This window comes from Thermobia domestica, chromosome 3 (assembly GCF_964235325.1).
Source record: "Thermobia domestica chromosome 3, izTheDome1.hap1.1, whole genome shotgun sequence".
Lineage (NCBI taxonomy): Eukaryota > Metazoa > Arthropoda > Insecta > Zygentoma > Lepismatidae > Thermobia > Thermobia domestica.
In genome coordinates this window covers 241526181-241665403 of record NC_137456.1, presented here as the reverse complement: position 1 = coordinate 241665403, position 139223 = coordinate 241526181, and the positions used below count along the sequence as shown (strand labels likewise).

The 139223-nt window shown below is 34.8% G+C and overlaps 1 protein-coding gene across 3 annotated transcripts; it reads right to left on the bottom strand.

Moving 5' to 3' along the window:
- Window positions 1-23802: 23802 nt before the first annotated feature.
- Window positions 23803-106411, bottom strand: LOC145680992 (uncharacterized). Of its 3 annotated transcripts, none has more exons than XM_081752254.1 (2): window positions 105649-106411; window positions 23803-24711 (listed from the first exon to the last, which is right to left on the bottom strand). In XM_081752254.1, the coding sequence occupies exons 1-2, from the start codon at window positions 106011-106013 to the stop codon at window positions 24375-24377; spliced, it is 702 nt and encodes a 233-aa protein (XP_081608380.1). In that variant the 5' UTR covers window positions 106014-106411; the 3' UTR covers window positions 23803-24374. The 3 variants fall into 3 exon arrangements, with proteins under 3 accessions (XP_081608380.1, XP_081608378.1, XP_081608379.1); XM_081752252.1 differs by lacking the exon at window positions 23803-24711 and adding an exon at window positions 91268-94517 and having other exon boundaries at window positions 105649-106404; XM_081752253.1 differs by lacking the exon at window positions 23803-24711 and adding an exon at window positions 91268-94490 and having other exon boundaries at window positions 105649-106404.
- Window positions 106412-139223: the final 32812 nt, after the last annotated feature.

The window sequence follows — 139223 nt, the reverse complement described above, 5'->3', positions numbered from 1 at the left end:
GAGAAAACGATGAAAGATTTCTTTGTCCAATTGTGTGAGAAAGAAGCAATTCCCACCAAAGAAAGAACTTATATGCGTTGCAGAATAAAGCACAAATCGAAAATAATAATCACTGTCTTTACGAAATATACATGGTATCCAAAAATATCCTTCTATAACGTGGTAGCGGTTATAATGCTATACTAATGGAAACAACGACTAAAGTCGTTTCATTCATTTCTTGCTTCTATTTTTTTTTACATTTTCCTTAACATTTTTTTTTACAAAAATGCAAGTATATGAAGGCAACAATGGGGCCAAATTACGCTAATGTACCGTAAGACATGGTTACTTTGCACATAAGGGATTACTTTGCACAAAATATGAAAAGAGTTGCACAGTCCTCTGTCGGCAAAACCATGAACAGAAATGTGGAAGTATCAACTGGGAACGTGAGATAGAACATCTAACTGTATTTTGGCTATAATGTCGGCGATTAACATCAGTTCTAGTTACCGAAAGTGTTCATTGTTGTAGAGGTATGGGAAACAGTCACTGTAAATGCCGCCAAAATTTGAAAGACGTCACGTACAAGATTTTTCGTCAAAGTAAAGTCAATTTCGTAGAACACTTACGTGTATAATCAGGCTTTGATGCAATAGTTGAAATTGAAAAGTGAAACGTTTAAACAAGGTTATTTTGCATTGACCAAAATACTGCCTAGATAAGAAATTATTAGTACTGGAACCTCCTGCATTCTAAATTTAGGTAAATTTCCTATTTAGGAATATGCCGCAACGAATTTCTTGTTGGAAAATTAAATATGAACAGTGGCGAATCCAGAAAAAGTAGTCTGACAGAGGCTTCAGACACAAAGACTTTGATTTTTTTTGTTTAAAAATCACTAAACTTCTTTTTTTGGGGGGGGGGGGCGCTTGCAGACAATACGCATAGGAATGAGTAACATTAGATTGTTTTTAAAAAAATCATGCGCTTTGGGTGAGTTTCAGCCTGAAAGTTTCAAATCCCATAACTCTCCCACAAACTACAGTCGGGACGATATTCTTGGACTTCAAGAATAACCAAGGCAAATCAGTTTACCGGGATTATTTTTCTGTTGCTGAGTTGACATTTTTGTGGGACATATGCTAAACTATCAGAATACGGTACCTGTGCCGGTACCAGAAAAAACATAACTTTCTTTACAAATATCGAAAATTCGAACTAAGTACTGAAACCAGTACCATCATTCCAATACCAGTATTTGTAGACTGCATGCAGTTTTGTGTAGAAAATAAAATGTATAAATACTGAAGGGAAAACATTGGACAGAAACGTTATGTTTGTATGTTGAACATACTTTTTTTGTACTTTGTGCAAAGTAACCTCACCCATGGGCTTACTTTGTAACTAAGTTTATCTTTCAATAATTAAGGTAAAACCGAACGTATACTAATGAACTTGCACTAATGTTTTCCTTATATATATCTAGCTATTACATATTTAAAATACAGTGTTGTAATTTCGAGCGATTTCCTTTAAAATGTCTTAAATCTTGTGCAAAGTAACACCGTCTTTCGGTATTGTATTGTTTTATATTTATTTTCGTCCTTTTTTCATATATTTAGCGCAGTATTACAATTCACCCAAAGTGAATATCTTATTTATATATAAATACAAAAGTAAAACAAACACTATTGTAAATTACAAACACTAAGTTCATAATCATAATAATGAAAAACGATATTTTGCATGTTATCAGTAAAAAAATAAAATCATGATAAATTTTACTTGCATTGTATGTAGAAATCATTGCACATATATAATTTTAGAAACAAGGAATGGCATTGATTCACTTAGTTCTTAGAAAATGCTTATGCAGTTAACAGCTCGTGTATTCCTCAACCGAGTAAAAGCAGTGACCAGGTTAAAACTTTTGTTAGAAAATAAATGTTGAACCAGCAAAAACTGTAATTTTTCCAAAAAAAAAAAAAAAAAAAGTTCCAACAAATCCAGCAATTACTTGTCGTTATACCACCAAAATCATTCCAGCTTTTCACTGGTAAATCGGACAACTTCCACCATGTGTCGTTGGACTAGTAGGGTCCGTGTCACCGCTGTGTGTGTTCCAACAATGATTTCCAGTTTGTCTTGCTATACTTCCATCCAGGTTCCAAAATGAAATTCTAGCATGTTGTACTGTGCCTTTACCTGGCTACAAAATGTACCATTTTTGCTGTATTTTATGCTTGTTCTACCAAAAAGTTCCAGCATGCTTTGGTAGATTTATATGTAGCTCCAGCGAGGAGTTCATTTTTCATTTTATGGACTTCTTAGTTGGTTCAAGCGAGGTATTTCACCATGGTTTGGTGGATTTCTTTGCTGGTTATGAAACTCCTGTACCGAGACCATAAACAATGTTTAGAATTTATTATTTCTAGTTAGTTAAGGCCAATTTTGCACATAATTCATCACTGAGAATAGTATGCTCACCTACTATACAAATACATACAAATAATCATTGTGAAATAAGAAAGATAAAAAAACATGTTTGAAATGCACCTTGCCATGGAATGTACAAAGAATATTCAACTTATGAATGCTTTTAATAAAAATTGATAATTAACTCGTATTTATTTATCTGCAATCAGTTATTCGAATGCGAAAAGAATGCTGACAAAAATTGAACCTTTCAATAATTACTCCCTATTTATTTTTAAATATAGTGAAAAAAGAAAAAACAGTTTTTGCAAGCTTATAAATCAACTAAATATAATTTTTATTGTACATTTCAACGTGCGCCAAACTGGTTTGAGTTTGATGGTCCTCCAATACGGACCCTGTAATAACTACAATGTTAAAACTTCCCACATGTACACGTATTATCTGTATAAATTCGGTATAGGTTACATATATTATATGTATATCAGTAGCTTAGATTTCCGGCTTCGTGGTGTATATTATACGTATAAAGTAGGTATCTATCGTGTATGCTTTCAAAGTAATTTATATTTTCAAAATCTGGCGCTATCACTGCATTTTGGAGGTAGCAGGTTCAGATTTATCATCCGTTTTCCAGGGGCTGTTCCATTTATTTTTTATAGTACAAGTTCACTATCAGTAAAGTGTCATTTTCACATCTCTTTTTCATTTTACGTACCCAGGTCCAATGTGGGAAGGAACCGTGCTCTAAGCGGCTTCCCTGGATTTACAAAGTCCAAAGAAGTTAATGGTGGTAGGGTACCTTCTCTAAGGTCAGGGCCACTTGCTTCCCACTTCCTACACTTACCTAAAGGGCCAATGAGACTCCAATTGGAGGCCTCAATCCATTCTGTATCCTTTCCTGTAACAAATAATTGTGTTTTCCTCAGTAGTTATCCTTCATCACTGCTTGAAGTGAAGTGAGTGTACCCACATTGGAGCATTAACGGGAGCTTGGAACCGAATTAACACTTCACTGACAAAATGATGTGTAACATGAAGGAATATACTTCTCTCCTCGCCTGGATTCGAAGGAATATACTTCTGAAATAGAGAACAAATATGCTCCTTCTCCAAAAGGAAAATCAATAATATAAAAACATTCAAGAAATGATGGCAACTAATGAAGTAAAATCAGAAAGAAAACTTTTATAAACAAGGTTCCTACTGATCTGCAGAATTCTATTACTCTGACTTTCTGTGACGTTTGGCAAGGAATTCCCTGACTTTCATGACAGATGTCGGATGGCGTTGACATAAAAATAGGGAATAAATAACGGATAATATTTATATATGAGAACATTATATTCTATGGAGTCAAATAGTAATCAATTGCTTATACTTATATTCCACTCACCTTCTATAAAAATATGAACAACGTTCATTAAAATGGTTGGCTAAGCTAAAATTGTAATACAATTAATGTTAGAAAAAATAATTTATAAAATTTCCCTTATTTCCCGTATTTTTTCCTGAACTTCCCTGACTTGCACAATTTTTCCTGAGTTTTCCATGACTTCCCTGACTTCCCTGACCAATAGAAACCTTGATGAAATACAACACAAATAAAACTAAAGCATTTATTTTTTTAAAAAAAGGAATCAAATATAATTTTTGAGTTCCCCTTGCAGAGTAAAAAGACTGACACAAAAAAACTTATATGAAAATATGGAGATCATCCTGCTCTAAAATCGTTGTACAACAGAAGAAAGCAAACTCTGTAGTTGTACCCAATGATAGTTTAGTCTGACATTCTTCGTATCCTATAAAATAAACAACGGAAAATTTCAACTCATGACCCCGACACTGGCTAGAAGGAATACTACTGAACACGAATTAGTCCTGTCAATTTGAACATATCTGTACGCAGAAGAATGCATGTGAGTTGATGAATACATTCAAATATGAAAACTAAACACACATTTCATTTTATTTTATTTTCATCCATAGTCCTACATAAAGCTCGAAGGAAGATGAGCGTATGAATCAGACACGTTAATAAATAAGATACAAAGAAACAGTTATTACATTTAAAAAACAATAACGAAACAGAATATGAGACATGTTATTTGAGACAAAATTACACTATACAATCTACAAGCTACATTTAGCAGTCAGGTATTCATACACTGAATAAAAACAAACTGTCCAATAGCTACTTCTTTGTAACTGATTTAAATACATTCATTCATTCAATGTTACGAATATCTTAAGGAAGGTTATTATATAATCCCACACAGCAAGGAATATTTTCTCAACCAAAAGAAAATATTTTCCATGGTTTCCAAAAGGTTTTCCTTCTGTGGAGATTTCCATGATGGTTTCCCCAATGTATTCCGAATATTTCCCGAAAATGTTTACCAAAAAAAGTTTGGAAAACATTTTAGAAATTACCGAAAGTACATTTTGAGAATGCTCTCTGAAAAGTAAATCCAGGAAAATATTCACAAACTTACTAGAAATATTGTACTGAATGTAATGTAATATATTTTCACTGTTGAGAAGGAAAATATTTTCGAAACGATACTAAAAATGTTCTTCATATATGATACGGAAAACAATGGAAGGAAATATATTCCAGATATCCAAAAAATGTTTTCCAATATGATATTTGCAATATTTTTTTATTTTAACGAGAAAACATGTTGAATATATATTTTTAAAGAACGCTTAGAATATTTTAAAAATAAATTATTTCGTAATATAAGAAATATTTTTTAGAAATGTTTTAAAAAGTTTACTTAATTTTTACGAAAGTATTTTAGTAATATTCTCTTATAAGTTAAATGAAATATTTTCGTAATATTTTAGTATTGTTTCCAGAATATTTTATCGAATTTTCAATATAAAACTTTAAAACAGGATAAAGAAAATATGTTAAAAATGAATAGAAGTTGTTTTTTGTTGAGTTTTGGAAAAATTTTGTTTTTAGTGAACATTTTCTGATATGTTACAGAAACATTTTTACATTGTTTTTAGAATATACTCTTCCGTTACTGGAGAAAACATATTCCTTGTTATATCTAAGAAATATTCCAAATATTTACCGGAAATGTTTTATTAAAAAATTTTTGGAAATCATCATTTTATGAAATACAGGAAGTACATTTTTAGAACGTTAGCAGGAAAATTTTCACAAATTATACTAGAAATATTGGGTGTTATACTGAGACGTTCTGACGCGTGATTAGAGCCATACTAAAGAGTTGGACTAACATATGATTCCCGCGGTAATCAGGCCTTTAGTATGACGCAAATCATACATAAAACGCCTATTCTCTTAAATATAATGTAATATATTTTCAATGTTGAGAGAGAAAATGTTTTTGAAGTGACACTAAGAATGTCTTACTACATGATAAAAAAGACACAATAGGAAATATATTCCATTTATATTACAAACGTTTTCCAACATGTTATTTGAATTTTTTCTATTGTTACTAGAAAACATATGAAACATAACTTTTAAAATGTTTCGAATATTTTAAAAATAAATTTGTTCGTAATTTAAGAAATATTTTTAAAACACCTATTCATTTTGTATGGAAATGTTTTTGTTACCTTCTATTGTAATATAAATGTGAAATATTTTCATACAATATATTAGAATTATTTCCAGAATATTTTATTGAGTGTTGAATAAAAAATTTTGAACAGATATGAAAAATGAATAGAAACTGTTTACCATCGTGTTTATGAAATATAGTTTGTACTTTTAGCTAATAATATTTTCTGATATATTAAAGAAATATTTTTACAATATTCTTGTAATGTATTCTTGTTACAGTAAAAGTACCTACATAATACCTAAAATGAATTTTACCGGAAATGTTTCTGAAACATTTTACTAATTTAAATTATTGCATATCCTTAGACAGTGGTCGAAGTGAGACGGTATGCGGTGGTATGCCATAACGCCTCTGGTTTTTCAGTGATGAAAGCATACCTCCTCTGGTATTTCAGTGAGAAACACATACCGTCACTGGAGAGTAGATGCTAAATATCTTTAATAAATCAATTTTTATACATACTAATTGATGAACAGCTTTGCACGTAAAGAGATTTTATTTATGTAGAAGTAATTCCTAAGTTGACAACACCAACATTTTTGTTATATTTTTCCTACCTTTTGTTTTTGAAAGGAGATGTCTTCAAAGAAGTTCATATTTTGACTAGTTATATGTTTTTACTAGCCTTTGGCTAGCTGGGGCTCCACCCCAGACCCCGTTCTGCTCGGCCTGCGGCATCACACCTGTTGTGTATCAGCCTTTGCATCAACAGTCAATTTCGTGCATTTCATTTTCATAGTCCCTGAATGTGCCCAGCTGGGGGCTTCGCCGCAATACTCCCGCTCGGCATATGGCCTCGCACCTCTTAAGTCCACAATTCTACCGAACTTCAAGTTCCTTTTCCTATTTCATTTATCTAAAAGATAAGATGTTGTATCCAAAGAAAACGACCATTTAAATAACATGGAAATTTCTTCATCTTCTTTTAAATCACTTTTTAAAAAAATAAAAATATTAACTTTTGGCAATTTTCCTGTCGGTTAGTTCCGGAAGGTTACAATCATGCCAAATTCTATCATTCTAATCCTGCCGGAAGCGTCTAAATTTTTGGGGTGTAGGAAACGTCTCGTATAAATAACATGGGAAATATTTTTCAGTTCCCCATAAAACCATTCTAAAATTGGACATTTTTATTTTTAGTGATTTACTTAGGTAACGCTAACGAAAGCACGCAAGCACACAGCATTTCAAGTTTGTATTCCAATTCCAAGTACCTAAAATATAAGATTATGTGTCCAAAATGGCGTATTTAAATAACATGGGACAATTTTTCATATCCCGTTTAGACCCCTAAAAATTAAAAATATTCACTTTTGGCAATTTTTCAGTCTGAAAAGCTACAATCATGTCAACTTTAAACATTGTAGTCCTACAGGAAGTGCCCAATAATTTTGGGATGTAAAAGGTGTTCCATATAAATAAAATGGGAAAGATTTTTCAGTTCCCCATTAAACCACTCCAATGTCGCAAAATTTTATTTTTGGTGATCTAGTTCGATAATGCTAACGAAAACGAACAAACGTACTGAACTTCATGTTCATATTCTAATTCCAAGTGTCTGAAACATGCGATTATAATTTTTTTTTGTTTTGTTTTGATTGCTCAGACGCGCCTCTTCGGGTTTGACACCTGAAGATTTAAACCGAAACGGGCTATCATCATTGCAATTTCCTCTTCCTTCTTCTTTATTTTATCATTCATTTGTTTTTAGAGCGGGGACAAGGACCAGGACGAGGGTTGGGTTACGAAGCCACAACACATTAAACAGACAAAACAATCATAACAAAACACAATAAAATTAAAAAAAAAACAGCAAATCCTAACTACTAACTACTGTTCTCTGATGATTATTTGTCTTCTTTATCTAATCAAAACTAATCTACTCTACATTCTGACTCAAGTCGAGCTTAACATTGATCCTATCATAAATATCATCATTCATTGCTTTTAGTTTATACTTAGCCCATCCATGTAATATTCACTCTTCTTCTTTGTTTCATTTCGTTCAGGTTTTCCCTGTATGATTTGGGTTTTCACCTTTGTATATAATTTGATTCTCTCCTGTATGTTTTTTTATTAATTTACCACATTCTCCTACAATTACTAAACACACACTTCACTTAACACTATTAAGCACTGTCCACACTGGTATTTATAATGTTACACTAATACACTAACCTACTCCTGTGTGTGAAACACAGCTTGATGTCTAATTCCACTACACACACTACACTTGTTCCGTTCCTTTCGTGCATTCTTCGCTAAATCTTGTCTATCTCATGTGAGAAGATTTTGTTTTTGATATATGTTCCTCGGTTGTTTTACGTATGTCCACGGCACCCAATACAACGGCCTGGGGTCCAGGACCCACTCGGAGCACTTTGTGCGGGCCCTGGTCAATTGTGTCCCACCGCCGTGTGCACCGGAACGGAAAGCGGCGCGTACGCGACAAGATCGCGGACGGTCACTATTTTCTTTTACCCGAGTTCATTTGTTTCATTTCTTAGTTCTATGAGATATTAATGTGCTGTACGTTAGAATGCACGATGGACCACCACCGAAACACGAAATTCACTCCGGCCTGACACATCCGGAGTTCCAATCCGGTCCGTCTAGGGATGTGTCGAGCCCACTTTTACTCCCTCTCTTCCTTCCGGGGCACGCGGAATACCAGCGATACTGGAGGAGACCTCCGCTCCGAAAGGAACGCCCCATACACATGTTCACACATTCAATCTAATTCATTCATATATCTGTTAATTTCTTATTGGTTTCTGTTTGCTAGATTCCTTTCTTCATATTGTTTTTTGCTCCGTTCGGAAAATTCAGCCGTAATTCTATTCAGTACTTTAAAGTCTTTCTCTTCGCTAATAATATCCTCTAATCTTCCTGTTCTTATATTGTTCCTCTCGTTCATTCGGTCTTCTAGTAAGAGACACCACATTACATAGTGTTCCGGAGTTCCAAACTCACCACAACCACAGTTCCCTTCTTCTTTTAAGCCAAACCTTTGAAAATATTGGCCGTATGGCCCATGTCCTGTGAGGAAGTGGACAAGGCCTGCAGATGGTTCAAAATGATTCCATTTTAGTCTTTCACTTATGTTTGGGATTAATTTATGTGTTCTTCTTGCCTTGTCTGAGTTATTCCACTCTTGTTGCCACTTTTCTAATATTACTTGTTCTATGTCTTGTATGTTATCTATTTCTTTCCCTATTAGGTCCTGTACCCTACTTTTGTTTCCTTTTTTAAACCAATACATTGCCGCCCGTTGGATTATTAATAAATGCATATGTTTTAACCCCAACAATACAGCTAGTGCATTGTGGGGAGTAGTACCAAATGCCCCGCTTAGTCTGATCATTATGTTTCTTTGGGATCTTTCTATTTTCAGTTTTAGTGCATTGTTTTCTAACAACCTGTGAGCCCAAACGCTGGCAGCATAATTCATAGTTGCCCCTAAAATTGAGTCGAGGTATATTTTTATTATTTTTCGTGGAAGCTTATATTTATTACTTGCTATATTTATTAGTTTATTGGTAACTTTCTGTCCTTTATCACTAATGTAATTTATGTGATGTCCAAAATTTAGTTTATCATCTACCTGAATGCCAAGATATTTGAATTCCCTTACTCTTTTTATTTTTTCTTTTCCAATTTTAATGGTTGGATCCCTTGCCAGTTTTGTTCCGAAAATCATATATTTGGTTTTTTTTCTTGGATAATTTTAGTTTACTTTCTGAACTCCAATCTTGCAATATTCTTATTATTTCTTTTGAGTTTTCTTCCATTTCCCTTCTTGTGTTTGCTGATGTTATTACTTCTAGGTCATCTGCAAAGGCTATTACTCTATCTACGCATTTATTTTTGTTTAATGCTTCCAAGCATGGCTGGAATTCAATGTCCCACATCAATGGGCCTAGAATAGATCCCTGTGGGCATCCATTTTGTATATTAATGCTTATATCTCCATTCTCTTCTTTTATTATTACTTTTCTGTCTTGAAAATAATCTTTTATTGTGTTCACTAGGTATTCTGGTACTTTTAGCTCTTTTAGTCGTCGTACCAGCGAGGGGATCCAAAGATTGTCGAAAGCCCTTTCTATATCTACAAACAAGGTTAATACGTACTTTTTGCGCTCCTGCGATCCAAAATGTTGTCCACAAAAGCATTTAGAGCGTCCTCGGTTGATTTTCCCCTCCTAAAACCGTATTGCAAATTATCTCCTTCAATATTCCTATATTTCTGTAATCTGGAAGCTATTGTTTTTTCATAAATTTTGGAAATATTCCGGAGGAGGCATATTGGTCTGTAGGAGCTTACATCTGTTGGGTCTCTATCTTCACTTTTCATTAATATTATTAATTTTGATTCCTTCCAAGAAAGCGGAAATGTCATCTTCCTTAGTAGAGTATTGCATAATTTAGTTAGATAAGGTATCCATATTTCTTTGTTCTTTTTATAAATTTCATTTTTTATTCCGTCTAATCCAGGCGCTTTTCCTGATTTCAATTTCTTTATTATTTGTTCGATTTCCTCATTTGTTACTAGGTCTATTTCGTCTTCATGTTCTTTTCTGATAATTTGGTTATAGTCTTCTCTTAGTTTTCGTTGTTGATCTGTTTCTTCTTCTCTTGGAAATAATTTATTTGACAGTTTAAGCATAGTTTCTTCTCTTGTTTTCGTATATGAATTATCATTATTCTTTAGTGTAGTTAGCGTTATGTTGTTAATTTTCTGCATGATTAGTTGTAGGGGAGCTCCCATTGATCCAGTTCTATATTATTTTTTTTAGAAATAGTTCCCAACTCTTCTTTTTAGCAGCTAATAATTCCTCTGTATATTTTTGTTTCGCTATCTTATAATTTTCTAGTCTTCTTTCTTTTAGTATAGGAGTTATTGTAGATTGGTAGTTTTTTTTCTTTTTGCTTTTGCTATCTTCTTTACTCTTTCTAGTTTTGGGGACCAAAAGTAATTATATTTTTTCTTTGTCTTGACTTCTGGAATTGATTTCTCTAATGATTTCTTTGTTTTATTTTCTATATCTGTTACCAATTTATCTAGATTGTCGTAGTCATCAATTTGTGGTAAGCACAGGTTTTTCTCGAAAAGCTCCCAATCTATTTTACGTATGTTATAATTCTCACCTTTTGTTCCAAGGGTAGTATCTTCAATGTTAAATGTTATTACTTCATGATCGCTTGTTGTTACATTGTCTTGAACTGTCCAGTTCACTATTTGTTCCTCTAATTGAATAGTACTTATAGTAACATCAATGAAAGACTTTCCTCTCGGGCCTGTGGATGTTGGTCTCTTACCTTTATTTATAACCCTTAAAACATTTTGTAGAACAAAATCTTCCAGGATTTCGCCTTTGTCATCTGTTATCGGTGAGCCCCACATACTTGATTTTGCGTTTGTATCTATTGTAATAATAAAATTATTTCTTTGATTTTGCCAAATTATTGTTTGTATTTTCTATGTGAAATCATGTATATTTAAACTGTATTGAAAGTAAGAATTTATCAGCCAAAAGGATTTGTTACCGAAGGTTACCTCCGTGCATACTGTCCATTCGTCACAATATTGCGCAATTTTTAGTACTTCAATGTTTTTATTCATGATTACCGTTATTGCTTTCGGATCTTTTCCTTCCTTTATTATTCTTGCTGTCGGCGGAAATGCTGTTAATTTGCTCTTGACAGTGTACGGTTCCTGTATGTTTACTATGTCTATTTCATTGACTTCAACAAATCTTCTTAATTCCATCGTGGCAATTTTTGACCTTTGGGCGTTGTTTTGCACTATTTTTAATTTTGTAAATTTATTATGCATATTTAATATGGACCAATGCCTCCTTACCGGACTTGCTGAAGTCGAAATATATTCGTCCATGAGCATTAATGAGTTGTTTGTGCACATTTTCCAAATTCCAATAAATTCCCCGTCGTTCAAATGCTTCGTCGATTAAATCGACTAATTCCCATCCGGTCGCTGGTAAGTCATAAGTTCGTAATTCCATCCTATCTACTTCCTCCAGAACGGGATATGCGATTATAAGTAAAAGAGGAAGGCCCATTTATATGGCACGGGGAAATTCCACATCCACCTTTAGACACCGAAAAATTAAAAATATTAACGTTTGGCAATTTTCCTGTCGATTTGTTCCAGAGACCTACAATCATTCCAAATTTCAACTTTCCACGTTAACCGGAAGTACCTCTCTAATTTATGTCAGTTCATGTAGTTTTATTTATAGTTAGGATGTGTCACATTGAATTATTTCTTTCGTATGAATGTGTGTGTCTTCTTGTCTTAATTTATACAAATGCTATGGTTTGAGCATGAGCGTATGTAGGATTTGTCTGCTGTGGGGGTAATTCTCCCGGGAGTTTGGAATACACTTTAGTCGAGTGTGGGGTCCGGGATCTTTCCCGCAGGAAATTGTTAATATAAAATTTCGGCTTTTGAGCATTTTCGTGTATAAGTCTCCAGAATACAACATAAGAAGATATTTTTTTTCAGAATATAATTGGCGAAAGATCAAAGTCTCTCAACCCCCCCCCCCGTAAATAAGAAGCTCTTCAGTGGCTTTCGGCTATTATGTATACACGACTCCGAAAGTGCATTGTCACCTGCAATTATCCTTTTCCTGCAAAAGCAGGCAACCCAGAAAGCTCTTTTTTGGGTTGGTTTCGAATTCGAAAGGAGTTGGACCAAACCTCAATTTTGTAACAAATATATCAGTGTGGGAAACTGCAAATAAGAATAAAACAAAATTGTTAAGAATGAAATCTTTATTATTGTCACGGAGTTGCATGACATCAAAAGTTACAAAATGTTCTTACTTCAGCAGATCAAACAAGAAGAATGGCAAGAAACAGATTTTAGAGGAAACCATTTCTCTCCTTCACATCCAAAAAAGACTCTATTAAAAAAGAAAAAAAGACAGTTATAAAATGTAAAGGTTTAAAATAAAAGCCCCACCGAAAATTTTGAAAGTTGACACTCGAAAGGCAAGAATAACTGAACCGAGGTGAGTGAAATTCTTCACAGATATTACAGTTGTAAAATAAGGGAATACGGGTTTCGTATTTTTACTATCGCTTTTGGTGAAGGAGGTCACACAAGCTTATTTACGTCTTTTGTTCACATGAATTCTGAATTAAATGTTTTCCCAATCACCCCCCTCACCTGAAAGTATATACATGCTTTGCCAACCTCTGCTTGAGCTTGGGAACGACTCAAGTAGAAGGATTGATAACAACGTGTTTGTTCGCGTCCGAACTATCCAAAAAAATAAAGATTAGCAGAAAAATGTTGATTTTACTTTTCTCGCCTGAAAGAAAATTTGTCGCGAGGGATAGTTCACTACACAAGGACAATTGAGACTGGGTACGTGCCGCGACCTATTCTCGCGTCAATGTTTAAACTAAAGACAACAATAACAAAAAAAAAAAAAAATATATAAGGAAAGCAACAAGATTGAAATGCCGGGACTTAGTTATTAACTGCTCATATTCAACAAAAAGCAAAATTGATAATCTTACATGCACTGGTCACTACATGGGAAATTTTGGTATCAATGTACACATGAACTGAAATGAACAACAAACATTAAACATGAGCATCGTAAGACAACATTCTCATCATTCGTATTAAACACACACAATATTAAAATTCGTATTTTAAATGACAACTTTACTTTATGAAATTTCCTAGCTAGCTAAACACTGTTTAAGAATATCAAATTATATACAGAAAGTAATTGTACGCATGCGATTTTGCTTTGTGGTGGCCTACATTTATTATTATCCTTTTTTTCTCAAGTCGACGTTCGCTATTAGTGGAAGGCGATGTAGTTAGCGTATAAATCAATTCGAAAGACGCGATCACTTTTACATTAAACTGTTGATATATTCCTGGGTCAGGCGGATTTTGGATAACGCTCGCACGAATCACTCGATGATTGCTCCTACCACATCAGTTTGCATTACTTACAATTTGGTTTTCCAAGAGACGGCATGCTGACTTCGTCGTCTTCTCTGGCGTGCTAAGTCCCAATTCGGCAAAATTTCTTATTCTTGAATTTTCCTTGATAATACTGCAGCTATTGCGTTCAGGCGTCACTCACACATGTTAAAGATACTTAGCCACATCAACTAAGCATCGATGCTCTACTAAAATTACATTTTTAACAACAAACTATCTTGCGGCTCGGGATACCTGCTGTACTCTTCAAATCTCAGATCCCGATTGCTTGGCGCACTTCTTGATTGCACAAAGCATGTGAGTAGAGTATACTTGGGACGTAACGCAGTTTCTGATTGGTCAGTAATTGAAAAGTTGTCCAATCATCACTAACTTTAGAAAGTCACCGGAAGTACGAAATGAATTAATAGTTTCTGGAATGTTCTCGAAGCTACACAACCGGAAGTTCCAATGTCTTTGAGACAAACAACTGTTGCTCTGCACACACACACATGCACAAGGAAAGTCAGTTTGTGGCGTCGAAGAGATGTCATGTACTGGAAGAATGCGATCATAGTTGCCAACTGCTTACCCAAAGTCGATTATGAATTTAATAAAATGTGCGCATTAATTTTTCTTGCTTCGATGGTCGATAGCATTTTAATGAAAAAAGCGGTTGGGTGAGGCACGGGCCTCTCCAAACATTAGATCACTAAAAATGAAAAGTGCTGGTAACAGTATGTCATATGTGTGTAAAGGACATGAAGAATTGCAGCGAAACTTTACATATGGACAATACACAAAAAAACAAACGAATTAGTTTTTTTTTTAATTTCTGTGAAAAAACAGCTTTAGGGGGGAAAAGACCGCACCAAAAATTTTGAAAGATGTCTTCCAAAAGGCAAAAAGAAGTGAACCAAAGTGAATGAAATTATGGACAGATATTGTAGACATAAAATGATGGAATGCGGGTTTCGTATGTCCCTGGAAAAAAGGGTTCGATGGGGCACCGACTCCTTCAAACCTTTGATCATAAAATATTGAAAGTGCTAGTAGCAGTATGTCAAATGTGTGTAAAGGACATGAAAAATTGCAACATAACTGTGTGTATGGACAATACGCCAAAAATAAACGAATACATTTTTTTTAATTTTCGGGAGAAAACGGTTTTTGTGGGTCTCCGTCCAAAATTTTGGAATTCTACCCTAAAGGCAAGAAGAAGTGGGCCGAATTGAATGAAATGTGCACAAATATTTTAGAGGTAAGATGAGGAAATACGTGTTTCGTATTTTCCTGAAAGAAAAAAAAACTGTTGAGTGGACCGAGGCGTTGAAGGGCTGTAAGTGTGGATCGAAGCGTATGAAATTGTATGTAGATATAGGTTATGTAAAATATGGCCTTTTGAGTTTCACAAGTGTCTTGTCTCCATCCGATTTTTTTTTCAAATTTGGCAGATTGAATACAAGCACAGACAGTATAGCGTTTTTTATAGTATTTCAGAAGACACCTTCAATCCTTATAAAGTTTTCGGGCTTAAACAAGTACACGTGTCGATTTATGTCCAGTTTTGCTGTTGATCTGCCAAATTTGAAGCAAAACAGATAGGAACACTTGAGAAACACGAAATACCTTATTTTACATAGGGACTATATTATTATCTACACTCAATTTCATTTACTTAGGTCCAATCCTTCCTGTGCTATTACTGTAATATTTACTTTTTCTGATGGAGCCTAGGCCCCAACATTGTTTTTCCGCAAATATTAAAACACGTTTAATTTATTGTTTTGCAAATTGACTCTATACGAAGTTTCGTGGCAATTCTCCATATTCTTTACGAACTTTTGATGTTTCGTAATCAACGGTCTAAAAGATCCGCGATTCACTCAATAGTTTTTTTTTTTTTTAGGAAAATACGAAACCTAATTATCTCATTTTATGTATAAAATATTTTGCCCCTAAAGCCGTTTTTCCGCAGAAAATAAAAGAAAACGCTTCGTTTTATTTTTGCGTATTGTTCCTACACAATGTGTCGTCCCAATTTTTCATAACCTTCAAGCACTTCCGAGATACTATTGTTAGCACTTTTTATATTTCACGATCAAAGTTTTGAAGGGGTTTATGTCCCACGTAAACGGTTTTCCCTTTTTCAGGAAAATTAAAAAACCGTTTTCCCCATGATGGCAACGAAGAAAAATTCGCCTCTACAGGGATTAATGGTTGAGGTCTTTTTAATTTGGCCAATCAGAGCTCCGTTAATCTTGTATATTCGACGACAACAGCTTTGGATTAGACAAAATGCACTCGCAATGTAATTTTATTACAAAATGACGCGTGTCTGTTTACTTTATTTCAAAGTTCTCCCATATTAACTTTCTAATGATCGGCGACAGTTTTCACTTAAGAGGACTGAACACCGCTGCCATTTTTTAAAATGTTCTCCATTGATTTCTATTAGAAACTATTCCACTTTTTGAGCCGAAATGAGACGGAATTTCAAGATTATGATTGTACTGATTTTTTCTCTGTAATTATTAGTTTGTCTGTATCTTAGTGAAAATTAATTTATTTGGTACGCAAATTTAATATTACTTAAAATAGAAAGAAAAATGCGCTAGTGAAAATCAAAAGCATTTGGTCTATTTCTGCTTAGAAATGGAGAAAAACGAAAAAGCTAAGGATAAATTACATTATCTCAGGAAAACATATGATGCAGTACTAACGCAATAGGTTAACATTTGTAAGTGAAATTCAAATCGTTAATTGCTCGTTTTTCGTAAGTGCATCTTATATTGCCATCTAGTGGCGAGCAACAGAACTCAGTGATGAGTGGAGGTTGATCTCGCGGAGGAATATCAAACTTGTATATTTCTCTCAAGCGCTTAATTCAAAGTTTAGCACGAATAAGTAAAAAAGGTCTTTTGTTTTTATCAACGAAGAGAAAGAAAAGATGAGAATTGAACTTAAAATTTTGGAGAGAATAACAAGATATTGTAAGCGAAGTTCAACAAAAATATACAATTTAATGTTTGTCATTATAAAGAAACCTTGAATGCAGGTTGGAAAAATTACTCAGAAGCTTGAGCTCGTATTTGTTTCAGGCGGGCTCTCGTGTGGCATTGCCAATTCTTCTGTACGTGTTCTAAGTGCAGCACAGTCACTATTAGATCAGCTCAGGGGGGAAAAATAAAAGCTGCTCGCACAATCAGCGAATTGTTATTATTCTTACTATAGTTACGTTTTAGTTTCTTGCTGTATTATTGTTTATAACTAAGTCATGACCTTCTGTCCAGATCACAGTCATCTCCAATATCCCATATCAGATCTGGGGGCAAGGGACAAAGCACCGGAAAGCAGTTTAGGGGACGGCAAGCTGCGAAAATTAAAAAGTGGAAGCTCCTAAAAAGGAAATTGAATCCAATTTGGCCTAAACGATTTTCAAATTTCAATACCAGTATGCTCATACTTTGTAATGTTAATGCATATAACCTACCTTCCTCTGCAATTCAAAATACGTACGCAGGTCTCCATTGATTTTTTAAAAAATGGACTACGTTACGCGAAACTATGGTGGCCGTCACGTCGGCTAGTGTTGTGTAGCTAAACAAAGATGACTCTTCTATTCACTGCACCGATCAGGCCCTTCAAACTTTTTTTCCTTCTATCGAAGCCAGTACCGCTGATTTGGGAAAAGGTTCAATGTAGGGTATTGCTAATCTTAAAAGCGATGCATTCGCCGCTCTGTTGGAAAGAGGGGGCCGGTGGAAAGTGCCCCCATAGGAAAATATCTAGATTCGACACTACTAATCTATATATATTTGTGAATCTAAATCTCCCGAACCGCCCCACCGATTTTGATCAAATTCGTAACATGCATGAGTTTCACGACTGGGCTGGTTCTAGGGTATTCACTTTGATGGTAGAACTGTGGATTGGGAGGGGATGTAAAAATAATTAAAACTTAATAACACCTGAACCACTCGACCGATCTTGCTCAAATTTTTAACATAGATGAGACTCAGGCCTAGGATCATTTTTCTAGTTTAAGTTTGACGAACAACGTGGGGGAGGAGAAGGAGGGGAGATATATAAAACTCAATTTATATAACACTAAAAGTTACTATTCTTGTAACTTAATGACTTGAACTTTTTGACTGATCTCAATTAATTTTTCAAGATCTGCAAACAGTTTTGTAATTTCATTTTAACGGTAGATCCTAGGGGAGGGGGACGTATAAATAAAAAGTAATAAAACCTAATAACTTTTGAACCTCCCAAACAAGCTCGATCGAATTTTCAACATATAGGATGGTCGGGCTTTGAATTTTTTCTTCATTTCACTTTGATGAGCCAGCATAGGGGAGGGGGATATATGTATTAAAATTGAAATAAAAATCGCTGATGTTGTGACTTCATCACTCTTGAACCACCCGACCGATCATAATCAAATTTTCAACATACGTGAGTTTAGAGACAGGGTTACTTTAGGCTATTCTCTTTGACGAAGGAACGTAGGGGAGAGAGAGACGAGGGAGAAATTAAAAATGATAAAAAATGACCAATATTAGTGTTGAATCCATAGTTTTTGGTCCCGATGAGACAAACAGTGACATTTCTGATGCTGTTTGATTCCAAGTTTAGCCCGAATAGTTGGGAAGGGGGAGGGTACAATGGAGAAGAGGGGATAAACATTTAAAAATGATCGAAACTGACTAATGTTAGTGTCGAATCAATAGTTTTAGGAGTGGCTGAGATTAACAGTGACAATTCTAATGCCGTGTGCCGCAGCACGGGGGAGCTATATAATAATAATAATAATAATAATAATAAAAACGACCAATACTAGTGTTTAATACAAAGTTTTCGGGATCATTCTGATGAACTGTGACATTTTCGATCCGGATTAAATGCAAAATCAGATCCGCCACTTGCGTGAAGAGGAGAAAGTTATATAAAATGATCGATAATGGCAACTATCAGTGTCTAATTTGTAGTTTTCTCGGTCGCTTAGATTAACAGTGGTACTTTCGATCCCGTTTAAATTAAAATTTAAGCTCACAACTTGGATTGTAAGAGATATTTAAAAATGATCGAAAATGACCGATAATTATTGCTGAATCCACATTTTTGGGGGATCGCTGTTGTAAGCGGTGACAATGTCGATGCCATGGCCAGCAACATAGGGGAGGGGGATATATACATATAGATTACCGAAAATGACCAATCTTGGTGTCGAATCCATGATTTTTGGGGTCGCCGAAATTATCAATGATCTTTCTGATGCTGTTTAAATCGATTCCATTAAAAACAAAAACAGCATATTTCACGGGTTTTGAACACATGAAATACGGAATCGTGCATTTGAATTTTCATTTCAACCCAGCGAAGCGCGTAATATGTGCTAGTAATACTAATAAAGCTCGGACACTGTCCTTTTTCTATTTCAAAACCACTTTTTTTTTAAAATCTCTTTCCTATAATATCTGTTACTTAAGCTATCAGTATATGTTCGTTTTTCGTCCTTACAAAACACTAAGGTTATAAAGGAAGTTCTACTTAATGTGGGTTCGGAGTTTGAATCTGATAGGCCGTTCCCAACGATACTATCTCGCCTCCAGAAAAACTGGATTACAGGGCAGAGTCTAAAGCAAGAAATTTATATCTCTTTCGTTAAAGAACTTTAGATCGCATACTAGTCATAGCGCATGTGTAGAATTTTTTCAGCGAATCTGTGTGAGACGAGACAAGCAAATGACACAGGACTGAAAGTTGAGCTTACTCCAGGAGTCGAAGGTGGTACCATTCTAACAAAAAATTCTAATGGCTAACTTCTTTAATGCTAATGTGTCATTTTCCTTGTAAAAATTTAGGGTGATCCCGGCTCGCTAGTCTCCCCGTGCATATGGGCCTGTATGACCCCCACCCTCGAACACAATTTTCAGGGAGAAATCTTTATTCTGCCGTTTGTCTGTCTAGTTTACTGAAATCATGAAAAGCAAAGTAGGTCACAGATCATTGATGTTGGAAATGATTTACATGTGCATTGGAGACACATGATTTTGAGAGGTTTTCCAGGAACAAAATCCCCCTCGGAGTTATATCTCTTCTGGTGCTCAATATGAATTGAGTTGATTTCATCGTCCCTTTCAGCAGCGAGGCTATATGAGACGGGACCTACTGATTAATCGTGAAATGTGAACCACATAAAATCTTGCCGGAATCGAACCCGGGTCTCTCACGCCAAAGGTGCGTATGCTAACCACATAGCCACGAAGAAGCTCGGAGCTCATATTATTAAAGAAGAAAGCATATTATGGGAATTTCAGTGCAGACAACTAAGTACGACGATTGTTAAATGAATATTTTTCATCTTGAATATATTGTGATAATGGTCAATCTATTTGATATCATTTTTTAAACAAAACTAGCATTCTCTTTTCTGTAACTCACTACAGTATACAAGTTAAAGTTCACACAATGCGCAAAACAGGGGAATTGATTACAACGTACGATGGATGGACTTTGCTTCCTACCCGAGGAACAAATCCCTTCTTGTAAAATTCGGCGTTGCAAAGAACCTGTGTGATTGACTGAGAGCTACACATAAATTCACAGATTAAAGTCTTTATTTTAGTACTGAAGCTGCCCTCAGGCAAGCTGCCCACAGGTGTGGCTTCTGTGCCTTCTAACATTGTGTTAAAAACAGACACAAGGTCAGTTGTCCGTTGCTTAGTTCTTTGTAATATAACTGATAAGACTTTTCTTCTTTTATTCAAATAATATTGTTGTCTGAAGTCTCTTTATTCTTTATAAAAACAACATATCCTTAAAGGGATGCCCACAGGAATTGTAATAGAAAGTTGAAAAGTATCTTTATTATTCAGATCCTGTATTATCATTATTATTATTATTATTATTATTATTATTATTATTATTATTATTATTATTATTATTATTATTATTATTATTAGTAGTAGTAGTAGTAGTAGTAATAGTAGAGGTAATAGTAGTATTCGTATTATTATTATTTTATCATAGAATTCTTTCGTTAGTCTTCACAGCAATTAATACTTAGCAGCAGGGGTAACGGTTCGTAGGAACGCGGGGTACCCCATTCCCCACCTCCAGAAAACTGTGTACGGCGACCTTCAGCTTCTAAGCAATTACAATGGGCAAAGATAGCCATGGGGGACGGCGTGACACCCTGCCGCCATCTACGGTCACCATATCTTTTCAGATGATTCAATCCCATGTCGCCTAATCCCGCCTCTCCCACTTATATCGCACTTATATCTCCAAGATAAAAATGTCCACCATTTTAGGCCACATGGGAATTTCCATCTTACTTAAACCCATCTCACCTGAAATGGCGGTAGGATGCAAGGAGAGAATTTCTGTACTAAAGAGGGAATTCCTCTATTACCATTTTAACCAGATATTTCAATCAATATTGGCAATCTCTGTCAACTACAGAATAAATATATAATAGAAATAAATAAAACTGTATTCGTTTGTTTTTTGCGTATTGTCCATACATAAAATTTCGTTACAATTCTTTATGTCCTTTACACACGTCTGACAATGTTATTTTCACTTTTGATTTTTCCTGATCAAAGGTTTGGAGGGGTCGGTGCCCTACCCAACCGTTTTTTGCAGGGAAATATGAAACCTATCCTAATTTTACGTCTTAAGTATCTGTTCCCAATTTCATTACTTCGGTTCACTTCTTATCTTTCGGGCATCAACATTCAAAATTTTCGGTGGGAGCTTTTCCAATCTAAAACCGTTTTTCCACAGAAAATTTACAAACCTGTATTCTTTTTTTTTTGCGTATTGAAAATGAAATGAAATTGTTGAGTTTTACGTTCTACGGTTATGCCGGTTAGGCTAAAGGAGACGGTGATGATGAGTTATGAATGAAAAGGTGGAATGAAGAAAGTGGGAGATAACGGGAGAACCCCGAGAAAACCCACGCACACGGTATTTGTCCACCACAAAGATAACTAGGCGGGAGCAGGGTTTGAACCCAGGACCCCATGCACCAGAGGTGAACGCTCTACCACTGAGCCACCGCGGCCCCTTTTTGCGTATTGTCCATACACAAAATTTCGTTGCAATTCTTCATGTCCTTTACACACATCTGACATACTGTTACTTGCACTTTCGATATTTCGTGATCAAATGTTTGGAGGGGTCTGTGACCCACCCAACTCTTTTCCAGAAAAATACGATACCCGTATTCCCTTACGTAAGTCTGCAATATCTGTGCACAATTTGATTTACTTCGGTTGAGTTGTTCTTGTTTTTCCAGTGTCAATTTTTTAAATTTTGGGTAGGGCTTTTATATTAAACCTTTACATTATGTATTTTTTCTTTTTTATGTGATTCATTTTTGTTGCAGGAAGGAGAGAAATAGTCTCTTCTGATATATGTTTCTTGCCATTCATCTTGTTTGAACAGTTTAAGTAAGAACATCTTGTAACTTTTGATGTCATCCAACTCCGTCACGATAATAAAATTGTCATTCTTAACAATTTGTTTTAGTCTCTTATTTGCAGTTTGCCACACGGATATATTTGTTACAAAATTCAGGTTTTTCCCAAGGCTTTTCGAATTCTCAACCAACCCAACCGCTGAGCTTTTTGGGTTGCCTGCTATTGCAGGAAAAGGAGAATTGCAGGTGTTTATTCATTTTTGGAGTCGTGTATATATGTAAATAGCAGTGCAACCGTTCAGGCAATATACTGCCACTCTATTTAAGCAAGTAGGTAGCCGGTATGTAGAGTTAAAACCGTGATAAAACATACCGCCTCTGCTTTTTTCCACATCGAAAACTGTCCTTAGATAATTTTTTAAAGATATTTTGTAATGTTTTCTTTCGGAACACACACACACACACACACACACACACACACGCATATATATATATATATATATATATATATATATCCCCTGCAGGGGTTGGCGCTTGAGGTAGAACATTCGTTGAAACAAATTTATTGAAATGTAAAGTGAGTCGAATGGAATTTATATGAAAGTCAAGTGAGTCAACAATAACTTGTGTGATTAAAGAGAGAAGGATTATATAGTTTCTGCAGAGTCATGGTATGATGAAGCGTAAAATCAAATGAAGGGTAAGGAGGAAAAACAAAAAATGTCCATGTGTGTGCTTCAACGAGTTCTTTGTCCTATCTCTTGGTGAGTCTTATTACTATTTGACAGTATATGCTATGCATGCATAGATGTAGAAATGTCCGTGTAAAAAGGGGCAAAAGATTTGACTACTCCTATTCATTTCGTGAGCGGTTTCAATATTAAAACTCCGTTTTCTCGGAAATGCAGTTTTGTGATATTCCTTAATTCTTTCCCTTACCCTTCAAATGTGGAAAGTGTGGGAAAGAGGAAAAAATTAAGAAGAGACAATAACCCTACATTCACTATTTTTCTGTCGTAAAGGTAAGAAAGGAAGTCTAACCAGGCACATAGCCAGGATTTCGTTAAGGAGGGGATCCGTGCCAACAAATACTATGGTCATTACAGCAGGAAGTAGATCATTCTAAACTGTGTTACTGAACATATATTGGTTCGTTTAACCAGGATTTCGTAACGGGGGGGGGACATGAAATTCTGAAGGCCCAAAAGCTCGATCAACCTAAACTACTTACTACTAAGAAATATTCGTTAGTTAGGACAATAAAATGAGGATATATTAGTAAGTATTTTAATAACGAACTATGGAGAATTCTTGAGTAAAATAATAAAAAAAACGTATTGAAGGAGATTTTACAATATTTACGTCCTTATTGTCTTTATTCAAATACAACAATTTTCCTTTCATTATGTCCTCAACTATTATGAAAAGTACATACTCAATAATGTCTTGTAAAATATTTTACAATATCTGCGTTCCTTTCTCTGCGGAATCAACTTTTAACTTTTTTCCACATAAATTTTTGTTTTTATTATACTGTCAACTACTGTCTGTTCCAAATGACAGGTTAAAGGTACAATAGAATATTGTTTTTGAAATAACATGTTTGATATTATTAAACGATTAAATCCTTTTCCACATTCTCGGCCTGTGTGAGGTTTGTCGCCAGTATATATTAACAGGTGTCTGGCCAATTCTGACCTACAACCAAGTCTCTTTCTACACTCTAGGCACTAGTGAGTTGTTTCACTTGTTTGTACTAACATTGTCTGCCAACCAGGACCTAAAACTAAACCTCTTTTTACACTCTACGCACATGTGAGCTTTTCACCCGTATGTATTAGCATGTATCTGGCCAAATGAAACCTATAACGAAATCTATTTCCACACTCTTGGGACGTGTAAGGTTTCTGACCTTATGTATTAACAGGTGCGTTACCTATTATAACCTATGACGAAATCTGTTTCCACGCTCTTTGCTCGTGTAAGGTTTCTGACCAGTATGTATTAACATCTGTCTGGCCAAATTAAATCTAGGAGTAAATACCTTTCCACACTCTTGGCACTTGTGAGTTTTCTCATCAGTATGTAATAACATGGGTCTGGCCAAATGACCTTTACGTTTTAATCCATTTCCACTTTCTTGGTACTTGTGAGGTTTCTCACCAGTATATATTAACATGTGTCTGGCCAAATTTGACTTACTAATGAATCCCTTTCCACACCCTTGGCAGATGTGTGATTTTTCAGTAAATTTCTTTCCAGGTACTTGCTGCACTCTGTAAATTAAATAGATGAAAACAAACTATTATACGTTGTATTAAAAACTACAGAAGCTAAAATCCTTGAAAATATTTTGTGTAATGCTGGGTACCTACCTTCATCTGGCTTTTGTCTTTATACTTTCATTGAAAGAGGAATCATAAGTAGAGGAGCACGTTTAAGAGCTATAACTTAGGACATAATGTTTTTTCAGTTCAGAATTTCCGTGTGATGCTAGAATATTTTAAATGGTTTTCCAGTCTGAAATGCCGTGAGTTTCGATCTTTGTCTTGCCTTTGAACAACTTAAATGATACACAATAAACGGCGCCAGTGCACACGAGTATACCAAATAATTCCACAAAAATCGATTCCCCACTTACAAGTTTACGAAAAAAAAGTAAGTGATTGATGCCTCAATTCGAATCTAAGAGAGGCTGAGCAGACGAAATATCTCTCGATAACACAGATGATATATACGATACACCAAGGTTTCTTCCGCATTAAGCAAAAGTGTTGCAAACCAATGATCTGAAACACTGGTTTCAAAGGTCTAAATTGTTACTGCGTACCGTAAGACTTTGTTTTTTGTATTTTGGAGAAAAGATTTGACCTTCCATGAGTTACCGCAACTAGGCGCGTGCCTAATGGACCTATTTAGTAATCCGCCACTGTTCATCACGCGCTACTGGTGTAATTAATGATTTATTCCTAGAATGCAATAAAGTTTTGGTAAAATAAGCTTCTACGAGTATGCAGATGTTACGATTCACCTGCAAACCTATACACCATAAACACAACATATTCGCCAGCTTCGATAGTTTTTAAAGATAGGCAACGACTAAAAATACATATCTCGTGGCATAGGAAATAAAAAATCTTTTCAGACAAAGTATTTTCATGATTTTCTTCTAAATTACGTCAATTGCTTATTCTGACGTGTCCCGTTCCGTACGGGAATTATTCCAAATCTTGGGAAGAATATGTCCAAGAGTCACGCTTTGTGTCTGGCTAATTCACATTCATTATGCACGTTTCATTCCAAGTTATTACACTGCAATGTTTGCGGGACAAACAGAGATATTCTTTACTAAAAAGGGAGTGTATGTCGCTGTAATACGCCAATTGCGGTAACATTCAACACACATATAGATCATCGAGAAAGAAACGAAATGAAACCTTTGAATTTTACGTCACACGTTTATGCTGGGTAGGCAAAAGGAGACGGTGATGATGAGAAATGAAGGAAATGGTGGGATGAAGAAAGTGCGAGGAAACGGGAGAAAGGTGTGTCCACACAAAGTTGATTTGGCGGAGCAGGGTTTGAGCCCCGGACGACATGCGCCAGAGTTGAACGCTCTACTACTGAACCACCGCAGCACCTCGCATTGAAAGTGTCAAATATGAGAATTAAAATGAGGTCAAAATGAGGTAATGTGGAATATAGCTAAGACGAGAAAAGATATTGGAAAATGTTAAATGTACAAAATAGTACCCATAGTCGACCAAGACAATGAGATAGATTGCAGCCATGCGAAGAAATCCAAACATCTTGAAATTAACCAATCACGTAAACAAGATTGTCAAAATGTGCTACGGAAGTGAGCATGAAGAAAGAGGAAATCAAAACAGAAAATACGTGTTTTTCTTTGAGTGCATACGTCTTTAGTGTGTGAAAGAGACGGAGAGTGATCTCAATGCACGAAAAGGGGAGAATAAATCGGAAGAATGCTACGCTGCTCCTATAGGCAGCGAGAGAGACAGTATTGCAGTGTGTTGCATATACATATATCGCGTAATGGGGACAACGGTGAGATACATTTTATAAACGAAAATGTGTGTAAGGAATAGTAGCACAAAAACGAAAATGCATTGCACAGTAGAGAGTAATAGAAGGTGTTAAACATACGTAAAATAATCAGCAACTGTAATATCACTACCACCTGTAACAACCAAATATAACATCATTACAAAAATACGCATACGTATGTACGTGAAAAATATGTAAGCAGGGTTATATGCTGAAAACAAGACCCTCACTCCTAATAAGTAGCATATAAATGATATTTCAGGAGAAAATCATCCAAACAAAAACAGCGTTGGTATGACAGGCATTTGATGATGCATATATTGCGGCACTCTGCTCCATAGGCCAGTGATGTTAACTGAAGAAAACTTCACTGGATTTGGATAGTAATTTGGTCGTGTTGAAAGATATTCAGAACGAAAGCACCCGTATTCGAATAGATGTATGTAAAGTGTACAGCTGATTATGAACAAGGTATTCAAGTGTGAGGATATTGTCTGCTGTGCAGATTAATGTTGAGTTGCTGAAGTTGTACCGCATCAGATACTTTGAGTATAAAAATTTTTCCCGTTTTGATACCATACACCAGTGGTTCTCAAAGTGGGGTACGCGGACCCCTGGGGTCCATGGGACGTAGACAGGGTAACAGCGACTACTAAAAATTGAAATGTGTTATAATAAAATGGAACTTTTCAGCTGTTATGCAAGAAGTACTCTTTCAGTTACTAAAAAGACAGCAATTAGGAATTATACTTACGTTTGTAAATTTAAATGTTTTCCTACTTTACTAATATTCTATCTTTGAGTATGAAGAGTTGTCTAAAAAGGCACTGCAACATTTGATGCGTTTCCCTACCACTTACTTATGTTAACAGATCTTTTCTGATTTCGCAGTATTAACCCTTATCCGGGCAACCGGGGCCTCCCAGTGCCAGTAGCTTCATTTTTCTAAAATTTCTCAATAACCATACATATTTCGAAGACATAAAATACTGAATTCTGCTATCTTGCGTCGAAGTTAAAATCATGAACATATCGAGTTGGTAAAGCTTTTTTTTTAATTTAAAAATCTTTTCCTGACGTAACCGGGCAACCGGGGCCTAGAAGGCCCTGTATAACTTTAGCCAAATTCCTGTCAAATATTAGATCAAATTGTCACATAATTATACGTGACTATTTTAACCTTTAGTCGGAACAGTATGCGGCAACAGACATTGAATTTTGAGTGTTCTGCACTTAAAATATATACTGGGCCTCACAGGCCCCGGTTGCCTTACAAAAATGTCTTGCTCGGATAAGGGTTAAAGCCTAAAAACGAAATCGTCTTAATGTGGAATCGGACCTAAGATTAATGGTGACAAAACTTATTCCAGATTTCAATGCAATTATGGAAAAACAGAAAGAATTTAATTCCTCATATTAGTGACCCCACATCTGAGAACATTGTTTATCAAGTGAATTTCCTTTAAAAATTGCAATGATTTTCAGTCTTGAAAGCTGTTGTATTTTCAATAGAAATTTCGTTCACTAGGAAACAATCATGTATCTTTAGAATAAATTACTTATTGAAATATTTTTCTTGTCAGTGGTAATTCTAATCAGTATAGTTTTTAATATCATGTGTAATTTTAGATGGCAATGAAAGGGGGTCCGTGGATCATTTTCCAAGTGAGCAGGGGGTCCGCGCATTACTTTCCGAATGCACAAGCGGTCCGCGTTATCGAGAAGTTTAAGAACCACTGCCACACACGTCCAGAGGTTAAATTAACCCATTTGTGTAAGTAGGTTGTAACGTGTTACAAAATAAAAACAATGTTCAATGCATGAAATTTATTGTTTTTTTATGCAGGTGGCAACACTGGAGGGGCCTGACAAGAATTCGCGCCGGTTTGAGTCGCCAGTGTGCGGGCTTGCTTCATATTGAGTGGAGGTTCAAGAAATGGTTGTTGAGTTATGGAAGTCAGACTACCTGATGTGTAACGAAATAAGAAATAGCTTGTTTTGTATTGCTTTCTATTTTGCATTATATTTACTTTGAAGTTATTAATACACAAATTAAATCAACGGAGAAAGGAAAGGATTTTCCTTAAAAGAAAGAGGCAGGCAACTGAAATGTAAGAATGAAGGTTCCTAATTACTTTAATGTCCGTGAGTATATTTACATTTGTCCATATTTATTTATTTCGATAAACATACACACGTTAGTATTGAAATTTGTGTTAAAGGGACATTGGAAAAGAATAGTAGCTGCAGTTAACTTGTTGTATAAGAGCTTTGCGCATAAGATTTGGAGGGGAGGAAATCTGTTTGACAAGTATTACTTGTAAATGTATCGGTAACGCGATGTAAACTCCTCTTCCCCTCTTATCAATCATCTGTTTCTTGCTTTTGACTTGTTTTGAATAAAAGACTGCCTTCGGAAAAAATAAAGTTCGTGTGCGAAAGTAATTTTCAATAAATAATAAAACGTTTTTTACGTTCAATAACTGAACAACCACTGAAATAAGAATTTCATTCTCCTGAGACTAATTGATAAAAAATGGACGGAAGAAGTGAAATAAAATTAAATTTGTTTTTGTAGAGTCGTAATTGAGAGGGTTAATTGGAAAGTTATCTTTTCGTATTTGTTATATTAATCTCCAACAGAAGTTGCAGTTTGTATTCATACTTTTTTAGTATTTTTTTTGCGAGGAAAAAAATTAGAAAATTTTGTGTTTCAATATAATGGAAAATAAATTGATATGTTATAGTTAATAAGTTGTTCACGTGCTCAGAGCAACCATTCCCTTTAACGATAATTATACCACTGCATACTTGAAACCTGTGATTCTGATTTTCTGAGTGTGGATTTCCTCCGGTTTTGGTATTCCAAATGGAATGGTCGGACCGGTTCATTCGGGCACTTGGGGGAACATATTAGTGGTTACATGGTATGAACCCTCAACAGATACTTTAATTTGCATGCATTTGTACAAAAATAAAATTTATTTTTAATTTACTTTACAAAACCAAATACCTTGTGTTTTGTGTATCTTCTTTTAAATTTCGTCAGATATTGAAGGATATAACACATGTTAGAATTTTCCTTCTTTTGTCAAAACTAAGATTAAATACGAGGGTAGTTTAAAATTTAAATATAACAAATTGGTAATGTCCATGTATTTTTGTGAAGAATTTCATTACGGAAACGGATTAAATTCGTGTAATTTGTGTTTTTCATTATGAAAGACCTGAGATATAGCTCCATTTGCGTAAAAGTCGCGTATTGTTGGTATTTACTGCGCGACCCAAAATTTTTTATAAGGTTGTATTACTAAACTCTTCTGTATTTATCTTTGTTATTAAGTAAGTTAGAAGGTAAGATGTACTTATTTATGTTTGAGTGATCGATACCGAAATATGGATTATGCAATCTTCTAATGCAGTTGTTCTGAAAGTGGGGTCCGTGGATCCCTGGGTTGTAACTGTACCAAAATTTTGCTTAAAATATTTTCGTATAAACGCAAATTCTGCGTTGGTGCATTATGTGACGTTCATTTGAATTTGTACACTTTGTGCGGTGAATGCCTCTTGTTGATCATGCTGCCGCCTGGTGGTGCTTAAAGTCAGATTAGAAGAAAAGGAAAAGGAAAGAATGGAGTTTTAGTTGGACTTTAATGTGTATTGGTGTGTGTGTGAAACGTGATTCAGCAATTTTCTTTTGCTGATCATGTTATGATCTTGTTACCAGACGTTATGTAAAAAGGAGTGTTAGTTGTCATATGATTTGGAAAATCCATTGTTATCTTCGAATATGCACAAACCTCATTAAAGTAGTATTGCAAAACTGAATATTCTGGTGATTTTAAGTAAGTCATTATTAACGTAAATCGGCCCCAAGTAATATTTTATGACGACGAGGGGGCGTGATCGAGATTAAAAGTAAAACAAAGGACTCGGCAGGTGGCACTTGAAGAGAATGGACTTATAGTTAGCGACTAACACAAAAATTTGTCGAAATAAATCTGTTCTCCAACAGAAATCACAACATAATGCTGTCACTGCGTTCGCATGGAATGACTGTCTGTTAAATTCCCTGAATCGGAAGAAAGGACGGCTTTTGTGAGTGGATTCGACGGATATACAACATTTCAACTTAAAATGTGATCACACCTATCGATAAGCCATGGCGGACAGAAAATATTGAAGTGAGTTATAAAAGTATACTTACGAATTCATTACGTAAATGGGGCGGCTAATGTAAAGAAAAGCTTGTTTATCTCAGGTACGTTTATTCATTTCCAATAAATGGCACTGTAATATGTAATTTTGTCAGTTTTTTCTTTCACAGATTGCATGACGTAGCGAGAACGTGATTGTTGAATAACTTGTGTTCAATCCATGAAAGTAGGTGATGCTCTCGTCTATTTTCGTAATACGCCTTAGGTCTTCGCCCAGGTGATTCCCGTCCGAGTCTGGACCGTACGGTGAGGTGCATCGTGCCTTCCTTGAGCGATTGTCGTGGGGACGATCTTTCTGAACCCACAAATAAAATAGTGCAAAGCTATATTATTTGGGGGCAAAGAATAGAGAGTTCTCCACGGTGGCCGGTTAAGGAGGGTGGGTACCGAACAGCACTATGCTGGACCGTAATAGAATGGCGTTTCTCTCCAGGGACGGATCAATTAATAATAATTCACGTTTTTATTAATTGATTCGTAACGGATGTAACATCTGGGAGAGGATCTAGGTGTCGTAATATTTGACAGGTCTTATTTCTCATGATATGCTATATGCGCTAACTTGAAGATATTATTGGTATTTATTGTGTTTGTATATTTGTAACTTGTAATCATGGCAGAAAGTGAAAATTTGAGTTTGCAAACTTTGCTTGAAGCTATTAATGACATTAAGCAATCACTTAATGGTGCTGTGAATGATACTAAGCAACAACTCAATGACGTTATTAACGAGTTGAAAACTGAAACCCAAGCTCAGATAGAAAAATTTTCCAACGACCTCACAGGTAAATTAGAAACGTTAGAACAGGATGGATGGGCAAACTCAGACACTGTCGACTGAGTTAGTACAAATGAGAAGTGAAATAGACAGGGTTAGTCGTACTTGTGCGGATAACTTTGAAAAACTGTCAGTACAGTTTCAAGAGAAATTAAATGTACAAGAAACAAAAGTTGATTAGGTTAAGCTTGACGTGAAAAATAACGAAGACAAAATACGTTTTGTCAATGCTAAAGCTAATCAGTTAGGAGATCAAGTTAGGGACACCGAGGAACGTATAATAACGATTGGAAATAAAGTTAAGGATTTAAGTTCCGATGTCAACTTAGTAAATGAGAAAGCTGAGCGAGCGCAGGAAAAAGTGGGAGAACACGAAAGTAGAATCACGAAGTTAGATCAAAATGTCCGCGAAATTTATGATGTTAGTATTGCGACCCGTGAAATAGCTCATCATACCCAAACCATGATAGACGATGTTAAGGGTGAAGTAGAAAGTAAATTCGAGATAGTGAATCAAGAGGTCAGAAACTTGCGCGTGAGTATGATTGAAAGTCAAATTAGGTCATCAACGCTTGTGGGAAATGTAAAACCCGAGGTGGAAATTAAAGATGAAAAAGTTGATACCAGTGTACGTAAAAACACCAACCCTTTTCTTGATTACGATGTTAGTTCTGTGTTGAGTGAAAATGATTCTTCGGATTCTCACAGTGATAATAGCTTTGTTGGGGTAAAAACTATCAAATGGAGGAAAAAGCGGGAAAGAAAAATAGCTATAAAGTTACGAGATTTAGATTCTTTCGAGAAATTCTCTGGTCACGAAAATGAATTGACTGCCACTGCTTTCTTACGCAAGTTTGAAGATCAAGCTTCGCTTATGTCAATTTCTCGTAGTCAATATCTAGATATTATCAAGTTTTTGTTGACTGGTTCTGCGCAAAATTGGTACATGAACAATTGTGGGTTTTTCACTTCTTACGATCGTTTTGCCGAATTGTTCAAATTAGAGTTTGAGAACGAACAGGTGCGTGCTAATAAACTAATGGTACTGCAGTACAAACCATATGACGCAAAAGTCGACGGAAGTGTGTATAATTTCGTGTCATACAGATGTAATAACTTTCAAGAAATTAATCCCGACATAAAAGAATCGTTAGCTACCAGTATGATTCTTAATTTGATTCCACCTTACTACCGACGTCAGTTAACAACTTTGTCCACTATGAATTTGTCTTCTGTATTGTCCGTTATACAAAGATTAGAAGCTATTCCCAGGTCCGATAACCGTAACAACAGCAATAATTATAGGTTTCTGAAAGTCAACCAGGTGTCTGTTGATAAGAATGGTAAGCGTAAAAGTAATCAGAATAATGTTAATGACTGTGATGAGTCAGATCAGGCACATTCGAACGAAAATTCAAACAATAGAAATAATCGGAAAAGAAAAAATTCCTTTCGTAGAAACAAAAAGAAAAAGTGGAATAATAATAGTAGTTCTGACAGGCATGAAGAAAGTGTGTGTTTTTGTAATCATGGTTCAAATGTAGGTAATAACAATGCTAACGTAAACCAAAGTGAAGCCACTAGTGGTGTGAATAATAGGCCAGCGAATGGTAATTCCCAAACGAGAAATTCACCTCAGATCGGTTACAGTAATGGAAACTTTGTAAATCCTTCGAACTTTGGTAATCCTACTGGGTTTAGGCCACCGAGACCAAATTTCGTGAATACTACTGCCGGCAATTTTGGGTTTCAAAATAGATTTCCTCCCCCAAACTAGAAACACCCTGCCTGAAGAGTGCTCATAGCAGGGAATTGATTCAAACGTGTAGTAATGAGTTAAATAATGCACTCCTTCCAAATGGTCAGACTGTTTTTGTAAAACTTGATAAAAATTTAATAAACTTAGTACAGTGGGATGATGTTTTCTCATCTGACGAAGAGGAAACTAAAGATTTTTGTAAAACTAATGTAAATTCATGTGCCACTGCTGAAATTCTTGTCAAAATCATGAATGAGAATCTGTACGCTCTGTGCGATTCAGATGCTTCGGCTAGTTTGTTAAGTTAAGCATGGAAAAAAATATCCAATATAGTGTCAAACGCTGTATTACAACCCGCTCCTCAAATTGTTCTAGTAGATTATAGTGGAAAAAGAACGAAATCAGTTAAGGGTGAGGTTACCCTCTGTGTAGAAATTGGACCTGTAACTTGTGATGTTAGATTTATTGTTGTCAGTGACCTTAATTGTAATTGTCTGCTAGGCAGAGATTTCTTATCGCTAGCTAATGCGAAGTTAGACTTTGGCGGGAAATCTGTTACTGTAGGTTACGACCCTAACACTTGTACGGTACCAATGAAAGAGTATGAGCATGGATTTGGTAGTGACCGCCTTCTGAATATTGAAAATAAAGGTAAAGTAAAAATACTTACTAGAGAGAGTGTTAATAAGGTTGGTTTTCATTTAAATAATGCGAATTGTGTTGACACTGATTTTGCCATTGAAAGCGAGAACGAAGACGTAGTCGAACCTGTGCTAGAGTGTCCAATAGTTAAGAATTTAGAAATGCATAAGAAACAGCTGACGCAGGAATGGATGGATAGTTTATTAGAAAACAGTAAAGCATTTGAACACGTAGATAAGTATACTACCAACAATGATTTAAATGTAGAGCAAATAAAACAAGCACGTTTGAACGAAGCTGCTGAAGTAAATTTTTTGTATCATTTTTATGGGGAACAAATACATAAATTGGATGAGGAAATTCAAAAGTCTCGTAATAATGTAAAAGTAAATCTGGACATTTGTAATTTAAGCAAAACTACTCGTAATACCGAAAGTCACTTTCCTTCTGTTACTGAAATTAGAACAAAAGTTCTTGAAATTGAAAATTTATCTAATGTTCAAAAACAACAACTTTATGATTTGTTGTTGAAATATTGATTGGTTTTTAGCGATTTGCGAGGTAAATGTAATAAATTTGAATACACTATCGAAGTTGAAACTGATCAACCGATTGTAAAACGTCAGTACCCATTACCCTTTAAATATAAGGAAAATATTGAACAGCAAATAGCTGAATGGCTAGAATGTGGCGTAGTGGAAGAATGTATTTCTGTGCATTGTCATCGTTTGTTGTGTGTAGCCAAGAAAAACACTAGTAAACTTCGTACTGTTGTAGGTTTAACTCAATTGAACAAATTTGTGAAATTAAAGCAGTTAAGAGTCAATAAGATCGATGATCTTCTCATCAAATTTCAAGGAATTTAATTCGTGTCTTGTTTAGATTTTGTTGGAAGTTATTTACAAGTATGTTTAAGTGAAGAAAGTAAACAATACACAGCATTTTGTTGGAACGGTAAAATGTATCAGTATACTCGAGTCCCGTTTGGTTACATAAACGGAGGAGCTGCTTTTATGTTGTGTTTGCAAACTGTCCTTGGGGCAGGTTTATATGAAAAAGTAGTCTCGTACATCGATGATGTCTCATTAATTTCTATGACTTTTAAAGAACAGTTACAATTTTTGGATCAAATATTTCAGAAAGTTTACGAGGCTGGCATGACTTTAAATCTACAAAAGTGTACTTTTTGTAATACGAAATTTAGTTTTTTAGGGTTTGATATCAGTCCGCAAGGCATAACAAAAAATCCTTCTTATGTACAGTGTATCAAAGACCTACCAAGGCCTAGAAATTTGAAAGAATTACAAAGAGTATTAGGTTTGTTCCAGTTGTGTGCCAAATTTGTTGAAAATTTCGCTCAAAAATCTGAACCTTTGTTTGGTTTGTTAAGGAAAAGTAAAAAATGGATCTGGGATCAATCTTGTGAAGATAGTTTCAACCAATTGAAAAGTGATTTAGTTCGGGAGGTGATGCTTGCACATCCTTTGTTAGATCATGATTTTTGTTTATTTACAGACTGTAGTTCAGTTGCTTTGGGAAACATTCTGTTTCAAGAAGTAGACGGTAAGAAACATATTTTAGGATTTTATAGTAGAACGTTAAAACCTGCAGAGAAAAATTACACTGTGACTGAACGTGAGTGTCTTTCAATTGTAGTCGCGCTTAAACGTTGGTCTCAATTGTTGTATGGAAGACATGTAAAAATTTACACGGATCATAATTCATTGGTATATTTGCACAAAATGAGACAGTGGAACTCTAGACTTGCTCGTTGGAGCTTGCAAATTCAGGGATTTGATGTACAAATTGTGTATATTAAAGAACGAGATAATCAAGCTAGCGATGCATTGTCACGTATCATTTTGTTTCCTGAGGTTGAAAAGCATGAAGTTAATAAGTACGAGGTGTTGCCTTCTTGTTTCAAACATTTGTCTGTACAAGATTTGATCAGTAAACAAAGAGAACACCCAGAGTATGAAAATATCATGAAGTACTTAGAGAATCCCAATGATCCTTATGTTAAAGTCAAGAATCGTAATATTGGTGAATTTTACAGAATTGAAAATGGAATTTTGTTGAATCGCAGTTACCATTTTCCTAACCAATGGAAAATTTGTATTCCTCCTTCACTTGTGAACGATGTAATTCAAAATTATCATGAACAAGGGCATTTTGGTTTTGAAAAGGTTTTAGGCTTTGTTAGTGATTGTTGTTATTGGAAGTCCATGCGTAGAGATATTAGCAATTATTTGCGTGATTGTGTTGTCTGTAAACGTACGAAAGTTGAAACTTCACCACCAGCTAGACCACTACAAACTGTAGCTGTAAAGAATGTAAGAGACATGGTCTCGATTGATTTGTTAGGACCTTATCCACCTTCTCATACTGGAAATAAATTTGCATTGTCAATTTTAGATGTATTTATCAGATATTACACAATGTTCCCAATCAGAAATGCAACGACCAAATGTGTTTTGAGATGTTTAGAATATTATTACTTTGTAACCATGGGAATTCCAAAATCCATACTAGTAGACAATGGTGGATGTTTTGTATCGGCAAAATTTAAATCTAAAATGGAAGAGTATGGTATTAAAATTCACTATGTAACTCCTTACCATCCGAAGAGCTCAATTGTAGAGAGAATCCATAGGGAGACGAATAGGTTGTTCAAATTATTGTGTAACGAAGAAGATACTTCTTGGGAGAGATACATACCTCAAATTGTCATTTTGTTAAATTATTCTGTGTGTAGTAGTTTAGGTGTCAGCCCTGCTAGTCTTCATTTAAATGTAAAAGCAAATTATTCTGTGTTGAAGCATTTTGGCATTGTAACAAACGAAAGCTATGATGAAAATGAACCTGTAAATTAGGAAAATAAACCCATAATGGCTGACTACCGCAGAAGTGAAAAGTTTAGAAAAAGAAACGAGAAATATAATGCGTCTCAAGAAAGAAAATACAAAATAAAAGAAAATGATTTGGTATTTCTGTTGCAATCACATTTGAGTTCAGCAGTAGACAAAAAGATTCGCAAGTTTTTCATGCTTTACAAAGGTCCCCTGTTTTGTAAAAATAAAATTTCAGATAAAGTCTTTGAACTTGTAGATCCCTTAACTGGAGAATCTTGTGGCGTACATTCTGTTGATCGTATGAGAGTGTGGAGACCCACTCAAAAAACTAGCAACATCTGGTTAGAATTAGCTAAGAAACATATACATGAAAAAGAATTTGATTCTGTAAAAGAAAATAGTGAAAAAATTGATTCTTGTGAACCGGAAACGTTAGTAAATGTGAATTCTTTGAATATAATGAAAGTTAGTTTGTCTGTTTTCAATGAGAGCGAAAGTAATAAGTTTAATGTTCAGTTGTTGTTGAAAGAGCTGTTAAAATGTGACACATATTTGCAATATTTAAATGATACGCTAGATTGTCAGTATAGCTTTAAATCATTTGCTGAATCCTAAGCTAAACAGACGTGACGTGTAAAAAAAAAAATCACGGATACGATTATTTCCTAAATGCTAATATGTATGAAAATGTTGTTTATTAGTATTCATATGTAAAGGAAATATGAGATAGAAACTCGTTTACATAAATTATCGTATTGTCTTGTTGATGCTTGGCGATAAGTTATCAAGACTAACTGTAAGATCTTAAAACACCAAATGTACGAGGTGAATTGTATAGCATTTATGTATTATTAAGAATGTAAACGATGATATGCTCTGATTTAGTCAGAGTGAGAGTAAGTTTTTATGTGTCAGTGGAACCCTGTGACACAAGTATTGAATTATGAATGGCAACTCCCCCCCCCCTCATTTATTTTTAACCTTTGGGTTCATTTTTCTATGTTGTTTTATATTCCTACCTCACTAGAAGGTCTCGTTGCGTTCCAAAGGGGTGGGATGAAATTATAAATATAATGGGGAAAGGAGACTTAAAAATTTAAGTGGATAGGCGCTTATTAGCGTAAAAGTGTGGCAGACTTACTTCTATCCGGCCTCACTCTTATTGTTACAGTACAAAAGAATGGTAATAAACTTATTTCATGTAGTTATTATGTTTAAATGATGTGTAATTTTGTATTAGTGAATAAAAATTTTGTTTTCGTAACTTCTTTGTCAGAATAGCATGGGAAGTGCAAGTATGCTTCGTCATTTATGCAATTTAAGTATAATGTGTGTAGAATAAGTTTGTTCATTTCCTTTTGTGGAATATTGAAATATATTATTCAAATAATATTTGTTTTATCTATTTGTTGAAAAGTTGATTGTTCATAATAATTATTTGTTCATGTTCTATAGTTTTTGCATAATGTCGTAAAGTAAGTAATGTGAATATTTTACCTCTAAATTATGCCATGATTTCATACAATGTTTGTGTTATTTTTAATAATAAGAGCGCATATAGCAATATTGTAATTCATATATTAAAAGTATATCATGAGAATTATTTGTATATCAATTGTGAGTCATTCATATATAAATGTTTAACTTAGTGACAGTGCCGAATATGTAAAAAAAAAAAAAAAAACTTTACAAACTTTACAGATAAAAGCCCCATAAAACTTTTATGTAAGTGTATAAATGCCCCACGCGTTTATAGTTTTTCTGCGTTAAATGAAACTTAATGAAACTTTTTCATCTGACGAGGTGTAACTCGACGAAAGTTCTTATAAACTTCCTTGTGAACTGGTGTTCATCTTGACTTTGAAACAGTGATTATTATTGAAGTGAAACTACAGTCAGGGTTCTTGAACGTTTACCATTATTCAATGGTGCACGTACATTCCTTTCGACCGCCAATGTAACTGTACCAAAATTTTGCTTAAAATATTTTCGTATAAACGCAAATTCTGCGTTGGTGCATTATGTGACGTTCATTTGAATTTGTACACTTTGTGCGGTGAATGCCTCTTGTTGATCATGCTGCCGCCTGGTGGTGCTTAAAGTCAGATTAGAAGAAAAGGAAAAGGAAAGAATGGAGTTTTAGTTGGACTTTAATGTGTGTTGGTGTGTGTGTGAAACGTGATTCAGCAATTTTCTTTTGCTGATCATGTTATGATCTTGTTACCAGACGTTATGTAAAAAGGAGTGTTAGTTGTCATATGATTTGGAAAATCCATTGTTATCTTCGAATATGCACAAACCTCATTAAAAATAGTATTGCAAAACTGAATATTCTGGTGATTTTAAGTAAGTCATTATTAACGTAAATCGGCCCCAAGTAATATTTTATGACGACGAGGGGGCGTGATCGAGATTAAAAGTAAAACAAAGGACTCGGCAGGTGGCACTTGAAGAGAATGGACTTATAGTCACCGACTAACACAAAAATTTGTCGAAATAAATCTGTTCTCCAACAGAAATCACAACATAATGCTGCCACTGCGTTCGCATGGAATGACTGTCTGTTAAATTCCCTGAATCGGAAGAAAGGACGGTTTTTGTGAGTGGATTCGACGGATATACAACATTTCAACTTAAAATGTGATCACACCTATCGATAAGCCATGGCGGACAGAAAATATTGAAGTGAGTTATAAAAGTATACTTACGAATTCATTACGTAAATGGGGCGGCTAATGTAAAGAAAAGCTTGTTTATCTCAGGTACGTTTATTCATTTCCAATAAATGGCACTGTAATATGTAATTTTGTCAGTTTTTCCTTTCACAGATTGCATGACGTAGCGAGAACGTGATTGTTGAATAACTTGTGTTCAATCCATGAAAGTAGGTGATGCTCTCGTCTATTTTCGTAATACGCCTTAGGTCTTCGCCCAGGTGATTCCCGTCCGAGTCTGGACCGTACGGTGAGGTGCATCGTGCCTTCCTTGAGCGATTGTCGTGGGGACGATCTTTCTGAACCCACAAATAAAATAGTGCAAAGCTATATTATTTGGGGGCAAAGAATAGAGAGTTCTCCACGGTGGCCGGTTAAGGAGGGTGGGTACCGAACAGCACTATGCTGGACCGTAATAGGGTGTCCGTCGTACCTAGCCAAGGAGTCCACGATGCCTAAAAATTGAAATGTGTTGTAATAAAATTGAACTCTCAGCTGTATCTATGTTTGTAAATTTAATGTATTCCTACTTTACTAAATTTCTGGCTGTAAATATGAAGAGTTATCTAAAAATACATCGCAATATTTGACGTCTTTCCCTATCAATTACATATGCGAACAGACCTTTTCTGCCCTTTGCAGTATTACAGCCTTAAAGCGAAATCGTCTTAATGTTGAATAGGACCAAAAAGCTTGATGGTTACGAAACTTATTACAGATACAATTATGGAAAAACAGAAATACCATAAGTTAATTTCTCACATTAGTGACCCCACATTTGAGAACACTTTTTATCAAGTGGATTACAAAGAAAGAAAAAAAAAGAGACTGATTCTCAGTATTGATAGTTACTGTATTTTCAATTGAAATTTCGTTCACTAGGAAATAATCATGTTTCTTTAGAATACATTACTTATTGGATTATTTTTCTTGATCTGTTTCTTGTCGGTGGTAATTTTAAATTGTATATTTTTGAATACCATGTGAATTTCAGAGACCGTTGCAAGGGGGTCCGCAGATCACTTTCCAAATGAACAATGGGTCCGCGTTTTCGAAAAGTTTGAGAATCTCCGTCCTAATGAATATATTGTGATTGATATCCCTGAAGAGTACATCACTTTAGACAGAACTAGTTCTGTGGAATCACAATTAAGAAATGATCGAAGTTCATTTGTATTAGGACTGATAGCTCGCTAAATTTAAGTGATTCCTTTACACGTATCGGTATTTTTTTTGACAAATTTAGAAACTGATGCTAGCAGTCGGATGGTGGAAGCGCTCACCGTTGGTAATATATGGGAAGTTTTGCGTTATAATGAATACTCACATAGAAATTTTAATCCTATTTCTACACTTATTGAAAATTCAAATCCACGTCCAGCAATTTAATCCTTATAGGTCTGACAGATCACTTATGCCATATACGAGGAGTACAGAAAAATTCCAGAACTTAATCAATGAACTGAGGTTAGTCGAGAGACGCCCACGTCAATAAATACACTTGATAAAGCTTTGGATACAAGAAACCGACCGGGGTTCAGGTCTAGTAATATTCGCTTTCATAGAGATATTGATCAAAATGTTAATATAAACTCAGAGGAAAATGAAACGAGAGTAAAGTCGAGAGTTAATTCAAAATATTTATACTCAGTTGGTGACAGTGATTTCTTTGAGAATAGTGGTACGAGGTTAGATCCAAATTTAAAACAATTTGGACCGGTTATTTCTCCCAACTTTCATGATATTTTGAATGATCAGTTAGAAAATATGAATCTAAATGTGAAAACCTTTTCAAAAAACATGTTCGATTTTGATGATAGGTAATGAGATATAATTTTACAAAAAATACTGGTATATTAGATTCCAAATTTGATAAATTTCCAGTTGTAAATGGTGAAAATAGTTTTGTAGTATTCGTTCTTTTGGTACGAGTTCAAGATATGTTATCGAGCTCATATTTTCCTTTGTCTATGATTTTGTCTTCAGTTTGTATTAAATGTTCGGGTGAGTTTTTGAAAGAAATTGTAAAAGGTGTTTTGTTAAATTTAGACTGAAACTCGTTAAAGAATGACCTTATGTGTAAGTTCGTTACTCCTTTGGATCGTGGATCGTTAATTGCTGATAGGATATACAGGAAAGTGGGACTAAATGAAAGTGTAGAGGAATTTGTAGACTCAGTGGCAAATTCCGCTAAGGTTTTGAATTTTTCCGGTTCAGAGTCAGACCTTATAATGATAATCATGAGCGGATTAAATCCAGCTATAAAGTATAAATGTCTGCAAAATAATGTTCCGGTAAATCTTGCTGAATTACGTAAGAAAATTTCTGATTACGAGCAATATAAAGAATCGAAAAGAGAATATTTTCAAATAGCGACTGGTAAATTTATATTGAGTTCAGCTTTCGGTAATAGTACTTCTACTATGCATAAAGGAAAACATAACAAAGTGGTATATAGTAACCAGAAGGAGTTTGCGAAGAATAATGAAGTCAGTAAATCACATTCTACTTCGTTAAGAGGAAGTAAATTAACTTTTCCTTCTACTACTAGAAAATTTGTTTATGTAAAGTTAGCTATTGAATTTAGGAACTCGGAAAGCGGATGTATCAATCAAAAGGTGATACCTTCAGTGGATGAAAATAAAATGGCAGCATTTGTTTATGAACAATTAAGTGGAAAACGGTCTCAAGTTTGTTGCGACAGTGGATCTTCATTCAAATAGTAAAACACCAACTGTTAGAAAAACTTTCAATCCCACTTAGTGGTTTGGAGAAGGTGAATAAATTGGAATTCGACACTGCCTCGGGACACAAACTAATATGTCTGATACGGAAGTCATGTTAACACTGACTATAGCTGGAATTTCCCATCAAGTTAGGTTTCGGGTGACACATACTTTACCCTGTGAATTTTTGGTTGGTTTATCCTACTTGAAAGCAGTCGGAGCTCGAGTGGATTATCTGAACGAGGTTCTGTATTACACAATGGAAGCTGAAGAACAAAAATTTATTGGCTGATGCGTGAACGTTGAAATTCGAAAGTATCTTCCAATGGTAGTGAAGCTTCAAAATTTTCGTCTATTAATAAGATGGCCTCAATTTATTTTTGTGTGCGTCCCGAAGTTGATTCGGGCTTAGATACTTATAAAAGTAGGAATATTTGTAGAAAGTCCAATCAACATTATTTTGCTCACCAGTGTAATAGTAATTTAAAAGAACTTGAAAAACAACTTTTAACATTAAATATGGATCTTACGAGTAAGGGTGACACATGTGTTAGTGAATTAATGAACGGAACATCGTTTGGAGATAATGGTAACAGTAATGCTGATAAGCTAAAAACTGAGAATAAGGTTCGAATGGTGATTGAATCCTTAAATGTAAAACAATACTTGTTAGATGGTAGTTCTTCCGGTTGCTCCGATATAATGAGGATTTTTCTCATAGGTTTCATGAACTAGTTAAGATGAAAAAAGGAACTACTTCGGAGGGACAACTGAATAATGTAGAACAGTGTGAAGAGTTGACGAGTAATGTTTCTGCTAAAGAGAGGTTGGATGTACTTCCGGAATTAGCACAAACTAAAACAGTGAAAGATGAAACAGTGTAAAGTAACGGACGATTGGTTACACTCCGACCCCGATATTCTCGAATTCATTGCTAAAATAAAATAAAAATTCATGATGTCATTACCAACAAGGTTGTTTTTTTTTACAAGGGATTTGCCTGTAACATCTATTTAAAACAAAATAAATATTTTCTGGAAAATTCTTTTCCGGTACCTAAACAAAAGAAAAATATTTGATGAACTGATAAAAATCTTGTTGGAACAGGGTATTCTAGAAGAAACTGATTGTTGTGAATACGGTGATAATTGCTCTTTGGTGAGAAATAAAGATGGGAGTTATCGCTTAGTAGGAAATTATACGAGGGCTAACCAGTTAGTTATGGGGGATGTTTTTCAGTCTCCAAATATGGAGGAATGTGTTTCCAGCTTAGCTGGTTGCCGCTATATAAGGCGCTTGGATATAAAACGGGCATATCACCAACTCGTTTTGTCTGAAGATTCTAGACGCATTACAACGTTTGTTACACCAAAAGGTTGTTATAGATATACCAGAGTCCCGTTTGGAATCAAAACTGGGAGTAAATTGCTAAATAGAGTTATGCATAAGATCTTAGTGAATCCAGAAGATAGCGGTGTTACTGTATTTTATGACGATCTTTTAATGGATCATAAAGATAAGGAACAACATAAACAAATGTTCAAACTGGTATTACATAGGTTAAGAAAAAATGGTTTAACAATATCATCGGATAAGGCTTTCTTTTCTAGAAAAAAAATATGTATTTGGGCTTCTTAGTGGATGGTAACAATATGGAAATTGACCTATCAAAAATTCAAGCGATTAAAAATCTTCCACCACCTCGAAATACGAAAGGATTGTTACGCCTACTGGGTATGGTAAATTTCTTGAGTCTCTTTTTTCCTGGCGTGCAAAATGTTTTAAGTCCTTTGAGTGATCTTAGATCTTCCAAGAAACCCTTTGTTTGGAACAAGTAGCAAGATGATGCCTTAAGTAAAATTAAACAATCAATTGAAGATCATGCTTTATTAAAGGTTCCCGATTTAAATGAAAGTTTTCTGTTTCTTCGGACGGATCTGGTAGATCAGTTGGTGGATGGATGGGAGAATATGATGATCAAAATAATCTTATCCCCGTAGCTTATTATTCGAAGAAATTCTCCGATATAATAGACACATATCTATATACGAAATTGAATTCATCAGTTGCGTAAAAACGGTAACTCGATTTAAGCATTATTTAAGAAATAAATTTGACGTTTATACTGTAACAAATCTTTAACCTGAATATTATACAATCCAAAACGTATGTTGAAGTATGGCCCTTTAATAGAACAAATGTTTTAATTTGAATTTGATATCCACCATATTAGATCGGAAGATAACAGTATAGATGCTTATTTATCTAGGATGTGCGATCCGCACGAAAACGATTTAGTTGGCTGAAAAATCGGTGAAAACATCAAAACAAAAAATTTTGTTTTGGTTAACATTTGAAATTGCCTTTTGCGCAGAAACCCATAGAATATCACGAGAAGATTTTGAATTATTAGACATTTATACAGAAAATAAAATAAGGAAAAGGGTCGATGGATCTTTAATTTATAATAATTTATTATCAAAGAAGACTAGAGCGGTAAATAACCCATAAAAGATTGTCATACAGAGTGTATTGGAAAGAGTTTAATGAAATATTTCCATAACCAAATTTTGACAGGTGGACAGCTGGGACGAAAAGGACTATTGCTAACGTAATGAAAAGGAATACACGGAATAATTTAGTGGACGAAGTAACTAAATTTGTACGAAGTTGTGAGATATCTCAGAAGGTAAGGGAAAACAACAAAAAGAAAATGGGTACGTTAGGTTCAAAGGTTTGTTCTCAAATCGACGAAAATTATACGTTAGATTTTATAGGGCCAATTCCTAAACCAAATGGTTATTCGTATATTCTTATTTGTGTAGATAATGCTTCACGTTTTGTTATGTTGGGGAAGATCAATGCTAACATAGTTTTCAATAAATTGTATTCTTATTTTGCTAATATGCTTTTCCACAGTCAATATCTACTGATAATGCAATACTTTTTTAAAATCAGAAACCTTTAAGAGTTTTCTTTATAGTTTGGGAATTAAACATATAAGACTGGCACCTTACCACGTATTACCGAACTTACTGGCAAAAAAAAAATAAAATAAATAAACATTCTTCGTATTCTAATTAGTGATTCAGAAGACTTCTATTAAATAATATTGATAATTGACAGTAGTTTATATTTTGTTTAAAGTATTTCTGAGTGATAGTTTTAGTTATGAGCATTTTTTTATGAGAAGTGCTTTGGATATTACACAATACTCAGAGTCTTGTCGGTACTCATCCTAACATTTAAGGCTTGGTGTAAATATCTTACCATTACGTTTGAATATTTATTTCACTACTAAGCTGACTTACCTCTTACAAAACTAAGCATTTGGGTGCGCTATCTTATGTGGTCAAACGTTTGCGAATCATACACTTAGTTTAAGGTAAACGAAGAAAAGAATATTTAACTAAGTATTGCAAGTGTTTAAAAGAAATATTGATGCATACATATCCATGCTTTAAAAAGTGCATTATAAGTACCTGAGGGCCTGAGCATTGTTATCTGCTTTTCGATTATCATTGTCTTGAATGTCCTCTTCGTGATCCTTTATATCTCTAATAGTAGCGGACATGAGACTCCTTGACTCTTCCCTATTGTATGTAAAGTCGGAGGATTTTGGCTTGATATTTCTGTAAAAACTTCTGGCAAATACGTCAGCGGTTGATAAACGCTTGATCAAACATATTACCTTCGAAGTTAGTTTCCAATCTAATACTGTTCCATCGTCATTTATTTCTGAAGCGATGTTTTCTCCTTCGATGGAACTTTCTTGTTTATTACATTCCAAACGTGTTGCAAGAGGATCTTTATGATCATTAGTGTTACTAGCATATAGTTTATAATTACACTCTTCAAATGGTTCGCTTTCTCTTTTCATTTCAAGTTTAACATGAACGTTTTCTGTTTCCTTATCAATTTTGTAAGAAGTAAAATTCAAATAATGAAAAGACATTTCGCTAACACAAAAAACTGTTGAATTTTGAAACCTTCAGCAATTACTGTTAAAAGAAACTAAACAAATCTGAAAGCAATAAAAGAAAATATTATCCGTTATAACAAATTTATGAGCGAGACAGAGGAACATAAAGGTAAGTTCCATTTCAGGTTAAATTGAGCTAGCGGGTAGAATGATTTGGGATGAGACTAGAGATGCAAAAGGTATACAAACAGTATTTTAAAATATTCGAATTTCTATTACAACTCGTACCAAAATATCGATAGACCTAAATATGAAAAATATAGAACTATACAAAAACATCGAAATAGTAAAAAATTCGATCATCATTATTTTCTCTTTTTCTCAAGCAGAATCTAATAATTTTTTCTTTTACTTTACATACAAGCATATTATATGATTATATTATGTTTCATGTACATGTTTTTTTTATTCATTTTTAAATTTTTGCTATACATTAATATATTTCATGGAAATAAAAATCTTGCTTTTTTCTCCTTTCTTTTTAATAAAGTTACGGTTTCTAAATATATGACCAGTGTCACATGAGAGCACGCGTAAACTAAAATTTTCTCTGCTACATTATTAGCTTATATTTCTAAAATAAAATATGAAAACCAAAGTTTAAAATGGTAAAGAATTGTAAAAAATAAAATGAAATATTTAAGTTTTACGTCCGACGTTATACTGGCTAGGCTAAAGAAACGGTGGCGGTAAGAAATAAATGAAATTGTGGAATGAAGAAAGTGGGAGGAATAAGAGAATCCCGAAGGAATCCGTGCACAGGGCGTTTGTCAACCACAAAGTTGACTTGCCTGCAGCTGAGATCGAACCAGGGGCCTCATACAGCAGAGGTGAATGCTCTATCACTAAGCCAACACGGCCCTCTCCACAATTCTAGTTTTGTAGAATGCCTGATGTCAGAAAGCGTACAGCAGTACAGCAGAGGTACCGCGCGGATGCATTAAAAAAGCACTGCCTGGCTCCGTTGTATAGTATTTGTACTATTTGTTGGACACTAGGGACGAATTCGTTTGTGTGTTTTAAACTATAGTTTTTTTCTTAATTATTCAACTGAGTATTGTCATGCAAATCGTGAAAGAATTTATCATTTAACAATTATTTCGGATGGCTCCCTAAATTTCATATTTGCCATGTACGATTTTGTCAGGTCAGCCAAGATTTATTCGAAGCAGTTTTACTATACGGATCCAAAAAGAAATTTATAAAAAACATACTTTCTTTCTTTCCGGTTCCAGTATCTGTACCTTCAGCAATCATTTTTGAGATGTGCTCTTGCATTCTCTGGTGCAGGTTAACTTTAACAGATCTTGTGCAAAATACCAACCAACCTGAGGTAGGTGGCCACTCGAAAGCACTAATACCATATCAAACAACGTATTGTTTTACTATACGGATCCATAGTATAGTACTACGAGTAAGAGCAGGACTAAGTAGTAGCAGGAATAGTAATAGTAGGAACTGATGTAGTAGTAATAATAGTAAGAGTGCTTTTAGGAATAGTAATATTATGAGTAGAAGTAGTAAGGATAGAAGTAGGAGTATGTGGTATGAACAGGTAGTAGTTGGAACGGGTTAGAAGCCCCGCAGTCGTTGTTTCGTTTCTGTTCTTGACATAAAATGGGGGAAATTACATAGTGGACAAAATTTTTCAGGACATTTTACAATCTATGGATTCATTAAAAAAAAAAAAAAACACGTTTCCCTTATTGTTGCCGAAATATGGTCGTTAGCAAACTTTTCCGCTGACGATTTCTAAGAACTTGAGAAACATGTCCTCCCCTCCTGTCAGAACTTCACATGATCAGTATTTCACAAATTAGAAATTCATCTGTAACTAGGCCTAACTTATGGAAGATTATGTGCGACTTTATTTTTATATTTGCGCGTACCTACGCATCTTAGAGGCATCTTCTTTCCATTACTTGTACATTACTCTAATAAAATGATATTAGAAATTTCCTCTGTAGAGTTTTTAAATTTACGGATTCGTATAGTAACACTGCATCGCGTATTGTAGGGACAATGCGAAAAACCGTTACGAGCAAGAAGTCTTTGCGTGAAACACTATTCTGGTTTATAAGTATATAGAGTAAAGGCGCCGGTGGTCGGACACCCTCCAGTGGTCGGACATTTTCAAAGAAATGTAGGTTAAACAAGACCCATTTCACTTAAATGTCTACAAAAAATACATCCCCAGTCTTTGGACATCTTCGTCTTGATGTGTCTGTGTTACCAGCTATCAAACCTGAAAAGCTATAGTAGGAAAAAATATGAAGTATATGCTTCTCTTGGTAAACTGAGAAGATGGCGGAAAGCTTATTGAACCGCTAAGTAATGTATCCGAACGAAATAAGGTAAAACTCTGTAGTTTTTAATGGTTTCAACACAAAATTTGTTTTCCTAGCTTATGAAGTGTTATGTTTGGACTTTATATCCTAGAAAGTATGCTAGAGTAATAATAATTATATAATTTATTGTGTCCGACAATAGACTAGAAGTCATGAGTTTCCAGTAATCGGACACCCTGTCCGTACAGTAGTGTTTTGTTTCTATTGTGATCTTATTGTAAACTTTGGTTCTTTCGTTAGTAATAAGATAACAGATTAATGCACAACGGATTTCTGTAACAAAAACGTATTATACCAGTAGTCGGACACATAAAATTCCGAGTGTCCGACCATCGGCGAGTATGGCGATCACTGGTGCCTAATGTCGGACGCAATGAAAATTTCCATAATGACCAAAATTAAATAGCCTAAATGTCAGTATTTGTCTAAGAACTTTATTTCCAAATAGCCTACCTTTAATGTATGTTCTTCTTTTAGTGTAGGAGACCACGTTTCACAACCATATAATACTGAAGGTAAAATTGCTGTTTTTGTATTTTAATTTTAAGACGTTTTGGAATTAAACAAGCGGGTATTAGTTTTTGTACAGAAAAAATGCATTACCTGAACTTAATCTGCTTTTAATTTCCGATTTTACCTCATTTTTATCTCTCAATACCACTCCGAAATAGGCATATTTAAACTTGTTTACAGTTTCAAATGCTTTATTACAATATATTAAATATTAATATTATTAGTTAACATCTGGCGTAACCTAGTAAACATATATTTAGTCTTCCTACACTAACTTATAAGCCTGTCTCTTTAGCTGCTTTGAAAAGCTTATCTGTATAATTTTTAATGATTTTTACGCCATTTGCCCCTAGCCAATCTACATCATCTGCATTTGTCAGTAGCTGAATAATGCCATTAAAATTAAACCTTCATTACTTTCTCTTATCTTTCTAACTGCATACTCTAAAACAAAATGAGAAAGTGATGGAGATAAAGTCTCTCCTCGTTTTAATCTATCATGAATTTTAAATTTATCGTAGAGTTCGTTTGTATGTCTTCTTTTATCCATTAATACATGGTCAATTTGATTATAAAAATTACCCCTATAGCTATTACAATTTTACCATCTCAATTTCAGGTTACTCTGAAAGTTAAATAGTCATAATGAACAAAGTCGAAACTGATGAAGTCAAAGGTGAGACCAAAAAGCGTACCAAGGTTTTCCACCGATACTCCACAGAATCCATGATTGCAGCTTTAAGTGCCATACAGAAGGATGGAATGGGATTAAGAGAAACCAGCAGAAAATTTAACGTTCCAAAATCATCAATTTAAGATCGCTTGAGTGGGAAAGTATCGCAACCGGGCCATGTCAGAGAAATGGGGACCATCTTCAATTCTAACACAGGAAGAGGAACTGAAGCTTGTTAAGTGGCTAGAATACTTAGCAAGAATGGGATTTCCAAGGAAGACACATGAATTGCTTGATTCTGTTGCTCAAATTGTAAAAAGTGATAAAAGACAAACACCATTTAAAGATGGACGTCCAGGTAAGAAATGGTATAAATATTTCATGCGAAGACACCCACAGTTTGTTTTAAGAGTACCGGAAAGTCTATCAAAAGGACGTGCAAGAGTTACTGAGGAATATATCAGGAAGTGGTTTAGGGAAGTGGAAGGGTATCTAAGAGAATTAGGTGTAGAAGAAATTCTAGAAGATCCAGATCGTATTTTGAATGGAGACAAAACGAGCTTTGCATTATGTCCAAAAACGCGGATGGAAAAAATGTTTATCATGTGAAACTAGGGAACGAGAAAGACAATATCACTGTGTTGTTGGTGTTCTCAGCCAGTGGCAAAACACTGTATCCTATGGTTGTCTTTCCTTTTATTAGAGCACCACGGGACATTGTGGACAGTATGCCAGAAGAGTGGTTTCTTGGAAGAAGTGATAGTGGATGGATGAAAAGCGATCTTTTTTATGAGTACGTTGCTAATGGCGTAAACAAGTGGATAAATGATCAAAAGGTGAAAAAGCCAGTTATTTTATTTGTTGATGGTCACAAATCCTACATTACTTTAGAATTGAGTGAGTTTTGTTCCAATAATGGTATCATTTTATATGCTCTACCTGCTAAAACAACACACCTCATGCAACCTGCTGACGTCATTGTATTTAAGGCTCTGAAGTCACAGTGGAAGCAGACAGTTCGCGCGTGGCTAAATGAAGAGGAGAACTTGAATAAGGTTCTAACCAAATCTCAATTCTGTCCCTTACTGAAAAAAAATGTTGGAGAATGAAAGTATACCTGATTCCATTAGAAGTAATTTTCGAAAATGTGGATTGTACCCTTTAAATCCGGACGCTATTAATTATAGCAAGTGTGTTCAGAATCAGCTAGAGAGAATAAATACAACACCCAAAACTCATGACCTTAACATCTATGAGATAGATGTAGCACAAAGGTTGTTGTTGGTTTACAAACTAAGCCTAGTGTACAGGGTGTGGATACAGAAAAAGTACTTAGTGTGTTGAAAAAAGAGAGAGCTAAGTTATGTCCTAATCGTGGTGGTAAAGGTCCACAACCATCTGTTTCTAATGAATTAAGTATAGGTGATAGTGTTGATATGGAAGTTCTTTTAGACACCGAAATTATTCCACAGTGTTAAATTTATCAAGTAACTACACAATATGTTCTGAAATCGTCGCCACAGAAGAAAATTCAAATGTGAATGATAGGATAATTCCGGAAGACACTTCTACGGTACAAGTTATCGAAAACCCTGTCTGTTCATCAGTACCCTTGCCTGAAGTTTCTTGTACATCTGAAGATACGATTGCTCAGGGTGGTTGCTTAGTAGATGAACGCCACACCATTACTTACGTAAATATCTGCCTGCCAAACACTACGTCAGCTGCACTTTTTAATCATGTTTCCTCTAATTCACCCAAAGCTGTTCATCATTCTCATACTTCTGGTATTATTCCAAGCACATACATAAATGTTACATTGACGCCTGAAACATTTTCCAATTGTAATAACGACAATTCTAACGTTACATGTCCAGATTACATACATCCCTAGAGTTCTAATTTAAATCCACCAACTTCATTTGACATCCCATTTCCTGATAGTACATCAAATACTATGGAAGAAAAAATCGTTGTCAAATTATGTTCCATCACTAAGCACTTCTTCCAATATTCCTTCTCCTTTTAAGATACATCTCTACTATCCAAAACCTATAGAAACAATAAAAAGTAGAGGACTGAGCGATAAGGTACCAAGTGCTATATCATCAGCGAAGTGGAGAGAGTATATTGAAAAGAAAGACACTGGAGAAAATAAAGAACGGAATCATAAAATGAAGAATTCAGAATATCTGCAATCACCTGAAATTCACACGCTTGAAGGAAATTTGATAAAAGGTAAGAAAAAGAGGTTAGAACAAATAAGGAAAATTAGAAAGCGGAGCCTACCTAAAGAAGAATCCTCTGATGAAAGTATCTACGATTATGAAACCGAATTTCAACCAGAAATCCAAACAAAAATATGGAAATTTGGACGTTCTTTCCCTAACCTTAAACCCATCAACAAAACAGAAATTTTAAAGAAAAACATGTGGTTAGTTGTAGCTTTCGATGATGGTACTGGTAAGAAGAGATTTTGGATAGGACAAGTTCTTGGACCGAGTAAAGAAGGGAATGGTAAATAGGAAGGGTCATTCTTATGCCTGTCATGACCAAAAGGTATTGTGGATATATCTACGGACATCCGCAAGAACCCGATGAATATCCATTTTTCCCTGAAGATGTAGTGGGAAGGTTGTACACTCCTGAACGTTATGGTCGAGGCTGGTACAAGTTCAACATTCACCACAAGGACTTGAAAAGTTAAAGTTGTTAGTTAACTTTTACTTAGCAATTTAGGTCTATTAAACATTTTCTTGTCATGTTGAATGATTTCACTACAGTCTGAAAAAAAATATTTATGTTACCTTTATTCGATTTACGGTCTATTTGTGAGTATGTGTAACATACATTGTTGTGTTGTATTCTAGACTGAATACTCATAACAGAAGATGGCTTAGGCTTATATCTAACAGGCAATAAAAATATTATTATTTCTTTTTTATACAAGTGTAATCAAATTCAACAGTGAGAGTCTAAGTGCCATGTACGAAAACGAAACCTGAAGTACTTAAAGTGAAAAAATTCCTTAACTGTCCGACCACTGGTGCCTTAGTTAATAATATGATTTTTAAATTTCCATTTCCATTTGTACTATAAAGTAGCAAAACACTAATTTATATATGAAAAGGAACAACTCAGTAAAGTAAGTTCTGTGGAGGTGGGGATGAAGTACTACCAATACACCCCGAATCACCGTTAGTAATAGACATGTCTGTCCGCTGTCTAACTCAGAGCTTAAGAACTCAGGTTTCTTTTACATGTGAGTTAAAACATGAAATTTCCAGATATGGGTAGGAAGAAAGGTCGTGTGTGGAAATGTTACGTCCAAAATTCTAAACATAAGTCAGTATCGTGAAAATATTGTTGACAAATATTTACGCGCAAATGTTGATAAAATGGTGAGACATGTGTTTTCTAAGAGTTGCCCAACCTAATTTGTTTATAACATTTAAAAAATTAATATATTTATAACATCAGTAATAGGGTTAACTTTAGAAAATTCTCTTACATATAAATATAAACTGTTTAGTGGTGTAAAATAATGTGGACATCCTATACCAAATGTTATTCAACATATTTAATCATTAAAATATATTTAAGTAAATGTACATTTGTGCGTACTCTCTATAACATAATATCGTTCAGAATATACATTTTAAAGAATCCTCTGGAGACAACAGTAATAAATATACTGTGATTTAAAAAAGAAATGATCCTTAATCAATATAGTAATAGAATGCAAGTTTCTTTCGTTTACACATAAATTCCCGAAATATTCCCATTTTTGGGAATCTTCCCGGGAATTTTCCCTGAGAATATACCCAACAAATATATTCCCGGGAATTTACCCATGACTAGATCAAACCGCAAATATTTATTTAAACCACTTTCGGTTTCAGAAGACTATTTTAGTAATAAACTCAATTCCTAACTCTTGATTCTTTATATTTTGACAAAATTTGGTGATGATCAATGAAATATTTTTTCATTTTCTAGCTTTTTGTCACACACGAACACACGCGGATATGGTAAATATATAAAGGAGTTTTGGTAAACCAAACTTTAGCTATTCAAAAATCTTACCAGCAAAACTTGATTCTTGCCCTCCCTACACACAATTAATACGTTCTAACCACAGAAACATCGTACTATGTGCTTTTGTTATAAATATTGTAAAATGAAAAGAAATCTATCCTTTCAGAAAACAAAAGAAATAGGCAAATATGTAAGAAACATTCGCTCCTACTGCTTTGAAGGAGTTGAGTTGATGTTGAGTTTAACGTCCCGTTTAGCAGCGAGGCTATATGAGACGCGGACCTATTGATTAACGTGGAATCCGAACCACATGAGCTCCCGCCGGGAATCGAACCCGGGTCTCCCACGCCAAAGGTGCTTTGATGGAGAATCAATTCGTTTCAAGCAACAAAAGATGTAGAAAAGCAATTGGTAAGACACGTTCCATACTGAGGTTTCAAAGATCATTATCTTTGTTCTACGAAGTATTTCGTTGACACTTGAGTCACACCAGCTTCCACCGAAAAAAGTAAATTCAGAAGTTGCCGTCGTAAATTTGTAGGAGCTTAGTAGGAAAGTGGGAGTGAGAAGGGAGCTGCTCAAGGCGTAAATGATTATGAAATGGAGGGTAGACACAAGTTTCACTTCTCAAATTGTCATAATACATACCTTCCCAGCATTTCTTCTTCAAAGAATGACATCCGTAGTAATTAATGAGGTTTGCAAGTGGTCTTTTGACTTTTTATCTGGAGTAACGATTACCTTGTTACCGAAAAAGGCAATACAATTAATAAAAGTATAATTTGGTGCAAAATCAAATCATCATCCGAATTGTTTTACTCTTTGGCAAGAAAATTACCATCTTTGTGTACAAAAATTACAAGTTCCTAATTGAAGTATTTTGTAAGATATTTATGAATTAACTTTTACGTGTTATCTTTCTGAAGCCTCTGATGATGAGAATACATCCCCTTCTGTAGGTAATTTCTAACAGTGGCGTAGCAAGGGGGCCTCACCCGGCTCTTCCTCTACTCCAGTAGTGTTGTGATGTTGAAAGTAGATTTCGCTTACATGCAGTATGTTCTTTTTTTGATTCTGATATTACGACTTTTCTTTTAAGTTCTCAGCGTAAGAATACGGGAGCTTGTAGTTTTACTCCAGATGTAGTGTAATTATGTATGTGTGCTTATGTAGTACTTTAATTACCAGCGAAATTTAAACCAAATTTGATGCGCAAATACCCAATCATCTAAGGAAGAAAGATATGTGATGGCTGAGCTCGGCTGGCGACAGGCTCGGCTCGGCTTGTCTTGTACGTTGTATTTTATTTCTCCGTAAATACTGGCCGAATATTATCGAAATTTTGGTGCACAGATATCCCATTGTATAAACAATAAAGATCGCTATACCTGGTGGTGGCTGACTGGGCAAATGAAAGGCTCGGCTCGGCTCTGCTTGTACGTGGTACTTAATTTCTCGGTAACTACTGGCCAGATTTAAATGCAATTTAGTGGCAAAGTATCCCATGGTCTAAAGAATAAAGATCATTATATATTATGTCTGGGCATGCTCGGCGACAGGCTCCGCACAACTTATCTTGAATGTTGTATTTTAGTTCTCTGTAACACTGGCCGAATATCATAGAAATTTGGTAGAGGGGTAATCCATCATCCAAAGAATAAAGATTGGTACACTTCGTATCCTCGGCCACGGACAGGTTCGGCTCGGCTCTGATTGTGTATGGTACGTGATTTCTTAGTAACTACTAGCCAGATCTGAAGAAAATTTGCTGAACAAATCGCCCATCCTCTGAGAATAAAGATCATTTTATTTGGTGGCCAAGTCTGGCCATATACAGGCTCAGCTCGGCAACAGTCTGTTTTCTGAAGGTATGCACGATGCGAGCTTTCGAGGTAGGTTATCTGGCTGTCTTTCCCTTGTTATAATTTATCACAAAGAGAAATAAGGATTAGTAATGTTAAAATATCCTTGAAGCTCTACATTTAACCCTTCAAAAGACTTCTACAAATTATTATATACTGTATCCTTCAATTTTTCGATCTCTTTTTCTGTGGCATATGGATCAAAATTTACTAACGTCGATTGGAAATAGAAAGCATTAGACAACAACAACAACAAACATATACTTATTTTATATTGCTGAGCTCAAGCTTAGACGAATTGTTTGTGTGCGCTAGTTTGATGTGAAGGGCCAATTACTCTCTGTGCTAGCATTAAAATTATTCTATGTTAATTCAGTATCATGAGACAATTGGGATGTTACCTGAATCAAGAACTATCGAACTCCAGTCCAGGAAGTCAAAAATAATGGCGTCCGATTGGTGATGGGCTAACCTCGAAATCACCATATAGATAGTGTCATCTGGCCGGCCAGAGATTCTTACGGGCTGTAGCGAAAGGAAGTTCACAACTTCTCCGTACCTGTAAGCAAATTTCATCACTTTCTCAATATCATGCAACTAAAGAAACCTGAAAATAATATTACTCTAGCTAGCCACATGGTGCACATAAGTAACGGTGACAGGCTTAATTTAAGGCTTAGGGTTCAACCTAGGGCCACATATGTGGCTTCCTCTCCCGCCGTGTATATTACAAAATAAAATGATCCACTTTACTAGAAATTTCCCGTGTTGGCGTTTCTGTATTACACTGTTATCTTATAGTGATCCGGCCTCAAAGTGAAATTTTCTGTAGTCGCCACTAAATGCAAAATTCATTATGCCGACAATTTTATCATCGCAATTTACAACACAACAACGAATATATTTTGTTTGACGGAAGGGTGATAGGCTGAAGTATAATCGTGGGTATGAGAATGTGTTCGTTTGGCCCTGTACATGGTCAGTTATTCACTTCAAACGCTATATTTCTGACCTTTTCAGGAGTGGCGAATTTATCCCGGGGCCAGGGGGCCTAGCCCCCCCTCAGTTTTCAGAGTGGTGAAGATCATTTAAGATACTATTTGTATATTTTTGAAAGTTTACAATAAACTCATGATATGCCTATCATAGTCTGGGTTCTGGAAGGCTCTCCCAGTTTTTGTTTTCTAGATCCGCCACTGCTTTTCAGGTCGGTATCTGTAATTACTTCTATATATTGCTTTGCTCTATATTACAGGCAGGCCACTAAATCTGAAATCTGAACCTAGTAACAAAATCATAGTTTTGTTTTTTGCAAGATATAATTTATGCAAATGTCTATCGGCGAACTGAAATATTCAGTCACTAATGGCGACCAGATGATCAAAAATTCCAACCTGGCGACCAATTTGGTACATAGGTGTATATCGTTTGTTCTTAAAATAGTTAGGGCGCCAGATTCGTATTTCTATCTATAGTGACCTGGTATTCCCGATGTTCAATCCCTCAGCGCGCACACACACACACACACACACAATCTATTATATAAAAGAGAACGCACAAATCCTTTGTTAGCTCATCACGCTAATACGGCTGAACCAATTTCTTTCATTTTTGGGGGGTTATTAGGATTTGGACCCTAGATGGTTTTTATCATATCACTTTAATTTTTAATTACCAGTGTCTTGAGATAATTGACCATTCAAGTGTCCATAACGTACAAATCCTTTGTTAGTTCATCATAGGTATAAAAATAAACGTATTTATATGCAACCCGCAAGACCGTGTCACTCGGCGGGTTAACATAAATGACAGGCGATATAATGTTAACATTTACTGCAATCTACTATGGTTTTTATCATATCACTTGAAAGCGAAAAAGTAAAAATTATCTAAGTAACAAAGTTTATTGCGTTCCGGGGTGACCGCAGCGAAGCGGGGCGGGTTAACATAAATGACAGGCGATATAATGTTAACATTTACTGCAATCTTCTATGGTTTTTATCATATCACTTGAAAGCGAAAAAGTAAAAATTATCTAAGTAACAACGTTTATTGCGTTCCGGGGTGACCGCAGCGAAGCGGGGTGAACGCTGCTAGTATATATATATATATATATATATATATATATATATATATATATATGACTTTGTGTGGACCCCATTGATGAGTTTCTTGCTACGCCACTGATGTCTGATATATATTTGATAATGTATTTGAAAGATAAACTAAATTGCTAGCAAGCAAATGAATTTCCCTTCAGCTTCCCTGGTGGTCAGTGTATTTGTAATTGGTGCTTGCATTCCCGGATTCGAACGTTGGTGGGAAGTGATCTCGACATTGGTCAGTGCAAGTCTGTTGTAAAATAGACATATCGGTGACTACCGGCAGTCAGCTCCTTCGTGGTTAAGCGGTAAGTGTACGTGCCTTTGGCATGGGAGACCGGGTTTGATTCTCGGCGGGAGCTCATGTGGTTCGGATTTCACGTTAATCAGTAGGTCCCGTCTCATAAAGCCTCACTGCTAAAAGGGACGTTAAACTCCAAAACTACTCAACTACCGTCAGTGTCATCAGAAGAAGTAAAAGTGTTATCTATAAGCTTAAATTAAAAATTTCACTGTTTGATAATTTTTTTCTTTTTCCCCTTTTTAAATACAGAACAATCAAAGTAACGCTAGTCTCAAAGGACATGTGCCCGGTGCCTAAGGTATTTAGGGGAAAGAAAGCAGATTGATAAACCTGAAATTTTTCTACTAGTATAATGTAGGTTCTTTTAAGCCCGCCTTAGCCCCCTGTCGTCAAGGATGTTTATAACGTTACTCGAGCGTAACTTCAAAGCCATCAGAATTGAACAAGAAGAAATACAGGTACAAATTGTAACCGAGAAAGAAAAGAAAAACACAGAAATGGTACTCATTATAACGAAAATATGACTACTTACACAAAAATGTTCTGCAGAATTTCCATACCTTTCATGTCGCTAAAATCAAGGAACAAAACACCTTGGGTTCGAGAGAGAACTGATATTTATTGGAACCAGTTTTATCTTAACAATCTCAAACAGGTATAACACAGGTGGGTATTTCGAGTAACGTTAATCCTTTGATGACTGTAACTACAGTACCAAAATGCAGAATGTTCCTGTGAATAATGCTATTGAGAGTAACGTTATTCAGAGCATACCACTTTAAAAGTTACACTGATTAATAACGTTTTTAACTAGGTGCAGATGGGTTACAAAATAGTAACCGTAACATATAACGAATTGTAAATGTTGTACATTTCGTTAAGTTATCCACCCTTGATTGTCCTCCCATTTGCGTCTAGGTCTTTCTAATGAACGTTCCCCAATTGAATTTCAACTTAAACCTTCCAAAGCTTTTCTGATTACCTCCATTTTAGTTACATAATCTACTCACCTGAGACTCCTAGACTTGATGATTCTAACGATTTCTTGTAAACTTTATAAAGTATGCGGTTCTTAGTTATGACGTTGCACCATTCCCGTTCCTCTTCGATAAATATGTTCGTCTCAGCATTTTATTCTCAAATATTTTCAGTTTGTGTTCTTCCCTCAGCGTAAGAGATCTTGTTTCACAACCACAATGCAGAACAGGCATGATTATCGTTTTATGTATTTTAAGCTTTAAATTCCTCCACAGAATTCACGACGATAATATATTATGAACTGAGTAATAAAATGAATTTCCTGCTTTAGTCGACATTTAATTTCTTCGCGGATGTGATCTTGATCTGTTAATATTGATCCTAGATATTTGAAATGTAAATGAAATGAAATCTCTGAGTTTTACGTCCCACGGTTATGCCAGTTAGACAAAAGGAGACGCTGATGATGAAAAATGAGTGAGGTGGTGGAATGAAGAAAGTGGGAGGAAACGGGAGAACTCCGAGAAAACCCACATACACGATGTTCGACCACAACAAAGTTCACCTGGCGCGACCCCCTAGGATCTAACCAGGGATCCCAAGCACCAGAGGTGAACGATATTTGAAATGTGTCGCCCTATTATGTTCCCGATGAACTACCATGTACTTAGTTTTGTCTGCATTTACTTCCAAAACAATGTCGCTACAATGCCTCTGTATTTCTTGTAATTTCTCTCCTGTAATCAGTTATTAAATTTACATCATCAGCATATGCCATAACCTGGTGAACGAAACTCAATTATAGGTCCTGGTTGCTGTTTATGGTTTTCCTTATAGCGTATCCCAGAACAAAGTTTAATAATAATGGCGGCAACGCATCTCCTTGTTTCAGGCCATTTTCGACGTGAAAGGTCGTGGGCAAAAATTTTCATTTCCAGACTTCACTTTGGGATTTATTTAAACATACCTTAATTAGTGTAATTAGTTTTCCGGCATTCCTAATTCTGTAAGAATGTTGTGTAATGTTTTCCTCCTAACCAAAACATATGCCTAATAGTTGATGTACTTGGGTATTATATTATTATTTCTTTTCGAGTATTTGTCGAATGGTAACTATTTGGTAGATAGTTGATCTATTTCGCTTATATCCACATTGATAATCTCCAATAATTTCATCTCCGTATGGGATCAATCTTGCTAATAGAATCTTCGAGAGAATTTTTATGAGGTTGACAGGAGAGATGTTTCGAAAATTATTTACAATCAGTTTTCTTGCCTTTCTTGTGAATTGGAGCAATGATTGATTCTTTCCATTCTTCTTAAACGTGTTCCGCATGCGGTAGGTGATGTTTGTACGCGAAGCCATTTGGGTGCCAGACGTTTGAGCTCGAGTTAAAAAGTTATGTTAGGCGCTGAATACTAAGTTCGAATCAAGATATCACAAGGTTTCTACTGTAGTGGAAGTCCTTGAATATATAGTAGATTATACTGGATTTTATTTAACATACTACAAATACAGGAATTTCAAAATTCTGAAAACTTAATTAACAATTAAATTTAAGTTTCATCCAAAGTTAAGTTTGCTTTTTATTAATAACTTTTCAAGCCAAAGGTTAAGTAGACCAGAATAGATATAATTGACTGCATTACATACATAGTGGTCCTATTCCATTAAAGAACTTAAAGCAGGCCTACAACTGTAGTTATGCAATCAATGCTAATGTCAAACACATTTAGAAGCTAATGACACCGCTAGTAGTAGTAGTAGTAGTGAAAATTACGAACTTATGATTGTAGACGACATAGGTCCCAAGCGGATTAAAACAGCTACTACCACGAACCACAGAGGGAAAAAGCGCAAAAAAGACAATAGTTATAGCAATAAGCAAAAACACCCAGACTTGATTGTAAACAATATGAAATTTAAAGGGAATCAGAACCAAGACTATACACGAAAGAATAACAGAAAGAAAAGGAGTCGTAAATCACGATCACGTAATCTGAGTTATCACAAACTAGACAGGAACTGCAACTTGCGTAACATCATGAATATATTTGTACGTAGAGGTCGCCATTGTAGAAATAGACACACCGAGTGTAGCTATCAAAATAGAAATTGTAATCATAGGAAAAGAAAAAGGCAACCGAGACTGTATATTGATACAACTTTTCCTTCCAGGAAAATCACACATTTCTTTTAGTTTCTTTCAACTATTAGACGATAAACATGTATTCATTTTTTTCCTTTTTGCTTTCGATCAAGACAGATGGACACGAAAAAGAGAACTACACATTTCTTTTAAACTTCTTTTTTCTTCTAGCTTTCATCCATTCAACAAACACCAGATATCATGTTTTCTTTTTTGTTTTGGTAAGACAGCCGCCGGATTTTCGACCACCTGTGTTTATGGTTATGAATAACAGGCGATGCACAGTTGATTCATTCTTTTCTCTTTCCAATTGTTTTACTTAGTGTCGCACCTCGCACAAACTCAGCCAAATGCGAGTGTTGCAAACCCTATTAATAACTTACTTTTAGTTTAATGTCATTAATTATTCATTCCAAATGTTTGAATTTAGGATTTAAAAAAAAATGAACGCATCTTAAATACGTAGGGAAATTGCGTTTATCCAAAAGCAATTTTGAGTTAGTGGCGCAGCTCCGTAATACTAGTTAGTGGGAAGACATTTTGGGCTTATAATATATTTTTATTAAGTGTTTTTAATTTTAAAATTCTTTTTAGAATCCCTTCCCAGTTTCAAAATTCTTAATATGTTTCTTACATATGATTTACAATTAATGTTGGATTTTCTTTTTAATTTTTTTCGAAAACAAATGTATCGAGATGCTCAAGGTAAGAAAATTTTTAGTTGTTAATTATACATATATTTGTAATTGAAATTCAATATGTAATCTCATGAGTAGAATATGAAATTTTACAGTTATAGTAAATCCCAATTTCTTTTAGTGTTAATCTTAGAATGTGGTTTTCATTTTGCAGCGTTTATTGCAATTTTGTTCGAAGAGAAAATCTTAGAAATGAAAGTATGCTAAGCCTTAAACGAGTGATAACAGGCATTCCTTGTTGGTTAGTGATATGTGCAGGAATGTCATGTGAACAGTATATCTTCCGAACTAAAGCAGTAATCTTTTCATTTTAGAAGGATTTATATGAACAGATACTATGATGGTGAGTGAACGGACGTTTTTCACTTATATTAATATGTATGCGGATATATGTTTTATTTCTATATTCCTTGTGATTTCCAATTAACGTTCTTTTCGTCTTCTTTAGACCACTGAAGAACCGTAGGGAAACTTCTTCGGGTAGGATATTTTATAGGGATAAATATATTTATTTTACAGGGAGGCAATATTTTTTGGAATTGAGTTCTTGCAAAATTTACTTGGATAATCCATTGAATATTTTGCAGCTAACTGTATTTTTGCTATCAATCGCAAAATATACTTTTTCATTTCTTTTCTTCCTTCACAGTAATCCATAATTAAGAATGTATATTCTTAGGTTAAATATTTTCAGTATATTTTGATGTCTAGTAACATTCAAGTGAATATTGTAATGTTTATGAAACGTAGTTATATTGTGTACTTGTATAATAATATGTCATAATGTTTTTATACTAATTTTGAGAAAGTCATATTTTTAGTTACAGTATGTCCCAGAAACTAGTTGAATATTGAGATAAATTCCTTAGAATATAAATTCATTTTGTTTCTTTCCAACAGCATGAAGCCATAACGTTTTATAAAAATTACCTTCTGTCATTTATTTCATATGTTCGATGACTGAATTTTAACGTGTTAATAATACCGTTTTGAATATTTTGTAGCGAAGATGCCTAAGAAAGCTTGCCACAGCTGTTTGTAGGGAATTTAATTTGGATGTTTAAGGCCCACAAGAAAGTTGTGATGTTGACTATATTTTTTTTTTGTATTCCAAGTTTTTCCTTTAATAGGTCTGTGGAATTTTGTTTTATCGAGACATATGTTTACGATGCTACGAGAGCATTTGTATTTTCTGTGTTTACACATCTTTTCTTAGGTGAAGACCGATTGACGGTATATTATCGATGTTCCAGGGAACATACGTGTATTTTGCTGAGTATTAAAGTGTTTATATTTCAGTTACCTACAAAAACATTTTATATGTGCCTAAGCTTGGAGGTTTTTTCGCGTTTCTAGTTTTGCATCGCAGGTGTTAATAACATATTTTGTGTGTAAATACGTGCAGTATTACACATTTTTTTCTACCTATGGTTTTGGTCAATTCATGGCGTAATGACCGTTTATTTTCAGGAATGTTTGGACTACTGATTCAAATTCTTGATTCAGACCTTTGAGAAACTTGGATCCACACTGTATAGTTTTCAACGTCTTATTAATGAAATTTTTTGCAGATAATACCGATACGTTCTGGTAACCCTACAGTATTTAATTTTTTTTTGGAAGTGAATAACAAATATTATTCTAGGCCTAAGCTAATAATATTTTTTTCAGAATGAAATCGTTTGTTGTATTGAGTATTATCGAATAAAAGTCTCGATTTTCACTTGGCGAGCACATATCACTTTGATGTTGCAGTGAGTGAACATGTTATTTAACTACCTTTAAGTAGCCATTTTACAGGTGAAAATCCATTGAACGCTTATGCACGACAATCTCACACAGTATCACAGTGTTGAAAACTAACTGATTTTAAATTTTTGGTGAAAAACCTAACTTTATCCCAATCTCATTAAACGGCCAGGAGTTCTCAACCTATCCTCACATGTACTTAACAGTTTGGTCCTCTCGACGGACATTAATCTATAACCGTCAGCAGGTTATACAAGTATTTTTGTGAACGCTCTGTATATTTCGTAAAGACAGTGATTATTTTTCGATTTATGCTTTATTCTGTGACGCAAATAAGTTCTTTCTTCTGTGGGAATTGCTTCTTTCCCAAGCAATTGAACAAAGATGTCTTTCATTACTTCATATATATATATATATATATCTGAAACGATAGTTCGTGGTGAGAACGTTTCAGTGAACAACGAAGATTTTCAGTGTTTTTCCCTGACTTCTTAATATGGACAGTATATATTCTACAGTAATTTGGAAGTAAATTAAGTGAATTTTCCGATCATTTATGGAAATACTAGTTAAACAGATGTTCGACAGAATGAACGACGCAGCCACATCGCTTTACCAGCTTGTTATCTAAATGTTCCACAGTCAAGTTATCGCTGTCTTGTGCGTTGTGGCCAGTGGACTAACATTAACGTCAACTCTTTTTCATGTTCCATTTGCATCTGCATACAGGTGATTTAACCTGAGTGCTTTTGAGAATGAACTGCCAACATTGATTCTTCAATTAATGCAGCTCGTATCTCGAACCTCTAAGTTAGGGCAGGGTGACTCCACGTTTCGAGGCAGCATCCACACATGTCGCGTCGGGCATCAAGTATAATATTGTGCTAAGGGGCACAAGCTGTTAGCCATTGAAGGACGTTTTCTGACGGCTAGCCCCATTAAGTAAGTCCCAGGGCCACATACTTTGCAAGTAAAAGTATTAAACGCGCCGTCCAACATTGTGATTCCACTTTGGAGCTACATATTTTACCAAGGATTAACGTCGACATTTGAGGATTGTTTGGAACAGTAATTATCTTACTTCGTGGGATTATCCCGGCGACACTTTCCCCAGTGCTAATTCCCTAAGCGCATTAATGGTATGAGAAAAGTATATTTAGTGAAATTATTATCATAATCTTCAATTCTAATATATAAAGTAACCAAGAGCTATAATACAGTGAGAAAGTAATGTGTGATTTTATTAATGGAAATAATTATACATGTGCAGTGTTAAGTGATCGATTCTCTTGTTTATTTTTCTTTTTAATAGGATTCTAAAAATAAATATAGTGTCATTTAACGCAGTGTGTTTTCGTTGTGTATTTGAGTGATGTTTGTGTGCGTTATGGTCGGAACGACCGTCTGATCGTCCGTGAGGTTCTCGAGACGAGACATCCGAACCTCTCCTTGCCTAATGCTCATCTCATCATTGAGACCAACGAGCAACACGAAAACGATTTTGTAATCCCTTCTTGGAGAGGTCCTTTAACGCCTTATACATGTAAGTCCAGGTATCCGGAACATACTCATTGACAGGACCACGAACAGGCGATTACAAATAAATGGCAGCCCGAACGAAGACAAGAAGGGGTAACAGAAAATGGCACCCGAACAGTGACCCGATACCAGGCGATTACAGAAACTGGACGTCCAAACAGCGACTGGACTCTTGGCGATTACAAGTGCATATTCTGGTGCTGTTCAGATATGACATTTTATATCATTTATTTATCTATACAGGTACTGACTTAGTTTTTTTCTTATTTTTTCTTAATTTATTATCGTGTGTCTTGTGTTTTAAGTCTCTTATCTGATATTGGTGCAGAAAATGGTAGAAGATAAAACTCATTTTAGCACTTCTGTCTAGAAATAGTTTAATAATCGACGATACATTTAGACGATTATTATGATTCACTTTTATTATTCATTTAAAGTAAGATACAGCACGTTGAAACTATTTTACACTCGGAAATACGAGAAAGATAAAAATAAACACTATAGTATGAATAAGGCTGAAAGAAATCAATAGTTCATCAATTTTACGTCCCGAGTTCCAGTTCATTGAGTTTCCACTTTCCACTTGTATAAATCTTCCTTCTTCCATTGTCGGACAGTCCATCCATCTTTCTGTCAGAACACATTCATTTCACTCCAATCCAATAAGAATCCAGTGTATTTTATATGTTTGTAAATAGCATTAGTATGTCTGATGAAGTTAGTTGGAGAAAAGTTACACGTTTTTGGCTGTTAAATAAAGCTCATTTGCTTTGCTCAACTATTATTTTATTTTATCTTGAACTAAATGATGTCGAAATGTCTGACTTATATATTTCACATTGGTATTCCTTAATTTACACACATATAGAAATCTCAGAACTAAATATTACTCAAAGCCTTACAGATCAATGCATCAGAACGCTGGAAACTAAAGTACATAATAGTTTCATTCAACTTGAAATATTTTTTAACGGGGAAATTAAAGTTGTGATGCATTTTGAAAATATATTTTAATTAAAAGTTACACAAAACATAAATATAAAGGGAAGGCTCCCACAATATTTACACACAAAAATATAGTATTATAATGTAAATCACTAAGCAAAACGCTTATTACTTAATAGTGTATCATGACTAAATTAAAGTTTATGAATTATGAAGAAAGAAGTTTTCTTTCCTTATATGATGTTGACTTTTCATTTTTTTCTTTAGTTTTGTGTAATTGTATAGAGGTACGTTGCTCCAAATACTAAATACTGTACTAAAAATAGACCAACAATTGGTTCCACAATTAGTACAAGTATAATTTAGACAGTATAAAATGAATGGTCTGAAGAGAGTGAATTTAGAGTCAATGCTTGTAGAACTCTCTTTTGGGGAGTTTGTGGTATAAATGTTGTTAGTAATTCTTCACTATTAACAATATAGTGCAAAGTAGCATATATGTGAAATACACCCTCCATTCCAAAAGAAACCGAACGTTTTAAAAAAACAAAAAAGCAATGTACATTTTGGAACAAATCATTTTTATTAATCAATGTATTCCCCTTCTGCATTGATACACATATTTGCACGCTCCAACAAGTTGTCAAACGACTTCTCCATGTCCTTTATTGGAATGGTCTTTAGGACGGCGGTCGTCGCCTTCTCAATGGCATCAATCGATGCGTGCCACTTTCCTTTCATCGCCAAATGCAGTTTCGGGAACAGATAGAAATCGCACGGAGCTAGATCTGGTGAATAGGGTGCATGATGCAACCGAATAATGTGATTTCTGACCAAAAATTCAGTTACAAGTCGCGAACGATGTGATGGTGCATTATCGTCCAAAAGAGTCCAAATGCCGATTTCGCGATATTCGGACCGAATACGACGAATTCTTGCCAGCAAACGCTTCATGACGCCCAAGTAAAACTCTCCAGTGACTGTCTGGCCGGGCTGAACAAATTCTTTGTGGATAATTCCTTTTGAATCGTAAAAACAAATCAGCATCACCTTGACTTTTGACTTCGCCAAGCGACTTTTTTTGGGTGTTCCTTCATCCGGCGCTCTCCATTCAGCACTTTGCCGCTTTGTTTCGGGCTCACATTCAAAACACCACGTCTCGTCACCAGTTACAATCGATTTCAAGAAGTTTCGAACCTGCCGAGCACTTTTAACGATGTCTTTGCAATGCGCAATTCGATCAACTTTTTGGTCTTCGGTGAGTTTGTGGGGTACAAACCGCGAATTAACCTTCTTAAGGTCCAAAACTTCGGTCAAAATGCGGTATGCGGTTGTTTGAGGAATGCCTAATTCCATTTCAATAACTTTCACCGACGATTTTTTGTTATGTTTGATGAATTCACGCACTTTTTCGATGTTTTCTTCCGATAATCCGGTTCTTGGACGGCCTGATCTTTCGTCATCATCCAGCGTCTCTCTACCCGACTTGAATCGCCTGAACCACTCGTAAACTTGCGTATGGGATAGACACTCATCACCATATGGATTTTGTAGCATTTGGTGCGTTTCACTAAAAGTTTTACCCAGTTTAACACAAAACTCAATTGCAGCTGGTTGTTTGAAACTCATTTTCCGACCGATGTACACAACACACTGACAGTTGAAACGCAATAACTTTGTTGCCGTGCATCCAAATGTCATGACATTTATACCAGTTGTCAATGAGGAACTACGCCATCTACCGGTAAAATATTACAACAGATGGCACTAGTGGTACTATTTGTTTTCAAAAGTTCGGTTTCTTTTGGAATGGAGGGTGTATAATCAATTTTAGTTGATCTGTTGCAAATTCCCTCTCTTTGAAGGTAATAAAAATAATGATTATCTATATTATTTCCTTTACCAACCACCACTAAACATATATATTATTCACTTGTCACTTTTTTCAAACACAATGAACTGCATAACCAGCGATATTGATCCTTTAATCTTCGTCTATCATCGCAGTATCCCAGATAGGATGACTTCAATACTCATTTAAAATCACTGGTGTCACAAGGCTGATTATTAGAAGTGTAATCCTGAAAATCGTCAATACTGGGTATCTTTTATGCATGTTAGTTTTGTATATAACTAGCTGCATATGTCTCTTATTGTTTGCAAAGTTTTAACAACCAAATCGGAGTTTTGGCGAAATGTTCTTAATATTTCTGGTTTCATTTTCGATCAGGGAGCCAGCCTAACCTAACGTACCCTAAAATAACTTAAGAAACAAAATAATGGAAACAGTTCTTAAAACCTCATATGGGAGAAGTGCAGGAGTGGGATAGTTTTTAAGAAAATAATTTTTGCACATGTATCAATAATAAAAGAAACTAGATTTCAACTTTATTTGATGGTCTGATACTTTGACTGTATATATTAACTGCGTTTTAATTTGAATTACTATGAGGATATTGAACTTCTTATGCGGTACCTGAATTGATTTATTCCTGTCGACACCAGAGGGGAGAGGGACAATCAGAAATGATATTTAGAAATATTACATGTGAGAGAAATACATTATATTGCTATAGTAAAAGTGATTAAACAACATTGTGTACTATATTATCATCCTACTAAATATTTAAGCTTGAGAATAAAAACAATAGTTCTGCCAATAAACGTAAACAGGCATCTAACGATTTTACTGTGTTACAATAGTTGTTTTTATTAAATCCAAAAAAAATAATTTTATAGCTAGAAACTAGAATTGAAACGAAAAGAAAATAATCAAACAAAGAAACAAAACAATACACCACGTTATCGTAGTCTAGTTCGACTCTTCTGGAACAGTTTGCAGCGAATATGGAAATAAATTGAATTTCAAGACAAGAACAATCTTTATTTTAGAGATTACTGTTTAATGGATGTTATATGCGGAGAAGTTAACGCCGAACGAATACGAAGACTGCATACGTGCTGTTAGCTTACCCATTGGAGAAGAAGGTAATTTCAGCACTATATTTTGAAACTCTGCAGAATTAGTATCTTCGTGTTCAGGAGAAACAAACTTAGAACATCCGACATTGTTACGCTTAAATTTCACTCCGCATCCACTGCTATAAACATTATAGACAATTCCTGCATAATACACTACACACTTTATGATGTAAAATTTAAAAAGAATATAACACCGTTTTGAACATTAACATCAGTGTTTACTAGCCTATTTCGATCATGGATAGAACAACATCAGTAACAGAATAACTAAAGGATACGTCAACACACTGTGTTCGAGAGAAAATAATGTTTTCGATTGAGGACAATGAGTTTCTACCCAACTCCCACTACTTGTTGGAAATGAATTTATATACCATCGCCTTTGCAAAGCAAAGGCTTCTTCTTTTGGTTTCATCTTTTCTGAATCTCTGTTAGTAGCTTATTCTTGTTCGACCACTACTCTTTTTTGCATCGTTGGTTTTACTAAGAACGGCAGGCAGCCTTCGGATATTCTCAGGGGTTACTAACGTAGTGGAAGATATTGCTGCAAATATAAGAGATGTATTTTCTTGGGTAGCTGATGTCGTAGCGGAGCCTTGAGAAAGAAGCTCTGATGAACCATTGTCCATATCCTGAGATATGCCAGCAAAATTCTGTATGGTAAGGTTATATATAATTTTCGCTGGTGAAGCGGTGCGTTTCTGTTGAACGAGGGATTTGGACGGTCATTAACTGAACATATCAGGTATTCGTCTTTTGTAAAAAAAAGCTCTGTTGAAAGGGTAGGTTCCAGTCTTTTAAGATCTAGATACGATATTCTGTTGTGTCATAGCACAGGGGTAAACCTGACCTACAAGTTTTAAAATAGAATGAGGAGAAATAGTTTTTTCTGGATTATTAACCAGCCAGTATTGCACACCCGATTGTAGTGGAACTTCGGAGGTCCATAAAGAGAAACTACGACCAGTTGCAGTTTTTGACTGCAATGCAGAGGAAAAATATGCATAGCCACGCCATTTTGATAAGACTTCCCAATCACAATGATACTTACGTGGTTTTCGTGGTTGTCGAGGAGCAATATGATTGGATTTTCTTTCGAATATTTTTAAATTTTGATTTTGTGTTCTAAGGAACACTAAATATCTCAGCAGTCATCAATCCAGTAAGACTTGCTAATGCCAAGCTATCAAGTGGAATTCTCTTTATGAAAAAATCCTTATAGGTTACTCTCGAATACAGAAAAACCGGAGGAATGCTATTCCTAATTGCAATGATTGTACATAGCACTGTCACTTGTTCAGCAGGATCCGCTGAACTTACCTGTCCGACTTGTTTCTGTCCTTTTGAAACTATCACTCGTGGTGGCGTGTATATGGTACTAACCAGGGATGATATCGAAACTGCACCTTGAATTGGGAGACATTCTACATATTTTCTGATAGGACATCTCAAGCAAGTTCCAAAACAGGTGTTCGTTTCTTGCCCGGAAGTGACCCCGCCTTTCCAGGGGCTAAAATATATAGAACATTTTGGCCTATTTTCTATGGCAGGTGTACATAAAGTACGTTGCTACCCCTAAAAGTTGAAACCTATGCTAAAAGGCCAAAACACCTGTTTCATCATTTTAAAAGCATAATTTAACGAAGTGATAATATTTGCCCCAGGGTCTCCGCAGGGTCCCAGGTGGGGTCCAACTCAAAATTTACAATTGAAAAGAGGGGCAAGTAGCATATCGTTTGAAAGCTAGTGTTAAAAGAAAAACGATAACAGAAGTCTCACAGCTCTAATCAAACTCTGTGCGAAATGGCGGAAGATTCAAAATTTGAACACAGTTTGCAGCTAAGAGTGCATGGCCACCACTAGAATTCCAAAACTGATATACAGGTCTCAAAATTTAAAACACGTGTTTCATTATTTGAAAAGTGCTATTTTTCGAAATGATAATGTTTACCCCAGCGTCCCCGCAGGGTCCTAGGCGGGGTCCAACTACTGATGGGTAAATTCCCGGGAAGATATTTTTCGGGAATATTCCCTGGGAAGATTCCCGGGAAGATTCCCAAAATGGGAATTTATCCGGGAATTTATGTACAATCAGAAAGAAAATTGCATTCTATTGCTATATTATGATTTCAAAGTTGAATTAATTTTTATATCACAGCATATTATTACTATTGTCCACAGAGGATTATTTAAAAACTATATATTTTGAACGGTACTATGTTACTTTATTAACACTTTATTATATTTAGAGAGTACGCATAAATGTATATTTATTTACAACATGTTCAATCAATTAAATATGTGTGAAAAAATTATATAGTAAATTATATAGTAACAGTTTAAATTTATATGTAAGTGGATTTGCTTAACTTGACTCTATTACTGATGTCCACAAAGGATTCTTTAAAATCTATATATTCTGAACGGTACTATGTTAATTTATTAACACTTTATTATATTTAGAGAATACGCATAAATGTATATCTATTTACATGTTCTATCAATTAAACATGTGTGAAAAAATTATGTAGTAAATTATATAGTAACAGTTTAAATTTATATGTAAGTGGATTTGCTCAACTTGACTTTATTACTGATATTATAAACACATTAAATATATATATGTTATGAACCAATTATATTGGGTTAATGCTAGAAGATACATGTCTCACCAATTCATCAACATTTGCGCATACATATTTATTTTCATAAAATTTGCAAGATACTTACTTATCTTTATATTTTAGCACGTAACATTGCCATACACGACCTTTCATTCTAACTATTTCTCGAAATTTCATACGTTAATTCAAATGTAAAGGAAGTCCGAGTACCTCTTCAGAAATTCGAGTCAGAGAGAGGAGACAGACCGGCGTCTATTACTAATGGTGGTTCGGTGTTTATTAATAGTACTTCATCTCTATTTCTATATAATTCTAAATTACTTTACAAAATGGTTCCTTTTCATCATTTGTAAATTAGTACTTGGCTAATTTTGGCTGTTCTTTAGCATTGGGGTCAGCTTTTGCACCTACTTTTTTTTGCGATATTCAATTCCGATTCGGTTGTTTTATGGTATCATACGTTAAATTATGTTACCAACTTTAAATTCAGACAGCATTGCAGAGCGAGCGTTAGCGAATGAAGGCGGGTTTCTATCTTCGTTACTAACAATTCACTTTCTTTTCTTACATAAATCACTTCCACTTACCTTTCCGTTTTGTATAAATCCCCTACTGCCCTAAAAAAAGTGTTCGATACTCTCTTGACTACTTGAACATCACTATCAACTCATGTCTTCCGTAAATCATCTTACTTTTTGCTAGTTTTGGCCCCCCAATACTAAACAATTGCCTTACTTTTTAGTGCAAATGGAAATGGAATTTAAAAAATCATATTTCTAGTTATATAAAGTATCGTCAAATAATTTTAAATTTTTTAACCTCCAAATTCTTTAAAACATAGAAGTAAATTATAATATATTAAAGTAAAGTTATAATTAGTCATATGGTTCTTATAATTTGGATGATAAAGTAAAAAAATGGAAATAAATTCCTTCCCGGGAATTTATAGGCCAGGGAAAAAACCCGGGAATATTCCCATTTTTAAATTTCTTCCCACCGGGAATATTCCCACCGCCCATCACTAGGTCCAACTCAAAATTGGCAATTGAAAAGAGGCGCACGTAGCATATCGTTTGAAAGCTATGCCGCTACAACTTACCGACAGCCCGTCTGGTAGAAGGGATCTAGAAACCTCTAGACCACGTGGCTGTTTTGCATTTACAAGTGTCGTTTTGATGTGAAGAACCATATAGTTCGACATTTGTTTCAAAGCTTTCGGTGTAAGAGGTGGTCATGAACTTTAAGATTCAGCATGTAGACTTGATGTAAACACCCCACCATTGACGTAGAGACGAAAGATTGGGTCCATACGCTGTCTGTTTTGAGAAACTTTGATAGAAAATACTACTTAACCCATTTGAAAATGAGTAGTTTGACCGCTGCCCGCATATGGGTACTCCAGGACATGCGTTTTCATTTCTATACATTGAACGTTTGCAACGACGAATTTAGAAAGCCAGCAACCATGACTTATAGCCTGTGATTTGCTTTAATGAAAAGTTGTATTAGTCAGTTTGCAATAACGTTGACTTACATCTAGAAAATTGATTCTCTAGATTGCAAAGAAGGTTCACAAGCTCATCAAGTTGATGGTGACAAATTCTGTTCTCCAAGACATTATAATGACTGTAGACGATTATGTTACGTTCGAAGATAATACTCAATTCCAGCCCTTGGACACGACATCAAGTCAACAAGGAACTGCTTCGGGTACCGAAGGCGATCCTGATTACGACTACCTGGACCCAAATCCTTTTCAGGAAACCGCATTTTGGAGATCATGGAGTGAAACGAAATTGAGGGATAGTGTAGCAGCTTATCATAACGCATCTAGTGGTCGTAAACTTAAGGATGCGAAACGTGTAGCAAGACTTGACATCTGTACAAGTGACATCATTCGGATGAAACTATTCCTGGACAAGGCATCCAAGCGGACCAAGCTAGCAGAACTCCGAGAATCTGTCAAAGCATGGTGCAAAAATCAACGCGCTGCTCCGAATTTTTTCAGGACCACTAAAAAAGGCATTGCCATGGAAGCCTTGGAACAATCGCGGAAGCTAGGGGTTACTGGTTTCAAGGCATCCCGATTCTGGATCCGCCGACTATTGAGAGAAATGAACTGGGGTTCCAGGAAAATCACAAAAGTCATGACAATGGCAGCCAGAACAAAAGCACTGGAACGTTCAAACGATTTCGACAGCTACATTCAAAAAATCAGGCTGCAGATTGAAGAGGATAACTACAACCTTGATCAAATTGTGAATCTTGATCAAAGTGGATTCAATTATGAATTACTAACACCACGAACTCTAACTCAACGTGGAGTAAAACATGTCGAAACTCAAGTAAGGTCCGAATCAAAAATGACACATTCTTACACAGTCCAGGAAGCAATTTCGGCATCAGAAAAGCTCGTGGGCCAGACTGTCATTGTGTTCCGCTAGCCATCCGGGAAATTTGGATCAAGGGTTCAATGTAAAATCCCTCAGATCCCTGGAATCAGAGCCAACAAGTCAGGAATGATGAAAAAGGCAATATTAAAGAAATATCTGCCACATCTTGTTCGAGACCTTAGAACTCTTGTGTCTTTTGTTGAAGGACGACGCAGCCATCATGAGAGATCCGGACTTGTATCAAGAGTGTCCTGACTTACATCCACGAACAATCACTCTAGGCTGTACTTCCTATGGACAGTCATTCGATGTGGGATATATTATTTACAGAAAAATGATGGTGAAGCGTGCCCACAAGCATGTTCGGAATGAAGGACTTGGAGACAAGCTAGACATGACAAATCGGTATTCCAGTGCTCACTTGGTTGGGGTAACACGAAATCAGTTGGAATCACCCAGATTCCAAGATATGATCAAGTATGCTTTCGGCAAATGTGGATACATTGACCTTCCTGACGATTTTAGTTACCAGTCAGTGAGAGACTTGTCTTTCAGTTTCCACACAAAGGATCCAGCTTTCTCGACATGTTCGATTCTGGACGACGAACACTGCATGAAGAAGAGTTTTATTCAGTGTAGTTGGTGTCTCCAACCACTGTGCATTTATCACTTCTTCACGAACAATAGCATGGCCGCACCCCTTCACGAGACACTCAAGCCTCACTATCACGCCGTAGAGTGACCGTCATGCATATGGCCCTCATACCTGCATAACAAAGATACAGTCCTGGTAGCTACCACGTTGCTACGACCGTGACGTGTGACTTACGTGGCTCTCACACATAGACCAGAACAAAAGCCAAGCTTCAGCAAACAACATTCGACGGAGCCGTGTTTTCTAGACTGCTTCTACCAGACGGGTCGTCGGAAAGTTGAAGAACGATAGCTTATAAACGATACACTTTTTGAAGCTTTTCCAAATGAAAACATCGAGGCAGACTCCGCGTGGGACCCTACGAGGGCCCTTGGGCGAACATTTTCATTTAGATAAATTGCACATTTTAAATACTGTAACACATGTTTTAGAATTTTGACATCTGTATCACAGTTTTGGAATTCTAGTGGTGGAAATGTACTGTTAGGTGCAGACTGTTTTCAAATATTGAATCTTCCACTATTTCACACAGAGTTTGCATTGAGCTGTGAAACCTCTGTTATCGTTTTTCTTTTAACACTAGCTTTCAAACGGTATGCTACTTGCCCCTCTTTTCAATTGCCAATTTTGAATTGGACCTCACCTGGAACCCTGTGGGGACCCTGGGGTAAACATTATCATTTCGATAAATATCACTTTTCAAATAATGAAACACGTGTTTTAAATTTTGAGACTTGTATATCAGTTTTGGAATTCTAGTGGTGGCCATGCACTCTTAGCTGCAAACTGTTTTCAAATTTTGAATCTTCCGCCATTTCGCACAGAGTTTGATTAGAGCTGTGAGACTTCTGTTATCGTTTTTCTTTTAACACTAGCTTTCAAACAATATGCTACTTGCCCCTCTTTTCAATTGTAAATTTTGAGTTGGACCCCACCTGGGACCCTGCGGAGACCCTGGGGCAAATATTATCACTTCGTTAAATTATGCTTTTACAATGATGAAACAGGTGTTTTGGCCTTTTAGCATAGGTTTCAACTTTTAGGGGTAGCAACGTACTTTATGTACACCTGCCATAGAAAATAGGCCAAAATGTTCTATACATTTTAGTCCCTGCAAAGGCGCGTTCACTTCCGGGCAAGAAACGAACACCTGTTTTGAAACTTGCTCGAGAAATCCTATCAGGAAATAAATAGAAGGTCTCCCAATTCAAGGTGCAGTTTCGATATCATCCCTAGTAAGTCCAGTTTCATCACAGTTAAAAGTACACTTCAGAGTGAAATTATATTTCTCATATGCTAACTTCAAATTGTACAAAAAGTCCTCAATGTTGTGTCTCTTGAAGCTGGTTCTTCTTGCTGAACTTTGGCTTCAGTAATCGCAGTGGTAACTGAGGGCGATGCACCATAAAACCATTAACCAGTCATATCCCGCACTTTAGTTCACAGTCTAATTTCGGCATATTTTTTTTCAAGGCATTTGCATCTGTGTAATTTAAAGTTCGTACCTTCCTAGTATAAGCTCATAGTTCATCTTACTTGCGCTAAGATCTCCCACGAAAAAAGATTTCGTTGAAATATTACAACATCTTTATTTGGGGCATCCTTGTAGTTTTAATATGACTATCAAGGGCTGATTTTGATATGCCGTGCTCTCTTGCTACCTCTCGTATACTCCTCTCTTTCTTTCTTTACAGCTTGCATAATATCACTGTTTACTGTTTGTATGTGGTCGAGATTTACTTTCTTCCACTTGCGTGGCATTTTTTCTGAAACACAGTTGTGAATAAAATACTAAACAAACACTTTAGCGAAGCAGGAACACAGGAATTACAATAAAGCTACCTATTATTTTCACACTTGGGAGGAGTGAGACAGTGTTCCATTCCTCCTCACTTCAACATATCCTAACTTCCCTGTATACCCATTTTTTACTACTGACACTATAAGCCACGAATTCTGTATATACTAATTATTTGCTGAGCAAAACTATATATTTTCATTAAAATTCAACACGTGTTACAGTTTCGCCAACTAATTCTTTGGCTTCATCAGACAGTATGATGGAGGATAACTGCACATTCGTATATACATACAACAGCTAAAATATCTTTCTTCTGATTGGCTACTGGCAGCAACAAATCCCTTTCAATTATATTTTCATTAGAGGAAGCCAAAGAGTTAGTTGGCAAAACTGTAACACGTGTTTAATTTTAATGAAAATATATAGTTTTGCTCAGCAAATAATTAGTTTATATTTAATTATAACAAAGCAAAACTTCTACTTATGGAAAATATCACGAATTCTAGTATTAGAATCATACAGAAAGTCCGTAAATATACTTTCAACACCTAACTCTCTACTCTGATATTAAATCCTCTTCTACCTCTTCATACTGTCAAATATATTTTTTTAATATACATCTCGTATAATAGTCACCTGCGATGAAGGTAAATGTGTTTTAGCTTCTAAAACCTTGTTCACGTTCAGAACCTGACAGCCATTTTATAATATTTTTCAAGTGCTGCCAGCACATCTGCTAGCACCCACTATGGAACAACATAAATCACTAGAGAGATATTATCAATGCCCCACATCTGATAGATTTCCTCTATATGTGCGTTGGCTCCCTGATTCGGAATTTTGTAAATATTCATTACACGAAAGTGCCAACGGGGTACATATTTGAGTAAAAATTTACTTTGCGTTCCACACCTTCAGTCTTGTGATAAAGGTACAAAATGGCGGCTTGAAGACAAAATTACCTATCAAACACTCCTTTAAAAATAGAATTAGAAGTGAAATTATAACGTAAAGTTATAGCGCATGTTTGTTTTAGCTAGCCTGGGCTAGCTACGCGCTCGAGGCTTACGCCCTTCGTAGGAGAAAGAAAATTAAAGGGTAGTCTGAAAAAGGAGTGAGAGATCGTCTAAGGAATTTTCAATATCTTGTTATAACTTTGTCATACAATAATGTAAGAAAACAGGACATTACGGCCTTTACGATCGTAATCATAATGTCGGTAAAGCAAGGAAATAGTATAATTAATTATAGATATCGTGATGGAAGTATCTGGATTTACATTTCATTATATTGTGGGGATAAGTGAAATATCGATGAGACGAGGTGCATTTGGACGAGACAAACAGTAGCATATGGTAAAACGACAGGTGTCGGTTAATCTCCCTTGGGGGGTGCTCCAAGCATTAATCCTAGACAATGGGAAGCTCTGTTACTGACAGAGGAATTTTTGTGTAGAGTATGAGTGTATAATATTGGGCGGAGGGTGATAGAGAAGAAGCCTTCCTGAATGCATAAATATCGAATGAGATGACTGTTGATTAATGTATTCGTAAGTAAGGTGGTCAAACAAGAAATTGTATGTAAAATTGATAAAAGCGGTAGAAAGGCGAAATTTAACAATTTTGAAAGCAAACCCTACTCCACACGTTATCAAATGCCTCTAAATAAGGGTAGGCCCTACCAAACAGGACGGCTTGGAGGTATTATACTGCTTATGGATGAAGTTGAGGACACGTCGAAGCTGGTCGTTGATGCTAAATTGTGGGCGGAAGCCTGCTTGCTGATGTAGTAAAAGATATTAATGAGAAAGATAAACATGGAGTCGTTTGATGATAATTTTTTTCTAGAATCTTGGTTAAGATTATGTTGAGCTGTATTGGACGGTACGATGTAACCTTGTAAGTAGGTATATTGGATTTGAGAAACATGAGAAATATGGATGTTTTCTAATGAGCTGGTACATAGTCTGTACGGAAAATAAATGTGTAAATGTGACCGAGAATATTGAGCAGTATTGGTGGACTTTCTCTTACATGTTTAGATGTTGTCCGTTCCAGGGGCTTTATAACGTTTTTGATTGATGACATTAGTGATTTCTCTGATAGGAATGGAGGCAGTGAATGTTTGTGAGTTGATATATTTTGCACCATGTCGGGTTGAAGACGAATATGTGGTGAATTTATGCCGAAATGCTTAACAGAATGATCATGAAAATGCCAAGCGAATGATAGAGGCGTGAAAATCTGCTGTAATTAGGAAGCAAAGGAGTTAGATTTTTCTTGGTCTGTCTGCAATTATTGGTCGTGATGTAAGAGATGATAAAATGTTTGGGAAAATTTACCAACTAATGCGTAGAAACGCATCTAATATTGCAAAGGGTGTGATATGCTAGAAAGTGTGTTTCAGTTTTTAATCCACTTTCGTTGTATGCTTAAAGATAATTACATACTGTTCGATGGAGAGCTCTATGATGCTGAAGAGCTTTGCGGTTGCCAGTGCGAACATATTCGTTATAAATTTGATTTGTGTGTTTAACCAGACGAAGGCATCGCAGACTGGCAATTATGAGTTTAGTAGAATCAGTAGTGAAGCGCATTGGTATTAGCAACATGGCGGAAGATGTAGTTGTTCCATGTGTAGCTCTTGAAGAAAGGCAGAGTAATGATATTGAACTATGTAGAAAATGTAAAAATAACAGTGATTTTGAGACATCAAGTATTTGTGCAGAATGTAGTATAAAACTTCAGAACAAAAATACGATAATAACAAGGTCAAGAGCGAAAAATACGAATACGAGTGCTACAAAAACAAATGACGATCAAAGTATGTTGAAATCAAACAATAATATTGAAGTTGAAAATATTGAAGCGTGTTTGAAACTGGTAGTAAAAGATTTTAGTGAACTACCAACTTTGGCGGACTAATGAGGTGGACCAACTTAGGTGTGAACAAATAGAACTTACAACTCAACTTTTAAAGTTGACTGAAGTAAATCTGCAAGGTACAAGTCCATTGAAGGCTGTAAATCAAACACAAGTAAATGAACACAAACAACAACGTTCCCATTGTAATAATAAAACATACAGTGATGTTTTAAAAGTCAGTAAAACGTGTACAAATAGTAGGCCTATTACTGGGAACAATTATGATGTGAAAGAAACCATTGCAAGTGGTAAACATAAGAGACACAGTGCACAAGTGCAAGGAAAACTGCTAAATTTTGAGGAGTCTCACAATAAAATAATTACTACGGAACTGACCTCTCGGCAAAGTAAGCACAACTTAACTAATGGACCAGGTGTTAAGTGGACTGTTGTTAAGAAAAATACAAATTAGTGTAGTTCGATGAAAATCACGACCGGAAATAAAATAGATGCGAATATATTAGTGGAAAACAGATTTGATGTCCTCAGTGATGAAATTGATAAGTACGAAGAAAGTGACATAATAACCAACGCAGTTTCTGATAGTAATTGTATAAAGAAAAAGGGCCAGCTTCAGATGTACAGTAAAAGGAAACAGACAAGAAACATACGTTTGTATGCGGACAGTCATGGAAGAAGTGTAGCGGTACATCTCAACAACTCTAGTAACTGCGAAGTGATAAGTACTGTAAAACCTGGTGCAACTTTTGATAAGGTTAGTGAAGAAATTATTTCGGAATCGGTAGAAGTGGGCCATAATGATGTTGTAATGTTTTAGCGGGTACTAATGACATCTCAAAAAATCAAGGAAGTGCACTTTTACTACGCCTAAAACAGCGACTAAAGGCCTTATTACATACAAAGGTTATAGTGATTACAGTGCCACATAGATATGATTTGGCCAGGTTGTCATGTGTGAATAAAGAAGTGTAACGTGTAAACAAAAAAGTATATAAACTAGCTAAACACTTCAAAAACGTTTGTGTTGTGGACATAGGTATGCTAGATAGGAAATTACACACTTCTCACGGACTACACCTAGTGATGGGTAAATTCCCGGCAAGATATTTTTCGGGAATATTCCCGGGAAGATTCCCAAAATGGGAATTTATCTGGGAATTTATGTGCAATCAGAAAGAAAATTGCTTTCTCTTACTATATTATGATTTCAAAGTTGAATTAATTTTTATATCACAGCATATTATTACTGTTGTCCACAGAGGATTCTTTAAAATCTATATATTCTGAACGGTACTACGTTACTTTATTAACACTTTATTATATTTAGAGAGTACGCATAAATATATATTTATTTACAATATGTTCTATCAATTAAATATGTGTGAAAAAATTATATAGTAACAGTTTAAATTTATATGTAAGTGGATTTGCTCAATTGACTCTATTACTGATATTATAAACACATTAAATTTATAAATGTTATAAACCAATCAGATTGGGTAAATGCTAGATTTGCCCAGGTCATGAAATCTCAAACATCCCTTAAATAATCCCGTCTCACCAATTTATCAACATTTGCGCATACATATTTATGTTCACAAAATTTGCAAGATACTTACTTATCTTTATATTTTAGCACGTAACATTGCCATACACGACCTTTCATTCTACCTATTTCTCGAAATTCCATACGTTAATTCGCATGTAAAAGAAGTCCGAGTACCTCTTCAGAAATTTGAGTCAGAGAGAGGAGACAGACCGACGTCTATTACTAATGATGGTTCAGGGTTTATTAATAGTATTTCATCTCTATTTCTACATAATTCTCAATTACTTTACAAAATGGTTCCTTCTTATTATTTGTAAATTAATAGCCTACTTTGCTAATTTTGGCAGTTCTTTAGCATTGGGGCCATCTTTTGCACCTACTTGTTGCGATATTCTATTCCGATGGGGTTGTTTTATGATTTCATACGTCAAGTTACGTTACCAACATTAAATTCAGAGAGCATTGCAGAGCGAGCGTTAGCGAATGAAGGCGGGTTAGAGCCCCGCATGGCACGATGTTTACTATCTTCGTTACCAACAATTTATTTTCTTTTCTCACATAAATCACTTCCACTTACCTTTACGGTTTATATAAATCTCCTACTGTCTTAAAAAAATATGTTCGATACTTTCTTGACACCTTGAACATCACTATCAACTCATTTCTTCGGTAATTAATCATCCTACTTTTTGCTAGTTTTGGCCTCCAATACTAAAGAATTACCCTACTTTTTAGTGCAAATGGAAATGGAACTTAAAAAATCATATTATTAGTTATATAAAGTACCGTCAAATAATTTTAAATTTTTAACCTCCAAATTCTTTAAAACCTAAAAGAAAATCATAATATTTTAAAATAAAATAATTAGCCATATGGTTCTTATAATTTGGAAGATAAAGTAAAGAAATTGAAATAAATTCCTTCCCGGAAATTTATAGGCCAGGGAAAAAACCCGGGAATATTCCCAATTTTAAATTCCTTCCCACCAGAAATATTCCCACTGCCCATCACTAACTACACCTAAATAGGTTTTTGTAAGAAATATGTTTGTGCTGAAATAATAAAGTTTGTGTTTGAGATGGGGTGTAGTGAAGATAACATTGCAATACCGTTGTACTGGGATAGATTGGTTCATATCAAGGAAACGAAAGTAGGAGACGACCTTTTTTTATCGTTGAACACAGGAATAACCTTGGAAACATAAAATCTGGTACTAATATCAATACAATGAAACACTGTAAACTAAATCAACTTAAAGTATTTCATCACAATGTACAGGGTCTTGGCAATAAGCTGGATTTTATGGATGTGTTAGTTGAGACAGTGTTGTCAACTGCACATGTTATTTGCATCACGGAGCATTGGTTATGCTGTACTGATATTAAATCGGTAAAATTAAAAGGTTTTGATTTGGTAAGTCATTATTCAAGAGTTAACGTCATTCACGGAGGAGTTTGTATATTCGTTCATAATAAGTTAAATGATGATGAAGTTGATGTATCGACGTTCAATCTAGAACTTCACTTTAAAGCAGTTGCAATAAGTCTCGCTGATAAAGTGTGTATTTGTAGTATTTATAGGTCTAATTCGGGTAACTTACGGGTATTTTTTTAGAAATCTTGAACTTCTTCTTGACGATCTGTGCAAAAGATACAGTATATCATTTTGTGTGGTGACATAAATATAAATTGGTTGGTTAACACTAAAGTTAAAACTGATTTACAAAACCTATTAACTTCATTTAATTTCAAACTATTGTCAATACACCTACCCGGTTTGGAAAATCAGCACTTGATCAAGTAATAATAAGCAGAGAGTGTAGTAACCACAAACTTGAAATATTCAACCCAGGTTATTCTGATCATGATGAGCAATTAGTTAGCTTATCACTTCCATCAACTAACTTACCGGTGTCGCAAAATACTACCAGAATTGAAAAAAAGTTATTTTCACCGAGTAACATTAGTTACTTTTGTTATTTGTTGTCTCTTGAGACATGGAATGGAATCTATTTAGCTTCCACTATGGACAAAGAAATTTAACTCCTTCTTAGATGCATATTTGCACTGTTTTAATGTAGCTTTTCCTCTCATGCCAATTAGTAAATGTAATAAAATTAAAAAAAAGTTGGATTACAACTGGTGTTCGTAATTCCAAACGAAATTTAATTAAGTATGTTGAACTGCTTAATGATAAAAATGTTTCTGATGTATTCAGAAGTTACGTTAAAAATATATAAGAAATTTATTAAGACAGAAAAGCTAATGCATAATTCGAAAATGATTAATAATTCTAGAAATAAAATTAAAAATATGTGGAATATTATTCACCAGTCGGTACATACAAAGAAGGGTAATATTGGTGATTTGAATCACATCATTTTTGACAATAAAAGAATTACGAACCCTGCTGAAATTGGAAATAAATTTAGTAACTCTTGGTGCTCTATCCCACCAAGTTGGTACAAATGGTTTTTCAAATATGCCTTCTCATCCAAAATGTATCTTTGTTACCCCGGTAACTATTGATGAAATATTAGCAATTATAGGAAAGATGAGAAATAGCAGTTCTGCAGGTCTTGATGAAGTACCATCCACTATTATAAAACAATCTGCTTCGATAATTGCTCCCCACCTGACTCATGTTTTAAATTTTTCCCTTCAATCAGGCATTTTCCCACAATGGTTTAAAGTGGCTAAAGTCATTACCTTGTTCAAAAAAGGCAGTCGTTGCAATATTAAGAATTATCGCCCTATTTCAGTTCTATCTGTATTTTCAAAAATTTTTGAGACGGTAATGTCAAATAGGATAAGGAATTACTTACATTCTAATAATCTACTATCATTATCAAACATGGGTTTTTAACTGGCAAATCTACTGATTCTGCAATTTTCGATTTTCTTAGTACTGTTATGCATGCAATATATAATAAAAAATGGGCAATTGGACTCTTTTTTGATCTTACTAAAGCATTTGACACTGTAAATCATGATCTCTTACTCAAAAAATTAAGCTTTTATGTTATAAGAGGAACTGCCAATAAATGGACCGAGTCTTACTTGAAGAATAGGTATCAGATAGTTCAAAGTACGAACGAAAATAATGGCGAAATGCATACGTTCTTTAGTTATAAAGGTACAATACTAAGTGGTGTACCTCAAGGATCAGTGCTTGGTCCATTGCTTTCTTATTTACATCAATGACTTGACACATAAAATGTTGCCTAATAAATGTGTTTTATTTGCTGATGACATTAACGTTATTATTACAGGTAACTCACGACATGATATTGAATATAATCTAAACACTGCATTTTCACGATTAAGTAACTGGTTAAGTAACAATACATTAGTTCTAAACAATGATAAAACTTCCTTGCTAAATTTTTATTATCCTCTTCAAAATAAATTCATTTCTTACGTAATAATAAATAACAAAAAAGTCGACTTTTCTATTTCAACTAAATTTCTTGGTGTCACCATAAGTTCGAAACTAACTTGGAATGAGCATATTTCTCAACTCAACAAAAAATTAAGTAGTATTTGTTTCGGCCTCCGTAGACTAAAAGGTAATGTCACAACAGAGTCCTTAGTTTCGGTGTACTATGCAAAATTCCATTCTTTAATAACTTACGGTATTATTTTTGGGGGTTATTCTACTTAATGTATTAGCACGTTTCGCTTACAAAAGAAAGCACTAAGGGTTGTGTTTGGATTGTCACCAAAGTCTTCTTGCATGCCCATCTTTCGAGGACAAAAAATATTAACATTACCTTGTATCTATATAAAATTATCTTGTTTACCGTAAGTAACAAACACTTATTTATTGAAAACAGTAACGTCTATAAATACAATACTCGATTCGTTAATAATTTGCGTGTTATCCCCCAAAATTTCTCGTTTCCTCAAAAAAGCGTGTATATTAACTGTACAAAATATTTCAATAATTTACCTGACTTTCTAAAGCAAAACAAATCATATTCTATGTTTAAATCGGATCTTCACGAGATCTTAGTAGATAAATGTTACTACTCGGTAAATGAGTTTTTTGAAGACAATGTATAATTTTTTTGGTAATTATATTATGAATGTATACGCTTATAAAAGTCATAGTTATGTATATATTACTTTATTAGTAAGTTTTTTGATAGCATATATGTAGTTATTTTGTAATTTTGACAACTATATGCGTGCTCGAGAATACTCTCATTTGTATGCAAAACAGCCAAATAGATAAACAAAATAAATAAAGAAGTATTAGCCAAGGTGCTGGTAAGACAGAGGAAGAAGTAGTGGAAACTTTTGTGTGTTATGGGCACATGTTCATTACCCAGAGTATCTAGGATGTAGATGAAAATATTGTGGGCGAGAGATGATGTGATCACTATGTCACCATTAGTGTTAGATCAAGAACGGGTTTGTTTTGGAATGGGTGAATGAAGCCTGTCGTGGAGGAAGTAATAAAATTGTTAAAAGCTGCTTTCTCTCGGTCTGAGCGGTTATGTATGTTAATATCGGGTGAGATCAGGTAATGTCGGAAATTATTAGAGATATATTGGAAGATTGGGAGGGGAATAAGACGACCTGGTTGAACAGAAATGGTTTTCATTGTGATATAAATATTTGTAATAAAGAGTTATGATTACCTTTTCTGGAATATTAGCGAGAGTGGAGACGATAGCATGTGTGAGGAGAAAATTCTAATGTCACTCGGCCGGTGGCCCGTCGAGCAGGAAGCTTGTTATGGTGTAGAATGAGTTGATAGCCGGGTAATTTGCAACTAAGTTTCGGAGTGAGATGATTTTCACTGATAAGTAATGTCTGAAAATGTTCCTCGTGTAATAGTTGTTCAAAGATGAGTTTACGAAGTAAGAGCAGGAGAATGTTGAGAAATAGAAATATGAAGCCATTGTAAAATACATGATCAATAGGTAGTTAAACAGATTTTGCGAGTTTAGATGCATTAAAGTGCACTTAGGTGGCATGAAAATCGAGGTGAAGATGTGAGCTTCGTGCTGAGCGTGTTGTAATATTAATGGTCGTACAAAGGGATGAACGTTTTGAAGAGTGCGGGTGACAAATGCTATGAGTTTATGAGTATAAGCAGATTCATTAGTCTCTCGTCAAGTCCCGTCTTCTACCACACGAGTGCAATAATGAGTTAATAGTGGTTTCAACAATTTTCGGCTTGAATTCTTCTGGAGCAAGCCTTGAATTACACTTGTACCTGTACGTCGGATGCAGGCGTTGATGCCAAGTGTTGTAGGTTGGAGCTTGTTGTAGATTCGACAGCTTTTCATAGGATGAGAACAAGTGCCGTAGCCACATTTGATTTGATTGGTGCACCTGGTTATAGGATGTGCGTTGTATTCGTCACAGCGTTCAGCTCGGTGAAGAAGTGGTGGTAGTGAGCGGGATGGCTCAAATAGGCGCCTTATCTTGAAAATGAAGATTCTTTTATCCAAAAGGTCGTTGATAGTATCCTGTGATTTTGTCAGAATTAGAACTATGTACGTAGATCCCTGATTGTTCCGAATTCGGATACATAGGCTTCTTCAGATAGTTCAGCTTATATGCCTTCATCTGTTACAGACGGAAGGACCCCTCGTACTACTAAGGACATGGTAGGTGGCTGAGGTTGCTTGTGTTGAATGCTGTTGAGAGAAGTTAAAGTTGCAGTTTTCCTGAAGATTTCAACACTGTGTTTATCACGGATTGTGTTTGCGATGTTAGCGAACTGTGATTTAATGATGAATCTATTCATTGTTTATACCATTTTGAAATATCTCTGCATGACCGGTACTGGAGAAGTTGTAGAAGGAAAAGCTTCAAAATCAAGCACTTTGGATTGTAGTTTTGCAGTAGCAAGCTGAAGATAGGCTGCAGAGGATGATAAGCCGGTCGGAGCTCGACATGGTATGTGCGTCTATATGCTTATACTTTTTAAATGGTGGTGCACTCGCTGGTCGTAGCCTGGTGATGCCTGGTGGTGGCTACTGAATGGAGAACGAGAAGTCCGAGAACTTGGTTCAGTTTGCGCTCTGTCTCGTTATTTTCTTTGCTTCTCGATTATCTTCAAAGAATGTTTAATAGACTGCCAATGGTAAATGATAATACGCAATAAAGATAGCCGAACTGAACCAGAATCCACAACCATGAAATGAAAGATGAGGATAAGAATGGAAATGATCATAACGGAGATCAAAAATTGTACTACTTGTGTGCTTCACACAGCTTTCACTCGTCAAAAGCTCTCAGTCTCTTGCAACCTGTCTCCTATTAATGTGTAAGGATCACCGTGCGTTACACGAGCACAATCAACACCGCCTAGACTTGGCAACTATGCCTCACTACAAGAGCAGCACTACGCCAGGTGGGAAGGTATGCGCATGCAAGTGGCTAGCAAAATATTAGATTACCCCTCTGAGAGTGATGAAAAGGAATTTACGTGCAAAATACAAGTGGTGGTTTATGCTCTACTAAAGTTGTAGAATTATATAGAATAACAACTTACAAAAAAAAAAAAAAAAAAAAAAAAAAAAAAAAAAAAAAAAACACGAAGTGGGTTTAAGGAACTTTGAAATTTAGTATTATGAAAGAAGTAAACTTATTATAGACATAATGATTCAGTAAATAAATAAAATACAATTATAGAAAGTGCAAAATTGATAAAGTCATAGCGAGGATGGAGAATGAGGCGAGTTGCAAAGCACAGGTTAACTAATGGGTTTTGTTAATCAAACAAATGAATTTGTCTTCTGCGTAGGGTCATCTGTATCTGATGATGAGAACAGAGGAAGGCAAGTTGAGTAGAAGGTGATTACTGTGCAGGATATGATGGATAAAAGAGTGGAAGATGCTAATGAATAACATAAAAAGATATAATTAAAAATTTTGGATCTCGCGAGGGTGAAGTGTACTGATAGAGCCTAAACAGTAGAGGCAAGGGGCATCATGATAGCGATGTGGTGTGGGGTTTAAAGCGAGGTATCATGGGTAGATGCAACATGAATAAAGGGTGTCGGGTTGGAAGCGTTTATGCGTTGATATAAGTGAGAGGTAGTATTTCGATATATTACTGTTATGTGGTGGTATAGCTACTGAGTGGGAGTAGGTATTCGGACAGGGAAAGCTACGTGGAAAACTTACCGTTCGAGGATCAAAAGCTTTTGATAGAATTTGGATGATGCGGCAATCCACACCGTAAATCCGTATGTTAAACCTTGCCGTAACAAAACTTTGTATTTAGAGTCGTCTGTACACTAAGTTGAAAAAGATGGAGGCAAACCATTGAAAGGTCAAGTTTGTCCTTCTCTTTCGGGAAGAATATTTGTGCTATATCTGTGTTTTATCATTTCCATTGTGAATCCCTAGTAAGAATGTGGCTAGAGTCTGTGTTTCACTACGAATCGCACAATGTATGAAGCTGGAAATGCAGTGAAGTGTCGTTATATTTTGTTGCTACAGGACACTTCCTTAATATAATTTACAATGATCAACACAAATGGCAAGAAAACAGGGAGAGTGATTTGGGCAATCTGATTTCACGCAACAGAAGTGTGACAAGTCAGGTGCTCCATATTCTATGTTTACTGTTGTTGCGTGGTCATGTACAGACGAATGTTGGTCGAAAGTGCAATGAACAGAAAAATACGTTTAATTTATACTACCAAAATATACAAAGCATTAAAAACAAACTTACGGACTGTGTTATTAATATTAATTAGTTGCTTGAATATGGTTGTCTCACAGTCAATGAATCATGGCTGAATGATCAGTAAGGAACAGTGGAATGTCGTTTCTCAACTAATTCTCTATATAGACAAACGACAGCAAGACCAGAGGGGGAGTAGTGTTAGCATGTATTAAAATAAATGGGGCAGCAGAGCACAGAATGATACGTGAGCTTAAATTATTTAGGCCGAGGTAAATTTGTACAAAAGCACAAACTTCGTCGGGTTTTTCTGCAGCCCAAATACAAACAGTCCAAGTTTATTCTAAACATGCAGCGAATCACTTCCAGATGCCGTCACATGGTGAAAAAGATGTACATTTTGTTGACTATAACCTGGGCTTAGAATGGATCGACAGTAAAGATGGGTTAACATCAGACACAAGTGACATTCTATCGAAGGACTGAATTTGGCATAGTAAAATATGCACAACACGCGGAAAAATAACAACTTAGATTATGTCATCCCGGCTCTTCCGACACAATGTGTTATCTCATAGAAAAAGTTGCTTCTTTCAGACCACGAGTCTCTAGAAATGACCATGCGCGGTCCCTATCTTACTCCCATCCGGAACAGCCAGCAATCTAACTTAAGAAGAAAGCTTCCACCAGACTGGAGGAAGGCAACTTGGGTGAAATTTGTAAAGTACTATAGATGTTACCGTGGATACTTTTCCAAGAAGGAACAATAGACGAGGCACTGAATTCCTAAGCCAATGTCATTCATGCAACAGTAAAAGACGTTTTACTCTTCAAAAGAGTAAAAACAATATAATTTCCACGGTGCGGTGAAGTGACTCGCCAGAGGTTTTGAAATAAGAAAAAGACTAGGGAACTCTGGCGTACATTTCCAAATGAATATATATATATAATTTTCTCATAAATGATTTTTCACAAGAAAGCTATCTAGAATAGATTTCAAAGAATTCAGACACCAGCATCAACAACCTTAAACAACTTTCGTCTCTCATCAGCACTAGGTCTAAAACTTTTAGCATATATCTTGTGATTTACAATGATATATCAAGTGCACAAGATGAGGAAAGAACATAAAATTTTAGTGAATACTGTTGCAACAAATTCTCAAATGTATAATCAAAGTACCTCCCCGATTAATCAATATACCGAAAAGTAGAAAGTACTGAAAACAAAACAGGAGAATCAGAACCCAATGCCGATAGAAACATTCATATCTGAACTTGATACAAATCTAACAGTTACTCAGCTTATATCGAACATAATGAATTTAGTAAACCATTTAACTCTACTACAAATATTTTAAAGTGCAGTTTATATTTTCTTCCGTCTTGGGGAATGAGGAGAATTTGCTCCTCACTTGCTGTTTTCATTTCGTGCATATATGAAAATGGAGGGGAAAAGAAGTAAGTACATTCGTAGTCAAATTTCTCTTTCGCTCATCGATGTTATCTATTTTATCTATTACTCTTCCTGAGAATGAGTTACTCTTATTTTCTCTTCGGCCTCATAGAACATCTCGCACGGACAATATAAGCTAGACCTTTCTACGTTCGACAGCATTTATTATTTCTTTTCCACCTGTCTCTCCCATTTATAAATCTGAATTGAAAGATCATGTGTGATTCTAAAGCAATATTTCGCTATAAAACAACACGTCGGGCGTCTGAGAGAAAATTGTCAAAGACAGACTTTTCAAATTCTCTTATCTGTGTATTAACACAGCTCAATATGGTTTCATACCTAATACCTCTAACCTCACTAACGTAATTTACATGCTTAAACACGCTGTAGATAGTTTCAAACAATGCTCAACTTCACACCATCTATTTCGATTTATTTCGTGCCTCTGGTTTCATTAAGTATTCTTATCAAACTTAAAAAATCTCCAATAGATTCTGTGTTCATATGCCACTCTCATCTTCGTTGAATAGCTACTTACAAGGTCGCACCCAGATATTTGTTTTGGTGAGAACGATTTCTAATCCTCTAGTCGTAACATTTGGAGTAGCACAAGGAAGCGTACTTGGAATACTTTTATTCATGTTGTACATGAATGATTTGACTAGTTAGCTTAACTCAAATTTTAACAGAATCATTATTTGTAGAATACTGCAAAATCTTCAGAGAGGTGTTCAGAATAGAAGTTTCCGAGCTACTTCAAAGCGACATTAATAGTATTTGCTCTTAGTGTAACGGACGCGTCTAAAAAATGTTCTCAAATAAATTTGTAACATCCGTAAGTAAAGATAATTACGTACTTCATACCAGATAAACGGTTTGCCTATCAGGGGAAGCAATACTCATAAGGATCTTGGAGTTATCTTTGACACAGAAGTAACTTTCTCAGAATATACAAGCACTTTCGCTAAACATTTATTGCGTTTCCTACAATTTCTGATGAGATTAACATAAATACGAAACAACTCATAATTAGCAACTTCCTACAAGACAATAATATAACCTACACTGAAATATTATTTGTGTATCTGAAAATCGGTATCTCTTAGAATGCTATTCAGGGTTAATACAGTTCCAAATTTACTCCTTATAATAGTACGCAAAAGTACTGGTGTAAAAAAAAAAAAAAAAAAAAAAAAAAAAAAAAAAAAAAAACGAACTATTATGTATACTAAAATATTCAGCTTTCTAACACTCATAAAATCAGTAACCTCAAATATTAGTATAACTTACACATGGTCAATTATGGTTCTAAACGCTACTCTCAGAATTTTGTTAAAGAATATCCCTCAGACAAGCACGTAACACTTTTTTTTTCATATAGTACGTCTTAGACATTCAAAAGTTCTACATTCTGTTCTATATGCTTCCTAGCTATACAACTCAATGTCATACACACCCATAGAGTTACTTAATACTGAAGCACCATATGCGTCTGCACTGCGACGTCATTTTTGTTGATAAATTTTGTCAGAGATTATCAACATTTTTTGTCATCAATTACGTGTTATTTCATTATTATTGTTATTGCTATTGCGATTATTTTTATTACTTAGTTTACGCATTATGTTAACTTCTCTTAGATTTGTGAACTTTGACAAAATATCATGCAACATTGTTGGCACGTAGAATGTTAGTCATTTGTACGTTAACATTTCGCTTAAGGAAATTTCTCTTCAACCAATTTCTCCGCACACTTTTGAAATAAAGATGTTTCGCACTTGTGTGTTAAAACTGTTGTAACCTGACTACATCTTTTCACCTACTTTTTCAATAAATTACTTCACATATCCTACAATGTGACTCTACTAACAAAACGTGGACTCGACATGTATACAATGTCTCTCCGAAAATAAACTTCGACTAAATCATTTTTAATATTCTTGACACATGCAGTTTATTTCCAACTGTATTGTGGGCGCGGTGGCTCACTGGTAGAGCGTTCACCTTCGGTGAAACGTATACCTGATTCGATCCGTCGGCTCCTTGTGAAATTAGGAGTGGCCAAGCGCCGTGCTTGTGGTATTTCTCGGGGCTCTCCCGGTTCCACCTATTTTCTGCATTCCACAATTTTTCATTTTGCATCACCACCGTCTCTTTAGCCTAAACGGTATAATCGAGGGATGTAAAACTTAGAGATTTTATTTTCTCCACCTCTATTACTATATCTGTTGCTTAATACGAACTTCAATTAAATCCGTTTTACACATTTAAAATGGTTGTTTCCTCACTTGTATGTAGTAATACGTTTTCTTCTGCGCGTTTTAACGCATTGGTTTGCAAAATGTGTGCTTCATAAAAATATTACTTGCACGTGTGTTTCTATGTGTGAGATTTTTATATGTATGTTAAATGTGCTGGCAAACTTGAACGTTGGACAAATACTTTTCCACACACTTCCCTTTAGTGAAATTTTTCACTTGTATATGTTAGATTTCTATTGTTAATCTTCAACGCGAATTAAATTCAACATTATTAGTACACCAAAATTTTGATCCTGTGTAGTAGTATAGCTTCTTAATCTTTCCCACACTTCTCACAAGTATATTAAGTTTTATCAAGCCTGATTCAGCATGTGATTTCCCAAATATCAACCTTGTGCAAATTTTTTATAGTCTTCGCAAGTGTGAAATTTTTGCCCTTTGTGGATTCACATGTGAATTTACAAACTTAAGTTTGACTAAATGTCAATCTACAATCTTTTAATGTCTGAGGACTTCCGCGTATGTGTTTTTAAATGTTTTGCAAGGTATGAACGTACGCTAAATCTTTTTCCGCACTCTTGGCATGCGTGAGGTTTTTCTCCTGTGTGAATTGTATTGTGTCTAGCCAAACTTGAACGTTGACTAAATCGCTTCCCGCACTCCTGACATGTGTGAGCTTTTTTTCCAGTGTGGATTGTCATGTGAGTAGTCAAACTTGAACGTTGATAAAATTGCTTCCCACACACTTGGCATGTTTTAGATTTATGTCCGCTGTGGATTATCATGTGCCTAGCCAAACTTAAACGTTGATTAAATTGCTTTCCACACTCTTGGCACGTGACAACTTTTCTTCCGGTATGGATTAATGCGTGTGTAGCCAAACTTGAACGTCCAGTAAATCGTTTACCACACTCGTTGCAGATATAGTGCTTTTCTCCTGTGTGGATCACCATATGTTTAGTCAAATTTGGAAGATGTCTAAATCCCTTTCCACAGTTTTCGCATGTGTGATTTGTTTCGCCTGTGTGGACCATGGTGTGTGCAGCCAAATTTGAAATTCGATTGAATCGCTTTCCACACTCCTGGCATGTATAAAGCTTTCCTGGTGAGTGAATTAACATGTGTGTAGCCAAGGTGTAACGTAGTGCAAATCGCATGCCGCAATCTTGGCATGTGTGAGGTTTTTCTCCTGTATGGATCAATATGTGTCTAGTCAAACTTGAACGTCGACTAAATCGCTTTCCACACTCTTGGCATGCATGATGTTTTTCCCCTGTGTGGATCAACGTGTGTGTAGCTAAATTTGAATGTTGAGCAAATCGCCTTCCACACTCTTGACACGTGTATTTCTTTTTTCCAGTATGGATCAACATGTGTTTAGCCAAACTTGAACTTTGACTAAAACGCTTTCCACACTCTTTGCATGCATAAGGTTTTTCTCCTGTGTGGATCACCATGTGTGTAGTCAAACTTGAAAGTTGATTAAATCGCTTTCCACACTCTTGGCATGCATGATGTTTTTCCCCTGTGTGGATCAAGGTGTGTCGAGCTAAATGTGAACGTTGAGTAAATCGCCTTCCACACTCGTGACACGTGTATTTCTTTTCTCCAGTGTGGATTAACATGTGTGTAGCCAAATTTGAACTTTGACTAAATTGCTTTCCACATTCTTTGCATGCATAAGGTTTTTCTCCTGTATGGATCACCATGTGTGTAGTCAAACTTGAAAGTTTACTAAATCTCTTTCCACACTCTTGGCAAGAATAGGAGTTTTCTCCAGTGTGAATTAAGACGTGTCTAACTAAACCTGAACGTCGACTAAATTGCTGCCCACACTCTTGGCATATGTGAGTTTTCTCTCCAGTGTGTCTTAACATGTGTTTAGCCAAACATGAAATTAGACTAAACCGTTTGCCACAGTCTTCGCATCTTCCGCTTTCCTCTCCTGTATATATTAACTTATGATTTGACGAGGTTGAACTTTGACTATAGCGTTTATCACTTTTTCGGTACGTATGACGGTTTTCACTTTTATGTTCTGGCATATGTCTTGATAAATGTGGCGAATTAAATCCTTTGCCAAACTGCTTCGTAATATGAGATTTCTCATCTGAATGAGAAATGGTTTCTTTGAATGTAATAAAGGTACTCGTTTGTCTGTGAAGAGCAAATACATTATAGCGCCTGTAACAAATTCAATAAACAAGAAAATGTGAATTGAGGTCATTAATAAGTAAGAAGAGAAAATAAATCATTCACTATAAAATTACGCTTATTTTTATTCCATTACCTGAAATCTTGTAGAAGTATGGAACTGAGAACTATAGAGGAGTTTGCATATCTCTGTATTCTTACAATAAGAGGATGTAATTTCCTTTGCAACATTAATTTCCTTTCTTTTATGTATACGATATCAGAGTTGTTGTGCTATATTGTGCTATGGAATAAACATTCCATCATTGTAAGTGGAAAGAGATCCGTTGCGTTTATTGATATATAGCTGAGTGGTTATATCTAGCACATATTTAAGCACTCTGACGAAATAAATACATTTGAAATGTGGCGAGCTTTCAATTTCTAATAATTTTTATCGATTTATGGAAATACATGATTTTATGATTCCAGAATTCCACTTTGAGGTAAAGTGGACAAACATTGTCTCCTTCATCACCCTTATAAAATTACTAGTGCTATTGTATGTTTGTGTTCAAAACATAGAATTTAAATTTCTAATAACGTGGTGAAATGCCATTCGGAGAAATCAGAATTCTATACTGGGTTTGGCAACCTGAATTACTTTCTTTTTTTTTGCAATGCCTGCCAGTGTTATAAGCATCGTGAAACACTTTATTCGTTATTGCTTTTTTACATTACAAGTTAAAAGGGCGTGAGAATAAATGCTACATTCTGAATATCAAAAAATGGAGGAAATATGTTATGTATCACATTATATAAGACACGAAGGCGACCAGTTTGAAATAAATTACTTAATATGTTGAGTGCCTATATTTAAGTCGCATTTTATTAAGTTAGGCTCATTGAAATAGGTGGCAATACGATGGACGGCAATATGATGGCAATACGATGGACGGCAATAGGACGAAATTTGTACGACAAAAATTATAATTCCGCGGGTCTCTTTCGTTAGAGAGAGGACAGTTGGCACACTAGCTTTTGTTTTGGGAAATATAGCACTGACGAGGGAGAAGATCAACAATCTGCATATTCATCTCAGTACACAAACTCGATATCCAACCAGCGTGGCATTATCTAAGGAAATGCGTCACTCGATTGAAATTTATTTTTACAGTGCAGCTAGCCAGACCTATGTCTCAGCAAAAAACTTTCTTTCTTTTTTACGTTACTGTCATTACAATGAAGATCCTACGAGTAAGAGAACAAATTTAAATTTTACGCGATGAGCAGATTATCTGACATTGTGCGCCAATTCCGTATCGCCAGTAGCGCAGTTCTGTATCTCTGGCTAGTGGGAGGATATTTTGGCCTTATATTTTATAGTATTTTAAAATTTGTAAACTCTTTTCAGAATCCCTTCACACTTTCCAAATTCTTAGCTATGTTACATACGTAGGGAAATTGCATTTATCGAAAAGCAATTTTGAACTAGTAGCGCAGTTCCGTACTTTGGTCACTGGGAAGATATATACGCGTTATAATATATTTTTTATTAAGTGTTTTAAAATTTGTCAATTCTTTTTAAAATCCCTTCCCACTTTCTAAATTTTTTAACATTTTATCATATGTATAACTTACAATTAATGTTTGATTTTCTTTCAGAATTTTTTTAAAAAATCAATGTATTGAGATGCCCAGGATAAGAAAATTTTAGTTATTATATATTTTTGTATATTTGTAATTGAAACCTAGTACGTAATCTCAAGTGTAGAATATGAAATTTTACAATTATCAATGTTAAATGTTTTCTTTAGTGTTAATCTGAGACTTTCTACTTTTCAGTAATCCATAATTAAGCACGTGTATTTTTAGGTAAAATATTTTGAGTATATTTTGATGTCTAGGAATATTTCCGTAAATATTTTAGTGTTTATGAACCGTTATTATATTATGTGCAATTATATGATATGTCGTAATGTTTTTTATACGAATTTTGAGAAACTTATATTTCAGTCACAGTAAGTCCCAAACTATTTGGAATTTATTAGCTAAATTGCTATCGTTATGGAGAATTTTTAGAAATAAACATGGCCGAAGGTCTCTACATACGAGTCTCCAGATTTCAGCCATAACAAACAGTATGGAGGATTTCCTTCCAGAAACCAACATCGCCAAAGTTTTGGAATACAGATCTTTATTTTTCAGCCATACTACCAATGACGGATGATTTTCTTCAAAAATCGACATGGCCCGTTATTTATGAGGTTTCAGCCGTCATAGAGATGTCGTTATAGGTCCCGAAAACAAACTTACTTTCTTCCTTTCCAACAGCATGAAGCCATAACGTTTCATGAAAATTACTTTCTATCAATTATTTCATATCATCGATGACTTTGAATTTTAATGTGTTAAGACCATTTTGAATATCTCGTTGCGAAGATGCCTAAAAAACTTTAACTGTCATCGAATTACACAGCTGTTTTGTAGGGAACTTAATTCTGATGTTTCAGGCCGACCAGAGAGTTATAATGTCTTTGACTATATTTTTGTGTTTGTCTCCCTGTTTTTAGGTCTGATGTACTTTGTGTTAATAGAGACAAATCTTTACGATGCTACGATAGCATTTGTATTTTGTGTGTTTACACATTTTTTCTAGGTGGAAGACGTACATTATGTTGCAGGGAACATACGCTTATTTTACTGAATATTATAGTGTTGATATTTCAGTTTTGTACAGAAACATTTTGTAAGTGCCTATGGTTGCAGGCTTTTCACGTTTCTAGTTTTGCATCGCAGGTGTCGATAGCATATTTTGTGTAAGTACGTGTCGTATTACACATTTTTTCCACCTATAGCTTTGGTCACTTCATGGCGTAATGACCACTTATTTCCAGGAACGTTTGGAGTAGTGAGTCAACTTCGTTGATTCAGACCTTCGAAAAACTTGGATCAAAACTGTATAGTTTTCAACTCTTTATTAAAAAGTTTTTTTTTTGCAGACAGTAGCCACCTATTCTGGTAACCCTACAATATTGAATCTTTTGGAAGTGAATAACCACTATTATTCTAGGCCTAAGCTAATAATAACTTTGTTTCAGAATGAATCTTTGGTTATATTGAGCATTATTGAATTAAAGTCTCGATTTTCACATAGCGAGCACATGTCACTTTGATCTTGTGACGTACCGAATTTTCTTCATACATGTCAACGAAATCACGATCTTTTTCTTGATATATAGAATCATGATTGTTTGTTGGAATTATTATGAACGTCATTTTTGACACTCGTTTATTTTTTATTTTTGAAAAACGAATTTTCGTTCTTTTTCACTAAACAACACAAGGCACTACTAAAAAAAAAAAAAAAAAAAAACAAAGAACAAAATGGAACATATAGGTGAAAACCTTATTTTGTTTTTATATTGTCAGTTTATCATGTATTTACAATTTCATTCATTTTACCTTTTCCGTGATTTTGAGATATTTCAAGTATATTATCGTAATATTGAAACTTTGAGAATAATTTTAATATTTTAATACATTTAACATGTTTGCTATTTGCATATTCATTCATATTTTAATATTTTAAATACAGATATTAGTATACTTTAAAAGAAGAAACCTAATAACTTTCATTGCAATGTTTCATAATTTTTTAAGCCGATATCTTAATGAATAGTTATCGAGTGTATATATTTACTTCATATAATACAAATAAAGTGATCGAAACGGAACACTTAAAACATATACGAAAAGTATTTTTAAAAAAGTAAGAATTTAAATTACCCTATAAACGCTTTCTACGAACTTTAAAAAAAGTTATCATACAGGTCTTTAACCATACCTCGTTTTTAACACCAGCGTTAAAAATTGGAGAACCATGGAGGATACCCATTTGGGGATCCTATGGTACAATTTGTACCATACGGGTGTTTCATGGTACATTGCGTTATCACTCTTCTATTTGAGCTTTTTCGTCCGTTTTTTTTTTCACGTTCATAGGCATTGTAGAAGACTTTACGTTTGGTTTCACACCTTCCTGCGTCCAGACATAGGAGGTGATGACGTCATAATTTTAAAATATATATTTTCTCTTATTAAGCCTATATTCATTATTTTTTGGCGGGCTTACTTGCACCTAGATTGAAATTTTGCACGAACGTTCAGTTCACCGAGTAGTATTTACCAGATTTCTGCGTTAAAACAGGGGGGTTCAGAGGAGCAAAAGTTGAAAAAAGGGATATTTAGACCAAAAAATCCATTTTTTCGAGATTTTCCCGCCTTAGATACATGATGGAGACATGTGAGTCATACCATCTGAAAGGCAGTTCTATTCTGAAGAGAATGATGGGCGAAACATGACTCTAGGGTAATTAGCGATTTCTCAGGAAATTTTTTAGCTGAGATCATGGTCTTTTGCGGTAATTTGGGGCATTGTGCGGATTCTTGATAAAATTTCTCCCGGCCTTAGTATTCAAGATAGAAACTTGAAATTTGGCACACACATTCAGTATACCAAGTACTATTTATAATATTTTTTGAGATTCTACGTTCACACAGGCCCGCTCCAGAGGGGCCCAAAATGTGAAAAATAATTTCCCTCCGAAATTTTCCCTATGACATATATTTCCTCTTCTGGTATATGATATGGGCATGCAAGTTGTACCACCTAGGATAAATAGTGACGATGCAGTAGCTGCTTCACTGAAAGTCTAAAAAAATACCCCAAAAACCCAGGATCCCGAAAGGAATACTCAACACTTGGAGGTAGCATGGTTTCAACATGTGACGAAAGGGATGCTAAGGAAACTCAACTGCAGCAGACATTTTAAAGGATCCTATTACTTCATGGAACACTGGGATTGGGTATTGCTCATGCAGGAAACAAATCATGTTGTAGTAAGTGAACAATTTATTAAAATATTTCAAATAGCCCTTTTGCAAGTGGAAAACCATTCACCGTTTATACACGTAAGTCTCACACCATATCACAGTGTTCCCAACTAACTGATTTTAAATTTTTGGTGAAAAACCTTATTTTATTGAAATCTCGTTAAACGGCCAGGAGTTCTCAACCTGTTTACGTGTGTACTTAACAGCTCGTTCCTCTTACGGACGTCAAATCTATAACTGCTACCAGGTTATAGAAGTATTTTTTGTGGACGCCCTGTATATTTCGTAAAGATAGTCATTATTATTTCCGATTTATACTTTATTCTGCGACGCAAATCAGTTCTTTCTTCGGTGGGAATTGCTTCTTTCCCACACAACTGGATAAAGAAGTCTCATTGTTTTTTATATATATATTTAAAACATTGCTTTTGGTGAGAACATTTCAGTGAGTTACACAACTTTTCAGTGTTTCTCCCTGGCTTATTAATATGCACAGTATATATTCTGCAGTCATTTGGAACTGAATTAAGTGTTTTCCTTAATCATTTATGGAAATACTAGCTACCAGATCTTCATACACCAGAGAAACGCAAACTTCATAGCTTTCGCAGTTCCTTATCTGTACTTTCTCACGTCCGAGTTACCGCAATGTCTCGTGCATCGTGGTCAGTTGACTAAAATTAACATAAATTATTTTGTATTCTGATTGCATGTACATACAAGTGAGTGGTTTTTGGAATGAACTGCCAACACTCTTCAGTCAACCATTGCAGCTCCTATCTAGAACTTTTGAGCTCGGGGAGTTTGACTCTGGGCTCTGCAGCCACCACACACTTTGCGTCGGGAATTAATTATGACTGTGTTAAGGGGCACAAGTTATTAGCCGGCGAAGGACGTTTCCTTACGGCTAGCCCCAACTAGTGAATTCCCAGGTTCTCATACCTTGTGCGTACCTGTCAGTTATAAACGTTCCCTCCAACATTAGCATTCTACTTTGGAGACTTTTTCTTTTTAATTTGCTGAAGACTCATCTTAACGCTTCAGGATTGTTTGGCGCATCAACTGGATTTCTACGTGGGATATCCCGCCAACTTTTCCCCCAGTGCTAATCCCCCAAGTGCGTAAATGGTGTGAGACAAGCATTTATAGTGAAATTTCAGACATAATCTCATATATATAAAGGGCTACAGAGATTAAAAGGGCAAAGTGTGATTTTAGTGATGAAGATTATTATACATATTCTGTGTTAAGTGTTGTCTTCATTTCCCTTCGTTATTTTTTATAATAACTATAGTATCATTTAATCCAGTGTGTTCTCGGTGTGTGTGTGTGAATGATGTTTGTGTGCGTTTTGGTCTGAATGACCGTCTGATATTCCGTGTGGTTTTCAAGACGAGACATCCGAACCTTTCGTTGCCTAATGTTCATCTCATCGTTGAGACCGACGAGCGATTTGGAAACAATTGGTAATCCTTTCTTGGAGATGTCCTTCGTTGTCCTATCCAGGTATGTTCAGGCCTCAGGAGAATACTTATTGGTAGGACAACGTACCACGAAAACTGAAGTCAAGTTGGTTATAAATAAATGGCAGCCCGAACAGCGACACGATCTTCGTACGGTTACAACGCCAATTCCTAATACTACATAATCATGTTTAGACACCAATATATATCACTAACGTGCAGTCAACTTGCATATAAGACAATTGTGACGATTTATTTGCAACGTAAAAATTGTATTGATTGAATTTAATCGTTTAAAAATAGGACAAAGTCTGTGATCATATTTAGATTTGAGCATTAATACTCGTATTTATGGATTTTACCAGCAATGTATTGTGATTATGTAATTGCAACGCGTAACTTTATTCTTTCAATTTAAGTATAGAACCTGTATAATAATGCCGAACTGTATGCTCTGCTGTGTATTATTAAGACAAAGGCCGTAGCTATGTTTAGATTTGATCACTAATTTTTGTGTAACTGCAAGTTAGCCGGTGAACAAACTTAAATAGTTAAATATAAACAATTAAAATGTTCAGTTAAACAATTTTAACCAATAACGTACAATGAGCCGAAGGGTTAGGGGAACAACTACTAATAGTTTAGAAATTTACGTTCCTAATGTATAGTGTTACCTTGGAACACAAATATGTGACAAAAGCATTTAAGGATGTTACCTATAAAATATTTAGGAACGTACGAATATATATTCAACACATAAGATATGTAAGGATATGCTATATACAGTGTTTTGTGCTTTCCTCATTTACGTGTAGTCCTATGCTGAGGTGACCCGCCTGATTCTAACCGACACATTCCTTTGCTTCCAGTCCGACCAACATTCTGCGTCCTGCCTGTTACATAGCATTCTTGCTCTTTTACCGGCCATCTAGCACATGTCGTTTCAGGGGCGGATTCAGGACCGACTTCTGGCGGGGCGGTGGGTTGACATATTGCTACTTAGAGATACTTTTAACTGCTTCAAACTCTGGGATGGGTTTTATTTATATGTATAAAATAAGAAAGTTTCCTCTTCTGGGTAGGGGGACGAAAGCCCTTTCCCTGGATCATCCACTGTGTGGTTTAGTGTTGATTGTTTAATAATTCTTATGTCGTGTCCCTAAAGTGAACCTGTATGGAGAAATGGAAGTCTATACACTAGATATGATTGCTAAAAATATATTTAAAAAAGTCGACTTTTTGGAAAGAAATGAGCACCGGTATGAAATGTATTTATGTATGGACCTCCGCAGTTAATTAACATCCATTGTTTGGTTAGAATTGTTTTTTATCTTGTATTTAATGAACATCCATTGTTGGTTAAAATTTTCTTTTATCTTGTATTTTGTTAAAGTCTTTCGAAGCTTTCAGGAAAAGTGAGGCTACACTCATTCGAGCTACACCCTGAGTAAAATGACAAACATTCATAGTTTTTGTTCCAGTATAACACATTTCAAGTTTTAATTTTGAAAATTTTAGGATAAATTTCATTCTCGGGTGATTCCACGAAAAAGGGAAATTTTCACTTGGAAAATTCTTGTTCCATTGATGGTCGCCTATTTCGATAAAAATATCACATGCACTTACTATTACTAAGTACATGTTAATTAAGTGTTCAGCAAAGCTGAATCGTTATTGGTGTAGTAAATAAAAAATAATAAACTTTTCAGCACCCACGGAGTTGAAACCATAGGTCACGGAGTTGAGATTAGTTACCAAGGAATTGAAAATTGCTGTGGAGTTGAGAAACGTGATACATCTGGGTGATAAGTTTTGGTTTATAAGTGATAAAGCTTATAATTTACATAAAAATTGAAATAATTTTCCAATAGTTTTTTGTAAGTTAGAATTATTCTCCTTATGTTGAATAAAATTCTAACAAACTAGATGACACGTAATTTGTTATACAAAAATGCTCCAGAAAATACTGCAAACATATGAAAATATATCTAATGAAGGTTCCAAAATTGGGTACATACAGTATATATATATATATATATATATATATATATATATATATATATATATATATATATATATATATAAATGAATGAATATGCGACGTAAATAAGAAAAAAAGAAATACACATACACTTATCGAATATTGAAAAATTATTGCGCTTTCAATATGTTGCCTATCATATGGAGAGGACAAACTTTTCACATAAGCTTACGAAACAGATGTAGTCACTAAACCTGTCTATTGTCTTCTTCATTTGTTTTCTGAGCTTATGTAAACCATCTGTCTTCTCTGTGTGATCAAGTCAACACGTCGAAAGTGCAATACTTTTTCAACATTTGGTAAGTGTATTTGTATATTTGGTATATATACAAAGTGTTTCAAAACAATACACACATCGCTTGGGAGCTGATTCCTGACACCAAGATAAGACGAAAAGTATAGACAACTGGCTGCACAAATGCATCTTTTCGGAGTTATAGGCTGCCGAAAACATGAAAAAAATGAACTTTAAAAGGTCCATAGCTCCAAAACTATGAGACCTGCCGTTGTCGGGTTCGACTTCACTTAGGAACTAATATGTGCACTATCCAAAAATATGTTTCAGAATCCCGAGGTACTCACGAAGCAATTTTTATAGAGGGAGTGTGGCTACGGGCGTATAATCTGAAGTACTCACCAACTACTTCTATATAAAAGTTGTTGTGGAAGTACCGCAATATTCTGAAACATGGATATTTGGATAACGCACATACTAATTCCTAAGTGAAGTCTGACCCGACTACTGTAGGTCCCATAGTTTTATGCTATGGACCTTTAAAGTTCATTTTTTTTTATGTTTTCGGCAGCCTATAACTGCGAAAGGAAGCATTTGTGTACCCAGATTGGTCTATACTTTTTATCTTATCTTGGTGTTAGGAATCACCTCCCGAACGTTGTCGGTATTGTTTTGAAACGCTCTGTATAATGCACACTAAATGACAGTGTAAGGCACTCATCATTTCTGTTTTCTTTGGATAATTCGATGTTCTTTGTTAAGTAGCCCTCATTTTCCACTCCAATGAAAGAAATGTCTTGAGGAAACAGGGAAGGGCTGTTCTAGTCTACACAGAATGACAACTGCCAACGCTTTTTAAACGTCAGATTTAGTAGGCCAGGAGAAATTCCTCCCGATCCGCGTCATAAAATTGACTGTCCGTATATTGCCCTCAGACTCTTCGACAATCCCTGAAAAGAAAATAATTAGTTGATCATAAGATTGAGACTTCAAGAGGTTAAAAACAGATACCAACCATCTTGACTTGACTGAAGTTTTACCTCCGGGCTACCTGACAGCCCCAAATCTGAACTTCCACGAAACACTCCTTAAATGGGCTAGGACCCACCAGCCGGCCTTGAGTGTGAATGACACGTGGTCAGCGTGTAGGCTCCTACGACCGTTGCGATGGTCTGCCTGATCAGGTTTCAGTACATCTCTACTCAAATGAGTCTTTCAATTGTATCACTGTGCGAAGTAAACACCATGAATTTTTGAGCTTCCACCGGGAAACAAACCCAGAACCACGCACGAAAGGCGAGTATACTAGTCACTAGACCATAAACGAGTTTTATTTCTACTAATATATTTAAAGAACAAATATTTGGAAGAGCATAAGCATAACAAACACTATAGGATTATCAACTCCGTGAACTTGTCTCAACACCGTGGATTCCTTAGTTTTCAGATGGACATGGAGTTGAGAAAATCGAATATAATTTATCTTTACCGGTCCACTTTTTAACCAGTACATGTGAGTAATTGTGTACGAATTTTCTACGTTAAGGCGTAGGTTCCTCAAGGAAAAGAAGGTATATACCATACAAATACATTCAGTAATAAATACCATGGTGTTGAGTATCAATTAACATACGCACCTGCTTTCCACACACAAAAATATTTTTTCTATAGCTTTTAACACATGCACAAAACTTTTCCTGTTCTTCAGTCAAACATGCCTGCCTTGTCTTCTTGTGGGTGTTGCCAATGTGGACGACCATGCTATCTGTTGAGAGCAATGATAAATTTTTCTATTGCCATGGAGTTGAGACGAAATAGAGGTGACAGAAACGAAGCATAGTTAAGCTTTCGAAAATAATCGTTATAAAGATTTACTTTTCACAAAAGCGAAACATTGAAGCGTTCTCTTCCATTTAATTACCATTAAATGATGTTTGATTTGCGACTTCAGTTGTAATTTACTGATTAAAATCAGTCAACTGTAGTCTGTGACAGCCCACGGTGTTGAGAAATTGGGTAATAATTAATTGTTTATGAATGTTTCGTGTTATATTTGCGAACTGTTATACATGGCAAACCTACTTTGTGACGGTTACTACCAAACAAAATAAAAATGAGGTGATTCTTTCTAGTAGTAGTTTGAAGAAATGCCCGTGACAGAAAATTTCCCTTTTTCGTGGAATCACCCTCTCGCGATTTGTTATTTTACAAAAACCTCTATATAAATAAATCGCTATCGTCGAGCACCCATATTGCATATATATACAAGAATTGGTGAGAAATCCGTAACTAATTATAAACTAATCACTATTTCATAAAATACTGACTACATAAGATTTGTATGGTTGATATAAATATTATTATTATTAGTTGGTACACACCTTCTGTGTGTGCCATCCCTCTTCCAAGATTATTAATTTACGTTCGAGGTATCTCCCATACCTAAATGTTTCTCGTGAAGCGTTGCTTTTAAAATATACACTCTCTGATCCCTCGTAACCGTATTATCAATCTGAGCTAATTACTATATGAAAAATTAAACATTACCTTTCTGGCTTAACTGAATTTAAACCTTTTGTTGTTAATTGTTGGGAGTCCTTAGAGTTCGACGCGCAAATCTCTTGGACCACCATTTTGCTTAGCGTTTCCATATTACTTTCAAATGCAGGATCCTCTTCTACTGCAGATTTTGCTTTCACCGCATCGACGTTCAGTTTCACATCCAAGGAATACATAGCTGCATCCTTCTCCATTGTTTGCTCTCTTTTCGTTGTCGATAATATTAATTCTTTGTTGTCACAAATCAGTTCGTAAGTCCACCCTTTCCCTTCGAGTGGATCTTCCTCCGGTAAATCATAATCAATTTCTTCTTTGCACATCAATTCCAAGTTAACAGACGCCTGACCAGCCATTATGACTTCAAAATTAGAATTTATCACTGCTCTTGAATCTTCCCTTACATTTTATGCAGCCTGTGTTAATGAAATGATTTAAGGAATGTTCAGAGAAGCAACTTTATACTTCTAATAATATATATACGATCAGGTTTTAATAATATATAATTGTTTTTTAAAACAAAATTTCTCTTCTTCTTCTTCTTCAGAAGTTAATGCTCAAGGTAACAAATCAAATGGTAGTTATTATGCGTATTAATCGTATAATAAATTAAATAAAACGTATTAAATAAAAATGATTCAAGAATAGAATAGATAAGTACCGTATAGGATGAGAGGCATTACCACCTCCCACGCCGTGACACGAATCATAATACGTTTCAATTCTTCGTTGTTTGCTTTTACAAACAAGAATATGTGTTCCAAGCAGGGTTGGAAACAGATAGAGTTTAGAACTGAAAAATCATCTAATATAAGAAATATTTGATTGTGATTTCATCAACATTTTTGCAACAGACATTGTCAAAGATTGTAGCTAGGTAATTAGATGGATATTATTTCCACGTTTTATCGGGCTATAGATAGAGTTTTGTTTATATACTAATACCCTGTATTTAACAAATCTCGGTCCTGTTTCATTATATGCATCAACACGATAAAAAAACAGAAAGTGTCACAGTTTTTTTTTTTTAACGAGATCATTATTTTCCCATATGGCATACGTAATATTTTCATTTTCATCAGGATCAATAATTAAAGACTCCACACTTACTCCTTCCACTCCAGGACAATCACCACATTATTGAAGAAGACAGCTGTGATTTTCTACGAACCATACTACTAATGGTAATACGTCACTCATGATAGTTTCAATATAGGCTGCTCCTTTGATTTGTTGCAACGCAGTAGCAGCTAACTTAAAATTTGCACAAAACACAAACGCCTCCCTCGCAGGTTGCAACTGACCCACTTATTGGTCGAATACTATAAAATTTCGAGTGAACCATTCTGATGCTGGGATTGATCTGTTTAAACAGCCTTTAAATTTCTTTGATAGAACGTGTAAGAAAATTTTTCGATTTTTTTAAAACTTTTTGTCCATTTTCGATCACTGTAATGACATCGCACTTATTGGGATTTTGTCTGGAGCATTCCAGTTCATCACTCAAGTAATAGTTCTGGCTGTTTGTAGATCATCAGGTTCTATTGGATGGCCGTTTCAAGTAAACTTAAAATGCGTGTGTTTCATAATCGTCATTTCCATCTCAGATTAGATCGATTTAAGAAGACGGAATAGTTGGAGGCTCATTTTACCATTTCAGAGAGCCATTTTGATCAAAGTAATAAAAAGCATCCAGGAAAACTTTTTATTCTTTATTTAATGAATGTGAACCAAAAGCATCATTAAATTGTTGCACAATCATTGTTTTTAGTGCGGCTAACTGTGACATCAAAGTTAACGAATCTTCGCTAACTTCAAAAGGCTGTAGTTAATTCATGAAGCAATGGTCGAGAATGCTATTTGGTGTGTTTGTTATTCATGTAAAGTTGAACCATTGACAAAATTTCTGAATTTTAAATTAACGTGTTTTCGAGAAAATGGCGCCCAAAAATGGTAATTTTTAAAAATTTGACCATTTCCCGATTTTTCTTGCGACAAAATGGTTGCACACAGAAGCGATGCAATTTTGTTTTCGGAAAGCGGGTAACTTCGTCTCACTAACCGTGAAAACAGAATTTTAAAATTCGAACCAGAGGTGCTCGAAAAAATCGCAAACCTCGACTTTTCAGATAAACTGAAGTTCATTTGTTAAGCTATATACAGAAAGATACGCATGCGAAAACCAAAATATAATAAAATATATTTATTTATATCCCTATGTAGATACCACAACAAGACTTATAACTCTATATCTCCATAGCTGAATGGTGGTGCTCCGAAATTGACCATTTCCATCTTTTCTAAAATTCATAAATTTTACTCTCCATCTTTGATGGCCCATTACCTGGCGGGAATTTTTTTTCGACAAAACGAAACAAAAAATACGAGTTCCTTAAAGATATGTCTAGTAGCTATAAAAAACGTTTCATCCATATCTCAGATGGTACACGATCTACCCTAATTGGAATTGAAGGCACCTTTTTGTTATTCGATATGCCCATTAGACCGGATAGTGGAGACTATTGTATTAATAGAAAGTTGAGACATTATAATGTTAATAAAATTTGATAAAAAATAGGCACTAACTATACATTTAAATACAAAGAATGGACCAAATAAAATTTACTTAAGGCAGCCTGTGATACCCAAAATAAATGAATTTCTGTTCTTTATAGTATATCTAACGTAAAGGAACGAAACTGGTTGATGCGGCGCTTTATTGATGTATTTTGACAAAAAAGCAGGACTTAGTGTACGAGGCAATGCTTCGAGAAAAAGATCTGCCCAAGAAAAGAAGAAAATTCCCGGCGGAAGCTCATGTAGTTCGGATTCCACATTAATCAGTAGGTCCACGTCTCATATAGCCTCGCTGCTGAACGGGACGTTAATCTCAAAATCAACTCAAGAGAAGAAAATATATTCAGGCAGATGAAATAATTCGCCGTAGAGAATTTTAAAACTTTTGAAATTGTAGAACAGTGCTGGATTTGGCTCATAATTCCCTCATAAAATGATAATGTCATGTTAATAGTAATATAAGACAAGATAAATTATTAAATATGTATATTAGATTTCACTGTTTACTTCTGGTTTCACAGTTGTTTCCTTTCCAATTATCTCTGTTGGAAATACATAGTAATAAGCAGTAATGCAATGTTATGAATCGCTATGAAGTTAGAATATCTTTATGTTAGAGATATTATAAAGATAACTTCACAGAAGTTTACTTTCTGGTGTTATAGGATGCCTACAGCAAGTTTTATTTTAGCACATGATAGATTCATGTTGAAAAAATCTGCAGGTCATTGTCTCCGATTTTCTCGAAATTAGGTTATATCATTCTAAAAACAAAATAATTAGACCTATATGTTTTCTTTCTGCATCCCAGAAAAATTTATTAAAACTAAATTAAGCATTTGTTCCAACTGAGACTTTCAGTGACTGGTTACCATAGTGACTGTCATACTATAACATAACGAAAATTTAGAGTTTTGAAGATGGCATTTTAAAGAAAATTTTGATCAAATTTCACCTTTCTGAACTTCTTAATTTTAGCTTGTGCAGTTATTTTTTAAGATATAGATATAGCTTGTGCAGTTATTTTTTTGAGATATGAGTGCCTATTTTTAAGGCTTTTAGTACGTAATCATCTGGTTTCTGGTTATGAAATACATTATAACCTATTTAAGTAGATTAACCTATTTACATATATGGCTTTGCGTCCAAACGTCCTGCTCCGGTATCACAGGGTTGTATAGGAGCAGAGAGCTGGTGTTATTTAACACTAGGCTTTAAGATATATATAAATGCATATAAGTAAGCATAGTGAGAAGGACCAGATATACTTCTACCTTATTAATTTATAGGTAACGTTAAAAAATGTAAATATTAAGCTACCTTTAATCTGCACTTTTTAAAAAAAAGTTTATATCTTTATTACTATTATATAAATGACAGTTGGATTAGGGCGCCAAGGTCCAGCGGGCAAGCTCTGTGTCAGTTTTCTACATTATTTATTTACATTAATAAAAATACAATAAATTAAATCTTTTTAAAGTTTTTACTTTTTAACTCTTTTAAAGCGAGCAAATCTTCTTTATCTTTTAAGTCGAAGCAGGAAATATATACCACCGAACGATTGATGTGTATGAACTCTGTCAAACTCGTAACCCAGCTGAAGGTGCCATAACGTTGGTACTTTCCTTCCTTCACTCAGTAATAATCATGCGTCTACAGCTTCCATTTCCATCCTAAGATAATTTTATTTGTTTGTGATATCATTATTTTATGTTTGGATCATAGCTTCAATTGTATATCTATACTACAACTTGTTCAACGTTCCAAATTTGATTGACAGCTACTAAGATATTTAGTATATAACTTCCAAAGTATAGGAAACAACGTTTTAGTGTTTTGGATAGCCTGTGGTAAGATGAAAAAATACGCATAAATCGCTTCGTTTGACTTAACATTGATTGTGAGATGTATTTCGTTTTTAAATTTTGCCACACATGCTGCAAATTATAATTCTAAAACAATTGCTTTATTTTAGGAGTGGACTTTGGATTCTATCAACCGAGATGATTTCAAGGTACACCGCACATAGATACTACATAAACGGTACTAAATTTGACCGTAAGTGAGGATGAATTTCACAAAAAAGAAGAGAGTTCTGTCTCACCTAGTACTTCGAACTGTCTTCCTATAAGTGATGAACTATCATCAGTTTTCATGCTATCATCATCATCCGATCATTAGCCTGCGGTTTGCTCACAGCTTCGACCAAAAACGTTTGGCATAGAGACATTTAGTATGGGGAGTCCAAAATTCATAGCACCAACATAGCAGCAATTTAAAAATCTAGACTGAAGATCTAATTCTTATCGACTGTGATTTTTTATTAGCATAGTTCGTTTAGTGTAATGTATATGATACCCTTTTAAGCTAATTTGAATGTATATTGTGCTCAGTTTTAATTTATGGCAGTTAAATCACACCTCAAATGTTAAAGTAATGTTAATATACCTACTTGGTATCGTTAAATGTATTCTTAGAAGAAGGTAGCAGAGTACTTTCCAAGAAATAGTTTAACTTATATTGTGGGTGAGTGTTGAAGGAAAGGGGAACGTAAGTAAACGCATGATTCTGCTGCTTGGTTTTTGGTTATTGGTTCTGCCATCTTCTGAACTACAATGCTAGGATGTGGGGACAAGACTGAAAATGGATGTAAGCTGCAACTCTATTCGAAGTGTTCTTACAATGTAACTGCTTTTTTAAAATGTTATATAACATTAGTTAATATTGATACACTTATGAGGTGTATATACATTTCTAACTATTTTAGTATACCGTATGCAATTACTAGACTTAAGTGATTATAGACTTTTTGTTTATGTATTCACATTAAATATATTGTATGCAACAAATTCATACTTGATGTAAAATTAAGAAATTATTCTCAGTAAATGTACAGAATGTCATTTTATGTATTGTTTTTTAAACCTTCGTTCCTTTATTTGGGTTTCGATTTGTTACGCAATCTAAGTAATGTAGGATGGTGGAATTTAGATAATTTTAAGAATAAACGGTTTAATTTCTCTATTATATACGATAACTCAAGGAAATAATCGACTGTATATCACATTAAATATTTACATGATATAAAATCAGTTATTTTCTCCATTTATCATATATAAATCTAACCTCAAGGACGACATGAACTACTCACATGTTGACACCCGGGGTGTCTTTCTTGTGCTCTGTCATTTATTTTACGCACTACAATAGCTATTTTCGTGTTGTGTAAAACATAGAACGAAGAGGACAATGAAGACACCCCACCTGTGAACATCTGAATGGTCCAAGTAATCATTATGTTGAGAGTCATGGTGCTATAAAATGGTTTCATGGTGGTATGATCACGTTTTACAATGACTCCACACGTGTTTGTAAGTTCCGTATATTTTAATACTTCTGTAAGAAATTGTACTAGTAAATTTTTTAGGAGTTCCATTATAAATACTTTTCTCAAAATACATGATTTGTTCGGATTGTTATTGGTCCTCCATATTTTTCAATAAATATTGTCATAGATATAGAATGTGGTGTGTCCAAGATGATTTAGTTTTTCTCCACTTATACTGTACAGTGTTCCCTGTCTTGTCGCCTTGTAATATTAAGGGATTCCGGGTACATGACAAAATATTCGGATAATATAAGATAGACACATCAAAAATGTTTTCAAATTAGTTTTCTTTGTGTTTTGTAGCAGTAGAAACTTTAAAGAAAATATTAAACTAGTTTCAGATATAAATTTGTGCTAAGAAAGAAAATGTTTACGATTCATTTTTCAAATAGCAATTTATATGTTTTTGATTTATTATTGTATGTAGTTTCAGAACGTACTTAAATAGTTTTGTAACATTTCCTGGTTTTCGTCTGTAAGTTAAAATACTAGAACTTATTTCTACAAATTTATGTGATGCTAGAAGTTTCCGTGTATTCTAAACCGGTTCCAACATACACAAACTTCTACCACTCCATGAATTTGTATAAATGAAATCCAGATATTTTATCTCACAAGAGTTGGAAAACTGTTCAGTATTCATTTCCTTCAGTTTTGAAGAAAGAAATGTACTTCAAACTGTACGTGTTATTGTGGTAATGACGAAAAATGTTCAGAAAGAATTTAAAATATTTCTCTGAAAACTAGAAAATGTTAGAAAAATATTTTAAGTACGTTCTGAAACTACACGCAACAACAAATCAAAAACATATCAATTGCTGTTTGAAAAATGATTCGTAAGTATTTTCTTTATCACAAATTCATATCTGAAACTAGTTTAATATTTTCTAAACATTTTCTACTTACAAAACACCAAGGAAACTAATTTCAAAATGTTTTTGATATATCTACTTTATATTCTCTGAATATTTTCTGTCATGTACAGAAAATATTCTCTAAATATTTTGTCATATACAAAAATATTCTCTAAATATTTTGTCATATACAGAAAATATTCTCTAAATATTTTCTGTGATATACAGGAAATAGTCACTAAATATTGTTTTCATGTATAGAAAATATTTTTGTTATGCATGGAAAACACTTTAAAATTATTCGTGCAAACGTCGCCAACATTTAGTGGCCCACTTACCGGTAAATGTCGATCGTTGCTATAGCGACGCATCGAAGGACTGCCGCTAGTGTGCCATTGACGGAAGGGTTTGGTCGAGTCGAAATAGATATCTTGAGTCAGAGTATTGAAGTTATCACCGCGTACCAGCGAGGATTTCATTTTGGTCCGCGCTTCTTCGATTCGTCGCGGAGAATTGCGAAGAGACCAACCCAAACTATCGCCAGTCATGTGCATGCGGTTATTGTTATATATTATTTTTCCTGACGAATTGTTCCCAAAGTGAGCTACTGGGGTCAAGAATAGCCCCTGCCTCTACATCATGGAGGGAGGAATCTTAAGCTGAATGCGTATAATTGTATAAACTCAGATGAGAACTGTTGCCGATCATTTGAAACTGAATATGGGAGAAGCATGAAATAAAGTAAATAGACGTGCGTTATTTTATTATAAAATTACGTGGCGAACGGGTTTTATCTAATGTCAAACGGGTATTGTCTATTATAAACGGTTAGAGGAGCACTCTGATTTGCTAAATTAGAAATACCTCAACGATTTATTCCTCTATAAACAACATTTTCTCCACCGCCTCCGTGGCCAAGTCGCAAGAGCACGCTCCTAGTAATCGGAAGGTTGGAGGTTTGCGCCTACCCTGGGGCGTGTATATATAAACACATTTTTTTACTTTTTAAAATGTGTTTTTAGACGTTGTTTAATGTAACAAATTACGCATATAGGCGAGTTAACATATTTTGGAGGAATAATTTTGTTGTTCATTGGCACTCCGTCGAGTCTCTGCCGCTGGTGGTATAATTTTCAAAACGGAAGGGGGGCCACCGCGGATCGTCGTCGCGGGAGAGCCAATTTTTGGCGATATATCTCTAGTTGCCCATCGGTGGTCTTCCGACGCCTACGGATAGGGTTCTTATGGGAGTTTTGTCACTTATAATTAGTCATATCTACACTAAAAGCAAAGCACTAACGAAACTAGTTTTATCTGTGAGCGCTAACAATGTGCTATCAATTGCACTAGGTTTAATCGTTAGTGGCTTCGTTGGAATTAACTTCACATTAGCTCCTCAAAGTTTTTTTTGCTTTTAACGTCCAAACTATTACAGCATTAATGTTGCAAGTCAGTGCTCTAGGAAGCACTAATGAGGCACTAATGATTACACTAGAAGAGGTCATTATTGCTTTGAATTTGGAAGGGATTTGACCAAACGAATAATTCCCTATGTATTTATTATGGGAGTTTCATCACATTTAATTGAGCATATTTCAGTAATAGCTAGGGATTGCGCCAGAATCCTCAATAAGGAGTGTCACCCCCTAAACTTCCAGTAATACCCCCCCAACTTCTGCCGTAAATCCGAGCTTGAATAAGGAATTTTTGACAATTATTTCATGTTTTGTGCGAAAAAGTTCTATTTGAATATAGAACACTCAAACGATTGAAAGAAGAACTTTCTTCAAGGGATTTCTAATTGAAACTTTACTGTGAACAATATAAAGGCATTATATTTCCTAATTTGTCAGCTCTGGCAACAAAATGTGTTCGTCTTGCACTTGGTACCACTTCAGTGGAGAGATCATCTTCAACAATAAGTAGTGTCATAGATACCGGTTCTAGCGCACCCTCTAACCAACGAATTATCCCAAATCTTTAAAAAAAATCTAGTTCACGCAAACTAGTTGACTATCGTTTTCCCTTCTGGTGTTAGTTTAAGTATACATTCCTTCTCCCAGTACTTTTGACAAATATTATTCAACACAGAAGGATAGTACAATGCTAAAGTGAGATTGAGTAGGCTTTTACCACATTTAAAATCACAAAAACTTACATCTAAAACTTATAACTTATAGTGCTGTCTTTGATTGAAAAAAATAGTTTCTGTTTGGTGCAAACCGCTTCAGAAATAACTGAATTAAAAAAGCTTAACGTTTAGTATATTACATATAGCTGTTACAGATATATATGTATATACACTCTAGCTCTCATTGCACACACGCACACACATGCATTCAGTTGAGAGAAGCAATAACATACATGTACATGAGGTTTATGATCATTCACTTTCTTTCTTTTTTGAAGCGTGATTAACAATCTAGTATCTTTTTCCTTCTCCTCACGCCAACATACATATATACATTAGCCTCTTCCTTTAACAGAACTTGTAGCTAGCAGTCGTGAGAGGGCGCTGTACAATGACGTAGTCTCCATGTACGAGACAACGTAATACATTACGTCATTGAATCCATGACAAAATATCTCTTGGGTCTTTTTCTCTCTTTCCCTTCTCTCAGCTTTGAACGACAGAGAGGTTTGTGCAATAGAAACAGAGAGAGGATGATTAACAGCAAAGTAGCGGTCAGCTTTCAAGCGAATGCATGTACGCCGTTATAATCTTCCTCGGCAGAGTTATCATCTAGTTCCCAAACGCACCATATACATGCGCTAGTGTCTCTGTCTTTCCTTCTCGTCGACAATCGGTGATACCAGATTATTAGAATTAAATCCTAAGTTGTGATTCAAATGCTAAAAACAGGGTTGGAAACTAATTATTTTTTACATGTTTTTCCAGAATTGTTAAAATTACAAATTAGGCTTTAAAACTATTACCAATGAATTACCATCAAATAAGATAAACATGATAATTTTTTGGAAAAAATAACCAACCCTATCACCAATGGCGTATTCGAGGGATACTATTTTTTAAATCGCTGTAGTGCGGTTGTTTGTTAACCGATTTGAAAGTTCAAACGACAATCGATAGAGAACTAAAAATACTATTTTCCTAATGTTTAACTGGCTGTCTACTTTTAAGGTACGATTTTAATTTTTAATAGACTTACTAATTTGTGTCGTTTTTGAAAAATAAAAAAGCATTTTCATAATCTACACAAAATTCTAAGAATATTTTAAAGAATAACTTTTCCCGGAAACTCAAAAATAAACCCGCAAAAAGTTCCCAAAATTTTGAATTTGCTATAATTTCGTCAAATATTAGCCGATTTTCAAAATTCAAACGGCAATCGATAGAGAGATAGATCCGCTATTCACTGAGTGTCTTCTAGGTTGCATACCTCTAAGGATAATATTACAAAACTCAAATAAATCTCTTATTTATGAATGGATCTTTAAAAATCAAGTAACATTGCGTTGTGTATGTCTCAGTTTTTATAGTCTTGAAACCATAAAAACACTTATACACTTAGAGCATTCTTAAAATTACAAGTTTGGATACTGATAATGGAATCTTCTGCTAACTTCGTTCTCTATTGGAAACAATGATTTCTTAAACTCAGTCCATTAGTCATGATTAAAGCTGAATAGACAACCGTTAATATCAAAAGCAACTTGAAGTTCGGTTTGCATATTTTTCACAATTAAATTGAAATTATTAGTAAGAATGAACTTCTTTTGGGTATTTTTAAAATCATTTTGTTACTTCTTAGAATCATTTTAAAAAAAACAGTTGATGTATTTTGAAACCATTAGAAAGATCCTTCATTCCATCATATCTCATAAACAGTTTCTTAGTTTTCATCTCTTTTAAAACTTGATCAGTATTTTTGTTACATCTCTGTGGCAATAAGGTTTTGTATTTCTCATTTAAATGTACTAATACCCTTTCGCCAGTAAATTTTGTTTGTATCAATTTCCATGAGGTTACTACGTATGATTTTCCTTCTTCCAAATCTTGCAATTTAACAAGATTTAAAATGTTAATATTGTTCTTACTGTTTAATTGTGAGGCCATTTCTCATTTATTGTATAAATCTTTTAAAAAAATCGTTCATTTCTGTAGTGATTTTATCTCGTTATATATATAGTTAATTCTATCAACAATGTCTATTATATGTTCGTCTGTTAATTCTCCATTCATTATTTTATAACATTAAGCTCATCCTTAAACATAGCAATTTGAGAAACCATATTTTTATAATACTCTTTCTTCGAAGCTATATTAAATCGTGTTGATAAACCAGTTATAACGGCAGAAGGAGATGCAAATACTGTTGTAATAATTGAATAAACAGTAACAGGAATAAATATATTGATAAACTTCGTTCAAGCAGAAAGTAGTATTGAAAATGCAATAAAAGTAACATGAATACATTTTAACCTCTTAAATTTCCTCTTATTTTTGCTAGTAAATTTTGGAGTGTCAATAGAGTATCCTCAATTTACGCACCTAGATTCTCTCGTGGAATGTTAACTGGTATATTCATTTTATTAAATAAGTTTTAATGATCATTTTTAAATTATCGGTTTCATTAAAAACACAGGTGGAACGTTTCGTTCCTAGTAAACACAATCATCAATCATCTTAGCTTAAACACAAGTGGAACGTTTCGTTCCTAGTAAACACAGTCATCATTCATCTTAGGTTAAACACAAGTGGAACGTTTCGTTCCATTTTTGTACGGATTCGTTCACAATATGTTTATCTTCTTGGTCTATATATGTTTTTATGATAATTACCATAAAAACACTTTACAAACTAAAAAAAACATATAATTGATTTATATTTTCTCGATTATTTTTTCTTTTTGAACATCATGTTCAAGGTTTTTCTTACCAATCATTACAACATAACAAATCGTTTTATCTGGTACATCGCTTTCAAAATTCACAGTCAATTTCAAATTAGTTCTATCACTTACGGTTACTGATTTATGCTTGCTTGTGCTAATTGCGAACATGGGTCTATTTTCTAAAAGCTCTTTAGAATAATAAAACATCTCAGTGTTTCCAATTGTAACTCTCTTGTATATTGTATACATTTCGTAAGCTCTGAGATATTTATGCTTTTCAAAATCTAAGTTCAAAGATTTTAAAGGAAAAGACTCATTTCTAGAATTACGAAAATGGATATTCTGTACTTTACAATGATCAAAATAGCTTGAATCTCTTTCTTGATTATCATTCCTATCAGTTTGGAAAAATGCAATCACAAAATTAGGCATATCAAATTCACTTGAGTTGAATTGTGTGGTTAGATCAAATTCCAAATATTTGCCTGTAACTTATTTTTGTAAACATTGATATGTGTTGAAGGAAATAGGAATCTTACCCTCTTTTAACACATTAGATCTTAGCAAGGTACCAGTGTTAGGTTCATCATTAGCAATAGGCATTCTCAACCCCATATTTGTAATCTTAACTTTACCTGGATGTGGTTGATCATTCTCATACGTTTCATCCTTCTTTTTAGTTTTCCAAATAGCAAATGCATTATCATCAGAACCACTTCTTTTAAATGTATATTTCAATCCTCCTTTCCACATAATATCTTTATAATCAGAACAAAATCCTGGTAAAAGTTTTAGTAAAAATACTAATTCTTCGTCTGTTCTTCGCCATGTAATTCCTTCCCATCCATATTCATCATAATGATTCTCTTCTTGTTTTGAAATTGTACATGTGTTTACAGCTGTCGAAGTTAAACCAGGATAATCTATAATGTCCAATATCTGCCCATGCTTACTAACTTGTATTTGAGAAAACAGATGTGGGAAGAAGTTATTAACAAGTCTAATATTTTGACCAGCAGTATATTCACCATTAGCATCTCTACCTCTAATTTCGAAAGTTACATAAATATCAGCATAATAAGGATGAACGAACCCTACCCCAATCTATTCAAACTCAATAGATCTGTTTGGCTTATTTAAATTTTCGATTGTCTTTTGATTAGGTTTAAAATATTGTAATTCATATGACTCTATTTTATCCATATTTAGTATGAAGAAAAAATATTGTTATCGTTTTATGAGTTCAACCAGTAAAACAAACTTAAATATAACTTCTCCAGATATCCTTATTTCTATTCACCTTACTAATAATTTCTGAAAAACTATATCCATCTGTAAACATTTTTAATACTACAATACATAAATGCCCACAGATTACCTCGTTAAAATGTTGTATACGATTGCTACTGTACTCTATATTATGACCAAGGTATTTTACGAGTGTCTTTGATGGATTACCTCCGAATGAATCAAACACATACCTTCTATTTCCTTCTTTCCAATAACAAATCCAATGAGTTCCTATATTTTTAGACTATGAAAGTTAACAATACCACACCCACTTTTCTTTGATTGTTTGGGCAATTCATCGCTCATAAATACAGCTCTAAAGTATCGCATCTTAAACTGTTTAACAAGATGAATTAGATCCATGTTACTTAAAGGTTTAATTTCTTCTTTTTCTTTACTTTTTTGGGCTTTTTTTGTAAGTTTACCGCCTTCTCTTCCATTGCTAAGTTATGACTCTTGTTTTTCTAATTCCTGTTTATTCTTCTTCACATCTTCTACCGTTTTGACTACAGTTGCAACTCCAGCAGCAGCAGAACCATGAGCACCTATTGAAGCTAAAATGGTTGGAATAGTAAATATAAAACCTCCATAATGAACTTTATTATCATTTGACTTTATTTCTTTGTTTATTTTCTTCACTTGTGGTATAGAAAGAGTTAAAGACGAACATTGTCCTTTACTTAGTTTCGCTTCTTTTTGTTTGATTTGTTTCTTAGTTAAAATGTAATCAATATTTAATTTTTCAAGTTCTTCGTTAGGAATTTTAAATGTAAAACTAGTCAACTTCATATTTATATATTTACTATGTAACGTGCCCGTTACAAGTCACAGGAAAAAAAAAAGAAATTATAAAAATAAAAAATGTAAAATCTTCGATAAGGAAAATGGTAAAATTACTATTAATGTATTTAATATTATGTGTTACAGCAAGAGACATAAGCTTATACAAAAGAATCATCTGCGAATTTTTTTTAAAATTAAGAGAGAAAGAATTAAATGTAAATATAACGTTTGTGAGAAGATTTCCTTTGCCTTTCGTAACCGAGAAATATCAAGGTCTTGGCTTATGCGCTGGTCGTTGACTGCGCATGGTCACGGCTTTGCGGCCGCAAGTAGCTGGCCACGGCTAGCTGACTTGGGCTGTGTTGTATGAACGGGTAACATCTGGAGGGATTAAGCTGTTCGAATGGATTATGAATCTAAATGGACGTTTCGTGTTGGTTCACGTTTCTTGTATTGAAGTCTTCGTTTGTAGAAGAGTGTTATAGAAGGAAATAAGAATATCCATTACAAGTGAGGATTATGATTATAGTGATATTTCATTTTCTGCAATATTTATTGTATTTGCGTATTTTTGAAAAATTAGTGAAAATAGTGTTGTTTGGAAAATCGATAAAAGTGTTGGAAGGGAGGCTTGGTTTAGTTCTCTCTGCTTCTATTAGCAAGCAAATTGCAGAAAGGTGCGTTATTAATACTCAGAATCACGTAATTATAATTGTGTCTGCATTTTTTCTCGATTTTGTGAATGTGGAAAATTGTAGATCTACGTCCCATTTTCTCAATTTAGTTTCTAATTGAATTGAGATCATTTAAATTGAGTCCTGAGCATAACCTCACGTTACAGTGGAATATTCTTGTTTTGATAAGAGAGTCCGAGACGATTGAGGGCAGAGAAACTACAGAAAGTTGAGGTAAAAACGTGGATTTTCAGAGGTGAGTTAATTTTCAATTTTTCTATTAGATTGTCTGTCTACGTCTTTATGTGTATTCTGTGGGTTGTCTTGTTGGCTCCATTTGGTTAGGTTTTCAGTGGAATAATTATCGTGAATAAGCTCGGCAAATCCAGGGGAACAAAGGTGGAGGGATTTGTACCCGAAACCTATGAAATGTGCTATTCATCCTATGTTTATTGCAGGTCTGAAATTCATGTTTTTGATTCAAAGAGTAAAATCCGAAAGGCTTATTAATGCTGTTTTTGAATTCTGAAGAATTGATAGTAAAATTTGATTCTTTTTTTTTTTAAAAAAAAAGAAAACTTCGTTTGACTTGTTCGTACTGTTTGGAGTATGTTTGACCGGTTTGTGTTTCAGATGTTTCGATGTTGCAACGCATTCAATTGAGTATAGCAAAGTTGTTTCCGGTTGTTTTTCGTCGGGAATTTTCTATTTTCAAACTAAATTACGACAAATTAATAAGAATAATTTTTTTTTATGATAAGAATTTATGAAACTTTTTCTTCGGTTTGAGAGAAAGGGAAATCTTCACTCGATTAAAGGTACAAATTTATTCCTTATTTTTAAAGAAAGGAATATATTAGTACTAGACTAGAGAGAGAGAGAGGTCCTAGACTGGCCTTGAGTATTCATATTGGAGTTAAATGTGAGAGGTCCTTGACTGGCCTCGAATATTTGCGTCAAACTTTAGAGGTTCCTGACTTGACTGGAGAATTTGCTTATTATTCAATTTTTGAAGATTTACAATTCTGCGAACAATTCTTTGAATTACATTAAATAATTTTTTTTCTTTTCTCAAACTGAGAAATAAAATATTTATTGAATCCAGATTTTGACTTGGCAGCGAGAAGACAGATTAATTATTGTAATTTATTTGTAATAAACATTTATTTCCTGAATTGGTTGTGTTGTTATTTGTTTATATATATATATTTACTGTTAATTTATGAACTATCACTCCTCTGGATTTCCGAATTGAAACAACAGCCTGAGCTATCCGGATGCTTGCTCGTGTAAAGCCCCTTCTGAGGCCAGGCTGGATTGGTTTTTCCCACCTTGTCCGCTAGGCTACGGATGGGGGCGTTACAAATTTGAACACAGCCCAAGTCCGATTCTAAAATTTTTTTGGGTTTGTATTGTAAGTATTTCATGTCCGTTATTAATTTTGTTGTTGTAAGTATTTCAAGTCCGATTGTTATTACTTTTGATATACTTATTAAACTCATAATTATTTTTTTGAATTTTGCATTTGCTTTTGCATTTCAGAATTAAATTCGTGATTGATAATTATAACTTATTGTTCATTTATAAATTACTAGTATGTTTGATAAATTTAATTAAGGTGAAGCAAGGTATTATTAGGATTATTTCCATTTGGTCAAAAAAAAAGTCTGGGTCGCAGTAGTGTTCGTAGTTAGTATTGTATTTTGTATGTATTATAATTATATTATTTATGTTTTATTTATACTTGTATTGTTCTATAATATTACTTATGTGTGATACGATGGAGTATGTCAGTATTGATATTCCGGAGCAATATTCCGAATTGATAACGGTAGATAGAACCGGCAATTTTGAAACAGATACTAGATCTGATTTTGGACAGTTGAATATGTCACTGACTCCGCCAACTCAAGGGAGTTTTCATATTAGACAACCATCTATGAGAGCTAATAATTTAGAATGTGGAGGTAGTTCGCAGTCACCTGCGGATGAATATAATTTCAGTAGATTTGTTAATATTGGGAGTTTGAACGAATCGTTTCGAGATCAGAGGCAAGTCACTTTTAATGAGCCTTTAACGAGTTCTGGTACAAATAATGATGGGAATTCGATAAATTTAGGAAATTCAGGTCCTGATAAGAATGAGGTTCCTTCTAGGTACTTGAATCTTAGAGATTATTACCGAAGGGTTTCTCAAATTAGAAATTCCACTCCCAAGACTTCGTTACATCCGCGGTATGGTGCTCCACCTAGGAGAACTCAGATGGGTGAAAATGTATTAACAGGGTTGCCAACTTTGCATAGTACTAATGAATCTTCAAATGTTGAGCATAATCTCCTGATGAAGTATACATTTAAAAGAACTAGTGATTTTCTAGAGTCAAAATTTAAGGAATTTAAAATAACGGATGGCAGTAATAGTTTGCTAGTTTTTGAAATATTAGCCAAAATTGAGGAAACTCTAATGGATACAAGCTACTCTTTGAGTATGATTCTTTCAGTTCTTGTCGGGAAATGTGAAGGTTCGTTATTAAAGGAAATTTTGTTAGCATTAAATCATCAAATAGCTTGGAATGAATTAAAATCTAGGCTTGTTAAGAATTTTATTACGCCTGTTGCATTGCATTCCCTTATTTCTAATAGAATTTATAGACGTCAACGCCTGTCTGAATCAGTTACTCAGTATGTAAGATCTATAGTAATTGCCATGAATGTATTAAATTTTATGGATAATGAGTCAGACATGGTAAATATCATTGTATGTGGCATGAATCCAAAACATAGATATAAAATGTTGAATTATTACATCCCAGCTACCCGATCCGAGTTAATGGATATTGCTGATAAGCATGAATTAAACTTTCGAAATCAATTGGAATATAATAAGGAAATGGGTTTTTCTCGGAAAAAGACTAATTTAGTAATGTTAAATCCTGATCAAGGTTTTAAAAATAGAGAATTTCCAGTGGGTGATAAAAATTTTTCTTTGAATAAAGAATTAAATAATTCTTATCCTACTAATGTAAAGAATCGTTTGAAAGTAGAATCTCAGGTTCATGGAAAAAACAAGATTCCGAATGAACGGTCTGATCAATTCAAAGCACCTAATGCTTCAGTTAACACAATTCCTAGTGAATTGGATAATACCGTCGCTTCATTTGTGGTTGGTAAAATACATAATTATTTAACAGACATTTGTGTGGATGGAGGTTCAAGTTTTAACATCGTTCGACTGGACTTAGTGCGGTTTTGTGGATTGGAAAAATTTATTAGACTGACTCCTGAAAAGGTGGTGAATGCTCCGTCCGGGTTAAATTTTTCAACAAACCGGGAGATAATATTGACTTTGAATCTCTCCGGTCATTTTGAGAGAATATCATTTAAGATAATGGAACAGTTGCCTTGCATGTGTCTTCTGGGAACGCCTTTCTTACGATCGACAAACTCAGTTATAGATTATGCTAGAAACTGTTTGATTCTACGCGGTGGAAAGAAACGGGTTAGGTTAAATTATAAGAAGGTGATTCAACATAACAAACATCTTAGCGGATTTAAATCTGGTGATGAGTCTGGCCAAAGGGATGTAATGATAACTGATCATCACTCTACTAAACATGGTGTTTCTTCTGTTTCGAGCTTTATGGTATCAATTTTTATTTGTGAAGATGGATTTAATTTTTGGAAAAAAGATGCGAGTATTCAGTGCGATTTGGATTATTTTGACCTTGAATCCAAATTATTAGAAATTCCAGCGCCTAGTGCTATCCAGCTGAATCATCTGAGATCTATGATTGATTCAGAAGTTGGAGACGTTCGAAAAATCGAAGATTCCATTGAATCCATGTGGAAGGATGAAAGTCGTACGAATTTTGGGAAAAAACTGGGTGGTGCGATTGAAAGGTCCGAAGTTACAAATCCAGTGGGGACTCAGTATAATAATTCATCTTCAGAGGGCAGTTGTGTCTCAGTTATTGATAATTTTCATGGAAATCAGAGTGGTGCAAATGAAATATCCGAAATTAACTTGGAGAATTCGGGACAGTGCATTGCGAATTCTCGGTTAATGGACAAATTAGGAAATAGTAGTTCAAAAGAAAATTCGAGTCAACCTTTAGTTGTCGATTTAACATCTGCAGTTCTTAATGTTGAACTTGGTCAGAGTGAACATTCGGCGAGCAATGCTAGGTTGCCAGATAAGGATCAAGATAGTGTTGTGAAACCCGATGCAAATACTAGTGGAAAGAAAAGCAAGCGTAGGAATCGTAGGAAGAAACGATTAAAGAATAAGACTTTAGTGATAACTCCGGATACAAACTTAGCTGAAAAGATAGTGGAGCTTAGTCATAGCAGTGGTCCAGTGAATAAAGTGGATAAACTGAATGCTTTAGATGGTAGCAGCAGCTCTGAAGTTTCAGATATTGATATAGATCAAGCTGAAAACTTTCACAAGTTGATTCAGAGAAATAAAAAGTTTATTTCGGACGAGCCTCGTACATCCGATAGTTTACATGATCAGACTACCATGCAGGTGAAAAATCCGGAATGCACACAGTTGAAAAACCAAAATGATAATCGGGATTCTTGGAGATTCAATGAACCAGAGGTGATCTCTTTCATTGATTCTATAAAGGTTAAATATAAAGACGTGATATCAGATAAAGTAGGGTGTATAAAAAACTTTATTGGTAGATTGTTATATATGTTGTTTATATATGTTTGTTTAAAATTTGTGTCTTATAATCTTTTTGTATTCCGTAGCTTGCCAAGAAGAAGACGTCGAAAAATTCTTCGTTTGAGAATTTTTCTTTTCCAGGGCGGCGAGTTTGTAACGTGCCCGTTACAAGTCACAGGAAAAAAAAAAGAAATTATAAAAATAAAAAATGTAAAATCTTCGATAAGGAAAATGGTAAAATTACTATTAATGTATTTAATATTATGTGTTACAGCAAGAGACATAAGCTTATACAAAAGAATCATCTGCGAATTTTTTTTAAAATTAAGAGAGAAAGAATTAAATGTAAATATAACGTTTGTGAGAAGATTTCCTTTGCCTTTCGTAACCGAGAAATATCAAGGTCTTGGCTTATGCGCTGGTCGTTGACTGCGCATGGTCACGGCTTTGCGGCCGCAAGTAGCTGGCCACGGCTAGCTGACTTGGGCTGTGTTGTATGAACGGGTAACATCTGGAGGGATTAAGCTGTTCGAATGGATTATGAATCTAAATGGACGTTTCGTGTTGGTTCACGTTTCTTGTATTGAAGTCTTCGTTTGTAGAAGAGTGTTATAGAAGGAAATAAGAATATCCATTACAAGTGAGGATTATGATTATAGTGATATTTCATTTTCTGCAATATTTATTGTATTTGCGTATTTTTGAAAAATTAGTGAAAATAGTGTTGTTTGGAAAATCGATAAAAGTGTTGGAAGGGAGGCTTGGTTTAGTTCTCTCTGCTTCTATTAGCAAGCAAATTGCAGAAAGGTGCGTTATTAATACTCAGAATCACGTAATTATAATTGTGTCTGCATTTTTTCTCGATTTTGTGAATGTGGAAAATTGTAGATCTACGTCCCATTTTCTCAATTTAGTTTCTAATTGAATTGAGATCATTTAAATTGAGTCCTGAGCATAACCTCACGTTACAGTGGAATATTCTTGTTTTGATAAGAGAGTCCGAGACGATTGAGGGCAGAGAAACTACAGAAAGTTGAGGTAAAAACGTGGATTTTCAGAGGTGAGTTAATTTTCAATTTTTCTATTAGATTGTCTGTCTACGTCTTTATGTGTATTCTGTGGGTTGTCTTGTTGGCTCCATTTGGTTAGGTTTTCAGTGGAATAATTATCGTGAATAAGCTCGGCAAATCCAGGGGAACAAAGGTGGAGGGATTTGTACCCGAAACCTATGAAATGTGCTATTCATCCTATGTTTATTACAGGTCTGAAATTCATGTTTTTGATTCAAAGAGTAAAATCCGAAAGGCTTATTAATGCTGTTTTTGAATTCTGAAGAATTGATAGTAAAATTTGATTCTTTTTTTTTTAAAAAAAAGAAAACTTCGTTTGACTTGTTCGTACTGTTTGGAGTATGTTTGACCGGTTTGTGTTTCAGATGTTTCGATGTTGCAACGCATTCAATTGAGTATAGCAAAGTTGTTTCCGGTTGTTTTTCGTCGGGAATTTTCTATTTTCAAACTAAATTACGACAAATTAATAAGAATATTTTTTTTTATGATAAGAATTTATGAAACTTTTTCTTCGGTTTGAGAGAAAGGGAAATCTTCACTCGATTAAAGGTACAAATTTATTCCTTATTTTTAAAGAAAGGAATATATTAGTACTAGACTAGAGAGAGAGAGAGGTCCTAGACTGGCCTTGAGTATTCATATTGGAGTTAAATGTGAGAGGTCCTTGACTGGCCTCGAATATTTGCGTCAAACTTTAGAGGTTCCTGACTTGACTGGAGAATTTGCTTATTATTCAATTTTTGAAGATTTACAATTCTGCGAACAATTCTTTGAATTACATTAAATAATTTTTTTTCTTTTCTCAAACTGAGAAATAAAATATTTATTGAATCCAGATTTTGACTTGGCAGCGAGAAGACAGATTAATTATTGTAATTTATTTGTAATAAACATTTATTTCCTGAATTGGTTGTGTTGTTATTTGTTTATATATATATATTTACTGTTAATTTATGAACTATCACTCCTCTGGATTTCCGAATTGAAACAACAGCCTGAGCTATCCGGATGCTTGCTCGTGTAAAGCCCCTTCTGAGGCCAGGCTGGATTGGTTTTTCCCACCTTGTCCGCTAGGCTACGGATGGGGGCGTTACAACTATAAAACGTTTATGGTAAAATCCATGAAAATTAAACACAAATACTTATAAACCTAAACCAAATCTTACTTTTGCATTCATAGCCAAAGCAGTTTCTAAAGCAGGTAATCGTTCTGTTAAGAAGTTTGCATCTTTAACAAAAGCTCTTTCCCATGCTTTATTTTCTAATTCTTTGTCTGCAATATGTCTAGAAGCAGTATCTTTATTATCTCTGTAGTAAATATCATGTTCTCTACAAGCCTCGTCTAGTGAGTTAATACCTTTATCTCTTTTTCTAATCTTTCTTGTAGCTTAGTTGCAGGCTCGCAAAATCTAAAACCTGGAATATGTAATTCAAATGGAAGTTTATTAATCAAATCATTCATTAATCCTTTTCCATACCTCTCAGTATTCCAAAATTTTGGTGGTAACGTATTCAATATCTTTATCAAATAACCTATACCCTTTGGATCATTAAAATAAATTGTGCGAGTTTGGAATTAATCATATCCATTACACCTACTTTCTCATTGTAAAAGTTATCGTTTCCAGCTTTTTCTTCGTCTATAACTATTAACCTATCTATTAACTTTCTCACATCATCCATCCATATATATTTTTTAGGTAATTCGTTGTATATTTTTATTCCTTCTCCAGACTGAGGTGTTTTCTTTCTCGGTAGTGTTGGTTTTAGTGTTGGTTTTTTATATTTATCCCAAATAGGTTTGATAATTTCCTTGTATTTTTCACTTCTACTAGATCGTTGTTTTCTTGTATTTGGATCATTGTTATGAAATACTACATTAGAATCAACAACTATTTGTGTATATTTTTCTAGATCATCTTCATTATAGTTTTTTGGATTATGTTTTGTTAGTAATTCCCATAAAGCTTCAGTTCCAGTGTAATGTCGATTATTAATAACTAAATCATCACCATGAATTTTAACTTCCGTATCCCCATTCATATGTACGATTTTTCCATCTTCATCATATGGTTGAATTCCAAAACTTTTATCATCTCTAGCTGCATAATATCTCGAAGTAATCTAACCAAAATGGGTAGCTGGTAAAGATTCTATTCCTTCTACTTTACACTTAATTTGCTTTTTCATATGTTTGATTTCTTCTGTTATAGGCGTATCACTTTCACTTATTGAATTCTCATACATAGGAGTATTTACTAATAAGCTTGAATCTACTTTCGCGCTTTTATTTACAACTGGAACTAACTCTTGAATTAAATTTTTATTTTCTTCTGCTACTTTTGATATATTTTCTCCTAAGCCTTCAATTGCATCTATAACAGGTTGATCTTGTTCTTTATATTTTTCATATTTACTTCGATTAGCTTGTTTAATTTCCTTAAATCTTTTAACAAGTTCTTCTTTTAACTTTATATATTTCTTAGCTTCAGCAGCATTTAACTGACTCATTTATTATATAAGGAAAAAATAAAAAGTGTAATCTAACGTAATACAACAAACACGTATAGATACGTTGAATCACGTTTCGCTCCAGTCTATACTTTTAAAAAGTTTTTAATTTTATTTCTGTATTTCCCATTATTCGTTTTCCTAATCATATCTATTGTTAAGAAACTATGCTCTTCTTCCCAACACTTATTGCATAAAGATTGTAATTTTTCAAACGACATATCAGATCCAACAAATTCATAGTATATATGTTTTAAATTCACAATGTCCTGCCTAAAGATACAAAGAAAATTTAAGTTGTCTCTTATTAGTTGTTATGTCTAAACCTTTATGTCTATCTCGAGTAAAATATTCTCTAACATGGTTTTGTTGTTCTAAAATGAAATCATCAAACACTACCACAGAATCGTTCTCACACTCGTCTAATGAAGTAATCTCTTCGTTGTTTCCTTTTACTATTGTAATTGTCTTATTAATATCTCGTTCTATGCCTTGGAAAAGTTGTATTAGCTGTTGGTATTTAGATTGATGTAAACTTTTAGAATAGATATAAACATTTGTATATTTAAGCCAATCCGGTGCTAGTAAAAAGTTATCAATCATTAGTGTTGTTTTACCACAACCACTAGGTCCTACAATTAAACGTCTTATATCATCAGGTAGCAATATACCATTCTTTTTTTACAGTTTGGTCGGATAACTTTACTCGGATATCCCATTTATTCATTTCAACTTTTATTATATAATAAATGAAAGTATTTAATTTAAACGGATATTCATCTGTACTAAGCATGTACTTGCATTATCCATTTGAAATTAATTAGAAGTAGCTGTTGCAGGATTTTATACAACATACTTAACACCAAACATTACAGAGAAAAATAATAAGTTAACAATTTGTACCGAAGAAGAATTACTTTCAAGACATCTCATAGTTCAAACTGGTCAATATAACTGAAAAGAATTAGAACATATTAAATCAATTCTTCCATACGACAGTACTTTTAATTATATTTTAGGAAATAATATTAAATTCATCGAAGACAGAAAGAAAAATAGAGTTAAAATATTTAGCAATATGTGTGATATAATCTTAGATACTATTAACACTGTATTAGGTTTTAGCGAGAAGTTAATTAGAAACTCAGAACATGTTGGAGATAAGCCGCCAAGGTTCGATCTATTTGATACTATAAATATTCACTGGGATTTAGCAGAAGGCACATTAGGTTGAAATTTGGCGTTCCTTTGGGAACCAAGACTTGATGTGACTTGATATAAAAATTAATATCCGTTATAATCCACACTAGCTTTAACCAGGTATCAAACCATGGTCTCTTATTTTCAAATTGTTGGAAAATATGTGAACAAATGTGCACTTTAATATTTTTAAAGATAAACCCAGTTACATTTCTTATACCAATAGGTTACGCATTTATTTACAAATGTAAGATATGAGCATATAAACAAGTACAAGTTTCAAGAGTAAATCAAAATTCTGATAATAGTATTATATTGAGGCATATAGGTAGAATTTCAATGCTGATTCCGCTATATGTCCCGATTTGGCACTTGTTCATTTTTTCGATAGAAGTTGATGCTGCTGGCAAATCTTTCGAAACACGCTTCGGATATTACCAAGCAAATTTATTCCGCTAATTTTTATTTTTCTTGCAAGATGTAAAGACGTAAAAATGTTGCCTCAAGTTACATGCAATCCCGAGTTTGAAAAGATGTAAAACTACATGTTCAGCAAGATGGATGTTCCTTTCCCTCTTTTCATCTTTTCCTAGATATTGAAAACTATTTACTATATATTTGTTCTTCACTTCAACAAGCATCCAAAAGTTGTCGAAATATTTATCCGGCTTGCTACCCATGAACTGAATAATGGACCGCGAGATTTGATTGGAAAGAGCCACTTACCAATAGTGCAATAAGTATGGGGATTGTAGCACCTTACGGAATTTTCATTCAACTGATACCAGATATCAAAAAATAAGCAAAACATGTTAGTTTTACGTCATTCGTCCCTCTTAGAATTGAGATAAACCTTATAAACCTCATTATTTCTTCAAACCTGTTTCTGGGCATGACATTCCGAAAGAAGCTCCAGCCCAAGCTTTCCAGACCAGAGATATTTTACACTTTACCAGAGACAATCAGTCCGAATGCACTTGCACAAGCATCATCCATGTTACGCGTTACGAGTGATGTGGGTTCTGGTTTGATAAGAACTATGTTATGTTTTTGTAATCTTCCGTATATCTTGTTGTTTATATCCACTATTGTCCACACAGTCTGATCCGGAATTCACTAGGCCTACCAGTAATTTCAGTAGAATTCTCTTCCGTAGATTCTTCACTTGAATCATTAACACTAGAATCAGAATCAGAATATTTGATTTCTTTATCATAACTACTGGAAAAATTCTTATTTTTCAAAGTCTGCAACATCTTCCTTTTCAAGCCATCTGTTACTGTTCTCATCACCAGAAGCACTATCGTCAATATCCTGTAACTGTGCTAGAAACTCTGCTGCTGCATGTGGTTTACTACCTGAAGACTCCATCAGTCGCAAAGAGTAAAACACCTTCTTCAAAACAATCACCACAAATCAATGGTTGTTCACAATTGTTTCGGGGCACCAATAATAAACCTTGATAAAAAAAAAGTATAAACAAGAATAAAAAGGCATTTTTTATCCATGGTAAAATAAATAGGAAGTGAACTTTTTGTTGGACAAACACCATCTGCATGGGTTTTCTCGATTCAACCGTTTCCTCCCACTTTTTCCTGGCACCATTCCATTCATTTCTCATAATCATCGTCTCCTTTAACCTAGCAGGCATAACCGTGGGAAGTAAACCTCAAAGATTTCATTTCCATTTTCCGAGCAAATAAGTAGGTGTCAAAATGACACCCGTGGTAGTTCTAGGTAAATCACCATTTTAAGAGAAAACTAAAAATAATTGAAATATGGTATTTGGGATATAATCACCTTGGTTAGGGAGAAGAAAAGTAGTGCCATACATTTTGCATATTTTAATTATTTCTTGTGAGAAGACATGAAGGTTATCGAAGAAGTATTGGTCTTAGCTGCAGTTTCTTCTTATATAAAGAAGAAAAGACGCAGAGGCAAACGCCGATTTAAAGTACACCCATTAATAATTACAAAATCGCATTTTATATCGAGGTCTGGAGGGGCCACGAAAAGTTTAGGGGTGTCCTAGCCCCCTTCTGGTTGCGGGCCTGAGTGCCTAGCAACATTTAGCTGTTTCGTCAGGTATATGCTAAACTTCATTGTAATATGATCTGATATATCCGCAATAAAATTATTGTGACAAAGTACACCAAAATCGAGTTGTGGCAAACGACACGCCATCGTTTCAGAGTAGCTTTCGAAAATATACTTTAATGAAAGGAAGCATGTGTGTGTTTTCTTGGATGTTGCATTGCCACCTTTCTTTCTAGGCCATTGATTTATATGAGTATTTTTCTTTTAAATGGACAGGATTTTGATTGTATGATTTTACTGATTTCTCCTTCTGGCCTACTTAAGTGTCACTTGCTTTAAAATATTCTTATATAACTATAATTCTTATATTAATACTCTAACATTAATGTAATATTGCTTTAGGTTTTATTTATAAATATTAAAATTACATAATACGGTAGTTAAATTTCGCATAGAATACATTTAAAGATCTCAAAAGAATAAATCAGTACCATAAAATAAACTTGTTAAAATTCTCGTTTATTTCAAAGAGTAAATAGAATGTTTTCTCACATAAATTAAAGGGCTGAGAAACCATGATTGTGTCGATATTCAACACTCTTAAGTGCTAATCTTTTAGGATTTATCAAACCTACAAGTAAAATAATACATATTTCGCTCGACTTTTCTATGAACGCACAGTTTCATTAGTTCTTAGTATATGAATTTCCTACCTCGGAAGGACAAGAAGTTTCCTTACTCCATGATCATAATCTTTTTTTTTTTTTTAAAAGACATGGCATCACTAAAAGAACAAAAATAAATGTAGGCCTCAAACACCACTCAAAAAGGAATAAAAAAACATTTATATTTCCAAAGATGTTTCAACAATGAAATTACAGCATCAAATATCAGACATTCGTCACGTGGATAAATATAACATTACAAATATTACAAAATACACTTTTTCATCTTCGTTTTGCAAAGCGGTTTGAGTTACGGTGACCAAATTTAGCACGATCATCGTGATCATTGTGCGTATGGTTTCGAAATTAACTGGATACAAGGCCCATTGTATGTGTCAATTTGACACCGAACAATTTGCACCAAATTTACTTAAAGCGGACAATTTGCCGCCTCCATTCTGGACAATTTGCCGAACTTAGGTAATTTTGTCACGGTAATTTCGTCACTGTTATTTTGGCCCAAAAATATTAGCATGTAGGTAATTTTGTACCTGAAATGTTTACACAGTAATTTCGTCATCGTTAAATTTATCAGCATAGTATTAACATATAGGAAACTTTGTCATAGTTATTTTTCCCCCTATGTTGAACTAAGTAGAGACAAAGTAAACGACCGAAACAGTTACTTAATCTTAATCAAACTTGGAAAACAAAACAGTTGGTGTTAGATTTTTGCTTCTTCAATTTATTCCTACATCCACATTAATCTGGGTATCTGTATAAAAATGATGTGTATGTATGTTAGGAATGGCATAGAGAGGAGATGAAACTCAATACACTCTCAGTCTCGTCTCGAGTCGAAAAACATCGTATCAGTCTCGGTCTCGTTTCGATCAATATATGGAGCTCCTTCGTGACTAAGCGGTAAGCGAATTTTCCTTTGGCGTGGTAGACCTGGATTCAATCCTAAGTAGGAGGTTATGGGGTTAGGATCCCACGTTGAGCTGTAGTTCACGTCTGATGTAGCCTCGCTAATATAGTCGAAACAGACGGAGCAAGAGGCATTTTGTTTAAGATATCCTCTGTATCAAAACAAATATTAGACCTTAATCAACAAATTCCAACACTTATATTACTTTGTACTTTACTAGTTATGCACGTGACTTTGCATCATGGAATTCCGGATGCGAATGTGGGAGATCATTGAAAAGTTTCAACGCATAAAGGTAGTTTAGATTCCACCTTAACCTGTAGGTTCACATCTTGTATAGCTTCGGTGTTGAAAGGGCCGCTAACTTGCAAGCCACCAAGTATAAAATTTACATCCTGATATTTTAAACCAATTCTCTGCTTTAATCTGATAGTTTTCCTCTTCCCATGATCTTGTCTTATTCTGAAATTCCTACTCTCTTCCAATTTTAGCATTTTATTCTCAGCTTCAGAACAAAGGTGATACAACACGAGAAGTTGCAGTTAAAAAATAAACAAATAAAATAAACATATCTTTTCCAGGAATATTTCTAAGCTGCATGGAAAGAAATGTCTTGAAACTGAAACGTTATGTGTTTGTTTTACAAAACTAAGTTTCTAAATAATTTGGCAAAGTAGTTTTTCGCTCATTTCAAAGGCTGGAAAGAGAATAAGATATATTGAATCCCAATTCAAAATTATGGTCTTTGCTGTTTAAAACATTTTCGATATACCTAAGTACAGACTATTACAAGTGGCATTTTACGCCTTTCTCCTGTGCACACATCTATGACGTAGACCATCTAAGGGCAATTGTTCCACCATCTAACATATCCACCCCCATAAAATGTCACATGGCCCTTAGGGGCTGTTGCGCCGTAAGGTTTGGTATATATTAGGTATTATGGAAGTTGGCACAACTTTAACAAAGTATTATTACATTATTATTATTATTATTATTATTATTATTATTATTATTATTATTATTATTATTATTATTATTATTCATAGTAAACATACAATTTGGGTCGATGTAGCTCTACTTAACAGTATTAAATGAAATCATAAAATAAGAATATTCTTACTTTCTTCATTCTGAGAATTCTGTTCCATTCGCTCCCAGTCTGGAACAAATATCTCAGCCACTTCTGTCCACATTTTTATTTTAAATCATGGTTCATGTAGTTCGGATCTCTTAAATCATATAGGCTGGCTTATTTTGTATTTCGATTATAAACGCCTCTGTGTTAAACACACTAACCATGATTGGAGATGTACACAGGACACGTTTTCAAACACAACTGAAAATTTATCTTTGTGGTTACACTTCTGGTTATCTGCTTGGGGGTGGAGTTCGAGCTTCGGAGATAAGAGCTCAAATTCAAGTTATTCCGTTGTTTCGTCTTTTCCCTAAAACCAAATATTTTGCTTATAGATTACCATGGCACAGCTAACTGTCAATCAAGTGTATCATGAGAAATCACCATGTTACATAGATTTTTCTGTGATTAGCTAATTTTTCGCAATTTCCTTCTATTTTTGTGAATTTTCTTTTGTTATACACACACATTCTTCATAATAGCAGAGTTCCAATTTCTGCTCAAAGCGTTTCCAAGTACCTGCTTCTTGCTACAATCTTCTTGCCTGTCAACACGTCTTTCCTCTTTGTCCTTCCTTTTGGAATCTTTTAAACAGCAGGCGGTCTATTGTTCCGAAATACGCTCGAGCTGACGTTTTCTCCGCGTTTATATTGCTTTCGCGTTTGAGGAGAGCCACCTACATTGAAATACATCGTCAGCGTATTCCAAGAATACGCATGAGCAATAAATACGCTTTGCGATCGCCTCAAGTAGCCGTGTACTAAAGGACGGTGGGGGGGGGGGGTCAAAAAGACACCTTTGGTAGTTCGTGTGTTAATCAAGAAAACTACGACGGATTTAATTCAACATCAGCCAAGTGAATCAATTCGTTAATACTATAATTTACCTTGATTGTAATGAGTATTCACGCAAAATTGAAATAAATAAATAAATAAATAAATAAACGAAAAAGATTAACTCAACATTTTTTTTACTTTGTTGAAGTTAGGATTGCAGAAAAAATATGTCATCTTGTGTTATTGCAGAATTTTAGGATAATACGAAAAAGGTAAAAATATAAATATAAGTTTTCTAAAAATCAAGCTCCAACACCGCCCTTAAATTTTTGAACACTCCGCTGATTTTGATATCCTGGCGGAAACCCTGCTAATAGTGAAGCACGAACTAAACTAGTATTTTTTTCTAGAAGCACTATCGATGCACTATCAATTGCAATAGGTTAAATCCCTAGTGCTTTCTTGGGAGGGGCTAAAGTTTTTGCTTCTTACATCCATATTATTCAAGTACTAATGTTAGGACTTAGTGTCTAATGAGCATTCATGAAGCACTAACGATTGAACTAGAAGAGGTCGTTAGTGATTTTAATTTGACGGGAATTTGACACAAAGAAAATTTCCCAATGTATTTCTTATGGGAGTTCCATCACATAGTTGGGAGTATCTACACTAATAATGACGCTCACAAATCTCCTTAGGCCTTATGCAGAGATGTTCTGACACGTTATTAGTGCTATACTAAAAAGTTCGTAACATATGTTTCCTGAAAAAGCCAGGCTCTCAATACGACTCTAATCATACGTTAAAACGACTCTACATTAGGCGGTATGTGTTTTCCAGGAGCACTAACAATGCACTAGCAATTTCACTAGATATAATCGTTAATGCTTTCCTGGGAGGGCCTAAAGCTTTTTGCTTCTAGCGTCCAAACTTTCGAAGTAGTAATGTTGGGAGTGGCTGTTCTAAGAAGCACTAATGATTGCATTACAAGAGACAATTGTGCTCTAATGGGAACCAACTTAACGGAGGTTGAAAAATTCCCCATCTGGAGTTTCGACACATATCTACATTAATAGTGAAGCACGAATGAAATTATTAGTTTTCTAGAAGCACTAAAGATGCACTATAGATTGTTACTAGCTTTAATAGTGCTTGGAGGACAAACGTGAAATGTCCCCCCTCAAAGTTTTTGCTTCGAGTGTTCAAACTACTGAAGCACTAACGTTGGAAGTTGGTGTTCTATTAGGCCTACCGCTCACTGGCAACATTTTGTCGGGCAACTATCTTGTTGCTCTGGCTAAATGCATTGAGTCTTATGGGAGTCCGCTCACTGAGGCGACAGCGCCAAGCAGGGCGACAGCAGGGCAACAGCTCGGCGACGGAACAGTTGCGCAACATCTAAAAATGCATTGCGTCTTATGGGAGTCCGCTCACTGAGGCGACGGCGACAGAAAAGTTGCCGAGGTACCTCCAAATAGAAAGGTAAAAAATAAATGTTTTCTACAAGTTTTTTTCACGTAACAGTTCGTTCCGTGTGTAGCGCGTGAAAAGAAGTGTTCGCAATGGAAACATGCATTCTTTGATTAGTGACTAGCATGTCTTTAGTGATAAAGACTATGAAAAATTAATTGAGGATATAGAGCAGCGTTTCCCAACCTTTTTCAACTTGCGGCACACTACGGGTGTAACTTGAATTCTCGCGGCACAATCATAGATATTATTATTATTATTATTATTATTATTATTATTATTATTATTTGCAAGTATAAAATACCATAGCATTTCTTTTCTGTGATTACTGATCTCCTTCTCACAGAGATGAAAGTTCGATCACTGGTTTTCCCCTATGCTAATTCATTATGATGATTTTTTTTATTCTAATTTTAAAATAGCAAAGAATTGCAATGAAATATAGGACTCAGATTTTTAAAAATACGCTTTCTTTTTCGAAAACTGTATCCAATCTTTCACTAAGAACGAAGATCACTAAATAACGAACGAACAAACAAATGTCTTATACTTTTAACTTTGCTATTTTTACCAAAATCGGTGCATATTATAGCAATCACACAGCTTGCGATACTTCAAAGTCAGAACATACCTGTTGAATAAACTGTTGTTCTGTCATTCACGTGCGAATGAGTGTTCTACGAACGTTCACTTGACGCGTACCGTACAAGTGCTTCCATTTCTCGGTGTTAGTATGATTCTCAATTGAAGCGTAACATAGCAGCTAACCGTGGAAATGTGTACGAGCACAAATACTGTCTGCTACATAGTAATAGATGTAGAATAATATATTACAATTACAGAAATTTTTTTCCATGGTAGAAATTCACAGTAATGTGAAATACAAAAATATAGATTTTTTCGTATGTCTTGCAATTTGGTTGCTATAGAATTAATAATTTTGTTTCGATTTCCTCGCGGCATACAAGCGGGCCATTCGCGGCACACCGGTTGGGAGACGCTGATATAGAGAAACGCTCAGCGTTAAAGAAAAAATTGTGGAAGGAAGTGTGTTTCGCTGTTATAAGAAACTAGAATGAGCTTTCCAGCCAAGAAAAAAAAAAAAAAAAAAAACAGGTAGGTACATTTTTCGATAATGACATATCGCTGTCATACTACACACTACTACTTTCATTAATTTCCCACAACTAGAAAAAAAATACAGATAAAATTATCATTTTCAAGTTTCTTTCCATTTCAAATATAAAAAAGAAAAAAAACTGTACTGTATAAAAATGGCCGATTTTAAAACGTGAAGAATACGCGGGAAGAACGAAGAAAGCCAATTTTTATTTTATGGCTATAACATAGAAGATTGAGAGTACAGTTACTGTACAGTGTTGTCGGATTGCCGCTTTTGTTAGTTTTGTTCTTTTAGTTATTTCCAGTCGTTTTATATTTTCGTTATTCTTGTTATCTTTTGATTGAAATAATTGTTCCCGTTCGTATTAGCTTGCACAATGCCGTTATTTTTGTCACTCATTGACGTTCAGGGACGTCATTTAGGGGGGCAGGAGGTGGAATTGCTCCCCGAGAGTTTGAGGAATACATATACTTTAATCAATTGTCTACTAATATACTAGTACATAACGTGAAAATCTTATGTCGGTGGTGCTCTTGCCCCCCTAAAGTGAAGACTGAAATAACACCCCTGTTGAGGCTACCTTCGAAAGTTTATTTAAATTTATTTATTTAACCATTGGAATGGGTGGTAGTTCTTTTTTTTTTATGTCCGAAACCAGCGATTATATGAACTGTTCCGGTTGCCGATTATATAAATTGTGATATCAAATGCTCGGCAACTTTTTTGTTGCCGTCGCCAGTGAGCGAGGGTATGGCAACAAAACTGTTTTGTCTCCGTGAAGTTGCTGACTGCAGGCGACAGCGACGAGATAGTTGCGCAACTGTTTTGTCGCCAGTGAGCGGTAGGCCTTAAGCAGTAATGAAGCACTAGCGATTGCACTAGAAGAGACCAATAGTGCTTCTATCTTTCGGCAAGTTCACGAAGGTTCTTAGGCAATTATTATTATTATTATTATTATTATTATTATTATTATTATTATTATTATTAGGTATTCTGCCTTTCGGCAGGTTCTGGGACTATTGAGGATTTTTTTTTTTTAATTTTAGATTTGGAAATGGTTCTTCCACTTTTGTCGATCTTCAGCTTCCTTTTAAACTCCCAATATTTTCTCCTATCTTTCAAATCATCGATCAGCTGTGTTCTTCTTATTCCTATTTCTTGCTTCCCTTCCATCTTTCTTTCTATGGCGCTGTGAAGAAGACAATTTCTTGTCAAGGTGTGTCCAATCCAATTGGCCTTTCTGCGAAGAATGGTGGCTAGAAGTGTCCTCCTCTCACCTACTCGTTTTAAAACATCTTCGTTTGTTGCTCTCTCTGACCCTTTTATCTTCTCCATCTTACTTCAGCACCACATTTTGAAGCTCTCCAAATATTTCTTCTCTAACTTCCGTAGTGTCCAAATCTCCAGTCCAAACATACAGTCCAATGCTCCATATATAGCATTTGACCAACTTCTTGTTAAGTCCAATATTGAGCCTGGTAGTTAAGAGTGATCATTTCTTGTTAAATTCTTCTTTAGCTATGGCAATTCATGACCTGATCTCTTTGGTAC

Coding starts and splice junctions, on each gene's coding strand:
- LOC145680992 (XM_081752252.1), bottom strand. CDS start 106,013: ATGGCTGGTCAGGCGTCTGTTAACTTGGAATTGATGTGCAAAGAAGAA. Junction 94,518..105,648: donor AATTCAGTTAAGCCAGAAAG/GTAATGTTTAAT, acceptor AATTTGTTACAG/GCGCTATAATGTATTTGCTC.